The sequence below is a fragment of the Cygnus atratus genome, chromosome 5 (assembly GCF_013377495.2).
Source record: "Cygnus atratus isolate AKBS03 ecotype Queensland, Australia chromosome 5, CAtr_DNAZoo_HiC_assembly, whole genome shotgun sequence".
NCBI classification, from domain to species: Eukaryota; Metazoa; Chordata; class Aves; order Anseriformes; family Anatidae; genus Cygnus; species Cygnus atratus.
In genome coordinates this window covers 57,190,057-57,307,060 of record NC_066366.1, presented here as the reverse complement: position 1 = coordinate 57,307,060, position 117,004 = coordinate 57,190,057, and the positions used below count along the sequence as shown (strand labels likewise).

Here is a 117,004-nt window from a genome sequence, read left to right as displayed (position 1 = left end):
CGGGCAGGGGAACAGCCTCAATCTCTGCGGTCCCAGGACTGATGCCGAGCAGCCCAGCCGGCATTAACCATGATTTACAGCCCCTGTTTGGGCTCAGCCTCTCCAAAAGACTCTCCGGAGGCAGTGCAGCAGCAAGATGGAGCCCCCAGAGCCCCCAGCCCCAAGCCAAATTCACATTTGAAGTAAGGAAGGCTGTGGGTCAGGTGCCCTGTGGCAGTTTCCCTTCCCGCTGTGTCACGCGTGGCTTTGCTTGATAAAAAGCAAAAAGATGTCTGTACAAATCCTTCTGTGCTGCTGCGAATGTTACCCCTCGATTTGTATAATCCTTCAGAGCCAGTCTCGCTCTGTAATTGGGAACACATTTTTACAAGGGTTTTAATTGCTCTCCAGATAAATTACGAGGCAGAAGTCAGACCATAGCAGAACAGCCCAGACTTGCAGTGCTCAGAGCTCTCCGGCCTGCCTCAGAATTGGAAACACGATCACGTACTTATTAAACCCTGCCCTGTATTGCTTTGCTGGTGGAGGATGTAATATCCTGTGCTGGCTTTGGTCTCTCATAAAACATTCAAAAGCAGTAGTGCTCCGAAAAACCCTTTTGGGCACTTGGTCAGGATGAAAATGGGCTGGCAACAGGCGATGTGGAGATGTCCATCAACCATCATCAATGAACGGCTTCCCTGGTGCCCCAGCCTCCTTTAAATAAAAGGCCCCGGCTCTGCTTGTGCCCAGTGTGGTTTGGTGCGGGGCTGCAGGTGTGATGACTGGAGCATTTAACAGCAGCATTAACATGATTTAATCGTTTTACAAGAGCAAAACATTGCGGTGATCATGCTGGCAGCCAACTCCAGAGCACTTTAGCTTGTGCAGCAATCGGTGAAATAACTGGACAAGGTGCAACCAAGCACTCGAAAGCGCTAGAAACAATTTAAGAAATGTTCTTGGGACAAGTGGCGGGCGCTGTGCAAACAGCTCCTGGGCTTTCCGAAAGTGGCCTTGGCTGCCCAGCCCCGCAGGAATGCACTCGCAGCGATAACCTGCGGCTCCTTTCGTAACCTCCTCCTTCAGGCTCCTGCCCTGGGGGTTTCGGGGTGCTGCTGTGGCAAGGGAATCAGGAAAATGAAGCCAGAGGTATCGCAAGTCCATACTATGCTATTCTTTGCTATTCAGTATGAAGGTGGGGGACTCAACAGGCGCAATGCTTCCTGGTGACCTCCCCAGGACATGGAGGCTCCTCTGCCCTTGCTTCTGCTGCCACTGCTCCGCCACGCATCAATCCCAGATGATCACAGACAAAGTAATGCCAAGGCACCCAGAGAATAAGATCTGGCTCGAGGGGCTCTTACACAGCCCAGGCACTGAGCGACCTTGGCTGTTGTACTCATCACAGCCGTGACAGCTCTCTCCAGCAGAGGATTTAGCTCCTGGATGGACACTAATGTTTAGATTTTTTTTTTCTTAGTTTTCTTGCTGGCGAAAGTGATGTGTAAGTATTCTGCAGTTACCAATATAGCTCTGCTATAGCAAAAAAAATGGAGGTGACGGTCCTGCCTTCCAAAGCCCTGATCCTAATGCCCTGTCCTTCTTCTATCAATCAAGGCTGATTGGCAAAGCTTTTTAATTCAAGTCTCTAAGCAGGATGATCAGCGTTTACTTAGCCAGTGTTGATTTCCACTTGACCAGACTGCTCTGCAGCACGGTATCGTCTTATGGCACAAACCTTCTTACATGGGATAAAGAAACTGAGACCTCTCCAATCCTCCTCGTTACCTCTCCAGACCTAACGAAGGTGCCTGTCTCGAGGCCTGCCCTCGGTGCTGGTGTTGTGCCCAGCCTGGGCTGCAGTCCCAGCACTGCTGCAATATAAAACAAGCCTGGCACCGGGAGTGTGAAGCCTGTGGCACATCTCCCCCGGCTATTTTTAGCCACTTTTCCAGAGAAACGGGGCTTATGCAACCAGCTGCCCATCACGGGGGCTCCGGCCTTCGCCCACTGGCAGTGTCCCAGCTTGGGCTGCAGAGGTCGGGACTGGACGGGGCAGGAGCTCTGGGATGGGTTTAAGGATGTTACTGGGAGCACAGCCCCACGGGGCAGAGGCACCAGCATATCCCACAGCCCCGGCCTCCGAGCTCCACCACACTCAGGACAATCTGTTCCTCGCATCGCTTCTCCTGCCACCTGCAGCCTGCAACTCAGCAGGGAGGGAGAAGATGTAAACATGCAATGCAAGTGGTTTAACGCTAAACAAAGTGACTCATTTTTACATAGTAAAATTGTTTCGTAGTAAGACATGTTGTTCTGGGAGGTCCTGCTTCTGGAAGAGGTTGGAGAGCGTTGCTGCGGACCTGCCTGCAGCCTGGGGTTGTGTCTGGTTGCTGCTCATTGCAGGACTGGTGCTTCGGGAGCTGGCTTGTCCTCACTGGCTTCACAAAGCACACTGAGGGTACACACATGGCAGCACAGAGTTAAAACAGAGCAATTGCTCTGGATGCGAAAATGAGGGCCGCTTCATTCCTCAGGTAATATATTTAGATATTTTATGCAGAAGGAGGCTTTGGTGGGGGTGGGTCCCCAGAAGCAGGCAGGTCTGGGAGCAGGGACTGGTGCTGGGCAGGGTTCCACCTCATGCTCTGGGGGCTCAGGACCCCCTCCACAAAATATTCCCTTCCCTTTGCCCCGATCATGGGTGGCTGGGTGTTTGAAGAAATGTAAATGCTGAACAATAAAATATTAGATTATTTCTCTAAGCCTGTCTATACACTAATATTCCTGTTACTGAACACAGAAAGACTATTGCACTAATGCCCCTTATAAAGCCAGCCGGAGTTTTAGTACTCAGAAAGCTGCTTATCTTCTCCTTTGGACTAAGAAGACTCAAATGCCTTTTAATTATTAAAAGGGCTGAATTATGTCTCAGTCTAAACCTGGAAGTCAGAGGAGCCACAGACCTCTGCAAGACCTCTAAAGGAGCCAAAGTCCTTTAAACCTAAGCTCAACTTTTCAGAAAGAGCACGTGGCCTCAGGAGAGATCCCTTACTAATTTATTTGCTTGTTGCTTTTCAGCTGAGCTCATTTCCAAGCCGTTTGCATTTAACACGCTTTATGGGCTTGGGCTTTCCAGTCCTCCAAAGAAAGCCCCAGCCTCGAAGACTTTGCCATGTGGACAGGGAGGGACTCAGCACCCAGCTCTGGGTGCGTGGGCCTGATTCCCTCCCCAAAACATCTCACAAATGAGCCTTTTAGAGGGGACATCATTTTAAGCGGGATGGGATGCTGGAGAGCGGCCGCAGCGGCTGTGATTTATGGCACGGGACCACCCAGCCCAGTCACTCGCCCCCGGGGTGCCAGGAGGTGTAGCTCAGCTCGGCAGCAGGCTCAAGAGCAGGCCCTGCATGCGATGGGGCAGAGAAAGCATCTCCCTCCCCCCCTAAAATTCGGAGACTGGGAATTTAAATTGACAAAGCTCAATCTGCTTATTCGGTACAACCTAATACAGCACTGTAATCCTGGGAGATCTCGGCATCAAAGGCAATCATTTCACTTGCAAGCTGTTAAAGCTTTGAAAATGGAGTTTTTCTATGTAGAACAGCAGCCCTGGGTAAAAGCCAAGGTCCTCAAGGCTAAAGGATGATAGACAAAACCAACAGACCTACAGGGATACTGGATGTATTTTCTATTTGCAGATTTATGTGTCTGTCCTGGCTTTTGTCATGCGTGCAGCACGAGCGCTGTATTTGACACTTTAAATCAAGGAACAAAGGACTCGAACGGCAGAGGGGACTAAACTGAGTCGAATTAATTTGTTTATCCTGCAAATCAACATCTGCTAAGACCTATTTCTTTCAACTCCGAAGTTGTCATAATGGAATATTTTGCCTTCTGCTCAGTCTAATTATAGACGCGGGAGCCGAAAGCTCTCATTTTGCTCGCAGCCGTCAGCGGGGGCTTTGCCGCTGCACTCTACACGAGCCAGGGTTAAACCAAGCTGCGTTTAAAAGTCTCTTTTTCAGGATGGAGCTTTCCTCAGTAAGCTGTGTGTGGGTACCCAGTTAAGCTGATGGTTTTTTTATGCTGAATCTATCATACAGCTGATTTTCAGTGCTGGTGGAAAGCCCCACAGGAGAGGGCTGCGGGTGCCAGCAGACCAGGCCTCGCGGGCAGGGCCGTGAGGGGAGCGCTTGGTGCCACAGGGCTCTGGGTCCCCCTCAGCCCATCGCTGTCCCTCAGGGGCTCCCCTGGCCTTGCTCTGCTGCTCTGCCTGCAGGTTACGAGGCCTTCAGGCAGCAGTATCTTCTCCAGGTCCTTCGGCACAAAAGTCTCAGCTGTTGGTGTGCTAAAACAACCAAGTAACACCGGCAGGAGTGGTTCCGTTGCTCTGTGACTCTGGTGTTATCATCAGGAGATAACTTTAGGAACCTTGGTCGCATTGCTGCCCATCTGGACTGATGATCCTTCTCCAGCTACCACCAATAAAGGTCTGGGTGTCCCACATGGCAGTGATGAAAGATGGTGGCCTAATCCTTCTAGGTTTTGTGAGTTGTTGTTTTTTTTTTTGAAATCTGAGGCCTCCCCCCAGCATGAGGCCTCCTCTGAAAGCAGGAGAGCTCCAGGGAACTTTTCAGCTGCTCACTGTCCTGCTGGAAATGCTACAGCTCTATCTGTAGCCTTGGGGCCAAACCAGTTTGGATGGAAGTAAATACAGATGCGTTGTGGACAGAAAAGGAGCTGTGCTGACATACACCACATGGGAAGATAGCATCATTTTTCTCTGACTTGATTGTTTTGGCACGGATCCTGAAGCTACGTGTCCGGCTTACAAGGAACTGTCAACACTGAACACAAGATCTGCTGTTGAGGAAAAGGAGCACGCGCAGGATTTCCAGGACTTCTGACCATGGAGCAGAGCAGAACAAGGGTACGGGGAGGGAAACGTGCAGAGAAATTGCTCTTTCCTCCCTCCAGGATCACACCTGTCTCTGAGCTCCCCCCAGGACCTTTTTCTGGTCAGGAAAGCGTCTCCAGCATCTGTCAGTGACTGCCTGCAGCGAGATGTTGTCTTCCTGCCCTAAAACCCCACTGCTTATCAGCAACCCTGGCTCGAGGCTACCCTAGTAATCCTTGGTTGCAATGCATGTCCATTATTTCCTCTTTAGAGCTGCAGATTTGGGTGAAACAACCACCTTCTCCCTGTGTTTGATATTCGTAGCTGTGGGTTGCAAACTAATTAGCTTCCCAGTCTATAGTCATCTTCAGCACACCAACAGAGGCTTCTTCAAGAAAGGCTTGTTGAAAAAAGAGCATGTCTTTAGCAGTATTGAACCTCAGACATTTTGGGTTTTCTCAGAGACGCTTGGGGAAAATAACTATATTCAAATTTGAGTGCTTTGCTCTTCATTAGAAACATATCTCTGAAAACACAGCTGCTGAAAGCAATCCCCATGTGTGGGTCTGTGTTGGTGTCCCCACGGGAGGGCTCAGCAGGGCTGCTTAACTTCTCTCCATGGATCGGTTCTGTTGCCTACAGCACCTTCCTTACCTCCTCTCTCTGGATCCTCTTGGAGCAGTTGCCTCAAACACCCCATGGATTTCACCCCAGAAGCAACACAAAAGAGCAGAGCTTATGGCAAAGTAATACGGCCATTTATATATAATGATAATATTAAAAATCACGTCCTCTGAAGATCATCCCAGGAGGTAGCTGAGCTCCAGGCTGAGCCTCCGCAATCACTGGAGAGGCAAAAGTCCCTTGGCGAGGGCAAATGCAGGGGTGGTGGTGGCTGGATATCACCTCTGTGTCCCAGATATCTGCAGAGCCTCCTCTGCCAGTGACACAGGTTTCCTCCAAGCTGGAAGGCTTGGAGAGGGAAAATGAAGGTAGCACCTAAGCAAAAGCCTCTCCCAGAGTCTGAGCAGGAATTTGGAGCACTTGAATTGTCCATCTCCAAAGAATGTTTTCCAGGTCTGGCCCTGATCCTGGTGCATGCTGAGGCAGGACTATGGGATTTGTAATCAGTGCTGTAGACATGATTTAAGACCCTATAATATGTATCTCACTATCACATCACAGTGCTTTGAATTGAGGAGCTCAAAGTATTGTATTTTCATGCATATAGCCTGCATCTCAGATAACTCACACCACTGTAAAAGAACTGTCCTTTGCAAACAAGTACTTAGCTAATCTGCATCCTCAGATAACCCGGGGGTCAGCTCAGAGTACCAGTTCTGTATGTGAAAGTGGGGATGCAGGGTGGCAAGCAGCCGCCCTCCTTCACCACAGCCACCACCATCCTTTCCTGCTCCCACCTCTCTTTTTCTGTGGCCTACAGCTCCCTCCCAGCCTGCAGCAGATGAGGATGGGACATCAGGGCCAGCGGAACCTCATGCTGCTCACACTGACCCTCTGCCTGTGGGCTGGGCTTCAGTTTGGTTTCCACATGCAGCTCCTGGCACTTGGACCCCTGGTCCAGGACGTGGCGGCAGCCTGCAGCAAGGAGGGGTTTGGCCCCAAAACTGCTGAGAAACAAAATAACCGATTCTGCCTCTTTTGCATGTGTTGCTGCATCTTATTTTCTTATTCCCAACTCGTTGTGCAGACAGTAAAACCTCCCTGATGCAAATTTCCCCTCCAGGCTGCAGAAGCTTGGCAGAGGAGCTGAGCATGTACAGGGATGCTTTCAGAAGCCAAGAGCCTAAAATTAGACTTTTAATGCCACAGTCGGCACCCGAGAGCTGACCTGATTTTCAGAAGTGGGGGGATATTTCACAACCTGCTCCCTGTATGGCTTCAACTTCCATGGCAGCAGTGAGTCTGCAGCAGCTGTGAATCAGCTTCCTAAACCTTGTTTTGCACCTCTCGAGCTGGTCTGCAGCACAGGAGGATGCCATGCATGTAAAACCCAACTGCCCTCTCATTACAGGACTTACCTGCAGAGCTTGTGCATCAAATTTATTCACCCAGCTTGCCTCCTCCAAATTCTTCCCACCTGCAAAACTGTCTGGTCATCCCTTTCAGGTTCTGCACTTGAGCAACTTTGCACATGCATTTATTCAGCTGATAATGGCATAATGCGTTTGCAAACATCAGTTCATGGGCAGACCAATTTACCAGGCGAGGGCTTTATTTCAAAGCATAAATATATTTCATGGTTTCAAAATGAGCCAAAGAAATAGCTGGTTTCCCAGCTAGCAACAGCTGTGCTGCTGGGTGTACACAAGGCCAGCCAGCTTCAGCAAGACAGCGACACACAAAAACTTTGTTTTAACAAAACCTGAGAGTGTATCAGCTCCTCTGCACATGCTGCACCTTGGGGCCTGTGTTTGTTTTCAACCAAGGTCATCAAATGAATTATATCCTCATTGCAGGGTTTGCTAGAAAGGGCTTTGAAAGCAAATGGGATTGTGAAACACTCTTTTACTACACCTAATGCATTGCAAATAACGTTGAAAAAACTGACAGCAGGCTGGAATGCTGAGAAAATTGCTTTGATAAACTAAAGTGTTTAAAATAAACTTTAACATTACTGATTTTAACCCATGTCGGGAAGCTGAAGCAATGAGCATTCTTGCTAGAGTAAATGAGTTCTGCCTGAAGTCTCTGTAAAACTGGAAAAAAGCAACAGCACAGGGAGCAAGAATTAATCAATGAAAAATTAGAGATGTGTGTGTCAGCTCAGAAAACAATGCACACAGGCCAGGCAACCCCTGAAACTTGCTCTGGTTATATTATTTTCTTCCACAGAGGAAGACAAGCATCCCTATCAGCACTGCGTGTGGACACCTCAGGAAGGCGCTGGATGGAGGGTGCGGGCAGTTGAGACGTGCCATGGGACACTTCTGGGCATCGCCTTCTAGAAGAGGTCCCTTGCAAAGCCACCTCCATGGCTTTGGTAGCTCCTGTATGGCCACACAGAGATGGCATCCTGTGGTTCAGCCTCTGAGCTGACACGTGTGTGTTCACCACCTGGCAAAGGCAATAGGGAAGTGGGGACACTGTGAACACCTCAAATTGTCTGCTAAAGTTGTGGAACAAGAAACCAGCACTTGCTGGAGCAAGGCCTGCAGAGAGCTGCTGAGCCTCTGGCCCCCATCTCATCCCAAGCTTAAGGGACATAGGGTTGTCTTTGCACCCCTACAGATGGGTAGGATCAAGGGTGAAAACCTCCTGTGGGCAAATGTCCACAGGCTTTAATCTGTATTTCTGCTGCCCAAGGAGTGGGCTGAAGGGACAGGTGGCCCAGCCCAGGGCACGGGGATATCTCTGGTGCCAGCTGCAGGCGTCCTCCACACCGTCCCTTGCCCGCAGGCCAGCACTGAGGGAAGCTGCTGGGGCTTCCCCAGCCATCGCTGCTTCTTATCAAGGTGGCTGCTTGCCTTTGGAGATCAGAGCAGAATGTTTTACCCTCTCCCAGGACCTTTTTCTGCTTCTCCCCTGTCTTCTCATCCAGTCCCTCCTTTCTGGCTGTGCAGGTTCTGTTTCTGCTCAAGCACTGTGTCAGGCCCATGCAGTGCTGTCCCGTGGTAGGCCGAGCAGAAGACACGGTGGTAGGCCAAGCAGAAGACACAACCTTTCAACAACCAAATAAACGCTACTGACAGAACTGGGAAATGCTACCTCCAGCCCAGGCCATGTCACAGAGCTGGGCTGGGTTGGGGGTCTTTGTGCTGACCCCAGATTTCAAGCTTTTATGCCCTGTGCTGCCCCATGCCCTCATTTCCTTTCACAGGCCCTGATCTGAGCAGAGTGTCGGGTTTGTGAGGGCAGGATTGTAAAGACTGCTTGCTTGCTGCTTTTTCCTGGAAATCTCCCAGCCAGCTGCTGCTGTGACCTCATCTTGTTTGGCTCACGAGGTCTGATAGGATCACAGCACAACCGGAGGCCAAAAGGACTGGTGTCACCTGCTCCTCACTTGCTGCAACAAACCCCTGAGGACCTGGTGGTCGCTGGTCTGTAGGGTCCCCTTTGGGGTCCTCCTGCCTGCAGCACTCTTCTCTGCAGAGTAGATATCCCTGAGCCACCTTCTTTCAAAGAAATACAAAACAATCCTGCACTTGTCTCCAGGTTTTGATAGACATTATTATGTAGAGCTGCTTCTTAACCTCCCTGCGGGCTCTGTGCTATCCTTTTGGCTCAGGCTGTAGAAGCAAGGAAAAAAGAAAAAAATCTCTTGATGAAATATCTGCTGTATGCAGGGACTGGGGACCCACAACATGAGTGCAGGAGCCCCAGGTCTGGCCCCAGATTACCATGAGCAACACAGAGGTGTCAGCTGCATGTGCCTTGATCCTCCTCTGCCATAACCCGCTTCACTTCCCTACCTACAACAGCTGAGACTTTGACACTTTGCTTATCAGACAGACCAACAGCACCCCTCCGGGTATTAAATTCTACCTCAAGTCCAAGTCTTTAAAATATATACCAATACGCACCATTTCTGAAAGTCTGTTAGCACTGGCAGAGCCCCTGGTGTTGGATTACTGAGGTATTTGAGGGGCAAATAATAAGAGCACTAAACCTGAGAGGCACAGGTTTAGGACCATGACGGTCCCTGTGGTGGCCACGGCTGGGCCCCAGGTGGCCATGTCCCCTCGTCCTGCCCCTGCCCAGCTTGTGCTGGTGGCCGCGGCACTGCCTACGCTTGGAGCCTGGGAGCCAATTGTGGGCCAGAAATGGCAGAGCCTGGCAGAAAAGTGAGGGTGTGATTTGGCCCTGCGGGTGTATTTTTAGACTTTCTATTTCGGACTACTCCTCTCCAGCAGAACATCTGTTGGATCATTTTATAGCCCTGATTGTTTACTGGAGACTGACTGACACTGACACCACAGGGATATGATAATAGTATTTTTTCTGTGTATCCGTAGATCCATGTCACTGGAAGGGACGGGTAAAAGAGCTGTGTTTAAACACCACGATGAAAGGAATACATTCTTAAAGCAATCATTTTCTTGCAACTTGTGGGATCATCTAGTCTGTAAAGGACAAAAGCAAGCTCTGGGGTAATGATTGCTATTCAGAGATTACCTTGAATTTGACCCTTCTGCTCAATTTACTCAGTAGAAGCTGCTGAAATGGTCATGTTCAAATGCCACACGGAGTCAATTGATCCGGGCTTTGCAGTTGCAACTCTGTCCAGGGACTCCATGGTTTCTGCACTGTCGGTTCCTACCAGAGACTTATCTGCACAGTACATCAGACAAAGGAGAGTGAAGGTTTTTAAATGATAAAATTGTGGTTTATTCCAATAAAAAAAGAAAAGTGGGGGGGGGAGGGGGCAGACAGGACGCACGGTTTCCATGAGAAGAGAATCAATCTGGGCAGAATTTCCAGCAAGGCACATTTAGATGTGGCGTGTAATGGAGATTACATTGATTTTCCTCCATTTACTGTAAGGTAACTGCGAGTGAAACTGTAACAGGAAACTTAGAAATGCTCTTCACAGAAGCTATATTTAGGCAGACACACTGACATGATACCACTGAATAAAATAAACATGCAGGAGACGAGCAGTCCTGAGAGACTTTCAGCTCCATTCGCATGACATGCAGCAAAGGGGGTGAGTTATCCTCAAGTCATCTATGCGACCTTTACTGTAGAAACCTATAGCAAGCCAGCGGGCTGCTGGGCAGCAAGTTGGGTAAACTGGGGGCATCTCCCCTAAACATGAGGATTTTGCCCCTCCCTGCTAAAACAAGCCCCCTGCTATCTGGCTGGGGCACAGCTCCTCGGGCTGCCGGTCCCTTTTATATAACAAGATAATTTATGACTTGTTGTCAACAGAAAGAGCAACAATTTGTTTGCCACGCCGCCTGGAAGAGACGAGTTTTCTCAGAAGTCCATATCATTTCTGGAGTTAGGAGGCAGCTGCTGCTTCTTCAAACGCTCTGGCACCACATCCTGCGTGAAATTAAGCCGTGTCTCTGTGATGCCACGGTGCCTGCAGGGGTTTGGTTTTCCGTGGGGCACTCGAAGCTTTACCCAGCTGCCCGTGTTGAATTCCTTATTGCTCCTTCCCCCGAAACAGCAGCTCCCAAGATCCCTGGACAAGAGAGTGGCCCTGTGCCCACGGCTCTGCTCACTTGTAGGTCCTGCTAGGGTCTTTCCAGAGCAGCCATGGACAAGTCACTTAACTCCCCTGTAAGTGGGAGCAATGATGCTTTCCCTCCTCGCAGTCTGCACGTGACACACGCTATGTAAATATTTAGTATTTGAGCCAACTAATTCTTGCTGGAGCGGCACAAGTGAATATCAGATCTGCAAACATTACGTCCAGGAATGCAGCAGAGAACACTGTTTATTTTTATGAGCTAAGTGCACACCTTCTCCCCTTAGCTGCAAAGGCTGCTCTGTGATGGGAGGGGAAAGCGCAAATGTCTGAGCACTGTCCCAAACCTGAGTTTATTCCTCCTTGTGCAGCATACATGTTGAAGTTAGCCTTGTTGGCTTTATGTATGGTGTAGTCAGAGATGTGAAACGACCTCCCCAACAGGCAGGAAGGCCTTGGGGTGCCACCACCATTCCCCAATACTTGGGGAAGACAGAGTTTCAGCAGGTAGCAGTGATGCTCTGCCCAGGCTCTGAAGAAATGGGTGAAAGGACAGAAGCCCTCAGAGACGGGAGTGCAAAGTCAGAGGATGGTGGGGGATGGCAGGGCCTGCAAAGGAGGCACGGGGAGCTATGCTGCTGGCCTTTGCCATGGTCCTGCATAAGGGATAGGTCCCTGAGCAGCTGGGGAACAAAGATGGACCACATAGGCAGAGGGTGTATTTCAGCCCAAGAAGGTGACCCATGTAATCTACTCTTTGTTATCAAGCACACCTATTGTTTTCGATCTTCTGGCTTATACCAAGTGCCAAAATGATGGACTCATTTGTAGGGATCAGCCACGTGAAATCAGCCCCTTGTTTTTGCATACCCGGGGTTAAGTCACTTCTCTGTGCATTAAAGCACATTTCATCTATCTGCCCACCACAAAATAAATCATCGCTCCTGATCCAGACTGACTGCCAGGTTGGCGGGGTCGCATGAGCAATGCCTTGCCCCCTTTTGTGCGCACACTTGTTTGGTTACATTAATCACACATAAGTGATCACCAGGCCATTTCTTCTGCCAGGCAGAGGCAGAAGCCCCGCACCGTGGTTACAGACTGCAGAACACGCTAAGTGCTAAAGCCACAAGCTAAGATAAATACGTTGTGTAGATATTTCAAACATTTGCAATGGCTCAAAATCCAACTGCTCCCAGGATGAGTTTCTGTACGAGTTTCACTTGGTACAGATAAGTGCCTGTAAGGCATCTCCAAGGCTTTTACCCTGTGCATGCTCCCTCTCTCAAATGACTACCGTGGTAAATCAGCACGAGACATCTACTGTAGAAATCTACTGCACAACAATTAGACGTGCTTGCCGGTGCCACTCACCCTTGGTATATATAGCAGCATGACCACCAGGTGGGTCTGTGAGGGCTGACCCTTTGCGAGTGGATGAGCTCACCCCACCGCAGCCTGGTGACACAGGGGGAGGAGGAGGAGGCTCCAGCAGAGGCCAAGGCAAGCAAAGGATAGATGTCATCTTTCAGTCACTCTGCTGTCTTTCTTACAGTTTGGTCACAGGGAAGGTTGGAAGGGAAAGGTTGGGGGACTATTTCTCCACAACATCAGTAGCTTGATCCAAGTGGTACCCTCTCACTGACACTCAGCAGCCGGGTATCTTCAAACATGAGACAAGACATGCTCCAGCAGTGGCACCCCAAGGGAGGACGCAGTGGGGTGCGATGCTAGGGGGGGGAATTGAAGCCCCAGAGAAGGGTGAAACGTGCGCGAGGCGTCGCGGACACAACACAAGCCGTCGAGTGCCATCTGCTGCTATCTGAAGATCATGTTAGCTCTGCGAAGGGCACGACACTTAGGGGTCTGCCTAATATGGAAGGAAAAGCAGGAATGAGCTCAGTGGTGCTGCATCTGCTCTCTGAGGCTAAGGACAAGCAAGGAACGGGTCTGGAAATTGTATAGATCCGCTGGCTGGCTCAGCACAGCCCCGATGCAGAGCGCAGCCGTGCCCCTGCGCTGGGGAGGAAAGTCTTTCCCAGTGATGTTTTTCTTGCCACAAAACGTTAATAACATGGTGTGAGGTCCTTGCAGACAGGCGATTGCTCTTCCAGCTGCAGAGCTCTCTGCGGTGACGTTTTGCCCTGCTGCAGGGATAGCTGGGAGGGCAGAGCAAGGCTGGCAAGCTGCTGGTGGGGGCTCCAGAGCAGCTGTAGCTCCTGAGCTGCAGCACGGCATGGGAAGCAGTTGGATTGCCACATTTTGGCCCCAGCAGGTCAAGGCCAGCACCCAGGTGGAGCAATCAGGAGTCTGTTTGGGCAGCATTTGTCGCTTCCACAACCTGTCCTTGTCTTCTCCAGAGATGGACAGAGCTGCCACATGGGGATGAGACACATTGGCCACCAAGGGAACAATGACGAAAAGAAAGTGCATGCATGACAAGTGGTCATCTGCCCTCTTCTCCCACGGCAGGGCTTTGCCAGAAGGCGGAGGATACACCCTGTGACGGCACCACAGCCAAGATCTCCTTACCCATGCCTTACTCAAGGAAATGCAACCTCCTTCCTCAGTTTTCTCCTTGACCTCTCCCTAAATACAAAGTGAGGTTTGGCTCTGGAGCCCCTGCCTTGCCTTGGTGCATGGAGCAAGCTGCATACACAGGGCTGAGGCTGCCAAATTATTCTGCTCTACGATAATGCAAGACCTGCAATTTTCAAACAAGTGCTCCAATGATTATTGCATTGCAGCACTGTGTGAGTTTGGCCCCTTCCGTCATTTCGTTAAGAAAGGCTGACTTGATTAAGAGGGCAGATTCATTTGTCAGTGCTGTAACAGCTGCAGTGAAACCTGGTTCTCTTGCCTGTCCTGCAGCTGACCAATTTGTTCACAGGCCTACCCTATCCCCAGCCCCAATACCATAACCCCTTCCATGCAGTGCTCAACACTGAAAATGGAGATGTCTTCAGAATTAGACACATCACAGAAATGATGAAGCAGTTTCTGGATGGAAATGCTTTGTTTTCTGATGGCAGACTCCCTTGTACTTCGCAAAACCCTTTCTTCCTCATTGAGAGGCATAACAAGAAATCAAATTGCTGGTTTTCACCTGAGCTGGTCTTTGGGTGTTGTGAGCTCCTTCAGAGCCTCGTTCCACTTGGCTGCACCAGCAGGAGGAGAGGTCCACACTGAATTGTCCCTGAGCCTCCCAGCAGGCTGGTGCCACCCCATCAGGCAGACCCAAACATGTCTCCTGTCAGGCCCTGGAGCACCACGGAGGACACGCAGTGGCTGTGGAAGAGGAGGTGGGACAGTGCCCGTCCGAAGGATTTTGTGAGGGAGAAGCAGTCCCACTTGTGGCTCGGGTGTGAAACAGGAGTGGGTCACACTTGCCTCCAGAACCTGACGGGGACCCAAAGGCCAATGCTGTGGGTGAGCTCACACGCCACGGCTGGAGGAAGGGCACTGGGGCTGTGGGCCTGGGCAGGGGTGGAAACTGAGCACGTGTCGCCTGTGCCAGCAACATCCGCTCACTCATGAGTCAGCTTGAGAGCAGGAGCCTCTTAAGAGAACATAAGAAGCAAAGCAGATATTTAAGTAATTAGTCAGAGGCATAATGGCTTAATCAAGAGCCCACTGGAGGCAGTTGGGCTCTACTTTACCAGAAGCTGCTCCAGCCACCTGTGCCGAGATGCAGTGGGTGAAGTGCCCTGCCCAGGAGTGGTGCAGGCCCTTGGCATCCCCGCACCTCTCCTCACCTCATCCCTTCTGCCACATACCTGTCTGCATGGCATCGCCGTGAGCCAGCCCAGGAGGCTCAAAACAACACAGGGAGGGAGACAAGAAAAATCATAGAATCATAGAATATCCCGAGTTGGAAGGGACCCATAAGGATCATCAAGTCCAACTCCTGGCACCGCACAGGTCTGCCCAAAAGTTTAGACCATGTGGCTAAGTGCACAGTCCAATCGCTCCTTAAATTCAGACAGGCTTGGTGCAGTGACTGCTTCACTGGGGAGCCTGTTCCAGTGTGCGACCACCCTCTCAGTGAAGAACCTCTTCCTGATGTCAAAAAAAGTGCTCTTTCTCCACAGCTGAACCTGATCTCCAACGCTTGTCCTCACCAGGCCCTGATAGCCACGTTGGTGGAGCAGGGCAGGAGCGAGTTGCTGGCAGGGAGGGGTGGGAAGGGTCGGTTTGGGTGAAACTCAGCACGGATGGAGCTAAGGAGCCTGGAGATGGGTTGCTGGCCTGGGCTGATGCATCCAGGCAGGGCGTCACACCACCCCCTACTGCTTTGGCACCCAGGCCACCATTCCGAGCCACACAGCTGTCACCTTCAGGCTTCTCAGTCTCCAGAAGAGAGGACTTGCCTCTCCTCCCTCATGCTGCCTGGTGCTGCTTGAGCTGCCGCTGTTTAACCTAATGCACTGTGGAGCCACAGCAGGTCATATCTGTATTTGTAATGATGACCTGGGTATTGCTACAATCCAAACCAAGGTGAGATGCTGAAAGGTGTTTGCATGTTGATGCTGTTTGCATTTGATTAGGTCTCTAGTGCAAAATGGACATTGGAGGTAAACCCAGTGCCTCCCTCAAATGAGAAAATAAAGATCATTGCATGAACAAAGAGAATTCAAAGGGAATGATCTGAACATAAAAATTCAGAGGCTGAAACTACCTTGTATTAATAGCTGTCTATTTAATTTCAAGTACTGACTGGAATATATCCTATTAATAGATAGGAACAGAGAGCACACTACCATTAGTAAATTTGGTTGAAACATTTCTGCTTAGACATTTTTGCTAGCAGAAACAGTAATTTTCCCATATAAAAGCCTTTCTATATTCAGTAAAAGAAATTTAGGTTTTCCTGAGGAATGCCAAAATGCTTCAATGGAACTAAAACTTCATTTTGACAAAAAATATCTCAGCAGGAAAAGGGGAGGAAGAGATAAGGAAAGGATTTTCCTGGTCCATTCTAGCCATTAGCCACTTTGTTGTCTGATATCTTGATTTCATGACCTCTAATAAAAAGTTAAGCTTCGGGACAGCAAATCGTCCCTACAGTATGAAGTTATTTTTTCTGTCCCTACAGAATGCCTCTATAAACATTTTGACACAACACAAGAAGTTCTGATAAGAGATATTGCCAATAAATTCCCAGCTGCATTAAAATATAAACATAAAAGATGAGCAAAAAAAACCCAACCAAACAAAGTAACAATTTATGTTAAGAGCATTCAGGATGGAAAAAGCAGTTTCTATAAACAAAGAAAGACATTTGAATGAGATTTTTTTTTTTTTTTTCTTAGCCCACCTACTTCAATTTGACTCAGGAACTCAAGGCAGAATCTGTTTTTTCAGTGTATATCTGCCATTTTCTTATCAGGTCTGTGAAAATGCACTATCAAACTTACATTTTTACTTCTTGCCCGTTACCTGGAGGCAAACCCTTTGCACAAAGAAGTAAGACTATGTGGCTACATTTTTCTTACAGTAAAACAAATGAGAGCAAGGAGGGAATAAAAGCCACCAGCAAAAACCCACTCCTTCTGTTTAAAACTATAGATGTAAGCAAAGAGCCCAGGGAGCAGCCCATATTAGGCAAAGTGCACTCTTTTCTTGTAAAAAGTTTGAAGAATTGAAGGTCTGCTGTCCCCACTCACAATCGTCATCTCACTTGTGTATTGCAAATGAAAACAACAGATGATGCAAGGACACTGGAGCAAAAGGAGGGGCTTTGGACTCCTCGCTGTAGGACTGAGAGGTGGATGGGGTGTGCACCCAAGGCACAGCACTACCTGTGATTACAAAACCAAAGCTCGTTTTAGCCTCAGGAGCCTCGCTGTGCGTGACAGTGCCAGGTAACCTAATGAGGACATCGCGATGAATCCAACCTGGTCGAAGCGCGACGTGACACTGTACCTGGGTCAGGATCCCAGGTACAAGTCCTGCCAGCTCTGCAGCTGGAAATGTGCTTGCTGGTATCTGGTCTCTCTCAAGCTTCAGGGATCAGATTGGTTTATGAACCTGCTTATATTAAGAGCAAACAATTTATCACTGCAGATTTTCCGTGGAATCGCCTTGCTGTTGTTCCTCTGGTCTTGCAGCTACCTGCCTCTGAGGGCTCGAGCCTCACCCGCTGCTTTTGGGAGCCCTGCATCCCCTGGCGACTCAGCAGGCGCCTCTCCCTCCTCCTGCCTCCGTGACACACTTTGAACCTGGTGTTCTGAACCTTTCCTCTTGCTTTTCACATAATTCTTCCTGCAAGGTGGCATTGATCACAAACATTGTGTAAATGGTGCTGGTGCATAACAGGAGCAGGAGTTGTACGCTCTTTATCATGCACAGGCGTTTTTTCTTCCTTACGTGCCATGGCTTTTGGCCTGGTTACACCACAATCAATAAGGTGTGTTTTTTTCCAGATAGACTCCACATACCATACAGTATGTTTAAAATTGCTGCATCAACAAATCAAAGTAAACAACCTCTTCTCTTCTGTGAGATGATGAAAAACATAAATTATGTAGTCTTTAAACAAATGGTAAAGAGTTTCCTTATTAGGCTTCAGGGTCCTGTGTGTGTATATGCCCCTTGTAAAATCCTTGTCATTCCTGGGTCTGTAGGTCTGTATAATGTTCTTCACAGATTCAATTGAGTGGTCAGCATACCATGCCTGGGCTGGGGGATTTGACATAGACACACACATACACACATGTAGATAGATAGATATAGTTATAAACTACAGTGAAAAAGTTACAGTCTCTGCCTATTCTTTTGCGGAAATTTTCTTGAGGGTGAAAGCATGCCTTGCTTTTGGTAGATTACCTCCTCCACTTTCCTTCCCTAACATTTTCTCCATCTCTTGGCTTGCACAGAAATGTCTCCCACATTCAACCTCTTGTTTTACTTGTTAGGAAAGACCAAGTGGAGCATCAGCTTCCTGGCTGGGGCCATGACCTCGTTCTTCCCAGCCATGCGTGCTTCAGCCCACCTCCATGTCCATCAGACCAAGGACTCAGATGCATCCTCACCCACTGCCTTTCCCTTCCTACTACCTTCTCCTAGGGCAGAGCCACTGAAGAACCTTAAAACCAGGGAAGAGCTTGCTTGAAAACTGAAAGAAGATGCTGAGAACACTGAAGCCTTGCTCAGCCTCTCCGTGGTAAGCTGGACTGTAGCAGACATCTGGGTGGGCTTTGTGGGGGCCAGGGGTGGGAAGATCCTTGAATCTCTGCACTCGCCGCCCCAGGCTGGCAGTGCTGCCCATAGGCAGGGGATGGGGACAGGTCACCACAGCCCTTCAAGGAATGTCCTGCTTGAAGCAGGACATCACTGTGACCGTCTGATATCCAAGAGCACCCGTGAGCATCTGAGTTACAGCGCTGGCCATTCCCTACAAAAAATAATTTTGCTTAAACAAATAGAATGTAGTTCATTGTACTTGTTATAGGAAATATCTTGAATAAGGCAAATACTGAGGTTATCAGAGCAGATATGTCTTATCTAAGGCAAAGGGCAATTTTTAGGGGGGTCATCACTGTTGACTGATTAAACACAATCCTGATGGGATGCCTGGCATGTACTTATCCATGGAAATGCATTGCTTTTTCTGGGTAGCCTTTGAGAGCAAAACCTTGGGGCTGGTCTCTTGCCCAGCTTCTATTTCCCATGCAATTACCTGTTATCTCAAAGCAAATGTAAAACAAAGGAGGAGAACCAACAAGAACTTTGTAAAATGGTGTGCTGAACTACATCTAGGCCTCCAAGGACTACAGCAACACAAATAAGAAGTGTGTGTAGCCAAACTTACGCGATATCTCACCGTCCTGGCAATCCTCCATCTCCTTTCTACACCAGCTTTTCACCCCACCATGTTGCTGTGTCTAACTGGAGGTGTGACTCACATTAAAGCTAGGAAATCTTTCAGGCTACCTTTCCTGAGTCAGTGAACAAACATTCCAGGATCAAGCCATGAAACTGCAGCCTCCAAGGATGAGCTCTTTTTTTCTCTTACTTCTTGTGGGCTGGTAAGGAATTGTTCTTATCTTTGAAACTGTAAATAGGACCTTTTAATGTGTTGAGCTATGATGGAAGAACACTGAAGTCAGAAAACCAAGTCCTACATAGGTAAGAAAGCAGGATTAAGGATGTCTTTAATTACATTATCACCTCAATTTTCTTGCCCCGTTTCTAACAGTTGGTCTTTGCAGTAGGTGAACTGTTTGCTGACATTGAGGAGTCCGCCAGCATTACTCTCTGAGAGACCTGGAGGTACTACCTCTTTTTGAGAGATGGAAAAAGAAGAATTCTTTTGCCATTCTCTTTGCTATTGCCACTGGGAAGTGTTTGCCCAGCCCTGGGCTGTGGGAGAAACCAGGGAGCAGAAGGGCCATGGACAGCTGGTCATTCACCATGGCACAGGTACTGTGCGAGGGACATCCCGGTGGACTGCCAAACAAAGCCTTGGATGGATGGCATGGGGTCTTGACTGAAACCAGTCTCCAAGTTTAGTTAAGGAGATTGTTTTTGATTAAATGGGCTTTTTTAAGGTGATGTGCAATTTGCAGGTTATTTTTGGCTTTGATGACTTAGCGCATATTGCAGTTGGCTTTGTTAAATCACCACTTTTTAAAACCCCTGAGGTAAGACTATCCACAGTTTCTTCTCTGCTTTCAGCACTATCAGTCTGTTATGGTGCCATATTATTTTTATCTAATTACTGCTAATTTTATTTGTCCTGCTTGGTGAGAATGCCTTGGAGTAATAGTGCTCGCATGCTCACCCTTGGCTCTGAAGCAAAAGGTTTATCATGGAAAATGGGTAAAGACTGACTTACTGGGGGAAAAAAAGCAGTTCATGCAAGGAAAGCTAGTGACAAATATTTAAAAATCTTAAATACCTACTATTTTACTTTAGTTGAGATTTTCTGCCACAGGTACTTCAAGGCAATTTATCATAATGTTATGGATCTAACTTGTTTCATTTACCTCACCAAACAAATAAATAAAATTATAAAAAGAATAAATCCATTCTATTCAGGGGAACTAAACCATTTAAAAAGGGATTGGAGGTCACCAGTAGGCGTATGAAATCTAGGCAAATTTACATGATGTAGGAGTCCCCAGCTTTTCAGCCACAGTGTAGCTATTAAGTGAACGATCAGCGGTTCATTATTATCAGTGTTGGCACGCAGTACAAGGTAGCAGATGACTGGGTAACACATTTCAAGCAATTGCTGTGAATCAGATTTAGCTCATGCTTTCATTGAGGGCTGCTCACCATTATCTCCTGCAGAGATCGTTTCACGCGTCAGCCTCAGGGGAGCATGCGCTGAAATGGTCTCTCCCTACAGATTGATAGATGTAGAGAGAGATGGAGGAGGAGGTCGATGGTCCGCATGCTGCAGAAGGACCAGCAGAGCTTCGAAGCCCTGTGGCAGCATCTCCTCCTGCTGCCAAACCCTGCGCTCCCATGACACTTCATGCTGTGGCAGGACCCATCAGTAAATAAATGCTGTTTATGTCTCCATTTCCTCACTTTAAATGTCAGGAGGCTTTGGAGTCTATTTTACTTCCGTGCACAGTGTTCGTGAGGTGCATCTCACTCTTCCTGCTCTCGGCTTTGCCCATGCATGCACTGATTGAGTGGATACTGCCTTATCTTTATCCCAGCTAAGCTTTGTTATCTGGACTGTGCTGTTTATTGCTTAATACATCCCCACATAGTCATCTGGTGGCTGAACACGCAGCCTGTGAAAGGAAGGAACAAAATGGAAGGGTGCTTCCAGTAGACCTAGAGACTTATTACAGTAACCAGCAATTCATGCCAGCCCTATTCAGCCAAGCCATTGGTAGAATTTCAAAACTACCCAAACCCAGAGTTTTGTGGCTGATTTTTCTGTTTCTCTCTTCCCTCTTATACTCAAAATAGTGCTTTTCAGCACTGAGACCCCTAGCAGTACTACTTTTCCACCTGGGTAAATGAGATCCCGAGCACAAGTGAGCAGGTCCCCAGCTGAGATAAGTGTTTGTGGCTCTGTGCATCCAAGCAGCTCCAGCACCGGGCTGAGCAAGGGCCAGGCAAAATGCATGTTCATGGAGGAAGAGCAGCACCAGTGACACAGCAGTCTGCTGTGAAGGAGAGCCACTAATGGCCTCTCTTATCTCCTGGCAGAAGCTGCTGGTGATCACCATCTCCATTTCCACCCATTCTCACCTCCCATTAGACCAATCTGCAGCAAAGTAGAAGAATAAAATATTTGCAGTCTGGTACATAAGGTCACCTTGGTGGCCCGGTGAAGTAAAGCTGCGCACGGCAACTTATCAGGGTTTGAAAGGCAAAGGAGAGATTAGACAGTTGTTGATCAGATTTAGAGACATTCTGGTGCTTTCCAGATACCTGCACTGCTCCTGCCACTGCTCCTGCCACTGCTCCGGCCACAGCATGCACCACCTGTGACTGGTGGTAGCTGGGTGGTCATGGTGCTCCCTCCACAGAACAGAAGGACTTGGAGGCAGCATTAATGTCATTGCATCCAATATTCATGTCCCTGGCTCCAGGAGCAGGGCTACAATCCCAAATCAGGAACCTGGCCCCTCCAGATTGCTTTCTGACCTGCCCCAGTTTGCAGCCCCTGCCTTCCTACAGGTGGCCTGGAGGGAAACTGAGGCCTGCTGGCGCCTGGGTTGCATTCCTTAAACTACAGATGGATCTGCGTGCTGTTTGGTGGCGCAGTCAGTTGTGTCAACCCAATGGATGGATGGGGTGATGAAGGAGCATCAGGGAAGCCTCTGAGGATGTAAGGACACTATAGTGACACTGCTGTCACTCCCACTGCACTGGATGTAGTCCAAACACTGCATTGTGTTTGGATGTAGGAGCTCAATTTGGTCTGCAATTTGCAAACCTGGACCTCAGCAGGACTCAAAAGTCACAAAGCAAAGACGTGATTTAAATAGAGCATGTCTTAAATGTTCGTTCTGGAGAGAGTTTAGCTCTTAATCATTCCTTCTTGAGCAAGAAGGGAAGGATCTGCCGTGTCTGTTTTCCTCCGATTGTATAGCACCCTCTGAAAGATCATTAGACCTTTCATGATGTTTAGATATAATGGTGACAGGCACATCACAAAGTCCTTAGAAAAATAAATTTGCTTTGACTGTTTTAAGTTAATTGGGGAGCTGATTTATTTTCTTTGCAGCCCGAAGCCCCACCTCTCCGACGTCTGGGTTGGCTTGAATAGGACGCAGAGGCCCAGCGTTCAACCTGGGCTTTGAACAGGATCCCACAAAGCATTTGCTTCGTTCAGACCCCGAATGCGATGGCGAGCTACCAACAAGTGAGTCAGTGAGGCTCTGTGAATCTGTTTATCAGACAGCAACAATCATTTGTGGAAATGTCTTTTGTAGCAATAGAAGAGTCTATTTGATGGTAGCACTGACTAATGTAAATGAGGATTAATTAATGTTTTCCTGCAGTGATTTTGGCACTGATAGTGCCTTATTCATGTAATTTAATTTCTATTGACAGGCTGCTAATGGAAATGGATAGCAATGGGTGTCTCTCCCATCAGGCACGCTCTGCCACAAAAATAATTCTCCGAACTGGCAGTTGGTCTCGTTCCTTGCTGGAAACGTGAGGCAGTGAAAGGGGGCTAGTCAGAAACGGGAAACAAAGGGATTATTGTCTGACTTGTAGCAATCAGCGCCCAGGTATTTGAACCAGGGTAAATTTGGGGGTTCAGGTCTGGGGGAGGCTCAGCTGTGCCTGAAATCCGGCTTCAGTTCAGCCCCAAATGTTGGGTGCACGGCCTCACAGTGGGCAGGAACACCTTTGTAGCAGGGTGGGAGATGTTGGCCCAGCCCTGTCAGGGTGGGCTGGGCAGGAGCAGGAAGGAGGGGAATGGCTGGGAGAGACCGGGGCCTGCGCGCACCGGCTGGGCCCTTGCCTCCCCACAGGTAAATCCTGTGTCTACAAAGGCACAGAAGTCCCCATGAGCAGCTCCCTGGTGTTCCTCCAAAGCAGTGACCAGAAATATCTGCTGGTGTCCAGGGAGGGTGTGAGATCAGTGATAGACTCAGGTTGGGGCCTCCACGTGAACTGAGAAAAATGGGCCGGTTTTCTTGTTGTTCTGCAGTCAAGTCCATGCTTTCTGTGACTGCTCTACTTTCATCAGAAATCACAGGCAGAGGAAAGTAGAAATAAATAACCCAGTGAGAAAACACATTTCCAATTACCTAGCTAATTCATCAAAATTCGCATACAAATATATTTTTCCTGTCACATGTAATTGATTCTGCACATTGCTTACTTTTTCAGCAAAGACAGGCTTTCTAAGCATTCTTTTGTCCATGGGAACTCGTGGTGACTTTCCAAGGTACGTGATTTTATCCTGGACTTAGCAAGTCCCATACAAGGCTGACCAAAAGGTCCTTCAGTTACGTGTGGAATTACCTCCCCACCAGGAGGCTGAGGGGCACAAAAGATGCCATTGCCACTCTCCTTGTGTAATCAAATGGCAGGAAACCATCTTTTAACATCTCCATATCTTCTAGCACCACCAAATGTCCGACACTGCAGAAGTTTTATCTTTGCAGATCTTTCGTATGGTCACTCTGAAGTAGTCAAGGCTGCATTTTGGGTCATACTCTTGATCATATAACAGTCAGCAAAAAATACCTTGAAAGGTGGAATGTGCCTGGTCATAACAACTGGGAAGGGTGGAGTGAGAAGAACTAATGTGCCACAACCCAGCTGGAAACAAAGCACAGCAGCACCTCTCAGAGAGGCACAAGCAGCACAAAGCAAGAGCCCCATGGCCTTTAGCTGCCCCAGATAACTCTGCTTGTCCCCACATGTAACGGCCTGCAGCTCTCACTCTAATCTAATCACCTTTACATGTTCACCATGAGCATTTGCTTAATCCTCATTCCTTCATGATACTCCATCCTTGTCCTTTCAAAGGGAAAGCAATCACCTCTTCCCTCCAGGTATGCTGATACCCCCACTCTGACCAAACTGGAGGCTCCGATTTGGAGCTGCTGTTGTGTTTTGTCCTGATTTCAGCAAGAACAAGGCGAGTCCAACACCTTGGAAAATGAAATCCTTGCCATTTGAAGTCAAGCACCCAGAACTGGAGGATACCAATGTTGTGAGGAGCTGTGGTATCTGAGTGGACCAAAATGCTGCCCCACACATCCAGGTGTGGGTCTGGGTGAGACCAGCTGTGCCCCATGACTGGTGAGGTGGCAACAAAGCTGTGGTGGCCCTCCCCAGCCCTCCCAAGGTCCTGATAGCTGAAACCATTACTCTGCTGCCGTCTGGAGCATCTCCTCACTGCTGTGAGGAGACCAGACCCCCTAGTTGCCACCACAGGTGCATCAATACAAGGAGACAAACTGGTGAAAATCCCCCAGGAGGGCACCTGCACTTGGCTGGGCTACAAAGACGTTCTCCATCCCTCCTCCCATTGATGCTGAATCAAAAATAATGGAGGCTCTCATTTGCCAAGAGAGAAGGAGCAGAAACATCTCCTCCTGCTCAGGGCACTCCCAAGGAGAGAATTCTGCATTTAAAATTAAACAGATGCAGAAAGTGCTGAGGCAGCAGGGACAAGAGCTCAGGCCCTTCCTAATGGCAAGGACAGGTTTGTATGGAGAAGTAATGCCTCTCATCAGACAAGCTCACACGGCTGAAGAAAACAGGCAGGTTTCCAGGCAGAAGAGAGTAGCAGTTCCATTCTAAGGGTATTTGAGCACAATTCCTTGAGTTTAATTTTGTTAATTACTTCAACAAGGTAAGTGAAAAGAAGGGTTAGCACCTGCACAAAAGAGAGAATAATGAGCAAGTGATAAGGTTGGGATGAAAAAAAAAAAAAAAAAAGAAAGAATTACAGCCTAAGGAAGGGAGAGAGGGTAGCTCAAGGTAAAATGTTAATAAAAGCCTGTTGAGTCCTTGGCTTTTTGCAATCAGCAGTGCTAAGAACTCTAGTTTCCAGGTTTATGTTCATCACGGAGGCATTTCTGTCCTTCACCCTGCCTTCCTACATGCACATGCCTGCATGAAATCCTAGGCATCCCCTCAGTGCTGGCAAACAAAGCCCCGGCCCCTTTCAGTGGGATGCCAGGCATGGGCTGTGCATTGCGGCTTCTTGCTCCTTTTTCAGGCTGCTGTCTGGATTGGTCTGCTCATTGCTGATAACCCTAAACCTCACTGGGGTTCTGGCAGCAGGCAGAAAGGCAGCCCGCAGTGCTAAAGCAGGCCAAAATCCCCACTGGGACTGCGGGCTTGCAGGGGACGTGCAGGAGCAGGCAGTGTGTTTGGGTGCTGGACAGAAAGTGCAGCTGCATGTTTCAGGGTGCTCAATTCTCCTGGTTTGTGGTGTGCTCTGGCCATGTGCCCCTTTTCTGGGGCTATGCCAGGGCCTCAATAAGTTCATATGGTGCAAAAGGGGTCTTTGCATCGCAAATCTGACCTTGCGTACTTCCTCCTCTCACCCGTCTTTGTCACCTGTGCCCCTTGCACAGGGTGCACAGCTGCACAGAGGCTGGCAGGAGCTGGGACAGCTTCTCAGCCGACAGGAGGAGCTTCGTGGCAATCACTTCTTCACTGTTACAGGACTCTGCATTTTGGGCATTGACAGATATCATAAAAAACACTTCCATATGTCTGATCCCTGGGAGGTTGGAAGTGTCTACATGCATGCCTGCTTGTTTCCTGCTAGGGTAACAATATTTTATTCTCTTTTCCCCATGCATTTGCTGCTTGCTAAGCCCATGAACTGACCTCTGTGAACATGGCCATTTAGATAGTCTGTTGAGGAGATGTGACCTGCATGATCCCCCAACACTGCCTGGCAGCTTCTGATGAATGTGCTTGCTGATCTTCCATTAATAACAGTGTGTCACCCTACATCTTCTTCTCCTTCTACTCCTACCCCACGCAGACTTTCCATATCTGTTTCACTTACGGAACGCAATAATTGTATGTTTTACATGGGAAGACACCAGCAGCAGCCTGGCATTGTTCAGCTCGCAGGTTTTATTCCGCTCGCTCAGCCCGAGAGGTAAACAAACAGCCTATTTAATAAGCCCCAAATTCTGTCAACGCGGGCAGTTGCTATGGTGAGAATTCCCGTGCGGCACTGCAAAGCTCGGTCACTGCACGCCGGCGAACGCGGGTGTTTTGGCTCACGAGCCCGTGTTTACCCAGGTAGGTCTGAAACGCATCGGAGGGCAGGGGCGGAGGCTGCCGAGAGCCTGCTAAGGAAACCGCCAGAAACAAACACTTGCAAACAGGAGGAATTTAGGATTTAGCAAGCCAGCTCGGGTGGGCAGCACCGGACTGGGCGCTGGCTGAGCACTGCTCGCTTTCCGCTGCATTGGTATTTTCAGGGCGACCCAGAGGATCCAGAGTGCAAAATCCCATGGCACAGCAAGCAGTGAAGGCACTGAGGAGCAGCTGCAGATGGGACCTATCTGCTCTTTTGGCCCTCGGGGAAGGCTGTGCAGAAGAGATGAGAAGGCTGATAGCACATCGCTTGATCTGCCTGCTGCATCCTCGCCGCGTGAGGAGGACTGCAGGCTCCAGGGCTGTCAAACCGTCAACTTGCACTCGGTTTGACAACAAACTCACTTCACATATATGGTTACATTTAAAGAAAATAAGAGGAGGGAAAAAAGAAAGCTGTTGGAGCAAGTAAAGTCCACAGATGCTTCCTAGAAGTAGAATGTTATTTTGCGATCTGGCACCCACATTTTAGCAGCCTATAAAAGGTAAAGTTGGTACTACAGCCAGCCATTTGTACTGTACAAATAAGAGCTGTGAATATATTCTGGAAGTAATGTCAAAGAGGACCAGATGGGAAATGAGCAGCATTCATTCTCATTTAACAAAGACAGCTAACCCAGAGAGTGCATTAACATGTAGCATTTTTCGTCTGCCTCCATTCAGAACAGATTCTCGGTATCATTTCCAAGCAAAGGAAATTGAAGGAATACTTGCTCCTTTGTGAATTACTGCTCTTTCATAATTGGAAAACTTTGGCATTGGAAGCTAGGTGTAATATGCTTTGCCTGGAAATAAATGCAAGTACACAATACACCCACGGAGCCCTGCAGGCGGGTGCACAGCCAGCTCCTTGGGTCTTGGTCCATGTAGGATGGATCCAGGGTCTGGGGGGCCCCGGGGACGCTGCTCACCTGCAGAGGGAGATTGTGTATGGGCAGCAGTGAGGGGGCTGCATGTGCCAGGGTATTTCTGCAGAGGGAGTCCATCTGTACTCAAAAGCAAGAGCGGGTCCTGTCTCCTGCACCCATGCACACGTAGGTAAGGCCTTATGTGCAACCTACACCTTGAACACATGCTTTGAGGACTAAAAGTGAAGTGTATTTGGAGGCTACCAAATCCTAGGTGTGCATTTTCTGAATTCATACTCATTTTTTGGCTCCTTATAGGCTGCATCAAGTGGGATGCGCCTGTTTGAGACTCAATTATTCTCCCACGTGCCTGGTGACAGGATGAGGGGGAATGGGCTAAAGTTGTGCCAGGGGAGGTTTAGGTTGGATATTAGGAAGAACTTCTTTACTGAAAGGGTTGTTAGGCATTGGAATAGGCTGCCCAGGGAAGTGGTTGAGTCGCCATCCCTGGAGGTCTTTAAGAGACGTTTAGATGTAGAGCTTAGTGATATGGTTTAGTGGAGGACTTGTTAGTGTTAGGTCAGAGGTTGGATTCGGTGATCTTGGAGGTCTCTTCCAACCTAGACGATTCTGTGATTCTGTGATTCAAATGTACAGCACATTCTACAATGTTTAGTAGAACCTAGATCCCATTTTTAAACAAAGCACCATTTCCATCCCCTCTCTTCTTTTTCCCTTAAATATTTAGAAGGGATTAACTACAGAAAACAAGCCACATCCTGAGCTTTTTTTTCCAGCTTGAATTCACTGTTTTTATTCAGAATCATTCATTATTTGAACTTTTTTCAACTTCCAGGCTCCTTCATATAAGTTTTTAAGTCCAGAACTGCAGAAGTTCGACTGAATTCCCCATTCCACCCCAATACAAAGCCAAATTTTTATAATATTCAGTTCAGCAGATCTCTGCATTTAAAGCACACCCCTTATTTGGGATAACAGTGCAGCTTCAACACCCTGTTAACAAACAGGTATCTGCAGCACACCAGAGCACTCTTTGTCCAGGGGAAAGGCACAGACAAACCCATACCCATTCCTGATGCTTCTTCTCTGCTGCTCAGCAACATATCCTCCTCTGATATGTGGCCCCCAGGCCAAATCCTGCCCAGCATGGCCCTTCCTGCACAAACCTGGGGAGCCTTGATCCAGAGCAAACAGCAAACTGAGCGAGAGCTGGAGAACCAGCTGGGGTCAGACTGGATCATCTTCAGGTTTCTGTCTGACCTTGAAAATCTGATCAAAATGCACAGCTCTAGCTGAGAGTTGACACTGTACACAAAATGCTTTCTGAATGCCCAAAACATCTGGTTTAATGGCTCCCTTCAGTTCCCCAGCCTTTGCTGTACAGAATCACATTTGGAGCAGCTACATGTAACTCCTGGCCAGTGGTCCTCGTCTGCAGGGCGCAAATCCCCTTTATGTCTCCCTCAGTATCCATACAATGCGTCCAGCTGGTATGTGAAGAAGCCACTTTCAGCAGCAGAACAGGATCTCCAGCTTTCCAGGCGAACGCTCTGCCCTTGATCCCGGCGAGCAGCTGTGCAAGCTGGGCTCTGCGGGGGACCCTGTCGCGCTGGGGCAGGCGAAATCCAGCAGCAACCCCCTGCTGATGTCTGCAGCCAGTGCTGGATCCGTCCTGGCAGGCTTACCCAAATCCCTGCTCCTCCCAGATCTGGGATTCGGCACTGTAGGTCTCTGAACCTCTTCCTGTGGGGTCACTGCACTAACGCCTTTTTGCTGAATAACTCACGGTGATTAGGATACAGGGGAGCCTGCTGAAAGCGCTGCTAGCCTCTCTCACTGCCTGTTTCATGCACCAAGCAGCTCAGTGCAAAGCTAGATATCAGCAAGTGAAGCAAGGTGCATGCTTTGAGGCTCGTTCGTTGGTGGCTTTGGGAGTTTATAAAGCACCACTGTACAATGTGAGAGTGCTGCCGTGTGAATGCGTGAGGGATCATCATGGCCAGGAACAAAAACACAAGCTGGAAAAATCTGAACCTGCAATTACATGCAGTATGGTGCACCAAAGCCTCTACACCCCTCAATGGTTGTTTCATGCATTCAGTCCCTGCAAAGCTAAGGTGCAGGTTGTGTCCTATTCATTAGGGCTGGGGTAACGACTTACAACAGCTCCTGAAATAGCTATCCTTGCTGGCTAGGGCAAAGAAAGCAGCATGAATCTTTATAGGAAAGAAAGACTAATAATCTCTCTCCCTTCTCCCTTCCTCTAAAATCCTCCCTCGCCCCTCCTCTCCCGGAACAAACACACTTTTTAAAAGGCTTTTAAATAATCTCTTGTTCCTTAACAAAATTACAGAAGCAGTTTCCTCCTTTAATAGCACTCTTCTTCTTGGTAATCTTGTTTTATCTACAGTTTTTGATGGGAGAGCACTGGCAGATGAATCATCTCTCGCCCCTCTTGGTTATTTTGCCTGGCTCCAGGAAGAAAGACTTCTGTTTTGGAGCACAGTCCCTTGTTCTGAAGAGGAAGCTCTCATTTATGCCTGCTTTTAACTAGGAGTGATAAAAATTTTATTTGAATGGTTAATCAGGGCATAAACATGAATTGTGAATGTGACTGTGATCCAGCACAATGGATAGCATGGTCCTGGCTCTGAGTCACTTCTCTCAAATGAATTGAGCTGTCTTCTGCAAGCGAGAGGTCTGTTCCTGCGCATCACCTCCTTACAGAAAGCACTGGAAGACACCAGTTGAAAGGAAGGCCAAAGACTGGCTGAGATCCAGGTGACAGGGGGCAGAAGTATTTTAGTTCAAGAGCTCTGCAGTGAATGATCACTTCTCTGACAACCTCAACCACACAAAATTCCAAAGAAAAAGTTTTTTTTTAGAAAGAAATCCAGTTTTATTTATCCAAGTGTAAGAGGCTGGAGGTATTGGTGAAGCAGAAGAAAGATTGCATAAACACGCGCATCAGATCAAATTATGCAAACAGAAATTCAAATAAATGCATTTTAGTAACCGGAAAACATCTATAGGAGTGTCATGGCTACTGGTCTTTTTAAATTATTATTTAATTTTAATCACTGCCACTGTGTAAGGATATTACTGGGCCTTTGTGCTGGAAGAGTTTCTTTTGTGCGCCTCGACTGGCATGGTGCTTGCCCTCGGACATCGCCAGTGTACCACATACATATCTGTATGTCCCCTAGGACTTCTTTACTTTCAAGCACATTGCTTTACAGTGGTCCCTGAGAGGCAGAGGAGCACAAAGATCAATCCCTCTTCCCCCAGCGCTGGGATGTCTTTCAGGTGAGAAACAGCAGACGACGTTGGGTGAGGACATTACTGTGTAGGACCCTGTAGGTGAGGAACACGTGAACACTACTCCATTAACAGTGGCATTGGTAGGATACATTCAGCCAACAAGATGGGATGGTAGCTTTGTACACCTCATATTTTTTTTCCTCTGTCAGCTACCATACTCTCCACCTTTTCCTCATTTAACTTTAACAAGCTGTGAGCTGGTCAAGGCCAACCATGTGGCTAATACGTTGAAAGGAGCGTCTATGTATGAAGAGAAACATATAATTCTATTTAAGTATATATGTCTGATGTACTGCAATCCTTTTTTTTTTTTTTTTTTTTTTTTAAATCAGCTCATCAAATAGATGCATGCCTACTCTCCTCCTGACTCATCAGATATGTCCCTTCTACAGGCATGGATATTTTATTGCATTTTCCTGAGTTCTGCCACCTCCCCATATCAGGACAACAGCATCTCCAGGTCAATACCAGTGCCTGTTCTGCTGAGTGGTCCAGGTGCAGGAGAGGGATGTCAGGGCTCCATCCTCTGTCAACAGATTATCCAAGATACCATTAATGTTAGTGTCTTAGTCTGAGCTCAGATTGGGTTTCAATTAGACAAACTTCTAACTGCATCTTGGATAATTTCCCTATGAATTTTCCTTGGGAATTAGCAACGCATTGGCAGTTGGTTAGAACAGAGATAACCCGGATGGGTTTTCTTAGCATTGGTCAGACTAGCTCATGTATGAAAGGAGGAAGGGAAAATTCCTTCCATGAATAAGGCACTGGCTATTTCAGTCATGAGTGGCATCGGTTACTTAGAACTCTTTTCTTAGAAATGAATGAATGGCTGTGCAGGTGGTATCACCAGGAGGGTTCTGACTTGCTTGAACTTGGGTGGATATTCCAAGAAAAAGGACTGGTGATCAGAGCTAGCATTCAATGCACAAAGCATCAAGAGCATCTCTGTGCCCTGACCTGCTGAATTAATGCAGCTAGGATCTGCAAGGACTGGTTTCAAAAGCAAACAGGTAAATACAAGCATCAAGTACTTGGGCAGAGGCATATAAACTAGGGGAAATACCATTACTCATACGAAAATCATTGGAGGGATGCTGAAGAGGACAGTAGATCACCTGATGAAATAATGCACAAGAGGATAAGGAATAAATAAGAAGAGATTAAAATCTTGATACAAAATCAAAATGAGAATTGAATTTGACTCTAACCAAAGAGAATGAACCGCTTATAACATGCAAGAGGAATGCAGCTTGGGTGAGAATGACCATGAAACAACAGAGTTCACAAGTCGTCAGAAAGGAAGGAAGGAGAACAGCAAAATAAATACAATGGACTTCCAGAAAGCATATTTCAAAAACCTTATAGAACTGATAATCATGAGAAACAAGTTTTGGAGAAAAGGGAGTTCAGGAAAGTTAGCAGCAGCTTAAAGAAACAATGGTAAGGACATCGATTCAAACAATCCCAGCAGAGGAGGGAAAGCAACTTTTGCAAGACGCTTAAATCATGACCACTTCATTGACCTCTAACACAAGAAATAGTGCATTCAGAAAATGGAAACTAGATTCACTTGCATATGAATATAAAGGCATAGCCTGAAGATGCAGGGACTAAATCAGAAAAGTCAAGATATAAACAGAGAATCAACGCAACAAGACATCAAGAAAACTTAAAGCACATTAGCAGTGACACGAAGGCCATGGGAAGAACTACCCAAAAGGTAAGGTATGAATGATGTGACCCTGGAAGTATTTACCTGCTTTACTTCAGCTTTTAGTAAAAAGACCACTCGCTCCCAAATGATTACCACAATTAGTGCTGAACGATGACAAAGAAAGAGCTCAGTCTAGAAAGACTAAGTGAAGAGTACTTAGTTGGATTACATATTACGATATGCTTAGACTGCTTTTTGAAGCAGTCTCACAGTGGTCAGCAACTCTGAGACCTCAAAGAACCGGCAAGGTGTCAGAAGACTGGAAAAGGGAGATGTAAACCCTTTTTGGAAAGGGGAGAAGCTGAAGAATAATACTCAAGCCAACTTGGTTTGAATTCCCAGAGAGAGGTGGAACAAATAAAGAAATACTCTATAAACATCTGGAAAGCAACAAAGAGGTGAGTAACAGCTAACATGGATTTGTTAACTCACCCAGATGTTATTTTTCCTTTCACTGGGGCAGCAGGGTATGCAAGAACCAGTAGATGCAATAAACCCATTCTTTATTAGGCATTTTGACTCTCATAGGACATTCTCATAACTGTAAGACACGCTCAAAAGCCCCAAGGGAAAAAACAAACAAACAAACAAAAAACAAAAAGCTGCTTAGTGGATGGCAAACTGAATTGAAGTCAACAATATCATTGCAAAAACCAGACAGACAAAACCCCAAGCTCTGCCTCCTCCTCCTCAAAAAAAAAAAAAAAAAAAAAGTACATTAAAGCAAGCATCATGCTTGCATGTATGGCCAGGAGTGGCTCCTGTCTGGTCTGTGATGTCTCACCTCACCCAGCACTGCTACAATCTCACTGGAACTCTGTGTCCAGTTCTGCACACTGGGCGTAAGAAAATTGAGGAACAATTGCAGAGAGACCACAGTAGGGCCACCAGAACAATCAGGAGTATAAAAAAAAAATATGATCTACCTTCATAAGACCAAAATATTATTTTTTCATTACAAAGAAGATGCAACAGATGGAGGCAAGGTAGTGGTCTTCAAGTACATAAAGGGTAGTGGTAGATAGGAAGGGACTATGCTGTGCTCCACATCCCTTGCAAATAGGTCAGGAAGTAGGTTCAAAGAGCAGCAATACAGCACCATACATTTTCTGCTGGTTAGCTACTAGAACAGGTTATCTCAGCTGAGAATTTCTATCTGGGGATGTTTTTAAGAAGAGGTCGGATACCCATCTGTTATGCAAGAAGCAGGCACTGTTTGTTCTGCCCTGTGGAATGGGATAAACTAGATAATCTCTGGATATCCCTTCTGACCTTATTTGCTGTGATTCATGCACCAAGAAAGTCACAGGTAGAGATTTCTTGCTTTTTTTTTTTTTTTGAGGATGACTGCAATGAACTTTAAGAGTGAAGGCTGGCCTGTGGAGAGTGGATACAACACCATTCAGTCCACTTGAGAAGCCTTCTCAAAACTAATGGTTTTCCTGAAAATCCACACAGATGATAAGCCACTAGGACAGCAAGAACTTCACTTCTAATGGGGTGCATCGAGCCTCAGAAGGCAGATCAGCTGAGGTGGCTTTTTGCCCTTTTTTTTTTCTCCCAATGACCCATTAACACCCCCACAACCATGCAAATCTTAAAGGGGGAAAGGCAGAGGTTTGGCACATGGGAGAAACTCAGAAAAACTCTGTGTTTGCCACATTTCCCTCATTTTATTAATATTGTCAGCCTTTAGTACCAAGCTCTACAAACCAAAACCAATTGGCTCCTCCAGCTAGACGCAGCACATGCTTCTGCTAGCAGAAGACCAGGCCCCGAAAGCAGTAAACAAGCCAGGCAGCAGAGCTGAAATGTTAGGAAGCCACCTTCTTCCCGCTCTGGAGCCCCCAAAGAGCAATGCCAGCTCAGAACTGGGCAACCACTGACACAGAAGGAGGTAGTGTCAAGATCTCCGCTCCTTTCCTGGAGCAAGTTCCATCAGGCGTAGCTTTACTTTCCTAGCAGGAGGCCGGAAGGAAGACAGATGCAAGCAGCACCTTATACCTTCTCCACCTCATCTTCTCTTGGACCGTACTAACAGCTCAATCCTCATGAAGGGAAACCGCCCCCAGGTCTATGTTGGAAGACATCTTAAAACAACATCCTTGCAGTTCATCTGCTTGCTTCCATGAAGAGCACGCATATGCATGTACACACTTGTTAAACACATCACTTGAACCATCCAAATCCATCAGGACTCTCTTCGGTCAAAGGAGAAGACATGTCTTTGCCCTGCCAAGTCCATAGCAAAGCTCAAAATACCTTACTCCAGCCAAGTTCTACAAAGAAGAGAGAAAGAAAAATCCTTCTCCTCTGGTTACCCTCTAGCTCTCTTCCAGAGGAGCCTTCTCCATTTGTGTTATTAGCCCCAGCCCACACCGGCTTCTCATAGAGGAAGAAGGAAGAGAAATTAATTCTTCACAGCTGGTTCTGTCCTGCAATGCCTTGCTCTCAGGACAGGCAGCTGTAGCCTTTCTGGCCAGAAAGGGAGGATTAACTCCTACCCTGCCAAGTTTCAGATGGAGAACATCCAAAACGATCTTCTTGCCTTTAACTTTCCCAAGCAGACACATTCTGGCCTGGATAAATGCGATATATATGTCTATATCCATATCCACATGTGTGCTGACAAACTACATCCCCACACCTCTGAAAGTCTCTAAGGCAAGTGGATAAACCCTGCCTTTTCCTAGCTGCTGTGATACTCCAGGGATATTTTATGCAAATGATTTAATGAGCATACTTGCAAAGGATTTGCATACAGGCATAAACTTAACGCGGGCGTGCAGGCAGAGTGCAAAAGCAAAAATGCTGGCCCAGAGGGCTGGGAACAAGGAGGTGCGGGATGCAGGAACCCCACCCTGCTCGAGACCGGCGGCGAGCGCGTCCCTCCCCTGCCAGAGGGACTGATGTTCTCCAGTCGCGTCCCCTGTGCAGGATGAGTAAGGGCTGACGGCAGCCTCAAGCCCCGGTTAAAGTCAGGCACCGGTTTCCTCGGCCCTTTCTCCGCTCCTCCCCTGTGCACAGCCCCTAATTCCCAGTGGCAACCATCGGCAGGAGAAAGGAGAAGGAGCGGCAGGAGAAGGAAGCGAGGGAACAGCAATGAGAGGATATGGATAGTTTTTGAGATGGATCTTGGTAACCCTCGTTTTGGTGGGGAGGGAGAGAAAGAAAAGTGCCTCGAAATGTGTTGACCTGCATGGAGCAGCGGGCAGGAGCCAGGCGGCAGGGGATGCCCTGCTACAGGGGATGCCCCACAACAGGGGATGGCTCGCAGCCCAGCTCAGAGCTCACCTCCTCATCTGGCAGCTGGCCTCATCTACGAGCTCAAAGTTCTCATATTAAGAAATGTTTTTGCTGCATTTCCTTAAAACCATCACTATCTGTGCATAACTATAACGAAGCAGCTTCACATACCTGCTGAAGTCCATGACACTTGAGAAATAACAATAACCCCAGCAGAGAGCTGAGGAGTTCAGGCTGAAAATGGGGCTGCAGCAGCGAGGAGGATGAAATGAACGTTTCCCTAAGCAGAAAGAGAAAGTGCCTGGAAATAGCTGCACCCTCTCTGCTCCTCTGAAGTCAGGTTCTTGCAATAAAATAAAATAAAATAAAATGGCACCATAGTTTTTGAGAACCGTAAAATACTTACAAAGGCACAACCAAAGGACAAAAAGACCATGCAGTATGCTCAAGGTAACAAAGAAATTCTGTGATACAGCAGGTAACCGAGCTTGGCTCTGTAGAGCCTGAGCATATGCTGTAACTCCTGGATCATCTTTCTTCTGTATTATATTTGCTTAGCTTGGTGATAAAAATATGTCTTCCTCCAGAGGCATATTGACTGCATAACGCTAAACGCAGATTATGAGGTTTTATGTTTGTTTATGATGATACATGCAAACAAAATACCTGTCTTGCAAAATATTTTGGCTGCCATCCATCGCAAAATAATCATTAGGCAGAAAGCGAGTCTAAGAAACTCCTTCCCTTCAGCCACCAGAAAAAGTAATTAAAACTAAATAGCATTTGCCTGTCCATTTGCAAGCCAGTAAATGGTGCAGCTGGGCATGGTAAGGGCCCAGCAGAGTTTCTGATTAGCAAAACGAAGCAACTTTAAAATATCCCATCAAACTAGCACACTGGCCCTCCCTCAGCTCCCCTTGCCTTCTTCCAAAGGTGGTTATCCCAGAGCTGATCTTAACCAGAAAAATGCTTGAACACAGTTGTGTTGGGAGGCACAGTTTCAAAGCGAGGACGCACAAAATAATTAGAAGCAATATTTGCTGCTCCACTTCAGAGAGCTTCTGTTTGAGTTCAGGAGGGATAAGAGGGAAAGTAGAGGATGCTTCCCGGAGAGCAAGCGAGGTGAGTAAGGACGGCCGGCGGGTAGGCTCAGGACAGGGGGGTGATAGGAAACTGCAGCAGCTTGTGGCGAGCGGAGACGTGGGTGGGAAAGGAGACGCAGGTCCGTAGGTGGGGAAGCAGGAAAGCAAGGGGAGCGGGGCGGACAAGAGGATTTCGGCGAGCGGCTAGCCAGCTGGCACACACATAGCAGCTGCTGCTGTGTCAGCCTAGGAGAGTAGCTGCAGCTGCACGCTGGCCATGAATAGCAGAGGAGCAGCGTGCCGGCTGGCTGCTGGAGGGACGGGGGGCAGCCGGGGCGCTGAAAAGGCAGGGGGAGGCTCCGTGAAAGGTTTTCTGCGCAGGGGAACATGACAGCCCTTTGATTTCTGAGCTGTTTGTTCTCCGATTGTCCGCCCCGGTGGATGATCGGTGCTAAGGAGTTAAAACGGGGAGAGGGGGGAGGGAGAGGAACAGAAGGAAAACCGAGGTCCTAAATGCAGATCTGGGCTTTGATAGCGTATCCATAGCATGCAGTTGTCTGGATGTATAGCTTTCATAGTTGTCAGCAGGGATCAAAATCACAGGGTGCTTAAACTAAAGGAGAAATCTCTGCTCGCTTACTCTCCTAGCTGCTTGAGCCACCACTGGAGGAGGAGGACAAGATCCCACCACTTGGCCATCTGCTCTGCGTACTGCACATGTCACAGAGGGCTGTACAACCGCTCCTGCGTGGCCGTGCACACCCTTTGGGCTTCTACACAAGTGTGGGTGCACGCACCATGTGTGCTCCTCCGGGGCTGTGCCTGCTCCCACTCCTCTGTGCAGCCACAGGTGCTCCCACCCCATGCACTCCTCCACAGCTGTAAACGATCCCACCCTGTGAGCTCCTCCACCACGACACTTCCATGCACCAAGTGCTCCTACACGTGCTCCTCGTGGCTGTAGGCTCTTCCAGCTGCTGCACCCACGAGCGTGCACACAGCATCCCACGGGTGACCCCCCCCTTGTGCATACCCCTACATCGCGCTCCCACCCTGATCGCTTCTCCTCCAGTGCACCCACCTCCTTGCTGCCTGCGTGTGCACGCTCCCACACGGCCGTGGGTGCACATACCCATATGCGTGCCCCCCTATATCCCCTATGGCTGCATATATCACATCAGTGCCCCCCCCCCCATGACTGCGCACGCTGCTCCCCGGGCACGCACGCCCCCCGTGGGTGCGCGCACACGCGTGGAGCCCCCGCTGGCGGCGGGGCAGAGCGTGGCACGGCTGGGTACGGCACTGTAGGGTACAGCAGGGCGGGGCGGCTGCCCCCCACCGCCCTTTAAGAGCCGCCCCGGGAGCGGCGCTGGCCCCACCCGCTCGGCCGCGGGGCCGGGCCCGTCCCCCTCATTAATATGAAGGCGGCGGCCGCGGCGGCGAATGGGTAATGAAGCTGTCACTCCGGCACCTACTTGTTGGGTGTCCGCGGAGCCGAGGCGCACAGAGGGCGAGCGGAGCAGCGGCGGCGGAGGAGGAGGAGGAGGCAGAGGCAGCGGAGCGCTCCGGGCGGCCCCGCCGGCAGCCCATGCCCTGCGCCCCCCGGCGCGCTGCGGGCGGCTCCCCCGCCGCCCATGCCGCGAGCGGCCGCCGGTCCGTGGCCGGTGGGCTCGGCGGGCTCCTGTGAGGCGGCCCCGCGGAGCTGCAGGCATGGGGGGCGCCGGCCGCCGGCCCCCGGCCCCCGCGCTCGGCCTGGCGCTGCTCCTCGCCGCCTGCGTGCAGGTAGGGGGGCGCGGGGGGGGCGCCCCGGGGCTCCGTGCCCCCTTCTTGTCCTCCTCCTCCTCGTGCACCAGCACCGCGGTGCTGCTCGGAGGGCTGTCCCCCCCCCCTTCCTTCCCTCCGGGTGCCCGTCTCCCCTCCCTTTGATTTTTTTTTTTTTTTAATTTTTATTTTTAGGTGTCCCGCTCCACGGGCTATTTCGAGCTGCAGCTTAACTCGGTGCGGAATGTAAACGGAGAGTTGCTCAACGGGGAGTGCTGCGACGGCGTGAAGAGCCCCCAGAACCAGGGCTGCACCCGGGACGAGTGCGACACTTACGTGAAGGTCTGCCTCAAGGAATACCAGGCCAAGATCACCCCCGTCGGACCCTGCAACTACGGATTCGGATCTACCCCCGTGCTCGGTGGAAATATTTTTTATTTGAACGGCAACAAGTACTCCCATCAAGGCAGGACCCCCGAGACGGGCAGGATCGTTATCCCCTTCCAGTTCGCGTGGCCGGTAGGTCGCCGCCTCTCCCCCCGTTATAATTAATGCTAATTATTTTTTATTATTATCGCAGCGAGGCTCGTGGGCAGCAGGTTGCGGGACGCGCTCCGTACCCGGGGGGAGTGGGTGGGGACGGGGGCACCGGGTACGGCTTGACGGGATCCCCGAGCAAGTGTGGTGGTGGGGGCGGACAGCAAGAAAAATTAATTAAAAATAATATAATAATGGCAATAATACAGGCGGGTCGGAGCGCGGGGCTGCCCCCGGCAGGGGGCGCCGGAGGGCGGCGCAGGTGGGGGCGCGGGGCGCGTGCCGCGGCTCGCGAAGGGCGCGCGAGCGGCCGCCCCTCCCGGGGCGCTGCTGGTACTGCTGTTACTGCTGGTACTGCTGTTACTGCTCCTACTGCTGGTGGTGCTGCCACTGCTCGTGGTGGTGGAGCCGCGCCCGCCCCCGTGGCCGCCGTTAGAGCGGGGATGGGAGGGGTGGGAGGCGCCGCCGCCGCCCCGGGGTTGGGGGGCACCTGTGTGTGGGGGACACACGGCGGCTGTCCCCTGAGGGGGGCTGGCAGCCTCCGTACAGAGGGCTGGGGAAGGAGGGGAGCTGCCCCCCCCCCCCCCCCCCCCCCCCCCAGCGCTGAGTGGGGTCCCCGTGCTCTCCCTGCCCGCTATTTCCTCACGGGGCTCAGCCCCCAGCGCCCCACGCGTGGGCATGGAGTGGGCGAGGGGCACGGCGTGGGAGGGCTGGGGGAGGGGGGGTCCGGGCTGTGTGCCCCCTGCCTCAGGGTTGGATAGGGACCCCCCCCCCATGGGCAGGTAGGGCCCCTCGGGACATGTAGGTGGCCCCTGGGGCAGCACAGCTGCTGTGTGTAGCCATTCTGAGTGGGGCAGGTGGTGGAGTGCTGAGGTGTGGGGATTGATGGTGAGGTGCCCCAGCTGGGCAGAGAGATGAGTTATCATGGTGATATCAGGGTTATTCTGGTGAGTTATCCTGGCCCTGGTACCCACAGATCGTGTTGGGCACCTGGTGGCCAGTAAATGGGATGGCCCGCAGCAGTCTGTCGAGGTGGGCAGCCTGCAGGATCTTTATCTCGAAAATTACTGCTAGGAACCATCCAGGCGGGGAAACTGCTCATTTGTGTTTCATTCTGGAAAGGAAACCGCTCCACTACAGACACTTAAAACTTCCTGCGCTACCAGGGACCCTCTGTCCTGATGCTCACGCACCTCACATTAACCACCCCTATGCAGAGGTTGGGGTTTTGCTTGAATTAGATGGTGAATAAATTTGTACAAACTATTAATTTCTCTGCACAGATGCTCTGCGTTCTCATTGCCAAGTTGGAGTGTTTTCATTGCCTTTGTTTGTCCAGAGGCCTGTTGAAATAAGAAAGGTTGCTGTTAACAGGTATAGTCAATACCATAAAGAAAACAGGGTGTTTGGAACTCTGCTCTTAAGTTATAAGATCAAAGGGAAAATTAAAATTCTTTCTCCTTTGTTGACCGTGTAATACGGGTTTGGTGAAATCATAAACTCCTCTTTTAAGTAGGAGATTTCAGTAACATTAGCACCTCAAACTTTATATGTTATCTGCATGAGGAAGTAGAGGCAGCTGAAGTCATACTTCTAATTTGCTGGTTTCTAGTATTGCTACTTGAAACAAGAGGAGAGTTTGATAATCCTTACAGTGCAGGTCCCTAAGCCCAGCCGTCTTTGTTTTTTACGCTGTTGGAATAAGCACATTCCTACCTTGCAGCTGCCGGATATTGTTGTTCTGTGCTCATTGGGTCCTAAGAAAGGCCTGTTTGACCTCCCTCTTGCAGGTAGATTACCACAGCGTCTCTAGCTTACAATACCATGTCTGCTGTTGTTTCTGGTATTATTGCCCCCAGCATTTTACAGGAGTTGAAGTCTTCGACTGTCGTTCCACTGTTTCTTTGCAGCTGTTGCAAACTAGCCTGTAATTTATTTAAACAGTGCCACTGCAGTCTAGTGGGTGGCTGGCTGATTTCTGGAAGGTTTACTGAATACTCTCCCTGCCCACCCTTGATTCTAAAAATAAGCTGTGGAGTAGTTGTACTTTTAAAAGCAGTCTGCGTATCGTGCTCTGCAGAGGCACTTAGAGAAAGAATTCCCTCCTATAGGTTGTATTTTCTTGAATTGTGGATGTTCAGTCTGATGGGGAATGCAGCATCTTTGTCACAATTGTACGTAAGCCATATAGACTCTGCAAGAAGCGGCTTAACAGTAATGCTAGTTTAACAACTTACTTTTTGAAAGTAAATGGGGTTCCTGGGTTATGTTTCAACTTCTGGGGTAATTTCAAAATTGTTCTTAGATCTTTGTACCCAAATGAGACAGCAGTAGGGATGTAGTCTTTTCATAAAAGTGTGTTCTTCGCTTATGAAACAAATTAGCTTTGGTGCACAGTAGCCAAAGGACTTAAAGTATTTTTTTCTAAGACTGAAGAATCCTGCCCTGATGAAAAGCAGCATTAGTATATGTGAACTTCTTACGAAACTCGCCTGGGTGATAGCTCCTTCACTTAAGGATGCTCATATAGTAATGTGCACATCACTTGAGGGAGGTTTTCGTGATGCCTGTTTGATAGGACATTGTCCTAAACTAACAGCAGCTGTAATGCATCTGCTATCTTAAATATCTGTTTTTTGCCTTTTTTATTTTTTAATTATAAGACAAGTGTTTCTTCTGTAAAGCTGCAGTATTAGACTTCAGTGACTTCTCCTGTTTGATACAGAGGTTATCCAGCTTATTCCTGTTTCCTGTCTTTTTTTAATATCATTAGTCTGATCTCTGATTTGCAAGAGGAGCTTGGGATATTGCCAAAAAGTTCTTAAAATTGCTACCTTGGGATACATCATCCACAGAAATCTGGCAGTGGGAGAGGTTGAGGAACAGCTAGAACAATACAGCTGTCGTCTTCACCCACCTACCTCACATTTTTTTCTTTGCCTCCTGCTGTAAAACTTGCAGCTTAATGCTCTTTTGAGATTGTGAACAAACAGATGATGCAATTAAAGTGTGTGTAATTTTAAAAGAAAGAAGACAGAAGGGTTCAAATAGTGATCAGAATTTATTCTTCAAAGCTTACACAGCTTAGGTTCATTATTAAGCATTTTTTATGGCAAGAAATTCAGACACCATTTATTCAGACACCGAACCTTCAAGTGCCTCCTTTTGACCCAGTTAGAAACACCTAACAGCAGTAGTTATCGATAACAGGATATTACCAAAATTTAAATTTTGGTTAAATAAATGAGAGATTACTTAGACAGCTCCTGAAGATGTTTTAAAGGTGTAGGCATTTTGTTGGGTGCATTATGTGGAACCATTTTTAATACATCTTTTCAAGACGGCATGAAATGGAGTTGTGTGTGTGTGGTTTTTTTCTCCACCCTGTTCGTTCCCTCAGGGAATTCACAGTTTTTCCTGCACCATAAATATTGGTATGGCATTCATTACTTCAGTTAATTAGTCATATAGAAGAATTGTTCTGACTAGTCATGGATGTTGAAATCATGTACAACAATATGCATAATTATCTCCCCTCAGCCCCCCTGTTCTTGCTAGTCTGGTGTGACTGACAGCGCAGTGTATGCATGAGTACTCTGTGCTCTGAACTCCACAGGTGAACTTCAGAGTTCAGAGACTTGGAGATAAGTATCTGGAAAAAAAAGCAGTTTCATTTCTTTCTCCTTGACGCTCAACAGGTGCCTAGTTAGGACCCTTTACCTATCTGACGAAGGGGTATGGGAGGTTCAGGGGGTCCTCACAACTTGCTCTGGTAAGGCTGCCTTCCCCACTGGAATTTAGGCAGCTCATTTATTGTTTTTGTAAGTGCTGATATTAAGTTTTTCCTACTAAGAGCGTGATTATAACACTTAGCTGTAAATTTCTAAAGCGCTGTTAACTTTCAGGTAGTTAAAAATACACAAAAGTGTCTAAATTTAATATCTAGGCTGTGTGGATTTCATCCACGTGCAGTCCGCATGTGAGTCTCATCCAAATGCCTGGAAGTGTTCAGTCTTGAGCGAAAACATAAACTGGAGTATGAACCATTGAATATGTAAAGCTGCTGAAAGGATAACTTGGCTGCAGCAGTAAATGTCGGATTTCTTAGAAAGCAACTGCTCCCCCTCCCCTGCCAAAACCCAAGCAAGGATATTTGACATTGCAGCTTTTATTGTTTAATGGGTCCAGTGCTCTGTTTAGCATTTTTAGATGGTGTGTACTTGAGTATGATCTTCTGCATCAAGTACTCTCAATCCTAATTTGAAAACTTGTGTATATTTTGGAAGTAGAGAGGCCCTGGGAGGCATTTAGCCTTGAAGCATGTTATCTAGATCCTTGATGCCTGCAGGGAGCTAGGTAGCCTGACTGTAGGAAATGTGCTTGTATGTTTTTGTTTGGCTGGTAGAGTTACACTTGGTCTACCTTCTGTCTTAACAGAGACATCACTACCCAAGATCAGGATCTCGAGGCTTTGTAGTGAAAACATCCTGGATTAGGTTACTCCATGCTCCCTGGTAGGGTAGATGTGCACTCTGTTGCCTTGAATGATGACCCATCGTGACAGATGTGCTTAAATTAGGCAGGTTAAAATTAGACCATTTACAACTCAAAAAGGTACTTGGATGCAGTTTACCAAAGAAATGTAACACACTTCTCATGAAAATGATCAGCATTTCACAAGTAAAGTATCTAAAGTGATACTCAGCAACCTTTGCCTCTAAATAATTGCTCTTTGCTCTGTTGACGCTTTTTTTTTTAATAAGCATACGCAGCACAGTCCCAAGCAAGAATCAAGGGCAGGGAATAAGAAGTGAGAGCATCACCTTATGCCAAAATGTAAAATCCATCTGGTATAATGATGTGGGATGCAAGTGCATTATAAACCCTCATTAACAGAGGAAGTCAGCATGGAAAAATAATGTAGTAGATAGCTGTATGTATTGACAAATTACATGAATTATTAATGTATTATTTGCCAGTAGCCTAGCTCTTTTCCCAAATGGAAATCTGTGCTGATGGCACAAATCTTTTTTTTTTGATATCTATCCTTTTTTTTTTTTTTTCCCTTCCTGAACTTGCTGCTTGGTTACTCACTGCCAGATTGTCTTGTCAATAGGTTCAGGGACTGATGTGGTAACTGGCATGACAAACTGTTCCTTGTGCTAACAGAAGCACCTGTAGTCCTTGTGAGCATAAAGCCATTATCTGCTTCGTGTGATCCAGGGACAAATAATGCTGTGGATCAGAAAATGCAGACTTTCTGAATCCATATTTCCTATTTCCTCAGTCTTGGAGAAGCAGGTCAGGGAATCATATGCTTTCAGCTGCTCAGTATCCTATTTGACTTAAGCTTTTTTGATTGGAAATAAAAGTATGATGAGGGGATGATTTATTATATAACAATATCCCTTCAGGTTTGGGTTATGCAAATGCAAAGAGTAGCTTGCAGGTTTTGCAGTGCTCTGTCTTAAATGAAGATATAATTGGGCGGTGTTTTAGAGACTGGCTGTAGCAATGCTGGATAGTGACAACTCCAGTTGACTTCAATAGCAGCTGCAGGTGTCACCTCTAAAAAAGAATCAAGGCCTTAATGGTGAGCACTTCAGAACCACTCTTTGAAAAAGGGATTTATTATTGGCATGCTGCGTGTGCCAGCAACTATTTGCAGCTTGCCCAGAATAGAAAGCCTAAAGACTTAAGTTTCATGTAACTATAGAAAATCTATCTTCTAATTTTAAGCAGAAATGTTCTTTGCACTCTTAATCTTCCATACGTTGATGTTACTGAATCTAGAATTTCTTATGCCTTTGAAATAAATGCACCCTAGAGGATGATATTCTGGTTACTGCTTAAGCCTGTATGCCTTAAAGTTCTGGGGGTTTTTTGAATGTCACAGAGATGGCCAGATCGGAAAAAAGAACACTTCTATTTATACTCATTGAAAGCTTCCTTAGATAAACACTTGCTTATTTATAAGAAACACTGAGGTTGAATTCAAACTTGCAGACAAATAACCTTCCCTCCCAGACGCTGAGAGCTGTGCTTAGACACCTCTTGTCAGCTCTCTGATCTTTATTCCAGAAGGTGCTTCAGCCAGCCTCTTGGTGAAACGCTGCTCTCCCAGGCATACAGCTGGTGTGGGCATTACAGCTCCAACTGAAAATGGAATAGGTGTTAAAGTAGTCAGGATTACCTTTTGCTAGAGAATGTGAGGTGGAGAAGAGGTTGAGGTAGAAATGGTGTATGTTTCTTTCATCACAACATGACGGGGGCTTTGTAGCTCTGGCTTTGGGCTGTTTGAAGATGTTCCAACTCCTGTTTTCTCAAAAAAAAAAAAAAAAACAAAAACAGCCTATGTGAAAGGTCTGCTATAGACATGAGTATTTGTAGTTTTAATCTTAAGTGATCTGGTTTGTCTTTAACATAAGTGGCTGGGGGTGAAACTGTAGTTGGATGTGTTTATATCGGACTTGTGATATTTGGCCTATTTGAGCTGCGGACCCATCGTTTTGTAGACTTTGAGAGATCCAGTGAAATTCAAGGAAATCTGTTGGTTTAGGTTTTGAGAAGCCTTGTATTGTAAAACCCAACTTCTGGGTCTGATGCTACTGTCTGTATTCCCTGCGTGAGTCTGGCTCAATTTGAGTTAATACTGCTAGAGTTCAGTGGCTGCCAGCACAGCAGCAGTGAAAAATTAAGCTTCTGTCAAACTGTAAATGATGTGAAACACCTACATTTTCTGGATGTAAAAAGTGCCAAAAATGATTTAGCGCATTTTTAATCTGTTATTAATGACTTGCCACAAAGTCTTTCTTGAATGGGAGAGATTGTGTTAAAGACAGATGTAAGGTAGATGAGTTTTCTCACTTGTTGGTATCCCTGAAGGCTGGTGGCTCTCTGGCCCCTTTTTGAGCAACACCACAGTCACTGCGGAGGTGAGATGAATGGAACTTACCCCTTCTGTGTAGTCTCACTCCTTCACTTGTTTTTCCTCTGTGTTGGTTTGTGCAAGTGTGGGCTCTGAAATACATGCAATGAACATACTTTAGAAACTATTAAGTTCATAAAGCAGCTATAATCACATCATGCACTTAGTCATCTGCAGAAGCTTTAGATTACTCTGTGCCCAAAACCTTCCCTCCCTCCTCTTCTGAAAACAAGGCTGATGTTTTGTCAACTCTGTGTGGGTCCTATTTGCATTGCTTGCTGTGGTTCAGAGCCGCTCGGCCTACTGAAGAGGCTGAGAAGGGAGGGCCACTCTCCTGCTAGCACATCGACTTACTTTCCTGTGGGCCACTCCGATTCCAGCTGCTAGTAATCCTCTGAGCTGGAAGAAGCTTGTGAAAAGTGGTTTGAAAGGAGAGGAGCTAGTCCAGGGAGTGAAGAATAAGGGTATACTGACATTGCTTCTGGCCTCTTCATGTTTATCCAGACATTCAAAGGTGATTGCTGTGGCTCCTTGGCAGTAACTCTGTCATTCTCTTCCTCTGCAGCACTCTGATATGCCTTTGTTGGGCTGCTTGCCAGAAAGCTGCTTCAGCTCTGGGTTAGTAGGTATCTAAAGTTGGTCAGCCTTTGGCTAGAGGTGATCATCAGCAGTGCTGTCGTGTTGGTGGCTTTTGTACGGTGTGTTTTGCTGTCATACGAGTGGCGGGTCGGCATGTAATCTGACCACCCCAGCACCTTCCCTTGCTGTCCCGAAGGCTGGGAAGCGAACCTGTGTGGATGACTGGGTCCATCTGTGCTAGGTTGTGTTGGGTACCTGCTGAACGTCCACCAGTATGGTGTAGTGGAGCCACTGCCTTCCTCTGCTGTACACCCAGGGAGAGCTGAAGGAGCACGTATGGCTGTAGGGTTTACAGTGGCTCTCTGGTGGATCACCTTGAGCCAGGGAGGAGTGGCTCTTACTGGTTCAGTCATGGATACTGGGTGCCTTTGCTTACTATCTAAGGAAAAACTGTATATAAAACTTTACAAGTAATCTTGAATGGAAACTATAGTATGTGCATTGATGAGGAAGAGCAATGAAGCTGGTCCAGGACTGAATGGTTAAGTTACTCTTATTTTCCTAATTATTCAGATTCCTTTGGCTCTGGTAGCTAGAGTTCTGTTCAGTGATGTTTGGAGAAATCCTTTGTGTGCAGCACAATAGATGCATTTCAGCATCTCCAAAGACTCAAATACCACCTCTCTGAGAGATAAATGCTTACTATTTACCTGAAATGTGTCTACTGCTGCTTTAGATATTAAACTCTTCTCTTGTAATTATATTCGGGGAATGGTTTACCATTATAAAACATTGCTTGGTAGTTGAGCTATAGCTTGTGCTCATTTACTAAACTTTATCTCCAAGGTGATTTTTGAGAATTGTAGTTAGCTATTGCTGTGTATAAAGAGGAGGAAAAATGATAATTTATTTTATTGATTGCTGTTTTGGATACTGACTAAGTTTAAAAGCATATTTTAAATGAAGATCTCCTGGTAACTCAGCTGAAAAACATAGTGTGGATTTTATCTGTGGTTGAAATCACTGTGTGCTCCTCAGCAGTAGTTAAAATGCTATATTAGATGGATGGGGCATGGCGTTTGAAGGCTAAATGACAATCTTAGTCTTACTTGATTAGAGCTTGCGGAGGTTGCTAAGGAACAGCCTAATAGTCCTTGAGTAACCAATTATATGCCCCTTGGACAGATGCACAGGTGCTCGTTCTCTGAAGTTTTTTTTAAATCTGAGATAAGACTGGAGTATTAGTACATAAACTGCAATCTGTTTACATCCTGCTTCGGGCTTGAAAGTCCTGATTGTATATATCTTGTTCCCAGCAGGATGTCTTCTGATGTCTTTTGTTCAGTATGTTGTTATCTGATTATTACTACACTTAAATGTTTCTTGCAGTGCTGCTTCTATTTCCAGGTAGCCCACTAGTTCTCTAGTCTATTCTGTGCTTTCTAGTACTCTGAACATACCAGCTTAAGTAAAGAAGCATCTAAAGTTAGAATTGGATAAACTTAACATTTGCAGGCTTTTGATGAGTAGGCAGTATTAATATTGATGCAGTATCCTACAAATAGTAGAAGATGTTAGCTTTCAGTACTCCTGAAGCAGTACGTGCAAATTGTAGTGAAATGCTGGATGAGCTGGCTGTTAACTTAAAACACAAAGTGTAATCATTTTGGTCTTTTTTTCTGAGTATGTGTAATTCTGTTTATAATACTGTAAAGTTGAAATGTCTATCTTAAAACAGCTTACGTTTTTGAAGTTAAAAGTCCAAGCTTCTAGCTGGAGAACTTAAGTTCTAATTACATAGCTTGTTGATGCTTGGAAGGCTTGACTGACGTGCTTTAGGCAGGCAGTAAGTTGAGAAATACATAAGAAGCTTAATTATTGATCTACTCCAATAAAGGCTGAAGTAGAAGTTTAACAGGATGTGCTATTTTGGGTACCATTTGCTGTTCTTTGTACTGGCTGAAGACAATTTTAACAGTACTGTTTTGGTAACCTGTGCTACTGCTTATAGATTTCAGTGGCTGTTCCTTGCTCTTGCACCTTGTACAAAGTCTTTTTTGTTGTGGTTTTGATAGTTCTAATCTTTTATGTTTAAAAACAATGTGATTTTCCTTACAGTACATCATGGAGCTTACTGTAACTGGCTGCTTGCAATCAGCCAAGCCTAGAAGTCAGTCTGTGTTCACTTGGACTGTTAAGACCAAGTGCAGCCATCTACAAGCCTCTGCTACTGACTCTTGTTCTACACGAGAAGTTGATAGCATCTCCTGTGTTTATAAACCTGTTGCTTAAACCGTATATTTACATATAGGCCCAAAGTGTTGTAGTGTTGTATTTAAGACCTTTGAACTGAATATTGTGTCCCTGGTTGATCCACAGAGACCAGCGATTTCTCTTATTAGAAAGTGGGGAAGCGAAAGAAGTAGAGAAACTGAAATGTTCAGACTTGCATGCTAAATGTTGGCTTTCAGTTACTTAGTGTTCCTTGAGTGTGTTCTGATGTCACCACAGCTTAATGGCGAACTTCAGGGTTGTGTAGCTTTTAGTTACTTCACATCTCCTCTTGCTTTCTAAGAGATAAAAGGTAAAACGGTTGCTCAAATGTAGCTGCTGGCAGCTCTTAAGAGGTTAATTCCCAGAATTCAAATACGTCTTTTTCCTAAGTGCTATGTCACTGACTTAACGTAACTGTGAACTGTTGGAACATAACTGTCACTGGGCTTTAAGAGAACATGGTGAATATCAGTAGCTGTTCATATCTACTCCCAGATCACTGCAACTGGAAGGTAAATAAAATAAGCTTTAACTGGCAGGAGATTGTCTGACTTGTGGCAGCCTGCTATCAGTGATAATTTGTATGTCCCCAAGTCCTTGGGATGGACTTTCAAGACATGGTAGTCTGCAAAACTTTAGCTTGCCAAGGGGTCTGGACAGAACAGCAGAAGAACTGGTGGCAAATGAAACTGCTAAAGAAACTGAGAATTACTCATTTGTATGCATTCTTGAGTCATGAATCCTGGTTTGGACTAGCAAAATAAACTTAAAATAGTTAATATAATATTGTCTCTAAATAGTTTAATTTTGATTGTCTTTATATTGCTTCATTCTTTTTTCCTGTGGATACTCATCCTTATGAAGAAAGCTGTAACATTGCTACCCCAGAGAAGTAGTTAGGGGTCAACAATGAAATAAATTTGAAGACTTGTTGAGATGATCTCCCTTTCATGGCTTCCAGATCTGTGTTGGTGAGGGGAGAAGGAAAAAAATGGAGAAGTACTCTTAATTGACAAGTGCCTGCTTTCACAAGTTCTGTGTGCTCAAAGCTCTCCTTCCAAAGGCCCGCTAATTTGTTTTTTCTGATCTGTAATAACATAAAGCTATATCAGATCTACTCCACTATACATTAACTTGAAAAATATGATAAGATATTGGAGTTCTGGTGTTATTTTGTTACAGTGGGGTTGATGGACTTCAGGATACCGTATATTCAAATAGGTACCTTGAATTGTAGACTTACTATACGGTTGTATGCTGTATCTATTTGCTGCTGTAAGCAGATGGTTTTTAATAGTAACTAAATACAGCATAGTGGTTGGTGCTGAGAGTGTGATTAAGATTTACTGTAGCTACAAGATAGTGTTCAGAAGATTCAGTGCTGCTACTGGAATGTGAACCAAGCATTTGTTTCAGGAACATGTTTATAAACTAGACACTAGTGTTTCTGTGTATGTGTAACTACATGTGCATGTTTGTGTGAAGAATCCCTGTTTAATCCTTTCTTCAAATCCTGTGTGTTGGTCTCCGAAAGAATTTGTGCCCTTTCTTGTAGAGGGAACTCTTCCTTGTCCAGTCAGACTACTTTCATATGGAGAACAGCGGGATATGGATAGAGCTTTGATTATGTCTGCAGTGTCCTGGTGCAAATAATTGAGAAGGATGTAAGGCAAGGTGAGCAGCTACCTATGGTGTTGAAATCAAGGTGTTTCACGTTCTCAGCCAGCCTTTTTAGCATGCATAGAAATTGAAATTTGAGCTGGAGTTCAGTTTGGTGCTGAAATGGAGGACAGCACAAGCATGTTATGTCGTCTTCCAGAATTCCTGAAACTTCCCTCACTGTCTGTGAGGAAATCTACAATCAAATAGAAGTTCAAAGTGACCTGATGTATTGCTATGTCAGCTACACAATAAAACCTAGACGTTTCTGCCTTTCAGTGAAGAGGCCTATGGCTAGATCTGAGCTCAGAGCAAATACAGCTGGAGGAAAATCATGCATCTTGTTTGGAACTGTACGAATGTTTGGTCAGTCATTTGTTGCCATCGCTGTGGGCCAGCTAAGTCTTTGCCTGTGCGTATTTCAAATGTGGCTGGTACTGCACAGCTAGCTCTAGAGTTAATAGGATTTTGTTGGGTAGGATTGGTAAGAGTTGAAGAGAACTGAGAAAAAACGGTGCCCTAATCTCTGTGCTCCCTTAGGAATGAAACAGAGGTTGAGCATGGGCCTCTCCTCTTCCTAGGGCAAGACATCCTGTCTCATTAGCTTGAACTGGTTTTGTGGGCACTTGCCTTTTCATAAATGAAGAAGACTGCAGTGCTACCAGCAGCTAATGTTATTTAAAAGGGTTAAGTTTAAAATGCTCTTTATTCCTAGGAACTTTGCATACATAGAACTTGGGGGCATATCTATCTTTTCTGTGTTTGTCTACCTTCTTAGTATGTGTATATGCAATACAAAAGAGTGCATGCAGGTGTTCTGTGTTTAGAACAATAATTAAAGTATGTTATTACATAGTTAGTTTAATTCCCTCTTGACTTCAAGTTGAAATTGTAATGATGTATGGCTTGAAGTGCCCAGAGGACACTAATATCCATGCCACATGGAGTGCAGAGGGGAGGGGAAGAGCAGTATTAATTACTAGTTCATCTTTTGAATTCTAAATATTAGCATAAAACAAGGCTTGCACGAACCATTAATGGGTCTTCATAGTTGATGCATACACTTCAAAAGAGACAATCTAGGTACGTTTTCATTAATGCAACAAGAAAGTGTACATATAATGGGGCTTAATTTATCTTGGACTTCTTCCAAAACTTTAGGGAAGGAGTAGGTCATGGATACTTGGTTAATATCAAGTTTGCCACCTTCAAAGGTGGTAGCAAGGCTGAAAGCCTCAACTTAAATCTAATAAAATGCTGTTAAGAGGATACCTGACTGCAATGCGTTGTGTTTGCGCACGTCTCTTTCTAAAAGGCTTTTTTCTCCATTCTCTAATTTCATCAATACTTCCTTCTGTTCTTTGCTATTGGATTAACTCAGTGAATTTCTGGAAACTCCCAGTGCTGGCTTTGGCTGTGGTACAGAGGGCTATATCTTAATAGCTGTGAAGTTTGAAAGTATTTAAAAAATACTTTCTTTTTTTTCTGCCAGGTCAAAGACTTATTTTTTGTCCATTAAATTCAGGTACTAGTGGAGAAATGTTTGCTGTAAACATTCTCTTTGGTGTGTAATTTCTGATTTAATCTGTTTCTAATCTCAATTTAAAATCACCACCTTGTGTTCTCCCTAAGTAGGATGGAAGGGAAGGCTATGACTTGAGGTTCTAGCAGGTTTTCTGGGTTGATGCCCAATGGAGCACATTTCATTTGTATTTTTTTCTGCTCTAGAAGCATCAAAAAGACACGAAATCTGGGGAGTTTACACTGGGCTCTCTTGTTTGAGTGGCAGGTGCCAATGCAAATTGTGCACTTGTATTGGTTGACTTTTAATCAGATTCCCCAAAGGTTAAGTATGTGTAAGTGTGTTAAGTAAATTAACTAGCAGAGTGGCAGTAGTAAGGATGGCTAATGCTTCTGCTGAGCCCTGGTATGCAGTTACTGGTTGCGTTAGCTCCTTCGTGCTGTGCTCATCATTGTTTCAATAGATGATCAGAATTAAAGCTAAACAACAGTAGGATGGTTTTAATAATACATTGTTTTGAGGAGAATTTTACTTTGTACATGTGCTTCTTGGTAGTGGAGATTGTACTTCCACAGCTATTATTTACAAGCAAAGCATTGCAGTGCTCTGGCATCTATAGAAGAGATGGCAATTGGGAGAAACTGTCTTTTTTTTGAGACTTATTTTTTTCCCCATGCCCAAAGCTTTTTGTGGGACACTAGTCTTATGCCCAGTGGGTCTTAGGATCACCTTGGAGGTGATAATAGAGGAAAGCAAAAATCTGTTAGGCTTTTTGTTGCAGGTTGGAAAGCCTGTGGTGGGGTGGGCTTCCTTCATGTGGAAGAAAAGCAGTTTTACTGAGCTGTTGAATGGTGTTGAGTTCTGGAAGTCTCTGGAGGCTTTCTGTGGGTACTGATGAAAATATTCTTGTTCAAGGTATTTTTTCACTACTGGGCAGTGTGCAAAAGTTTAAATCAAATTGTGAAATAAGTTTTCTCTACAGGTAAGGCTCTGACAGGCCTGTGATGTCCTAATTCCTGCTCCCCCACCCCCCTGTTCTGCTTGATTTATGTGTTTCCCCAGGTCACTGAAGATTTTCTTATTTTTGGCTCAAATTCTGGCTCTAAAGTCCTAGCCTTTGGACTGAACTTATAGTGACTGTCTGATGCTGCTGCGGCAGGTCCAGAGGGCCTTGCAGATGTATGTACTGTTTCCCCTTATGGGGAGTACACAGGGCAGCCATGCAGAGTATCTAGGAAACTCTTAGAAATCTAGGCAATTAATCTGGCTTGCTCTGAAGAGACTGGTCTTCTTGTAGTTTGTTCTTGAGTAATGACAGATTCCTTCAATTATTTGAAGGTAGGTTTTATCGGTAGTAGTGGAGCCTTGGAGGGAACCACCTCAAGTTAGGGAAACTTCTGCAGCAGGTCTCTGACTTTTTTTTCCTTTCCAGCTTTAAAGTTCTAATGCTTTTATCTAGTTAGCTGGTATTTCCAGACAGTCACAGATATTCTTGCCTTCACAGCTCTCTTGCCAGTCACAATAACTTAATCTTCACCCTTTCTTTTGTGCCCTTAACTCAAATACAGGTGGTGGTTTTGAAAGCAGTGTTATTGCTTAGAGTGGTTGTTGAGTGACTGGTAGGCCCAGCTTGTAAAGGGTTAGGTGCTACTTGCTGCTTCTTCAATCTCTGTGAAGTTACTGTGGAGTTAGTAACTAGAAATGGCACAAGCCTTCGTCTATGTTACGTGGAAACCAGGAGGGATTGTTTTTGACTGTGGCAAATACAATACTTGAAGTTTGAAGATTGATTGCCTAATTATTGAAGTTATGCTTCTGCGTGAAGGTCTTTGTGTTTCTTACTGTGGCCTTCCCCCAGAAATATACTGGGTCTTCCGTAGTTAAAACAGGGTTTTTATCCCATATGTTGACAGTTTTATGTCAAAAATAGCTATGAAATCAGTAAGCTTAGTATTTCACTTGTGAATTGTCAGCTAGTTAATAAATAGGTGCTTGTTTTGTTTGTGCATTTCTCTTACCTTGCCTTGGATGACAGTATGTTCTGCTTTGTACCACCCAGGCTGGACTTAATCACTCTTAAAAGACTATCTAGATTACTTCCCCCTGCTCCCCCCCCCCCCCCCCCCCCCCCCCCCCCCCCGAGAAGTTTCAGAGGCCGTTACTCCTCTAAATCTTTATTCCAGATATTACTATCTCCCTATTAGTAGCTGTAGCTCAGCTCATCATTTTTTCTGAATAACATTTTGGTGTACGTGTTGCAACATGTCACATGGCTTGTTATGGATGTGTTGTGTACATGGTTTGACTTTTGGAATAGTCCTAATATGATGTGGCGTTTCAGTACTGCAGAAAGGAGAATCTTGATTAGATTTCTCAATTACTACCTCTCAGATGTTATAGCTTTCAAAGAGAAGTTTTGAGGTGTAATTGTAAATCTAATTTAGAACTGTTTTCTGTTTTTTCCTGTCACTTTTTCCTCAACTATTCCTTGGTCATGATTTTGATTACCTTAGAATAGATACTGATGACTTCGGTAGGCCTGCAAGATTTTACAGTGTAAATGCTTCTTTAATAGTCTTTTGCTTTAATGTCAACCATCAAAAAAAAGTGAAATACTTGCTTTGGAACAACACCTGTACTGGTTGAAACTAGATTTCAGGGAATATAAGCAAATATGTGTGGGAGATAAGGACAGGGCAAAGATACATAAAAAATTCTTTAAATTCTACTAAGCCTTTTTTTTTTCCAAACAAGAATCTTCAACTAGTTGTGACTGGTCTCTCCTAAGTGCTTGTGGCAATCTCTCCTTGGACCCACAAAGCTTACACCTGCTGCATCTGCAGGCAACCTGTGTAACAGTTTGCCAGGCTTTGCATGAAGTGCCATCTTGTCTCATTTCTTTGTTTCTGAGCATGGCTAATGTTAGCTTAATTTGACCTGCAGTTCTTGTTGTTTTGTCATTGACAAGAAAACCGACAGTCTATTCCTAACCAGATCCTGGGCCTTTTGTAGCAGAAGTCTGCAGAGCTGCATACTTAAGTCCTCTTTTCTTCCAGGCTGAGGAGTTCTGACTAACACTGTCATTGCTTGTATGGGAGTTACTGATCATTGACCTAAGATTAAATTGTTTTTTCTATGCTTCTTCTATGTTACTCTTGATGCATTTAGTTTTTATAAACAAATATTAAGGCTTATATACAGGAGGTATCTAGAGGTGACATAGGCAGAAGGCACTTGCAGTGAGATAGAAGTGTTTCAGCAAAACTAATCAGTGGGGTTGAATTGGCATTAAAAATTAATGTGCATTTTTTCTGGAAAACCTTGGCAATACCAAGGTATTGCAGGACCACTTGTGCTTGAGTAGTTAAGCAAAAATAAATCAGCGAATACTTAATTCTGGAACTATAAGGGAAATAAATGGTTTGGAAGCTAATCATGTGGCATTTGTTCAAATTTAAGTGACTGCAAATGACTGCTTAGATTTCAGAGGTGGAACTTAATCTCTGCTGTACTCCAGGAGATTAGTGTATGGTGGATTCAGGGAATGAAGGATGGACTAGGGTGGAGATGAATAACAGATAACTCCTGTCTCTGGTTTTTATAGCTTCTATTCTGCAAGACTAACATTACTGCTATGCATGCAATGGTGAAAGGCGCTGGTTTAGAATAGGAATGGACTCTTCTAGAACCCCTACAGTGTCCTGTGAACATAAGAGTAGCTAGCAGCTTTTCTTCATACAAATCTTTGCAGGACTGATCTCCTGGATCAGATGGACAGATCTCCTGCAGCTTTTCTAAATAAGAAGCTAATGACTTGCTTCTGGCATTGTGAAAATTGTTAGTGAGGTGCATGCTTCCTACTTAGTGGAGGAGAAGGATGCTCTGTCTGCAGCAGTTCTCTTATGGAGGGTGCTATGGAAGTTCAGGGTTTAAGTTCAGTACTAAGGTGATGGGAACAAATACTGTGTCTGAGATTTGTCACAAAGTTAAATCAGCAGAGATGTGCTTTGAGTTTCTGTCTAAGGTACTAAGTTACCAGAACCTTGTAGGTTTTTCTGGTAGTTTTTCTGCACAGATGAACAGTTTGCTGTCCTGTGATATATCAAGGCTGCCTCTGAGGTTGTGTTCTGCCACTGCAGCAGGATCCAAGTACCTTCAAACCTTCACTTGAAGATCTTCCTATAGATGTATCATCTGGTAACATACGTCACGATCTGGTATTTTGATATACTTGGGAGAGAAGCACAATATTCTTCTGTTTCACAAAGCTCTGCATGCTGCCAAATAGATGTTATAATATCCCTTTGAATTCCTCCTTGAAGTTGTTTATATCTTTGCATTTATATAAATGCTTACAGCTGGTTGGTGGTAGGATTCTTCCACCCAGTTGCTGGGTAATTTTCTTCAGCTGAAGGTGGTGAATCCCTACCTGGGTGTTAAGTATTAACTCTGAGACCATTTCTAACTTAGTCACCTGTTGTTTTTATTTGTGCTCCTTTTCCACTGAAATGTCTTAATAGTCTAGACATCTTGATTTCTCCCTGCCACCCCCATATGCACACACATGTACACACCCCTCCAGTTTTGACTTTGCTTGGTTTGGGGGAGGAGAGGAATGAGGTGTTCAAGCACGTGTAGGTGGAGATGTCAGGCTGTTAACCATGGCAGAAAATACACCCCCTCTCTCCCTTCCCCACCTCCCCACATTTTGCAGACTTCCTAAAGACTGTGAGGTGGGGCAACCCATAAACTGCTCCCCTCAAAGAGCAGTAAGGCTCCAAAGCTTGTAAACATCATCCTGCTTTTGTGACTTGGCCAAGAGGAGTATAACTTCAGTAATTGCTCTCAAATAGAAAGCTTAAAGTTGCTCAACTGCTTTCTGTTCTGTGCTGCCAGTGTTTGCAGTACTCCAACCCAGCCTTCCGCAACGCTCCTGACAAAATGGGATTGTTTGGCCCTGGTTTCCAAAGGGAAGGCTTTTGTTTAGGACTCACCATGCCAATGGTACTTCTCAAATGAAAAATGAGGGTTTATAGGAGGGGTGCTTTTATAATTTCGTGCATTGGAATAGCCTTTGCTTCCAGCAGACAAGTTCTTACATGCAAGCGGGCCTGAAATTTCCTTGAAGTTCCAAAAAGCAGCCCCCTTCTGTGTTCCCCCTCCCTCCCCTGAGAAACACAACCTGGGTGAGTGAGGAACACCTGCTCCTTCTGTGTAGGGGTCTCCATTACGTCTTCATAATGTCAAGATCAACCTGCATGCTTGTTCTGTCTGTCTGCCCTTAAACCTGTGGCAGAGATACCAGCCTTGGATCTTCACGGAAGCTTTCTTCACTTCTTCCTATGCAGTTCTGGCTTGTGCATGAGGAAGTTGTAAAGATTTGCAGAGCTCCTGGGGAAGGAAATGGAATATGCGTGCCTTTAAGTCAGCTTTTTCCAGGCAAGCAGGCTGTTTGGAGGAGGGGGACAGACACTTGAAAGAGTGAGGAGAGGGGGGGGAAAAAAAAAAAGAAAAAAAAAAAGCCCTGGACCTGTCTTTGCCTCACTTTTCTAGGAGTTCTTTAAGAAAAGAATCTGGGAGTTGGCCATACTGATTGGTGTTAGGGACTTCGTTGCAAGAAATACTGGTGATGATTTATTAATGGTCTAATTTTAACTTCTGGAGTGAGTGGTGATAGGAGGCTGTTGCTTGACCTATTTTTGCATCATTATCATTAAGTTGCTTGTTCTTGAGAGAGGTTTGAAAGGAAAAGGCCCTGACTGGTGATGAGATTCTGTGTTTACAGTGTAGCACTTGGTGGAACAGTGTGGTAATGTGGGCCCTGTGTTTAAGAGCCATGCTTTTTTCTAATCTGCAGCAGATTTCTAGTTTCTTCTGGGGTTTTTGCCTATCTGTAGAAACTCCAGTCAACATGCTTCTATTAGAAAACTTCGGGTGAAATTGAGGAATCTTTCTTAGAATAAATATTTTAATATATAATAGCTTGTTGTGGAAATCAATGCAGAAAATGTCAAATACTCATTTTCAGCTCAACCTTAACATTTTCTTAATGTTTTATGTGTTTTGGGGAGGTTTTGAGCTGGAGAATATAAATTCTGTACCTGACTGAAAGTGCAGTCAGAAGGCTGGTCATCCTTCCTGGGATTAAAAATCTGACAAGTCTGTTTTTCCAAACACACCTTTTGAATGTTGATTTGCAGAAGTCAAGGTGGTAGTAATAGTTCACGAAAAGGCACTGCCAAACCAATATTACAGGTTTTGTCCCCCCCCTCCCAGAGAGGAGGTCGTTGGGATAGTAACGGGAGTGTTTTGTTTAGTGTAAGCAGTGGAATAATGCTTTGAAGTTGTTTTTTGTCAACACTGGTCCTAGGAAAAACACAACTGAAGCAACATTGCCAAGATAGTTAAACAGGCTTAAGTTGTATCTTTCCCAACAGGTTAGCATATCTATTTAGTTACCTCCTGTGAAATGGTTATTCTGTAAAGCTAGGCTTTTCTGCAGAACTGTGCTGATGCTCTTCTCTGAGCGGTAGCCTCAGCATGTTGTGGTTTTTGGTAAGCACAGATACTACACTGCCTTTAATTCAAGGAGGTGAACTGCTTTCATTGCAGTATGTGCTCACCCCTTGCCTTACCCACACCCCTCCAATCTCTGCCATGGCCACTTCTAAAATATCTTCTAAATATTTTAATAATACTAGTTGAAATGAACAAATACTACTTCATAAAGCTTTTTTCATCTGTAAGAACAGACTGGAATGTGCATGTCCTATTAGTGAGGTGCTAGTCATAAGCTTCAAGTCTGAGTAGCATGCAAGTTAGAAAAGAAGATGGTGTGGTGGTGTGTGTATATTATAATACACCCATGAAATACTATAAAATACTCATGAGTTTGAGGTATTCTTAGGATACTCACTAGAAAACAACAGTTTTTTGCTAAATTTATGCAGGAATTCAACTCAAACACTTATTATTAGGTAAGTTCTCCACAGAGTCTACTTAACTTGTAAGCTAGTGTGTTCCTAATGGTACTCTAAAGAGCTGGATGATGTCAGGAATTCAGATTAAGTTTGGGTAGACCTTAGACTCTGGAGAAGAGCTAATTAATGCAAATTCTTTAACTGGTTTCTGGAAACACAATTTTAAAAAAATGTTGGCTTGTACAAGTATCTTGTACTACAGGGAAGTTTTTTGCAGCATGTGTTGACTGACCATCCGCTATGTAGAGATATGCCTAATGCAAGCCAATGGTAGAGCTTTTATAAACTGAGTATGTCTATTTAAGCTGAAAGTACTATTTGGCACTTATATCTATTAGTCTTATTCAGCCTGTAGCTCTTACTCTGGCTGTCAGGTAGGGTTACGGCATGGATGAGTATGTGGGTATTAGTTTTCAGTAATGGTTTTGATAGTTGAGCTGTAATTGGAAAGCTTTCAGTGCAGCACATAATGAACATAGTAACATAGATGCATCTTTGTATGCTTTTAGTGTTTTAAAATGAAGTGGAAAACTCAAAAGAATTACAGCAGATCTAGTGTGAGACCGGATACTCTAGTGGGGAAGAGGTTTTTTGAACTGGAAGGTTAAGGATCTGTTTCCTGTGTTGAGGAGCCATAACTGGAACACAACCACCCATCACCTTACTGCAGAGGAGTTCTTTAAAGCTACTGCCTAGCAGGATGTGAGGAAGGAATCACAAGTTGGGCTGGTAATCTTTCTATTAGAGGGAGAGCAGCCCTTTAATCAGCTTCTTTTCTGGATGTGTTCTCAAGTCTGTGAGGTGCTTTTGGAGGGTGGCTGTGCAAGTGTCACAGAAAGCAGGAGGTTGCACAGCTGAACTGTTGGAGCTGACATGACTTTTTCAAGTAAACTTACATTTGTGTATTGGTTCCATTTACTGTGACTTAACAACATCTCTGGCTTGTAGGCACCCTTGTAAGACCTCTTAAAATGTTGCACTCCATGTGCTTGTCCATGTGTAAATGGCCACCTGCCGCCATTTTGAACTGGTTAGCACAGAGGTAGACATGGTGAAACCAGGGATATGGGGTGCCAGTAAGTGAAAGGGCTTAATACTCTGGGTCTCTATTGCATATGTTCCCTTTAGGCTTCTTATAGATGGCTGTATAGCTCTTGATTGTCCTTAGTTGGGAGGGGAAAAGCAAATGATTGAATCTGGCCTGTTGGACCTGTGGCTTGCAGAGTGCTGTCCATGTCCTGCCAGGCAGCAGCACGGGCTCTGGGGCTGGCTGTGTGGCCAGAAACCCCATTCTTCCACATCTTGGAAGAAGGGTTGTGTGCTAGTCATAACTGTTTGTAATAAGGTGTTACAGGAATGCTTTCAGCTCTAGAGTGTATGCTAGCTTGTTTGGTCAGATTTGTCACCAGAGCTATAGGGCTCCTTATTTTAAGCACCTTAAAATCAGTAGAATACCCCTTTATTCACACCTTCCAGTGTGTGCATGTTGAAACAGTGTGCTGCGTGCAGCTCCCTTTCCCACAAAAACTTCCTAGCATCCTAAGATCCAGATCTGCTTTCAAGTGGAACGATGGGAAGGCATAGCTGACCAAGACAGCGTAGTGTGTTACTGCCTCTGCCTGTGTGGGCAGTTAGATGCAATGGCTGATTTGCAGTAGGAAAGACCAACCCTTATATAAAATGAGTAAGTGGACATCTGGAAGCACTTGAGCACTGTTTTGTACTTCTAATCGGTGGAGCACAGGAAAACTGAGGGGTAGGTTACAAGATCAGTTGTTAAAAGCGGGGGAGGTGGGTAAAGAACTTGGTATCATGCACCAATTCGCAGAATTCTGCCTAGGTTACACTTCTCATTTCATCCCTAAAATAAGCAGACTTGCAACTGCCAGAAGACATTAGGGCCATTACTCTATGGTACTTTCTGATACCATTCACTTTACATTTATTTCTCAGGTAACAGTTTAGAAGGGTGCCAAGTAGTATTTTTAGACTACAGTAGGATCCTGCTTCCTTGAATGTTCAGGTGGGGGTATGAAGTGGGGAGTTGGAGGAAATGCTGCACTACTGTTTGTTTTTTTTAATAAATAGGGAATTGTGCTTTGTTGTCATCCCTCAAAAGTAGTGTCTTCTTATCAACTGATCTTTATGCTTTGAGCTGGAACTGCCTTTGGAAGAAGAAAAGTATACCTCTGTCCAGTATAGTCACTGCTGAGCTTCCTTGAGTGTAATATGACTACCACTAAAGTTTTATTTTCCTTGCATTCCAGTCACGGTAAATCACTTTTTCCTAATGTCTGAAGCTGAAAGGTTCAGAAGAAACTTTTTTCCGAAGGCATAGTTTGTGGTTTATGTGTTAATGCAACTAAGTGATAAAATAGGCACCCTATTAATGGTTTTACTGAGTAGACTGGTCCTTTGCTGTAGTCGTGAGGGACGTCTAGCAAAGAGCTCTAATAATGGTGCTACATGGATTTTTTTTGGTTGTAAAATAGGGAGATTTCAGTGTTATAATCAACCTTCCTTGGTGGGAAGCATGGGTGTGCAAAGCACTTAATGAACTATCGCAGTAAAAATGTTCGTCTCTTGATGTAGGAGTCTGAAATAGCTATGAAATATAGATGAATTCGTACGTTATCCTCTTCCTAAGAGGGTGTTCTTCATGCCTCAACTGAAAATCCCCAGGTTCATGTGAATTCGTAGGTGGTTGTTAGCCTGTGAATTCAGCACACGTGAAGTTTTGGCTCTGCTGTATTTAATGAGTTTCAGTTTTTTGGTGTGGCTTGCCTCTAAGCACAAAGATGTATATACGAGGGTTTTAGGATAGTGGCGCAATAACTGTTTTTGTTACTGGTTTTGAATGTATGTGAGAAACTTTATTTTAACTTGGATGAGTTGGAAACTATCAAAGTCAAGGTGTTTGACAGCTGCTTTTGTTAAACTTAAAACAGGTAAACATCACATCTATGCATAAAGTTGTATTTGCATTTTTCCCCTAAGTAACCTTAATATTTAAATGTCAACATCTATCCTACATATTTGGTCATAAAACCAAAGGAAACTACTGAAGCCTTGCTTTAGTGAAGTAAAGCTTGTGTTCTTTTGAAATAGTTTTCAAATTGTCTGAAATGATGCTTTTCATTTTTCCTCTGTGGAAAATCTACTACCAAACATGCTTTCTCTAAAAATCATGTTTCTGCTGTGTCTGTCAGGTCCATTCTTCACAGCTCCCCTTTCATGAGAAAGAAGTCTAAATTTTTAATGGATGGAGGGTGGATTTTTTTTTTTCTAGAAAAAAACATATCTAAACTGGCTTGTTCTATACACTTGTGTTTTGGGCACTTTCTAAAAAGATGACCCTGATTTTATTTTCTGTCTTCATTTGCTTGTCTCAAGTATCGTATCTATTTCCCAAAGTTCAGGACCCTTCACTTTGTTCAAACCTTTTAGAGCTGCTTCTGAGAAGGATTTCTGTGGCTAAGAAAGCTGAGAAATAAATACAGTGGGAGGAGAAAAATAATAATTCAGTCCTTGGTGTGTGGGGGAAGATGTTGTTGTTTTGCTGTTAGCCTGCTTTGCCCCACAGTTTTTAATGCTGTTATATTTCATGCTTTTGAGAAGATGCCTTCAAGGGCTTTCACATGACAGTAAAGTGGTGAAAATTTAAACTGCTTTCAGTTGGCTTTTGTGTAGAAGCAATATCTGCTTATTCCAAATCACTGTTTGTCTGGCCTATAACAGTGCTTTTTATCTAACTGGTGTCTTTTTTTTTCTTTTCAGAGATCGTTCACGTTAATATTAGAAGCATGGGATTGGGATAATGATACAAAAGGTGGTGAGTATTTGTGTAAAACTGTCAGGTTTCACTTATTTTGTGATGTATGTGCACAGATCTCAGGGGGAGAAGGGGACATGGTGTGCTGGTGCAATTAGCCATCTTTACAAAGCAATGGAAGGATGCAATCTAAGTGAAGGGTCTGTACAAATCCCAGTAGGGAGGGGGAGATTGTATTAGGAACTGCAAAAAATTAGTAGTGGTAAGAAATAGAATGGACCATAGCAAGTGAAGATCTTAATATATAATTTCTTTAGGAAAGTTTAAAAATTATGGAAAGCCCTTTTTTTTTCCCTTAAGGGAAGTGATCTGTGCTGTAGATTTTCACTTTAAATACTCTTTTGTTCACCCTTCACTGCCTTTTGTGGTAACTTCCATGATCAGGCAAACATAAAGCACTCTTGCTGCCAGTAAATTAAAAAAGTTGGATGCCTTGGTATGATTCATTCTCCAGTTGTTTCTTTATTAATACTGAAAGTTACCTTGTTTCTGGTCTGTAAATACTAATCCTTGTTATCAGAGCATGGCTATTGATCTGAAGGAAAAGCAAGCTTAGTGTTTAAATATTTCAAAATAATTTGAAGGTGTTGGTTGCCATGTTGTTGCTGAAGTAGAGCTCTCTCTGATCCTTGGTAATGTTTTATGAACTTGTCTCAAAATAAAAAATGTGTAGCTGCAAGTGCTAAGTGAACATCAAACTTGTTGCTGATAATGGACTATTTAATCTTGGCTGGGACTGTTACAGAGAAAGATAAGCGTTCAGACATTGAGATAGTGAAGATTTGTGCCCCAGATTATCGTCATTTTCTAACTATTCGTTCTATTCTCTGCTGCTTCACTGACCATCCTTATAAAGCAAGATGCATCAAGTGTACAAAAAAAAAGGCAAAGCTAAAATAATATTGAGGCTATGTTAGAGTTTGAAGGCCCTCTTGAAGATTGGGACCAGTCCCACTTGCATTTTCCTGGCAGACTTTCTTAACTTAGATTTTCCTAACATAGTCTGTGTCCAGTGATAAAGTAATTGAGTTTGTAATTTGTTCCTCAGTCCTCCCTCTGTTAAAATTAAGCAATTTTTGTTTTGTTCAACAGCTTCAATCTTTTCTAATAGGTATGTTTTCTTTAGATCTCTGGTAATTCATGTTGCTGCAACCCTTCAGTTGGTCCACAGCCTACTTGAATGGCAGTTTCCCAAACTGGACATGGTATTCAAATGAGATCTTGTGTGCTGAGCAGAGTAAGCCTGAATCTTGAATAAGTTTAGATATCCTACACAGCAACAGATTGGAGTCATCTTATTTGAACTTTTTTTTGAAAAAGTACTACATGAAGTTCCTTTGTTCAAATAGCTTCCAGCTTGGGAATAATTTACCTAGGGGCAGCTAGTACAGTGAATATTGAATATTCCTTCCCCCCCTTGTTCTAGGTGGCTTATCAGTTCAGGAGATTGTGTAGAAAGGAGTGAGCATGAAGACCCTATCCTGCAAAGCATGAGATGTGTGCATTTAAAAGCTGATTTCTTTTCAATAAACTTAAAAAGTCAGAATACCATTCTTTATTATGTTTGTCCTTGAATCTGCCGAATCCTCTTGCAAATCTGTAGCTTTCAAAGCCCAGTTTCTTTTAAAACTTTTAAAATATTCTTGATAAGGGGATATTTACTTTAGGCTTGTGTTGTTTTTTCCTTTTTATGCCTTTCAGATTTCTTTACCATGCTTTAACAAAGCTGTGTATTTCCACTGATGTCAGTTTATTCCTGACCTTCAAAACAACCTAATGTATAATGTCTTTTGGAGTTCCAGTGGGCCATCTCCTTTAAAGAATGGTTTTAATGAACTACAGCAGTCCAAGTGCCTCAAATTACAGTCTAGGTCTCCTGAGAAACTGCCAATGAAAGGTGAAGTTCCCTTTTAATGTAGGCTGCCAGGGAGGTGCTGTTAACTTGCATTGCATCTGAAACAGAGAGGCTTGTCATTTGAGTTTTGTTATGCTTTTTTAGCCTATAATTTGACAGAGGACTAGCTAAACACATGTCTTGAGGTTAAATGTTTCAGTAGTCTGTTTACCAATCTCATGAAAGAGATCTGTTGGCTTTTTCTTTCTCTCTCCAAGAGCAGTCTTGGCAGGCGATGCTCCAGTAGGTTTTCCCCTGTGAATCTGACAAGATGCAGGGACTGCTCCTTGTTTTTCTGTATACTGCCAAACAGGACAGATCAGTAAGAATGCACATCTAAGGGATTAAAAAAGGGACACAACATCGCTTCCAGAGAAAAAAGGGACAATGTCTGCATCCTGGGGGGAGAGGGGAGGAATATCTGTGGAAAGCTGAACTCCCTGCCATGTACTGAACACTGAGTCAATCTCTGGCTCAGGTTTTATGTCTTCTGTTGCCAGTGTGAGAAAGCTTAAAGTTCCAGTCTCTCTATGAACTGATTGATGGTTCCAAAGTTAGGTTTTACTTCCCTTTAAGGGGATGAGTAAGGCTGAAAGTTGATTGCAAGTCCTCTGTTCCCATTTGGACTTCTGATAAGGTATTATTAAAAAGAAGGTTTTAGAACAGTTATGTTTCCCTCTGTATATGTACCAGTATCCTGTATTCTTCCTTGCAAGCATTAAATGCAAGATAAGAGTGCTTATAGTAGATCTGTGAAGCACCCATCACAAGAACAAGTCTGTTAGGGTATACTTCTCCCCTGGTACTTACCTTAAAAGGGGCTTTTGAAAACACAGACTCCCAAACTTTTCCTGTGCTTCCTTCTGCCTCCGTGCAGCAGTATTGGCAGGACACCACCAAGCTATGGACTGGGAGTGAAGCTCGTGGCAGTGTAGTGTTTACCACTTGTTTGCTTTGTGAGGGTGAAGGAGGGGGAGAGGAAACTGGCTTAGATACTGAATCACTGTATAGGGCCTGTTTTCTGTCCTCTGTCACAGCAGTTCTCGCTATTTTCCAGGTAAGTCACTTGACTTGGCAGCTGTCGTGTTGTACAGCAGAGGTCTGGGCAATGCTTAACCCAGTGCTGCTGTTATGAAGCAAGCTGGCATCTTCACACATGAAGTAACTTTCCATTTGAGTACTTGTCTGCTGCTGGGATGCAGATTGCCTTCCTCTTTCATCTTAGTCTGTAGGAGACTGATCTGTCCTTACAGCTTTAAAACCTTTGCTTGAAAGATGCTGAAGACTACTTCCTGAGATGGTACCTCCTGTTCATTTGGGCACAGAGTACGTATGCTACTGTGTTCGTCTCTTTGCATACAGCTACCAACATTGCCTCTTGTATTGCCCTGTAAGTGCCTTGTTGGGAATGTCTGACCTCTGCTAAACGTCAGCATGTTGATGAGTGAAGTTCTTAATTAAGTGTACTCATGGCTCCTGATAGCAAGGTTGCAATTAAATACTCTTAAGATAAGAGTTCCTCTTCCAAAAATCAGATGCTTTGTGAATGTTAATTAAAGTAGAAACTTTGAGCCATCACCTCCTTTTGTGCAAGTCCTTGTACCAATGTCTGATTTTTCTAGAAAAGCTTGTAGGTTTCTTTCATCAAGGAAAAGAAGCCTCTTGCTTCTGAGGAGTATGAAGGGAAGGTTAGAGTACTGTATCTGTTCTTTGACCAATAACTGGATTCAGTTATGTGGCTTATTGCCTTAGTGAGGGCTAAAAGTACTGTGGGGTTGGGTTGTAAGGTGAATTTTAATGGTAAACCAGATGCAGGGAGCAAACCTGCCTCATCACAGTAGTGAAATGTAGGAGAGAATATCTTCAGAATCACTTTAGCGTTGTGGAGGAGGAAGGAGAAACCCTGATAAACATGTTTCCCACTACTTGGTTTCACTATGAAGTCTGAAGTAAAGCAGAATCTCTTTATTCTCAAAATTTACTATGGTACTTATGAATGTAGTATTAAAACTAGATGGCTTGGAGCTGTTTTTCCCTGGTGCCTTTTATGGTTGGGGTGAATTATTTTGCTTGCTTATTTAGGCTGTTGTGCCCTTCTACTGATACAAACCAAAGGAAAAGCTATGGAAACTATGTTCTCTTCAGAGGAGTTTGTGAAGATAAAGTTTTTTATTAAAATAATTTTGCCTTTTTCATTTCCCCATTTCTTGACCCCACGTATCAAGAGGAATGTTCTGTATAGGTATATTTGCCAATAGCTGTAATGCTTATTCCAGTTTAACAGGGTTTGATGAATCTGCATTAACTTAAAGATGTTTGATAAGATTTTTATTAGTCACTCCTTTAATCGCAGGGTATGTTTTTCAGTCATCTGATGCACTTTGATGAAACCCTTTTGGGGAGTATGGCTGTGGCTGTTGCAGCCATTTCAATGAGCCTGTGTTGCTGATAGCTGGAAAATAGGTTTATAATGCATACTTGCTCTTTGGTCAAATTCCTTGACCATCCAGTGACTCGGCACTTTTTGTCAAGGCTTTTATTTAGATCAATAATCATTATAGAAGAATCATATTACGAAAGGATGTCAAATCTAATCATGAAGCTTTTAAAGGTGGCTGGTGGTATGTTAGATACCCTGCTGAGTTGCAAACAGCATGCAGGCAGCTTTCTCTGGCTTGCAGGCTTGTTCAGTCTGCTACTGACTTTGTGCTGCTGGATGACAGAGGACTTTGCATATAGGAATTTGAGAGTTAAAGACAGACTTCAATGTGTTTGTCCAGCCATAAAATGTTTTATGCAGACTAGTCCAGGCAAGCATGAATTATAGTCTATACATGGCTTTTACCACTTTTAATATTAAAGCAGAGAGATGCTTTGACTTAATTGGAGAACCTGTCAGTGCTTAATTAAAACATAGCTTTTACCTTTTACTTCAGTGTTCTGTATTTTTAAGAGGAAAGATTTTTATGGTAGAAGCATGCTTGAAAAAAGATGTCAACGTAACAAAAGCAGAGCCCACTACTTCATTACCTTTTGTTTAACAGTGGAATGACTGAAAAACGGTTAGTTGAGTTCTGAGGGGGAAGTGCAGCTTTGGTGGCAGATTTACAGGATACTTCTGTGCTCTCACTAGCTTCCCAGGTGAGAAATAGTCACTTTCTTGGCTTTATTTTCTAAGCCTGATATGTTTCTGAATAGTAAGTGTGTAAAATGCACTTGATGAATATGAGAGTGCTTGCTATCAGCTTGGCCTGTTTTATATCATTAATAATCTGAAGTTGAGACCCTATCTCACTATTAGTCTTTGTGTGCACAGTTTTTGGTTCTCTGTTTTTTTAGCGTGCTTTTTAAAGAATCTTCGTTAGTTAAAGAAAATGGACACTGAAGTGCTGAGCTAGCAATATTATAGTAATGTCATAAATGTGTATGAAATTCATGTACACAAGTGGACTTTCTGTGCCCTTTTCTTGCCCTGAATAGTGCTTGGAGTTCCATCTGCAGCTTGTAGTCACCTAGAAAAAACTCATACAGTAGGATGTTACCAGGTTTAAATAGTAGCTTGAGAGATCTCATTTGGAAGCTCTTATCACTGAGGTCACTCGTCTATGCTTACCCTTACTGTGCTTGCTTTCTCTCAATATTTACTCAAACAATTGTATAATTTGTTGTGCTATAACTGCCTCATCTCCTAGTACTGAGGCCTTTGTATCAAGATTAAAATACATAAATACAAAGTTGACATTCATAAAAATGACAATATTTGGGGTTGGTAGTTCCATAATCTTGCATTTTAGAATCCATTTGTCCCATGCAACTGCTAAAATACTTTGTGCATGTGTGGTCTCAGCTAACTGAGGCTGGCGGTAGCAGTGCTGCTGCTGTCTGTGTGGGCAAGGCAGGATGCTTGTGAGAGTGTATTGCAGCAGTGGTCATAATTATCTGTAGCTCCACAGGGGATAAGGATAAGCAGGATACAAAGAGAATGGTCCCTTGATAGTCCTTGGTTCATGTGTATGTTTCTTCAAAAAAGCTGCATGCTAGCTAGACAAAGTATTCTATGAAATGCTTGTTAAAGATGTTTTGCTTTCATTATAGAAAATGATGAAACGGGAATAAGCTGGTTGATGTATGTAATAGTCAACGCTCTGGTAGGCTTATATCGTTTAGCAATTTTACAGTAAATTAACAGTATACTGTTTTATTTTTAAAACGACACTGGCACCAGAGAACGTTTATACTAATATCTCAGCTACTAGATCATGCAGATCTTGTGATTTAATAGGAACAGAAAGGAGGCAAAAAGAGTCTCAGATCAAGATAAAGCTGTTGGTTGTCAGTATGTGGGTGTGGTATGTTTGGCTGCCTTGAAAAATAAGCTATTTCCTATGGATTATGTTCCAGTTTTTTTAATATTTCCTTTGGGACACTTTTTTTTAAATTGGCCTTCCTGTAATGAACTTTGCAAGGCAAAGGAAAATTCAGTTACACAGTAGATCTTTATCACTTAACATTTTCTTTACTAGGCTTTCTCTTAACCAGTTGAATACTTTGGATTTGAATTTACATGTTGGTATGCTATCAAAATCATCACCTGTTGAATTTACCTTTTTTTTTAAAAAAAAAAAAAAATAGGTGAAGACTTGTTAATAGAACGAGTGGCGCATGCTGGCATGATCAACCCAGAAGATCGATGGAAGACACTACAGTTTAATGGTCCTGTTGCCCATTTTGAAGTACAAATAAGAGTGAAGTGTGATGAAAATTACTACAGTGCTCTGTGCAATAAATTTTGTGGCCCTAGAGATGATTTTGTCGGTCACTACACGTGTGATCAAAATGGAAACAAAGCCTGCATGGAAGGTTGGATGGGAGAAGAATGTAAACAAGGTAGTATTGTTTACTTCATTTTAGATTAGTTCTATTGTTAATATAATAGAAACCCTTGCAGTGGTTGATACATGTAGTATCAGTGCTGTTGCATATTTTAACTCATATAGATGTTGTCCTTTGAATGCAAGTCTTTGTCAAAGCAAAACTTTTTCTTGTTACTTCCTCTTGAAATAAGTTTGAAAGATGATGGTGTTAAAATAACACAGGAGAAACTCATCCTTTGTGAAGAGTGAAGCCCAGGGCAGGGTACAGTGTTTGCAGTGTGTGTTTTTGGGGGTACACAACATACTTAGAATTCAAAAACACTGAAACAACTTTATGCTAACTAACTCTTTTCAGAGGTGATGTTTCTTCAAAACAAAATGTACCATGCTTGTAACAAAGCAAAGTGTACTATGTTTGTAAACATGAGGCTTTTTGAACAATGATGGTAACAGTAATACCGTAGACTTTTAATCTTGTAAAAATTCCCGTAATGTTTTCACAAATGAAAAAGTTTAAAATTTAATATATGCACAGCTGAAAGCTTTCTGGTAGCTCTTAATGTGAACAGAAATTCAAGTATAATCTTTCTTAATGGACCACTAATCTTCCATCAAATCTTTGTTTTGCATTTAGCCTCTCAGTGAGTAATTAGTGCTAAAATTACTTGTCATACTCATCTTTCTGTGGAGGGCTTCTTGTTTTTGTTTTGTTTCTTTTCCTCTCTAGTAAAAAGCTGTTAATGAGGGGGAGACCACCTTTAGGACTTTGTCAAGAAATGTGTATGTCTTCTGAAGCTTGGGATTTCTAGCATAATATCAAATTGATTTAAAAAAAAATAACTATTTGATAAATATGCCAATTCTGATGCTCTTGTTGCAAACCTATTTAGTTTGGTAGCAACTTTTTCAGTGAGATACCTTGAGTTATTTTTCACAAAGCTGCAGTGTTGGTGTCTTATGAAATCACTAGCTAGAAGCTAGGTGTATTGGAACATGCCCAGAGACAATCTGCTTTGCATAAGCAACAAGTTACACCACAAAAGCCCTAGCCGAACAGTTCTGGATTGCCACTATACCAAGGGATATCTAGCTGCCCAGACTAACTGAAGACTAAAACTTTTTTTTATTTGCAGCTGTATGTAAACAAGGATGTAATTTGCTCCATGGGGGTTGCAGTACACCTGGGGAATGCAAGTAAGTCTGCATGCTTGAATATTTTACTTCTAAGTACTGATATTTCTAGTGTTTTCCATGTATGCTGCTACTCTTAAAGGGCTTACTTTAAAATTGGAAAAAAGTCTGTACAAAAGCATGGATGCAACTAGATATGAAGTAGACATCACATGTAAGATACTGTTTTGCAATGCTGTTCTATTTTTGTGCTTATAGGACTTGAACAGATATGCTTCTTGCATTTATTAAATGAGAACCATCCTTTTCTTTTTTCAAAATCCTTAGAACTTGGATTTTGATATACTGTTTCTTTGCCGTTTAAAAGGGTAACTTGCTCTTTAAGAATGGCTGTTATGACTAGGAAATGCTCATAGTACTAGAACACTCAATGTATGTATCATCACCAAAATATAATAGACTTTTTCTCAAAGAAGCTTTGTTGGGTAGTAATGTTATAGTAGCAACCTAAGCTTCAACCTAAACTTTATACCCCAATTGAATGTTCTCGTTCCCTGGATATGAGAGAACGGTGTCCGAAATGTTTGTGCAACTTTGTGATTAAGTAGACTGTGATAGCAGGGAAGAGTTGATTGCTTCCTTGTTGAAGTTGCATCTAATGCAGTAGGTCACGGGGAAACAGGTGCTACTTTTGTGCTGGGTATTGAAGAAATGAGACTGGTCTGCTTGCAAATTGGTGATCCTTTGTAAGTTCTTAACTTTACCTCTGGTCAGTTTTAAGCTATATTGAATCTTTGCTTGGGATGACGTAAGACTTAATGGCTGTCAGAACGCCTGAGAGCTGACAAATATCATTGAGTCAAGCTCTGATAGTTTAAGGCAATTCTGATTCGTTCTCCTACTAGCAAACGCTGACCATCAGGGAAGTGGCAGAAGTTGGATGCAGGTAGCCTAGTTTTGTTTGCAGGGTTTGAAGTGCTGGTGTGTGAGCTGTGACAGCTGATGTGAACAAGTCCCATTCTGCTGGAGAACTGACAGTTTCTGATAGTGGGGTATGGCAGATAACAGAATCCTATAACATAATCCTAAATCATTGCATCGGAATGATTTTATACTAAATGATATACACCTGAAATTTCTGTCAGATGCTGCTGATTGGTGCAAGATTGTGTTGTAGCTCTTGAACCTGACTGCAAATTCTGTGCTAATACCAGTATGCGAAGTACATTGGTGTTGTGCATATGGTGTTTTACTTCTGAAGAGCTAAAAAATCAAAAAGATAAATCTCCCTTAAGAAGATTATTCAAGGCAGATATTTATCTAAACCATGGTTCTGTTTTTGTAAGAGTATTTTTAATGGTATTTAGGATCTCTTCCTATTGTTAAATATTTTGCTTGTGGTTTTAAGTATTATGGGTTCTTCTTGCTCTTGGTGATCTTTACTTAGTAAGAAGTATTCCTCCTTTTGAGCTTTCCAGGAACCCTGAATCTTTGCTGAACTCTGCTTTATGTAGGGGTTTTTGGAGCCCTGTGCCTAACTGAGTGTCTTAGGAGCCTGTGAATGTTTGTTTCTGAAATGCAAAGAGCCTTTGAATAAAGACAAACAAGCTTAAGCAAATGTAAAAAGTTGTGGGGGTGCAGTTTCGTTGTGAACTTTAATTTCTCTCAGTGGTACCACCTGTATCAGGAAGGATAGAAGTTGGAGAGGAGGAGGAAGGCTTCAAGAGTGGAATACAAAGCCCTTGAAGATGATCTGGGTTCTTGCGATACCTTTTTTTGAGATGTTTGTGAATAAGGAGTCTCAGGAGCAAAGCCTTCCATTACAGAGTCTCACTGACATACATGGAAAAGCATCTAGTGGTGTAAGGTCTAGGTGCTCCTTCTAATCAGTCCAGCTAAACAAAGCTTTTATAGAAGCTTCTGTAGAGAAGGACTTTGACCAAAAATCTTGCTACTTTTTTGGACGGATTTTATTATCTGAAAAAAGTACTGGGGGAAAGAATAAGGGACTTACTGGTCCAGATGGATTGTATGCCGTTTATTTTCCTTGCTTCTTAACACAGGTCTGCTTAAGCAATAGACTGGTGGTCAGCATGTTGAAGGAAAATACTGACTTTTCTATATATGGTCACTGTATTTCCACTATTGCAGAAGACTCAGCTCTCTTTAAAAGTGATTTGTTTGCTGGAGCTCTGTCCCACAGGTATCTCTAGTTTGTATTTTGTAGTGGTTACTAGGCTATGTTAAAAGTGGAACTTCTAACCCAAATGGATAATACTTTCTATAGAAAAATGATTCTGAACTAAAAATAAACAAGGCTCAGAGACGTGACCTTTATCTTCAGCAGTACAAAGGAAGCTGTTACTTAAAAAAAAAAAAAAAAAAAAAAACTGGTGCTATTGAATTATAATCTAGATTCCTCCTTCCTGGTTTTTGGACAGTTGCCACTGTCATTTAACAGGTGAAAACAATGTCCTTTTTTTAATTCAGAAGGAAAATGAAAATGTGAGAAAAACATGGGTGTGAGATGTATGGAAACCTACTGGTGCCAATAACTCCTTTGTTGCCAAAGTGTGCAATGGCATTTATAGAGTTGGAAAACGATTTTCATCTTCATCTTGTATGAACATGCAAATAACTTAAGCGGTGGCTCTGAGACATCAGCCTAACTCTCATAGCCAGGCTCTACCCTCCATGCTTTGATTTTTTCCAAAGTAATTTAGAGCTGTTCTTGGATTAAATGTTCTAGCAAAAACAAATATTAAATGTAGCTAAACGACTGCAGACTGCTTATAGCTGATAGGCAATTAGCTAAAACTGGATCTCATCAGTTGAACAAGTTCAGGTACCCGTTGTTTTGAAGAGGTTATGCTGAAGTTGGCTATTTAATTGCGTTTTCATCAAATAAATTAATCAAATAAATTAAAAATAGTAGATTTTAAGACAACGTGATGTAGGAAATTTTGTGGTATCACTGAGTCTAGGTGATAGGCTTTTGGTTATTCTGAAGACAGCTCAGAAGTAACTTGATGAAAAGCGAACAAAATGACATCCTTGAGGAAAGCAACTTTGGTGAATCTTGCAAACATAGGAAAATGCAGTCATTTTAAAACAAAAAAAAAGCCATGAACTCTGTCCATTTCCAGGTTCAGTGTTTGACAGCTGTGAACTTTTTGGCCTGCAGTGGGAGACCAAATGGTCTTGTTGGTTGGTTGACTTCACCAGACCAAAGTACTAGGAAAGACTGTTTAAGAAGCAACACTGCCAAGCTAAAAGAATTGATGCTTTATGTATGTTTTTGCATCATTTTAGGTGCTGTATTAAACTATCTAAAGAAGAATGAAGTTATCTAATGACTTATAACTGGGTTAGGCTCAATCATGTTAGGAAATTATCAAAGTGAACATAGAGAAACCACAAATTGACAATCTCCTTCCTTGATTAAAACTGCTGACTGGTACCACTCTTAAACTGTCAGTAGGCTGCTTAACAGCTTAATCTTTTACTTCCTTGTGATCCAGAGTGGCATGGGCTTGGCAGACGTTCAGTTATGCCTCATGTCTGGTCTACATTGTCATATTCCTGCTGGGATGGTGTATTTTCTGAAGCCTCTCTCCTTTTCCTTTTTGTCTTTGAATGCTCAAATGTCTCTTCAAAGCGAAAAGGGGTCAGATCTCAAATACTGCTCTGCTTCTGCTCAGCTGCATCTCTGGAACTATGGTAGGCCCTAGGTTATGTCCTGGGAAATGCAGATCTTTTTCCATGCAACTGTGATACAAAAGCTTCTTCAGAACATGTAGGCTAACTGAAATGAATGAGAACTGAGATCGTTGACAGTCCTCTAATATGAATTTGTGCAAGCTGAGCAAAGCAAGGAGACAACTTTTAAAACTTCTGAAGCAAATTAATTGTTTAACTTCTGTACTTCAGGCTGTCTTACTGTAGAATTGCTTTTGAAGTACTTCTGGTAAAATTTTGGCTTTACAATGCTGGTGATTTATTAGTGTATATGGAATTGGGTACTTGTTTCAATAGGGCAAATGTAAGATTTCTCAGACTTGCTGTCCTAACCCACGCCATACCTTCTGTAGTCCTTGTATTCAACTTTAGCCCTGCTTGTGAGGTTGGGTTACTGTGTCCAGAGGTTTCTGCAGGTGCTGTGGACCTCATCCCAAGTGTTTGTGTGCACTTAGTCTGTTGCTGTAAGGGCCAGAACAGGCTCAACTATCTTCTGGTGTTTTCCTTCAAGACATGCAGGGACAAAATCCTGAGTTGCGAAACGAGCTGCTACTACTACCTGAGGTGTTGGAGTAATAGTGTTCTGGAGATCCTTTGTTAATTGTTAGAGGCTTTCAGTCTTCCCTTCCTTTTGAGTAGGAGGCCAACTGATATCACTAATCTCTTGTTTGTGTTTTCATAACAGTTGGATGGATAATGCTGTTAGCATTGGTATTGAGGAGCTCTGCTTAAACTACAGAAAAAAATGGATTCTAGTAAATTTGTACTTGGTTACAGAGGTCTGGTGGGGGATTTGAAGCAGGTCATTATTGAAGGGCTCTGTAGAGAGTTAGCAAGAGATCTTAGAGGACTGAAAAAAAACCTGCTTCTAAAGGTGGGGAGGAAGTAAGAGCATGAACTTCTATGCTAGTTAGCTCAGATTCAAAATTCTACCGCTTCTAAACACCTAGGAAATGCTCACAGATGAGTTACTGGCTAACCAGGACTTGTCAAGAGCAGATCTGAAACCGCGTGGCTTCCTTCCGCAGTGGCTCCACAATGTAATATCCATTGGTGAGAAACCTCCTAAGCCGATCTGAACAGTGAACTAGAAGCCTTGTTTGAGCTGTGCACTAGCTGCTACACCATCTGACCTTTTCAGTTCCTGCAGTGTTGGACTGTCTATGATCCTTAAAGAGCTGGTAGCTGCTGTTGTTCCTGCAGGAGTCGGCTTGGTACCTGAACATCTGCTCCCATCTTCTCTTTCACACAAGATACTTTATCTTGGTTTCCAGTTTCAAAGGATTTGCAAAATTATTACTATTGCTGCTCTCATCATATAAGTGCCTGTTACCATAACCAGTATGATTGTACTACACCTCTCGTGTCCTAGTGGTAAGCTTCCTGGGGGTGCTGGCGAATATTTCAAAAATAAGCATATTAAGTTAGGAACAAAGTATGGGATTCATTTTTGTCTTAATTGGTCGAGGACCTGAGGCACATTCTGCACTGTGTGTTAAATAGGTAGTGGATAGAAAGGCACAGAATATATTCTAATGAGTACTACTTCCCAGAAAGCAAGTGAGCTCAGGGAATATGAACGTGTACAATCTTAACCTATCTGGTAGTAGGTAGTGCAGACAAATTAGAACAGTAGATCAAAAGCTTTATTGTTGAGAACCTGATATTCATGCTAAAACCACTTCAGTTTTGCTTTCAGACTAGCTCTAGTCTGTTCCAGTGGACTGAATACGTGTTTGCTCCTGGAAGACATGAGGTTTGCTCCTGGCGTACTGTCTTATGTTACCTTAGCTTAACCTGAAAGGAATCCTGTTCCTTTGTTCCAAAACAGCTCTGTGATGTGAACCAACACACCATCAACAGGAACGATCAGGTGGTTCACTGAAAAAGCATGTTCGTGATAGGAACTAGCACAAATGTAGACACACCCTTAGATCCACTTACTGCAAGTCGACTGAGCAGCCTTCCCCATGTGTTCTGGGTAAACAATGTTGAACCATCCTCTCCATCATCTTCACAAAACTAAGTAAGGTATTGGAGCAAGAATGTTAGCTTTCAGTGACTTCATTATAGGAGAAACAAATTTGTAGGGAAAGGCTTGCATTTTTTGGTCCAATAAGAGCTCTGGGAATGAGAGTAAAAGTAGTTGAGCTTTCAGGTAACTGAAGGATTTGAGTATACTAATGAGCATCTTTTCCTGTTCACAGAACTGACTTATGTCTATTTCAAAGGCAGTAAAGGGGAGAATGCATTTCTGTGGCTTTACCAAATCCTAGTGAGTACCATACTAGCTATAATACTGAATCTGGATGCTCAGAATTATAGGATCATCTAACAGACCATCTTGCTCCATGCTATGCAACTATCTCTTGAAGCATTAAACAGACTTTCTTATAGTTATTTTAAGTAAATAACTAATATAAAGCTATTGTTCTGACCTATGCAACACCATCCTGTTCACGTCATCAGAAAATTCAGTGGTTTTCCATTTAAGAAGGTTATTTTTCCCCCACCCCAAATGATGCGTTTTGCTTCTGTTCTTAATGTCACTGTTTTGCTTCATTTTCCTGTGTTCAGTTTTTGGCCACAGATTCTAAAATGTGTGGGAGAAGCTCCCTGCAAAAAGCCTGTTTAAAAAAAAAAAAAACACGTGTAAATCACGTCACAATGATTTTTCCTCCTACATTTATAGGATATGCAAGGTACCAGTAAGGTGGTAATTAAAGGCTTGTACCACTTTGCGGATATCCTCCCGAGGATTTATTATTATTTTTGGGCTATGTACTTTGACCTAGACTTCAGAAGTAGTTTTGATTTCTTTTCGTGCTGTTGATGGTGTAGGTCTACTTACATATTAGTTGCCAGCAAAGCTCTGTAGCCAGATGTAGAACAGAATTTAGATATCCTCTTATGTATCACAAGCTTTTTCATAAGGCTAGCTGGAGTAGATTAGTGATTGGATGAAGCCTGTGATACGCATTTTTTCAAGTGAACATCATGCAGAAAGTCCAGGACTCTCAAATAAATAATAGAAGTGATTGAACCAGAAGAACAGACCGTGCATGAAGGTGGTATAAAACAGCTGAACGAATAAAGTTGGCTGTCGAGAGCACTGTGGCTTCTTGGTACTTAACAGACTTCTTTTTGGATAGAGTGAATCATACAAGGTGCCGAGGGACTGTTTTTTGGACTATCGGGCTGGGTACATCACTTCACCTTTCCATATCACTGCTGTAACTGCCACTGGAGGATTATCACGAAATTGTGGAGAGCAGAAAAGCTCTGGAGTCCCCTAGTCCCACCTTCTGCCAAAAGTAGGTCTGATTAGACCAGTAGACCAGATTGCTCATAAATACTGTTAATGCTGGTTTGCATACAGCAGTATGGAATCTTCTGAACACCTTGTGGCACCTGATTCAGAAATGCTCAATTTTAATCTAGCTCTTACTATATAATTAATACAAATGTGCTCAGAGGAAAAGAAGGACCAGTATCAGTTCTTTTCTTAATTATAACTATTTCAGAAGAACATATAAAAAGCATAATTCTGTAAGGACGATTCCTATTTTACCAGTTTAGCTTTTTAATAGCCCCAGAAAAAAGGGAAAAATTATATTTCTTTTTCTTAGCCTATGAGTACTTATGCATCATTGAACTGTGCGTAGTGACACATGCTTCTGTGGGATTTCTTGATAATGAAATTTGCTTCTGTGGGATTTCTTGATAATGAAATTTACTGCTTTAAAAGCACTGTAGAAGATCCTTCTTTATCCTGGAATTCAGCTGTTTGAAGCCCCACTTGCTTATTTTTAACTAAGCATATATACTATGAGTTGAATTACTGTGGCTTTATCTAATTGTCAACAAAAACCGCTTTTTCCTGTGCGGTTGCAGCTTCTCTAATCTGAAGAACTGAAATGTTATCTCAAAGCCTTGCTGATGTTAGCTCCTGCCACCTCCCCTGTCCTTAGCCTTGTACTTAAATTCTTGTTTTCTGTTGCCACCAGACATTCATCTAAGGAAAATGGAAGCTGTGAAGCACATTTGTAGAATTATCAGGATCTTTTCTGCAAGTTCTCAGCTTCAAGATGACTAGCAACTCTTCTCTTATTCCTATTGCACTCCGTGTTAATCCTGACCTGAAGGGAGGCTTTGGTCTGGGAGCAGATGCCTGTGCTTCAGCCTTCCTTCAGGAAGTTACTAAACTGTAACAGTCTATTTATGGTAGCTGCTTTTGTACTGCTAATAGCCAGCAAAGGCTAAGATTAAGTAAGCAATTTCTGATTTTGTTTTACGTTTGGTTGTGGAGAGGAGTTGGAGCAGGTGAAGTCAGCAGAGGGGAAGGACGGAGGAAGTAGTAGAATCTTGATTCCAGTAAGGATTTTCTTTGTCCATTGTACAATGGGAATCTTTAAGTTCTCTAAATTTGGCTTTAATATCTATTCAGATGTGTAAAATTTAGGGTTGCAGAAGCTTTCAACAAGTTGTTCTCAATATGGGTAGGGGATGGGAGAGGGACAGGCAGATGGACGGGGAAGAAGTAACTTCACCCTGCCATTAGCTGTGCTAGCAGTTTCCTTTGTTTTTTTTATACAAGTGGTTACTTGAAAAGGAATTCTGTTTTTTAATAGATATTGTTACTTCTATATCTGTGCCTTTTTTGCTTCTATTTTTTCTGCCATGTTTTGACTTTGATCTTTACCTCATATTGCAATGTGCCCACTTTTGTATTGGTTTCGTTTTATTGATCCCATCTTGCTTTGAGTGAGCTGAGATCTATTAAATGTTATCTTATTAGAAGGAAGTGAAATTAAAGCTGTTCTAGCACCTGCTAATGTAGGATGCGACCAGACTTCCTGTTCAAGAGGAAATCCTAATTTATTCTTCCTTGTAAACTGAAGGCTGATCAGCTTACCACATAGTAACCTTTTGACTTGTAAACATTGTGTTCCTTTGATTGGACTGCCTTTAGCTTGTAGAAATGATTTCCCTCGGGCTTGGTGGTAACTTTAACAGTAACCTTCATATTCTTCATGCTGAATATCATGAAAAAGCAGCAATCCTTTACTGCTGAACCAATTCTAATGTCGAGTCAAACATACCTGCAAATTCAAGGAGGTGTTTAAAATGCTCTCAAGTTTGAAGAAGGTGGCTGTATTTTTCTTTGCACTCCTAATCTTCAGTGCAGTGTTAAACAAAGAAGTGTTATCTATTGGATATAGAAAACACATGGAGTTATGATTATCTGCTTTGTGATGCAGACTTTCAGCCCTTGAAAATGCCTGTTACATGTGGGTGGGGAGTTGGCTCAGGCTGGGATAGTCATGGTGAATCACTGGCAGTAGTGCCAGGTTTGGCATGGATGCAGATTTGGGCTGGGGCCAGTAAAGTGAGTTAGAGCTTTTTTTTAATTGTTTATTATCAGCCCCTGAAAAGATGTGCCTGTCCCTGAGAAGGAAGGAAGAGATCAAATTTAGCAGGAGTAGTATTTGTTTCCTCGTACTGCTAATACAGCAGAAGAAAACTGCTTCTAAAGTATATGTGTTTCCCAGGCATGTTCTCCTGACAGCTTAATGTAAAGAGGCAGTCGGCTGCCTCTGGACTGCGTGGACAATTGAGGCTGTCCCGTATGGATCCTGCAACTCTGGGGTTGTGAATGAGGAGGAGATGGCAGGACTGAGAATTCAAAGTAGTTCTAGAGCTTTATGCAATAAAATAATTGTCTTGCAAAGATCTGCAGTGGGATTCCTTCTGTTTATGTAAATAGTAGAAATTTAATATGCTGCCAGCATAGTCTGGTCTATTCCTCTGGGGATTGGTACTGCTTACTGAAATGGTGGAATGATTCACAAGGAACCAAGACTTAGTTTTTCCTCTTTTCTTTTTTCCTATACCCAAAAGACTTAAGAGCTTGTCTATTTTTTTTATGGTTCTTGAAGGGTTCTCGAAGCTTGGTGGTATTACAAAGGTGAGGTATTCTTAAGAAAAAAGGTTTCTAATGCTTTTTCCCTGCCAGTCATATCTCCACTGGCATGCCTGTGCCCAGCTCCCATTCAACACGTTTTTATGCATCTTTTTGTTGCTAATATGGCTCTCAAACTGTTTATAAGAAACACTTTTATAAGAACAGGCAGAAATACCTTTTTAGCCCAACAGAGTAAACTTACTATTTCTGTTTGGTTAGAATGTGTGTGAAACATACTTGGAAAAAAAAAAGCCTGATTTTTTTTTTCTGTTTTTTAAAGACCTAGGCCTTTAATACTTTCCCTGTAGTATAAACAGTTGTGTTGTTAGCATAATTCTGGGCACTGTTACAGACAACATAATCTAGTGTGGTTCAATAAGCCTACAGTCTTCTTTTGAAAAGTAGTTGTATCCTTCTTTATATGCTGATCACCAGTTCTGTCTCAGTGTGAGATGACTCAGAATATGGGATTCCTTGTGAAAGGACACAGATTTATGTATGGTTCTCAGCACGTGTAGTGCTTGGTGTGGTTTGTTGCCGTGGTGTGTAATGTGGTTGAGCAAGATGAGTTCCAGTAAAAGTTTTCAACAGGACCAGTACGTACCTTCTAAATGGCAGAAATTAAATGATCTGTTGTACATTGAACAGCTGACTTTGTTCTTGAGGAGTAAGTGTAAGCGGTAAGTGTAGCGTTCTAAATACCTGTAATGCTGATAATTAAACATCATGTTGCTAACTTTTAACATGTGAACTTACATCTTAGGTGTCATTATGGTTGGCAAGGACAGTTCTGTGATGAGTGTGTCCGCTACCCAGGCTGTGCTCATGGGAGCTGTAATGAACCATGGCAGTGTAATTGTGAAACCAACTGGGGTGGCCTGCTCTGTAACAAAGGTACTTAACATTAATTTACAAAAAAAAAGTAAAGTTGCATGATTAACTGATAACTCATTAACCATTTCTTTCCTGCTAGTGTGCCACAACCTGAGTGTTTCTGTCCCTAATTCTTTTATGACAGATGTTACCTAAGTGTTGTATATAGGAAGCTCAAGACAAAAGTCTTAGAATGATCCAGACTCCTCTAACTTACTCAGTTCTCTTCTGCTCATCCTTCCCTGTTAGCGATGAACTGATAGCCTAGCTAATAGAATATGGGGATGATACGGGTGAATGATGTTCAAGCTAGAAGGGCATCTGTACACCTGACTAGGGACTAAAAGGATAATATTGAGATCTATGTCACCCTATTAATTGATGCTTTTCTCTGTCCAGATCTGAATTATTGTGGAAATCACCATCCCTGCCTGAACGGTGGAACCTGTATGAATACTGAACCAGATGAATATCGCTGTGCTTGCCCAGATGGTTACTCTGGAAAGAACTGCGAAATTGGTAATTTCGGATATTGCATGTGTTCTGAAACAATTTTTATTCAGAGCTATGCTCTAGTTAGCCTGATGGTATTCTTATATGTTCATTGTTGTGCTTTTTGTGGAGTGGAGGGACTGTTGTCTCTTCGAAAAATTAGCTTTATTTGCAAGGGGGTAAATGTGAAATATGAGGGCATGCAAGTTGTATGCCAACTCTATCTTGTCTTAGTCTGGCTATTCAAAAATAAAAAAGCCCACTGGAAATGACAAATTCTGCCATGGTCTCCGTTGGATTTAGAAAAGACCCAGAATGTTTCCTTCCCCTTGGCTTCTTCACTTAATCCAAACATAAAATTGATCTGTGGTCTTCTGAACATGGGTTAGAGGTGTACTTTTCTCTGTCACTTGCCTTCCTGCTATGTTTTTCCTGTCTTTTGACTTGCCTGTAAACCTGCATCTTATACAAGTTGCAGACTGAGGAAAGTAGTAGTGATGGGCATTTCAGTTTTAACTATGGTGTGGTGGGGTTTTTGGCCAAATTTTTAGCTGTCTGAATGTGTTGACTGTCATTTTTGATTAACTGAAGCCTCATTATAAATCCCATGTTAAAAGAATTCTAACATTTTGATTAACAATGCAGATGTTAACCACTATGGAAATGTGCTTGAGCCCTTCTATAGAGTCACCTTGAGTATAGCCTAAATGAATGGATAAGTGTCTTTCCTGCTCCCAATGCCAAAATGGAAGAACAAATTTAAACATTTAAACTGTACTTCTGATGAAGTGTGCCTTCTTGACTATAGTCCAACAGATATTTTGCCAATGTGAAACTGCATCCTGTCTCATGATGCTACAGAGATAGCTCATTGTCTTTTTCATGCACATCTGTGTGTGTGTTCCATGCAAAACCCAACATTTTTATGTGCTGTAGACTGTTCTGATATTTGAAGACTTTTCTTTGACTTCTCTGTATTTGATTGGGTAAAGGGACAAGTGTGCAATACCATAACTTTATCTTTCTAATTTTACTCAAAGATTTCATGTTTGGAGAAGAATGAAAAATTTTGGGTGGTCTTTTTTTCCACTTGCAGTATTCAGTTGGATGTTCTACGGTGACTTTTTTTTTTTGCTGAGATGGATTGTTAAATCCTTTATTTTATATTTTTAAAATGTGGTATTAGTCTTCTCATGTGAATTTTATTGTTAATTACAAGCGTAGATGGAAACAGCACAATTTTTCTTCCACTTAACCTGTTTGGGCTTTAAGTTCACTAAATTTTATTATCATCAGAAGGTTTTCACATTTCTCAGGATATAGATCTTATCTGAACTTCTATAAACTGCTGTGTGATATTTATGATGCTATCAAGACTTGAATTTTGATTCAGCTGGTGGAACACACTGCAAATTTTTGGCTAAGATAGATGAAATACTGTCTTAGCTTGCCCTGAAAGCTGTAGAGAAGAAACTTGGCTCTCTGGATGAGGGGGTGGTGATAAAGTGGGGATATGTTTCACAAGTTCTAGACTAATTATTAGCAGTAGATTGCCTAAAACAGCTCATAATCCACTAGTACGTAACAGCCAAGACAAAATAAATTCATTTTGAGTTAGATAACACACCTTTAAAAAAAAAAAAAAGGGCCTTTTTAAAACATAACTGCTATCAAAATTAGAAAGTCTCACCTAAAAAGGGATTGCTTTCCGCTTTCCAAAAGCTTTTCTTTGGCTTCTGAGAGGAAGTAGTATCAAGTGATGGCATACTTGTCCTTTCGCAACTCAATTGATACTTGCTGCAGCTTCTGCAAGTGTTAGGCAGCCCTACATGGAGTAACAGCAGGCAGCGTGGCCTATAGAGAGCAAGCAGCTCTTTGCTGTTTCCAAGGAAGGATATTAGAATGAAGCTAAACAGACCTTTGATACTTAAACTGTTACTACTGTTCAGACTTGCATGCAACATATCTGTTTTGTCTCACTGAAGCTTAAAAAAAAAAAAGGTGCTGAAGCACTCTGGAGGTAGAAAGAAGTGTGTGGCTGGAAGCAGTAGATTAATGGGGAATTCTCCAGCTGCTAGATATAGAGGTACGGGTAACCTGTCTATCCTCAGGCTTCCTAAGACTTAAAATATGATGCACCTTCAGTAAAATCCTGTTCCAGTCTCATTCTGTGAATCTATTAGTCTTTCTGTATGTGGGAGACGGAGGCTTCAAACTTTACTTTTGAAACATGTAAGTTCCCTATTTGATATTGGAAGAGTGTATAGCAATATTTTTTTCCCTCTTTCTTCCCAGCGGAGCATGCTTGTGTATCTAATCCCTGCGCTAATGGTGGAATTTGTCATGAAATTTCATCAGGCTTCAAGTGTCACTGCCCATCGGGGTGGAGTGGACCAACGTGTGCTATTGGTGGGTATGCATTTACTTATTTATGATAAAGCTTGCTTAGTAATCATGCTCCACAGGTATGGAATTTGGCAGTAGCCTTTTGCCTTCCCTGGTGTTTAACAGCTGTGCATTGGGAGACTCTGAAAAGATTAAAGGTACTGTGTGACCTGCAGTATGAAAATCAATACGTATTTGATGCAGTTTAGAAGTGCAAGTTATCAAAAGTATTGCCAGATCATATTACCTACTTCTAAATTTTTTTTAGATGTATATGAAGAAACGCTCTGTTGCCAAAGGTTCTAGGACAATTTCTAATTATTTAGCTAGACTAAAGCAAAATAAAATGGATTCATTTTACGATATATAAACATGGACATGAAAGATTCTCATCTTAAAGTAAGATAAGAAAAGTCTAAGTAAAAAATTAGGTCAGAGCTGTTAGTCTCTTCCCAAGCTTTTGTACACCATCCACATTCCCCTTGCAAAATAACTTAAACCCAAGTTAAGCCAAATTTTAAACCATGTAATGGAAGGCATGCTCTGACTTCACAGATATTGATGAATGCGCATCTAACCCTTGTGCTCAAGGAGGGACCTGTATTGACGGTGTTAATGCATTTGAGTGTATATGTCCACAACAGTGGATTGGAGCAACATGTCAGCTAGGTAAGTAACTACCTTCTGTAGTGAAGGCCACTTAAGAGGATTAAATAGTGAGTAGCTCTATTTGATATTATTGTTATTGAAGTAAGCACTGAAGATGTGAGCTGTTATTGATATCTTAGATCCTCTTTAGGTCTTTAAAAAAAAAAGTTTCAAGTGAACCTGTAACTATAAAAATCCCAGATTAAGCTTGTTTATAATAGTTCTTCTAGAGTGCCCAATAACTTCTCTGTCTCAAAATACAGCATTGGTGATGGTAGCTCCTACTTAATGGTGGCAGAAAGTGACTATCAGCTTATGGAGGCAAGGATGGGATTTGCCCTGACTAACATATTACCTTTTTGAGTTTTGGCAAAGAGAGAAGTAAGATAACATGCATGTGCTATTATAGATGAGTGTGAATAAAAAAACCTAGGGTATGTAAATAGCTTTATTGCCCTACCAGTGTATTTAAGATGAGCTTCTGATGCTTGGATTGCATGGAAACTGCTTGGTGCTGCGGTAATCTGTTTCTGGGTTTGTTCTTTATTCTCTTCTTTCTTTTATCTTCTTTCACAGATGCTAATGAGTGTGAGGGAAAACCCTGTGTTAATGCTTACTCTTGCAAAAATCTCATTGGTGGATATTACTGTGACTGCATTCCAGGATGGACAGGAGTAAATTGTCATATCAGTTAGTATTTCTTTAGTATTTATGTTGTATATAGGATGTTTTATTCCCTTCTTAAAAGAGGCCTAATAATCAATGGTAGTATAGATACTTACACAAGAGGAAAATAGTTGTTGTCAGGATTTTCTTAACTTCTAATGAAGCAAATTGAAAGTACCATTAGATTTAGAAATGTAATAGGTGTTTTTTAAATGAAACTAAATTTATGTAACTCTAATTGTCTTCCTAGAACAAGACTGATTCACCCCTGATTATGAATATCATGTTCACTTTTGAATACTGTTTAGCTGAAACTTTAGATATGAAATTAGCTAATACCAGTTTATTTAACTTCTATTACAGAGTTCTAAATTCTTTAAAATAAGACTATCTAAAGATGTCAAGTGTCCTTGCTTTACATTAAAACATCTTTTTTGAAAATCATTTGTTCTGCTTTTTTATTCTAGACTTGTATTTTAGGGCTTAGTCTTATAAATTCTAATACCTTGCTTATTTTATCCATAGATATTAATGACTGTCATGGACAATGTCAACATGGAGGGACTTGTAAGGTAACTCTTGATTACATACCATGTTGAAAATAAATTTTGTTCTGACTAGTTATGAATTCTGTAGTTTCAACTATAGGTGGGCTAAACAAGGCTGCAAGGTAAGATATGTCAAAAGCTTAGTGTTTCTAAGTGTTGCAGACTCTGCTGACAAAATTTTAACAAAATGATTTTGTGGTGCTACTGCTGTTCGCAAATTCAGAATATAGAAACAACTTGAATTCTTCTGTGCAAGTTTTATCAATAAACAAGTCTACCCACTTTTGTTCTTTTCTCCTCCTTGTAGGATGAAGTGAATGGTTACCATTGCTTATGCCCTCGTGGTTTCACAGGAAAAAACTGTGAGATAGAAACAAATGAGTGTGAAAGCAGTCCGTGCCAAAATGGAGGCCGCTGCAAAGACCTAGTAAATGGGTTCACTTGCCTGTGCGCACAGGGCTTCTCAGGAGTCTTCTGTGAGGTGAGGCCAGTGGTGACACTACTGCAGTAGTCTTCATGGATTGAATTCTTGAAAGAAATGTAACTCCAGGTTTAAATTAGAGTAATGCAAGGCCTAAGGCATTACTGAATGATGTACGTGATACTTGACACTCTCAATAAGCAAACTTGTTGTTCATTGCTATCACAGTACCTATGAAACTTGAAGGTGCAGCTTGATAAACTTTAAATTGATGCATATAGGTGTTGAATCTCCTAAATGTTTTAAAGCTGTAAGTATTCCTTAACCTTGAAACACTCTCTGAAATTTTCAAATCTTCAGGAGCTGTGTCCTCTTGTTACAATAAATGTTTTAGACCTTTGTCCTAAGAACTCTGAAGCATATAACTGATATACCTTTCAAGTGATCCTATTACTGTTGGCAGGAATAGCCACAGGCAGGTAGATACATAAGTATAGGCTCTCAGAACTTCCAGTTCTGCATCGTTGTGGGAATGTGTAGTGCTATTACTCATTAAGTATTCAGATCTTAAATACTAAAGTGCTGTTGATAACTCCTAATTAAAATACTTAATGATAATGAAGATCTACTTCTTCCTAGGGAGGATGTTAGTTTTTTTTCTCAATGTGAAATTATATTGCCCAAGTATGTATTTTCTGGCTTTCCTAAATAACCAATTAAACATTACAGTTGGAAGACAGCATCTACTCAAGGCATTGTATTAGAAGTTTGTTGGATTTCTTCCAGAATTTTTCATGGAGGACATTGGAGTGTTTTCTGTTACATGCTGAAGAATGTTTATTGTAAAGTATTTGTATTGTCTTCCTTTTATTGAAAATTAAAAAGGGTTATAGATACTGACCAGTTTAATGAAATTGGTGTAGTACCTAATAGCTCATACCTTTTCTACGTGAGGATCGTGTCTCAAGTGTATCTCTACTCCTTGCTGGTTCATACCATAATATGTAATTAAAGTTTTAGTAGATCGGCTCAAATAATAGAGGAAGAACTGGCTGCTTGCTGTGTGTGTTGCAGGAAATATCTACCCTTGATTCCAGATGCTAAAGTACCAGCTACTGACTTGCATTGGGAAGGGGAAATTTATACTAATGGAAGGAAACAAATGGGAATGTATGATAGTTAGGTCTGAGAAGGATTCTCAGATCTCTTGTTTTCTATAGTCTGCTTTAAATGTTTTACATTAGAGTGCTAAATAGCTGGCTGAAAATCTCTATGGCAGCTGGAATTGTACATGCTGTGCTGAATTAATGCTTAGACGACTGGGGTTCCTTCTGTTTTATTTAGGTTTGATTTTTTTCTTTTCAACTGCAGAGTTGTTTAAAAGTGATCAAATATGCTATTGGACTTGATTAGACTTCTGTAAGATTGAGAAAGTTTTCCTTCCTCATGAGATGTGAAGAGGAAAAGGCTGACTTGAGGGCAGGAATACAGTCTGTAAGAATAACAGTTTGGGGGAAAGAAACTGATATAACAGTATAGCCTCAAAATCATCAATGCAGCCTGAAAAGCTAATTCAGGGTGTGGCCAGTGGTGGTCTTCTGTGGCAATCTAAGATGTAGAAGCAGAATTGTTTTCCTAAAAGGATGCTTCTGTTAAAGGTTATGTTGTGAAAGCTGGGTTTAGTGTTAAATTCAAAAAGCAAATTCTAAGAAGTGTTCAGAATGCACCTTGCATTTCTGTATGCAAGTCAGCTTGCTAGATAGTATTTGTAAGGGTAAGGCCCTGGCCAACATAGTCTAATGAGAGTTTCTTTGAGCAGGAGGTGGGAGTAGCTGATCTCCAGAGGTTTCTTCAAAGTTGCGTGGTTCAATAACAAATTGTGTGTTAGTTAAGGTGGGAGGAGAATTGAATTGCTCTAGAGAATACATTTTTAGAAGGTTGTGTGCATTTTAAGAGTCTTGTAGAGGCAAGTTAAGTGCACTGGTATATAACTTGAGTTATAGCACATAGTACGTGGGTGTAAAGGGCAGAGAAATGACGGATAATGATCTAGAGTAGTCACACTGCAATCTCTTAATGTCTTATTCTTTAAGTTATTGTGAATATGCTTATTCAGCCTCCTGCAAAGGGATATATTTAATTGGAGAATCAGAAACCCTTTGTAATAGGATTCATTAAAGTTAAAAAAAACACAGAAGTTTCCCTCTGTATTGCAGGATGGAATGCAGTGTAGAAAATCCATAAATGTTAAAGCTTGAGGATCCTTATAAATTAGCTTCGTCTGTCTCTAGCAACACAGATGAAGCTGCTTATTTCTGGGAAACGAAGCTGCTGCTGCTGCTAACTGGTCTCTCTTACAGATGGATATTGACTTCTGTGAACCTAACCCTTGCCAGAATGGGGCTAAATGCTATGATCTGGGAGGAGATTATTATTGTGCCTGCCCTGATGACTATGATGGAAAGAATTGTTCTCATCTCAAGGACCACTGCAAGAACAATTCTTGTAAAGGTACCTGCTCTTGTCCAGAAACTTGTTTTAATGTATTGGTGGTACATAGAAAAGTAGTATTTGTGAGAATAGCATAATGCAAAATCATTTTTATTGTGCATGGACCTGATGAAATAGAGTGAGAAAAAAGTGCTTGTAACAGTCCTTACTTATAAAGGGGTAGAGAAGTAACATAATTATGTTTTTAAATGTTGACTGGTCTTAATCTTTGGATAACTTTTTTTTAAAAAAAGGTGATACGGATTCCTATGATCTAATGGTTTACTTCTCTTTCTTAGTAATAGACAGCTGCACAATAGAAGTCTTCACTAATACTACCCAAGAAGGAATCCGTTTCATTTCATCTAATGTTTGTGGGCCTCATGGACGGTGTATTAGTCAGCCAGGAGGGAATTTTACCTGTGCCTGTGAAAGAGGCTTTACTGGAATATACTGTCATGAAAGTAAGTGGGAGTTTCTTTAAGAGAATTTTTGATCTAAACCTCCTTAAAGTTTTTCTGCTTTGAAGCTCTACAACATGAAGTAAAACATGAGGATTTTAAGAGTTGCACAGAGCACTGTTTCCAGTGTACTGCTTCAAGTCCAATTTCTTCTGGTAAAAGTTGTCTTCTGCAGTGGTTCATGCTTTCTGCTGTGAATGAAAACTGATATTGGTCCAATTTCAATGCAAATGTGTTTGTACCTACGACCTAGGTATTTATTGAACATTTTGCTATTTTTGCCAGGTGAACTTAGCGCTCTGGTTTGTCTTGATACATGAGAGAGAGCACATTAGGAATTTTTACCAGAAACAGATGCTATGAGCTGTTCTTATGCATTTAAAAATGGAGAGTAGTTTTTTTTCCTAGATGCCTAGAAATCACTCACCTAGTTCACTTTTGTATATGAGGACAGTCTTGAGCAATAATTGTTGACTCTTTGTCACAGATATCAACGATTGTCTTGGGAAACCTTGCAAGAATGGTGGGACGTGCATCGATGAAGTTGATTCATTTAGGTGTTTCTGCTCTAGTGGCTGGGAAGGAGAGTTGTGTGACACAAGTGAGTACTGCTACATGTTCACCTGTTTAATATCACAGCTTTGTTGTAATGATTAGTGATATTTAATATATGGTTAATGCTGCAGTAATTTCTCAGTTCTACAGTAACAGACAACCTACTCAGCATTGTTTGCTGAAGCATTTTCAAGATTCTGTGGCAGCAGCTCCAAAAGATTCTGTTCTTTTGATGTAACTATAATCTGATGCTTTGGTTATAGCATGGTACGTACCTCGGGAGAACTTTTTTCTCCTGAGGAGAAGCAAAAGTGAATAGAGAACCTGTTAGAAAGGCTCATTCCTTTTATTGCTATGAGCATATTTGCCTCTTAGTGTACTTACTGTACATAAGTCTGTCCTTTATCCAATCAATTAATATGCATCAGTTTCCAAACTTGGAAAGCTTTTTAGCTTTAAACCTGCGCAAGTTATAATGCGCTTCTACCTTACTGAAGGAATCACAAATTTAACATTCTAGTCCTTTGGTATGAAAAGAACTGCTGAAGTTTGAAGTTTTATTCGATGAATATTATAGCAACTTAGTGTTTTGTATTCTGGGCTCAGTGGGAGCAGGCCTTTACTCTTGTTACCTTGGCTGAGACTTCTTGGGCTTTGGTTAATGAAGTGTACTAGATCAAGTTCATGGTGGTTAACTCAGAGGAAACTGCAGCTGGTTCTTTACTAAATGTGGTGTCTACTCTGAAGCTCCTCCTAAAACATGAGGACAAGGATTCGTTGAGGCTTATTACAGGATGTACGTCAATTCAGATGTGAAATAAAGGCTGAGAAGCTTTTGACAGCTATCATTTTCAAGAGTGTGTGTGGTTTAGATGAAGATTGTTTTGGAATTGTTTTAAGTATTGAAGCTTCTGTCTTGAGTAGAAAGCATTCTCTCTAAAACTTGTGTATGTTTGTGTGTGTATATACACGCAGGAGAAGGGAGCATTGTCTTGTGGATGGACTGAGCTAGGGCTTCTTTTCAGGATATTGTGGTTTCTACTTCTAAGTTGCATAGTAGAAAGTTCTCTAAAGTTCAAAATACAGACATTTGCTGGAAAAAGGAAACTGCGGTGGCTCTCTACTTAGTCACACTACTGATTTCTGAAAGATACTTTTGTCTTAAGTTGTCGAAGTGTTTTGTAATTCATGTTGTTTATTATTAAAAATAGATTCTCCTTGCTTATATAAAGATAACTGCTTAACAATTAGGAATGCTGTTTTTCTAAATACTATGCAGCTTATTTCCTTTATAAAGAAACATTTTGTGTTCTTTCTCATGGCCCTGGCTAGGCTAGATCAGCTAATTTGAATAACTCTTTCTAGATTTCAATGACTGTTCTCCTAACCCATGTCATAATGGTGGCCGATGCATTGATTTGGTAAATGACTTCTATTGTGAATGTAAGAATGACTGGAAAGGCAAAACTTGCCATTCACGTAAGTGTTCTTTACTTTGATCTTTAGTTTTCTTTCTTTGCATGAGACTAGAGTTCCTGAAACTTAAAACAATCTCAGTGAAATAATAGTCATATTTTCATTACCTCTTCCAGTTTCCCAGCAACAAAATGGAACTTTTAAAGAACTTACTCTTTGACAAACTATAGTGGAATAGTCTTAAGAGATGCCCTTAGATTCCACTATTTTTGGTTTGCTTACTCTAATACAGCAAGTAGAACTATGCGTTTCTAGTACTGTTGCATTTAAATATAAAGTCTCTCTAAAAAAAAAAAAAAGTAAGCTTGTGATTAAAAAATACCTGGCCTTCTAACTTCCATTAGCCTGGACTTAATTATTTTTAATTGTTTTTATTGTAAACATGTAGGTGAGTACCAGTGTGATGCAAATACTTGTAGCAATGGTGGGACGTGCTATGATGATGGAGATACATTCCGCTGTTCATGTCCTCCAGAATGGATTGGAAGCACTTGCAACATTGGTAAGCTCTAAATTGTCTATGGACAAAGGCAGAAGCAGAGAAGAAATTAAATAATACTTAATCCATTAGTAAATGGGCAAAGCTATATTCTAGTTGACTGTCAATGCCTTTCCAGTTGGATCGTGACTGAGTTCAGAGTAGTTTCTTCCCTTGTCCAGAAAAATGTCTAGTCATAAGCAGCCATCAGTGTTCACATCCTGTGCAGGCTGTGTATCCCAGCTGATGTGGGATACTACCAAAGTAGGAATTTAGCAGTGTTTGAGGGATGCTTACCTTAGATGGGGGGAAAAAATAGATAATTTATCTTGATTCAGTTAAGCAGTTGATTTGTGATCATGAAGGTAGGTGAGAGACTACTGTGCATATGGCTGCTCTTAGAATCTTTTGACCTTCTTGTAAGTCTTGTAATGTTGACCTAAGTGCTATTCAGGTTGGTGATCTTGATACATCCAGATGATGGATATATTATGTTTGTTGTGCTAAGTAGATACCTTTTCTGTTTTCAAAGCTAAAAACAGCAGTTGTATTCCAAACCCTTGCATGAATGGTGGAACATGTGTTGGCAGTGGAGACTCCTTTTCTTGCATCTGCAAAGAAGGATGGGAAGGACGTACATGCACACAGAGTAAGGCTTTTTCTTCTTCGTTGCTCTGTGATACTAGGAGTGTCTAGCACAGAGTTGTTAACTGAAACAAAGCAAGTTTATTGTGTTTAGCTGCCAAAATATCTGAATCATTCATGGTAAATATGATGCTTGACTAATGAACGAAGAACTTGTCATGTTTCTTTTTGCCACTACTCTGCCAAAATACAACATCCAGCCTCTTAGAGAAAAATAATCTTTGGGAACAAGTATCTCTGGGGATTGTTTTGCTCTGTAAGTTTAATAATGAAAAGTATGTTGAAAGTAAGATGATAGTGCATATTCCATCATATACAGCTAGTTTCTTTGAGGATATCTGTTAATTACTTTGACATGCCAACACAATGAATTAATTAGGTGGAACAAAGCTTACAGCTCATCCTTTTTGTTTCAAGGCATAACAGAAGGAAGTCTACATCCGAGATCTGTTTGTACTTTGTTTACTCTGAAATTACTGTTGTACTGATGTATGCCCTAATAACCTGTTTTAAAGGTTACAGTACCAGTGTAAATGCTAACAAATAATTCAGAATTATTTATGTGAAAGATTTGCTTAAGAAATCTGACTGTTGCATGTATATGTATGAATTGCTAAAGTAATAGGAATCATTTAAAAAACTTTTAGAGGCTGTTTGAGTTAGGAACTACTAGTGCAACAAATACCATGTTTTATTCCTGTTATGTTGCCATCGTTCTACTTATCAGTCCATGCTGTTGATATATCAGAATACACAGAAATTGTAAGACTTTGACTTTTTTCAGAAAATGTAAGGTATTTCTTAAGTCTCTTAGGTCTATTTGAACTTTTTTGCAAGCGTGTGTGTAGAGGGAAACTTTTTGCTTTTTGTCTTTTAAATTATAATTTTGTATGCTAGAAAATAAATGTCAAAAGAGTTATGTTAGTCTGACGTTAGTCTATTTTCTTTTTAAAGATACCAACGACTGCAACCCTCATCCATGGTAAGTATGAGAATTACAGTTCTATACCTATTGTGAAAATAAGACAGCACAGTAATATGGATTTCTATTCTAGATTAGAACCAATTCTGCCCTAAAATAATTGAAGCCAGCCTTTGTAAGTCTTAAAACAGTTTTCAGTTGTGCCTTATCTATTTCTTCACAGCAGCAAAGACCACAGAATGATCTTGAGTTGATTCATGTATGAACAAAGTATTTCAGAGTGTAGTTCTTGTGCCAAACTGACTGGTGACTTACTATAATGTGAAATGAGTCAGACTTGATAACATCTCAAGTATTTACAACTGAGTTTTAGAATAAGAATTGAAAAATAATCAAAACTTGTTAATTTACAGTAAATAGTTTTAGACAAATACAAAAATAGATCAAATACTCTGTATAAATGAGTTTTTAAGATAGTAATTTTGGTGGGGAGATAGATATATTAGGAGTGTTAAACGTAAAAGTTTGTAGCTTAAGAGGAAAAATACTGACATGTGGATTAAGCAAACCGTCTACATTATCTTTCCCTGTTGTCAACCTCTGCAATAACCCCAACTGAATATATTTCAAATAAATTGTAGAAGTCCTGACTCTCTGTATTAGCTTTTTAGGGCTGCTTTATGTCCTTGAGATATGTTGATATACTTCCCCATGCATGCTTTTGTAGATGTTGTTGGTTTAACAGGTAACTTACGAAGCGGTTTTATCTAACAGTATGCTTTTTCAAATGACGGAAATAGGTTCTTCCCCTGAACAGCAGCAGCAGATTTAATTAACAAAGCTTTAATTAGAGACCACTGAAACAATAGTTTAAGTATAGACTAGTACTATGAATTAGGAGGGACTTTAATTCTTTGAGTAGTGAGAAAGTCCCATGAATAGAGACGATAGGAATTTGCATTTGAACAGTGTGAGGAACCTGTGTTTTTTGTTCATCTTTAGACTTGTGAACGTAGCCTGAGAACAATTGGTGTAATGATATGCTTATTATTTTTTACAGTTATAATGGAGGTATCTGTGTTGATGGTGTGAATTGGTTTCGATGTGAATGTGCACCTGGATTTGCTGGTCCTGACTGCAGAATTAGTAAGTAAAGTAGCTATATGAGTAATGACCCGAAAGGTTGTACCATTCTAGCACACAAATCAGAATGAACCCTTAAATCCTTTTTGCATTAGGTCAGCTGAATTCCAAATAAAGAAGAAGCCAACTGGGTCAGTCAGGCACTGGTACTCACCTTGCAAACAATGGCAGTTCCTGTTCCTTTCTTTATTTCAGTAAATGCAGCTGAAGTGACTTGGTTTAAATTGTACTTAAAGTTGCTGATTTTTGTCAGGCGTTTCTGAAGGGTCTGGAGTGTTGGTTTTATAGGAGTTTATTATGATTTAGTATTTTTCTTGATAAGCAATTCATCATTAAAGATGACACATTAAGTGTACCGTTTAACATTAGAAACTAAAAATTAGAAACAAATCCACTGGGATATCTCAAATGAAAACAAAATACGAGGAGCATAGTGCTGGCACGTGAATACAGGTGGTAGAGCACAACATTTTGCAAGAAATATGATAAAGGCTCTTTCAAAGCTATAAAACTAACCTGTTACATGGCAATTTTTACTAGAGGCTGAAAAAAAGGAGGAAACAAGACCTGAAGACTGCATTTAAATGTTGTGGAGGAGTGTATGTGTCTTTGTTTTTAATTAAATACTTCTGAATACTACTATTTTGATCTAAATATATTTATTTTTACATAGTTTTACCTTGGGTAGATCAGGCTTTGAGGCTATATTAGGCTTTGTTCTGCCACTCCAGTAGTAGATTGTTCTTTTAGGTAGAGATTCCATTCTTATTCTTGCAGGTAGTAAATGAGCTGACACCTCTAGTCAGAAGGTGATCATAGCACTTATGGCAGTAGATTTGAGCTGGTGATCTCTGGATGTAGAACCAGAGATGGCAGATAATTATGTATGTGTATCTACATGCAGACTCTCAGGGATGTTGAACTGTCCTTCTCCAGACATGAAATGCAGGGAGGACTACTTGTAGTCAAAGACAAATGCTGTGTATTTGTAATGGGGTTGCTGACTATTTTTTCCTTGTTTAGAATGTTGTAAACAAAGGAAGTAGTTCTAACAAACACCTATTATGGGATGCTGATAACAGTAAGAATTAACAGCTGTTTAGATAGTTTTTAACATAGCTTGAATAGGGGAGGAAGGAGTAGTCAAACCTTGTAGTTTAGATCGTTCTGAATTTCGCTGGTACTTTGTCATAGTGGTTCTGAAGGGAGCTAGAATAGAACCAAAAGCTCTTTGGCTCGTGTTCATTTGTTGTTGTTTTCTGTTGCCTATACAGGTAACAGTCTCATTATTAACACCACAATCGCTTTCAGACTCTAGTCCTGTAAACACAGAAGATGAGGTGATAGTCTGTATCAGCTAAGAATTAGTGTTTAAATAGTTTTTCTGTGGGTTTGGAGTGGGCATTTGCTTTCAATAGGGGGTTAGGCATTGGAACAAGCTGTCTGGGGAAGTGAAGTCACCTTCCATGGAGATACTTGAGACATGCGGGCATGGTGCTTAGAGATGTGGTTTAGTGGTGGACTTGTAGTGTTAGTTGATGGTTGGGTATTTTCCAACCTAAATGAATCTATTAAACCTTTGATATATGCCTTGGGAGAGAACAGTTAAGGTCAAAAATGAAGCAGCTGTCTGTAGCTTGCAAATTGGCAGGTTGGTTTGTTACTTTTGTTGGTAGGCTTTTGCATAAATTAGTGTGTTGTTCACTTACCCAGAATAACAAATACTTTGTGTAATACTTGTTTCGCAAGTCTTAGGAGATACAAGTCTTAGGAGAAGCGGCTGAGGGATCTGAGGTTATTTCTGCTAGAGAAAAGGAGACTAAGGGGGGGGTTGCTACTTGTGCTGTACAGTTACCTTAAAGGAGGCAATAGCAAGGTGAGGGTTGGGCTCTTCTCCCAAGCATCAAGTGATGAGACAAGGGGAAATGGCCTCAAGTTGTGTCAGGGGAGGTTTGGTTTGGATATTAGGAGAAATCCCTTTACTGAAAGGGTTGTGCATTGTTGGAACAAGCTGCCCAGGGAAATGGTTGAGTCATCATCCCTGGAGATCTTCAAGAAACGTGTAGGCTTAGGACTTAGCAGCATGATTTAGTAGTGGACTTCAGTGCTAGATTAAAAGTTGGGCTAGGTGATCTTAGAGGTCTTTTCCAACCTGCATGATTCTATGATTCTGCCTTTTTTCACTAGATTTCTATAACTAAGCCCGTGAATCTTTGAGGGTCGTTTGAGGTGGTGTTGTGCTAAGTATCTGTGTACTAAATGAATCTACTTGCTATTTCATAGTTATTGAGGAGTTGTAACAAATGTCTGTAACAAACTAAACTCTCTTTTTCCTCTTCATGGTAGATTGTACTCCTGTAAGAAACTCCTTTTTAATTTTTTGGGGGGACACTGTTGAGCCAATTCATTGTTCTTGCACTACAATAACTTCCTGAAAACATGTGCTTTTCTATGAAGTCTAAATGGCAGACACTAGGACTACAGTCCCACATCCTGTTCTGACATTAGCTGAGTGTGGAGAAGACATTAGCACCTACAGCTGTCCAACACCTCTGCTCTGTAAGATGAGTCAGCATAAGATTGCTGCTTCGATCACCAGAGCTTCAATTAGGATGGAACTATAAGAATAATTCCAATTAAGATGATTAATTCTGAAGCCAAACTCTTTTGCATATTAGAAAAGCAGGTATTGTCAGATTACATCTCAGTAAATGTTTAATTACAATGCTTTATGTTCTTGCTATTGAGTTTTACCTATTTTCTCTCTAGATATTGATGAATGCCAGTCTTCCCCTTGTGGATATGGTGCCACTTGTATAGATGAAATCAATGGATACCGATGCACCTGTCCCCCTGGAAGAGTTGGTCCTAGGTGCCAAGAAGGTATTTCTATATCTACTATTAACCTCTGCTCAATGCACACCCCCCCCTCCCCCCCCCCCCCCACAAAAAAAAAATTGGGTACAATTTACAGTTGTAGTTGGTATAGAGTTTATATTCCTATATTCCTGAATAAGGAACAGCAGCAAGTTTTTTTTTTGTTTGTTTGAAATATGTATAGCTTCAGTAACTCTGAGTTAAATGTCTGTTTCTTTTTGTAGTGATTGGAATTGGAAAGCCTTGCTGGCTTAGAGGAATGACATTTCCTCATGGCAGCAGGTGGGATCAAGAATGCAACAACTGTCACTGTTTGGATGGCCATATTGACTGCACCAAGGTAGGTATTTTGACTTCTCTTAAATCCTTCTGGCTGGAACATACTGCATGCACAAGTTAGTGTGTATTCATGCACAAATTAGTCTTTTTTGTCTAAAGTCTTGCATAGCACACCCACAAACTGTCCTTTTTTGTGTGCAATGACTTCCTGTAAAAACACTTACGGGATTGGCTTTATAATGATAAGCTATTGTCCTACCCTCTACCTGCTAGAACAAGCTCTCTAGAAGCAGACAGGCACCTTTTTTTTTTTTGCAGAAAAGTTAATAAGAATGGGAATGCAATAATGATCCTTGAAATGATTTTAGAAAAAAAATATCTCTGCCGAAGCTTTGCAAACATGGTGTTAGACCTAATTCTGAGAAACCTTAATTCCAAAGTAAAGGAAGTGGAGGAAGAAAACCAGTTTCTTCAGCGGGCAATCTTTGCCTTTGTGTTGTCCTTCAGTAGATTTAGTAGACTTATCAATTGACTAATTCTAATCTTTGTATATTTATTATGGACTATGTTTGTGGTTGTGACTTAGAAGCAATATGACTAGCCTAAATGCAGATAGAACACATTAGTGTATGTGCTCCAGACCTTTCTGCCATGCTGTGATAGCATATCTTAGTGGATTTGTGGTGCCTGTGCAGCTTTACGTCACAGTTGGAGAAAAATAAGATCGGTGCTGCTTAAAGTTGTAAGGCTAGGTGGGTGGCTCAAGATGAGGGCTAATAGTACTTAGGACACTGCCTCACCTGGCAGTCTCCCAAATGTTTCTTTGGAAGCACCACTTTAAAAGCCTGGATCTTGCTGATCCGTTCAGCCTTCATGTTTCTTTATTAGGTAGGTATGCCCTGTAGGCTAGGAAATAACTATATCTTGCACTTAATAATTTAAAAATACTATTTTTAGTCTCTTTATGGTGTTGTGAGTTTGAAGTTTGAGATGCCTTCAAAAGGGAACAGGACGTGATGGTAACTACAACTGCAGAAATATGCTTCCTGTTGTGGAGGGAGGCTTAAGGATGTGTATAGGGTGGCAGCATGCAGCTTTTAGGCATACAGAAGTGGCGCAGTGATTACAACTTACTCATATTGTTTGGTTCCTTCATGTGTAGTGAAATGAAAATTTTCTTGCTGTTAATGGTGCTTTAAGAAAGCCATACACTAATAAACGAATAGCTGTATAGCATTTTATAGACTTCGTGAAGGTACACCATGAAGTGGAGTGGTGTTTGGAGGCTTACTATCCCTCAGTAACTTGGGGGTGCTGGCATACTATTTTTTTGGAAGAGTGGTGGAAATGTCAGTGGTTCTAATGATCTGTCATTCCTTAATGTCTTCAGCATTCTGTAGCAAAGATCTCAGTATAAATATTGAAGGGAAACAAAACCTTGTTGGAGGTTTTTATTTCTAGGATATAAAAAGCCTTGATGACTAGCTTTAAGTCTGAACTTCTATATAGTCTGAAGTTATGTGGGATTAATCTGGAAGCCCCTCAGTGTCACCAGTATCTTGGGTAATCTTTGCTCAGTTTACTCTTTAGTCAATACAAAATGTCCACTTTCTGAAAGAGCGACTCCATCTTCTACTAAGACTATAGCAATATAGAAATAGGTACTTTTTGCAATCAGTAGTAGATCACGACCATCTTAGTGAATAGCTTATTTGATTTTGATGCATAAGAGCAATTAACTGTAACAGTACTTTTTTGTTCTGAATTTCTAGGTGTGGTGTGGGAAAAAACCTTGTCTGTTACACAAACACTGGGATAATTCAAATAACCAGTGTCCCATGGGTCAAGAATGCCAGGAGAAGTATATGAAATGTTTTCAGCCACCGTGCACTGACTGGGGAGAATGCAGTGCCTCTGAACCTCTGCCTGCCAATATCAAGTGTCTGCCTAATTCTGGATACTTGGACAATGACTGTGCTAGGATTACTTTAATTTTTAATGGAAACAAAGTCCCCCAGGTGAGAACAATTATTAATCAAGTATGGGAATATATGTAGGGATTTTTCCTTGTTGGGGAATAGAAGATTAATATTTATAACACAACTCCTTGCTGTCATCAACTTGCAGATTTTATTATTAGACTTCTGTTATAAATTTTGCTTTGCCTAAAGGGCAAGGTAAAGTTAGGGTTTTTACTGAATATATATTTTTTTTTAATTTCAAAGAAATGATTTACTTCTTACAGTACAAGATGGGCTTAGACTGTACTAGGACAGTCATACAAGCTCAGCTTCTTACCCTTCATTCAAAAACTGTTCCTCACTTTTCTGCCATTTCTTGCCTGCCTTATTTGTCCCCTTCATCAGGTCTCAGTAACTGCAAAAACTGTGAAACTTACTTTTGTGCTAATTTTGACTTGAACTAAAGTCATGCGATCTCCATTGCTTCTAACAGGGCACTACAACTGAAAATATCTGTTCTGAAATACGATATTTACCAGCTACTAGGACTGTTTCTAGGGACAGAACTTTGATAATATTATGTGATCTGTCATACTCCACAGAGAATGCAGTGGAAGTTGCTATTGTAAGTATGAGATGTGTGTGTATATATGTTGTCATTAGTTTGAGCAGGGGAAGAGGTTGCTTAAGCTTTTTCACTTCAATACAGACGTTGCAATCTGTGGCCTAGGCTGACTGTACCATGATTTTCAGATCTCATGGAATTTCCTATACTGCTAGATACCTGGACTACATGCTTCATTAATGACAGAAGGCGACTGCAATTTGCTAATAAAGTCATTCTGAGGACTAATTCAGCCTAAATTAGTGAACAGGTGCCTACCTGCTCTATCAAATCTTGGGCTCTTGACCTTTGCAGTGTGGAGGTAGTTGCAGGTGATTGGATTTGATCTTTGCAGTGTAAAGAAGTTGGTACTTGCCATATAGTATGGCTGCTTCAGGATGTTCAATAAGCATGTAAATGTTAAGTTGAAGAAGATGCAAGTTAAGTAGGTGAAAGTGATTCTTGCCATACTAAGCTAAAGAAGTGCTTTAGGAGGCATTTATAGCTCAATCACTCAATGCTTCTCTATTGTGTAGTTTTCAAATAAAGAATTAATTTTCATATTAAAGTGTTTGTCGAGGTAGAAGCTGGACTGTCTCTGCCAGTATTGTAAAGAACATGCTAAGCTATGATGCAAGAGGTAAACTGTATGGTATAAATAGAGCAGACTGTTATTAGTCCAGGCTTCTATCTAGATAATCCACACGTCTTGAAGTGCTTCAAACTATAACTAAGTTTAGCTCAGCGGTGTAAGTGACATGGAAGTCAGCTGCATTTTGAGATATGCTAGATTAGCAAGTAGGCATGTTATCAACCAAGCCTGACACTGCATCTGCAGTTCAAATAAAGACATCCATGCTGTTGCTACAGAATATTTGAAGGTTTCTAACTTCTGTCAGGTAAACTCAAGCCACAGAACTCAAATAAGATAGAGTTGAATTTAAAAATTGCAATGTTTTGCCTAGGTGACTGCAATAATTCTGTTTTTTCACCTTCCCTCCAATGCCTTTTAGTCTTTTGACCCACATCGAGATGAACAAGATAATAGTCTCATACAGAATGCTGCTAATACAATAGTAAATGCCATCACCAAGCGGCAAAACAGCACTGTTATGTTGGCAGTAACTGAAGTCAAAGTAGAGACCATAGTTGTTGGGAATTCATCATCAGGTAAGGTTCCCAATGCACTCATCCTGTGTGTGTTCAAGTGTTTTCTATTCCCTGCTGTCAGTATCTTGTTTCTCTGTGGGAAAATGGTAGACCAGGTTGTTTCTTCAATTGCTATTGCTAACTGAAGAGAAAAATGGCTTTAAGATCAAGAGTCTGTGCTTTTTGTGTGCTAGGTTAAACTTGATACCATGTTATGGATTATGTCCCTACCTGCAATTGCCACTCTTTCTAACCCCATTTTCTATCCTAAGCATAACTTCCACCTGATCCAGGAGTTCTTGTTTTCATATCCTTTCTGACTTACTGCATTAACCTTAACCAGATCTCAGACCTCTGTGCTGCTGCACTATAGAAACTGAAGATGTGAGGTACTGAAAACATCATGGGAACAGGGGTAGATATAGTGTGATACCAAGTCTCTTCTGAAGTGCTTATGTATTAGCTTAATAGGAGTTAGATGTCTAGGATCTTTCAGTACTTGACAATGATAATACAAAACTTTGCTCTCATTCGTCATGTTTCTCAATAGTGCACAGCTGGCTTAAACTGTAATGTACATTGCCCTTAACGAGGGTATGGTGTGACTGGAGATACCTTTATCTCTCAGTATTGTCTAAGAGATGTGTCAAAATGAACAGCTGAAGTTTTGCGTGTCTGTGTTCCTTGTCCTTTTCCTGCCTGGGGGGAGGCAGGAGAAGGTTTTGTGGAGGACCCCTGGTGGGCTGCAGTTCCACTAAAGGGCTTCAGAGTGGGAAAATTACAAATGTTGGAGACCCTCCCAACTTTCTTAGACCTCCCCAATATAAAACATAATCTTCTGGAAGATCTTCCAACCATAGTCAAAACAATGAGTAAATGGCCTGGTTCCATTTCCTTTGTGTTTTCCCTTTAGGGGAATGCCTTTCATCTGTTAAAGCCTTGGCAAATGTACCATTTCCTCAGCTCCTCTGAAGGAGGCTACTAGCTTTGTTCTTGTCATGAACAGAAATGGCATAGGATGGTAAAGAATTGAGCTGTGATTCTGACATACTTCAGCTCCTCTGTTCTGATTGTGCATTAAATTCTGGGGAAAGAGGGATGGGATTACTTTTACTCCTGCATCAATGAAATCCAAAGATTCTCTGAGAAAGGGGGAAGTCTTTGACTTTATTCTCAAGCACTAGCTGTAAGATGTTTCTAGACTCAATTCACTGTGGATGCTCAGTATTGACCAGTGGCCCCCAATTCTTTAACTGGACTCATGAAGAGAGACCAGGCTATAGCTTACTTCATGGTCTTTGGTTTGGTTTGTTTTATTTTTACCCTTTAATTAGGTGTGGCAGGTGTAAACCTACTGCAAAACATTGGTGCAAAGCCCTATGTCTTTAAGACTGATTTCTGTGGGATGCTAGAGTGTCCAGATGGAGATGATTATTTAAATACTTCATCGATTTCCTCCGGCTTAAAAAAATAAAATCTTCATTTTGAACTTATGGAGACTATTCTTTGCATAAGAATCTTTTTTTACTTGAAGCTGGTGTGAAGAACTCCTTTTCTTAAGTTATTTCCACCACCCACCACCACATTCATGGTTTAGACTGCTTATGGAAAATGGAGAGAGAATGGCAGTTACTGCTAAGAGCACAATCTTTCCCTAGCATGCTAAACTATGACTTTAAATCTCATGAGGCAAACCACTTTCCTGGTTATTCATCTTCCTTTAAAAGAAGGAAATGTTTGAGCATGTCAGATCCTGCATACCATCATCTTCACACTACAATATGTTCAGAAGACATTTTAAAGTTGGAATGAATGACCATGGCATTGAAGCAGTTGCCTGTTTTTGTACAGCAATTGTCTCAAAACTGCAGACAATTTACATTTGGATTAGAGGTTGAAATTGTAGTTTGGACTGCGTGTGTCTGCAGAGTTGTTGAGCCATCCTGTCTGTCTCTACAAAGAGCAAAGCACTTGATGTCTTACTACTTATGATGCAAGAATTTTTGCTTAGCAAAAAAGGTATTCTGTTCTAGTAATAAAGCCCTTGAAAAAGACAAGCAAATGTCCAGCAGATGTAGATATTCAGAAATTGTTTCCCAGAGAAATAATTTGTCTGTGTGGCTTGGACAACACTAATAGGATTTGTAATAGGGGAACTGGGAGAAAAGCAGTTGCATCAACTCCTTTTGCTTATTCATTGAGCAGTGAATGCTCTCATATCTAATGACAACATTCTGGTGTACCGTATTTATCAGGAGAAATTAAAGTAAGGATTTTACTCTGAAGTAAAACTGGTAGACCATCCTAAAAAGTGCATGACTTTTTACATATTACATATTTTAAAAAAACATTCAGGTAAGAGCTAGGTAATACCATCAAGTCCACCAGTATTTATGTAAGGCACTCTTCTGTCTGATAGGATACACAGTGTGTATTCCTGATGCAAATGTCAGTGCAATTTCTGGGGCAAATTAGAGGGATAATACTCTTCAGTCTGCTTCCTTCCTACACGAACATTTTTTTCTTTTCAGAATCATTACTGAAGTTTTCTGGGCCAACTTGGCTTGGGTGCTTGAGAAAGAAGATGCTGTTTGTATAGCTAGTTTGTCCATTAGACAGGAAAGAAACATCTTAGGTGAAGTGTTTTTTTTCTCCCCATCATTAAGCAGGGCAAAGTCTAACATTACTATTTTTGTAAAGAGCCTTTCTAGATAAACTAGTGTATTCATACATGTACCATTGTGCAGAAATGACATCTTCCTTTCTTCTAAAAAAAATCTTTCCAGGACTAACCTAGAGTTATGTGTGGATATTTCTCTTGCAGCTGCTCAGTGCTGAATAACTAGTTCCATTAACTCAAGACTTTGTTTTTTTTATTTGCCCTCTAGATTATTTGGTTCCAATTCTTTGTGCGGTATTTAGCATTGTATGGCTGACTTGTATAATCATCTGTGTGTGGTGGACTCGGAAGAGAAGAAAAGAGAGAGAAAGAAGTCGTCCTCCCAGAGAAGAGGGTGCCAATAACCAGTGGGCGCCTTTGAATCCCATAAGAAACCCTATAGACAGATCTTACAGTAACAAAGACATTCGTTATGAATGCAAAAACTTCATATCTCCTCAAAAAAGAACTTGTGATGCAGTAGAGGAGTATGTAGAGTATGAGGAAGAGGAGGATGAAGAGGAGGAAAGAGATGAGGAAATGGACAAATTCCTCTCTCACAAACTCGCAAAGCCTTTGCCGACAAAGGCATCTGATACATCAGAGAGCAGTCCAGTAAAGAAATCCCATCAAATAGGCAAAATGGACAACAGATCTGTAAAAAATGTGAATGCATCAAACTTTGAAGGCAGTAGAGACTAATCTGTATTTGGAATGTAGGCAGACTGCGCCTACGCTTACTGGGGAGGGGAAAAATTGACATCTCCACTTTGCATCAAGGACTAAAAATATCTGGAGTCAAATGTTCATAGTTTCTTTATTTTGCGTAAAAAAATAAATAAAAATAATAATAAATAAAATTTATTTTGTTTCTTTAGCCTTGTATAAATTATTCAATGACTGTCAGATGAAAAAAATGAGTAATCTTTGATAGTTGCTATTTTTGTAAAGTTTACTTATAATACACTCGCTGTGTGGCAGAGGAGAGGTTGTATTTTCAATATGTGTAAAGTTTATTACAAAAGACTGTACACTGTTTACAGAATGTATTTCTTTTTATTACTTGCTCTAATTTAATGGTGGCTTTAAAACCTCCTGGTTGAGGAAATTGTGAACTTTAAACTGCTTTCTTGACTTTGAATCTCTATTAATGGCAGCTCACTGCACTTGTTACGTTAGTAGCTTCTGTAAGATTTTTTCCAAATTTGCCTTACACACTTTGTAATAGGAACAAAAAAAAAAATTATAGAGATCTTTCAACTGTGGTTTAAAAGTGGCCTTTTTATTTCTGTTGAATTCCTTTAGAATTGCAGTATTGAAGCATGTGACAAGTGCCTTGAGATTAAACTTTTTCTATAGCAACTGTCAAAGACTGCCATATCAATATAGTAAAATTGTGAGAACTCTAGGTTCCCCAACTGACACAGTTTATTTTCTAATAGTGAAAGTGCTTTTTTTGTAAATATGTACATATTAAATGAATCACTCTGTATATTTGATTTAATAACTTAAATATTTTGGTCTTTTTTTACATGTCATTCCTTTTAATTTATGTTGCAGAAAAGGAGGTTTTATGGCAGTTTATAAGACATTTTTTTTGGTATTATGTCCAGATTAGAAAATGATGTTAATACAATCAATGTTAGGAATCTGTTGGTCATTTGTATTTACATAGGAACATAACCACTTATGTGTAAATAGATCCAGAAATGTTTGTTTATCCCCATGTTCAGCCCATCTCAAGAACACTAACGGGTGCATCTACTGTACAGTACCAACATAGTGAGGCATTGTTTTTTCTTTTGTGAATATGTTAATTACATGTGGTATTACTTTTTTGCGTTTAAATACAGGCCTAATGAAGGGAACAATATTTTCCTCAATCTTGTTTCTGTTGTGCTTTATTCATCTTTTGCTCTAAAGGCTGGCAAGCTCAGAAGAAGGTGGGAGTACCTCATTAGAAATGGTTATTTGTGCATTTTTTTAGGCTTTATTATTGCTATTAACTGGGCAAACTGTACATTTATTTTAATTACTGAAGAAGCATAACACTACATACACCTAGTTACCCTACCAGTGAGAGGAGCAGATGTTTGAGTGTGTAAACTCTGGCCCGTGAACAATGTAAACATGAATGTTTTGAAATCAGTTATTTTATACAGGAACACACGATTTGCTTTGCAGGATCTTCTGTTTTGGATCTTCTGTTTTAGTACATTTTTGTTTGACATGTTCTTAAAAAAAAACTTTCAGAAAAGAAACTATTTATTAAAGCATTTTATAATGATGTTTGTTGTAACTTTTTTACTTGTGCTGAATATTCAAAACTTATTTTGATAACCTGGTTTAGGAGTTAGTTTAGAAAAGGGTACTATCCTTCTCATGTTCCCCAGTATAATCCTAAGTATTTAAACCAAAAACACTTTTTTTCTGCTACTCTTGTATCTTTTTGTACTGTAATGCTGCTGTCTTCCATAATCTAATAAAATGATTCCCTCATTGTGTGTAAGATACTTCACATTGTGTTTGCTTTGGTTACTTGAAGCTCTGATCTGATGAGGCAAAATGAACGAGGAGTGAAAGTCCTGATTTAATACCTGGTACTTCCTCTAACCTTTGCTTATGGCCTTTGTTCGTGTTGGTATTTCCTGAGCCAACTTGGCAGCGTTGTCCTTTGCCCACTACTACACAAGTAGCCCTTTGTGTAGGATGTGGTCTAGAGGCATAGACACCTTTACTGCTTAAACTGGGACTGTCTGTGCTGCCCCTTGCGAAGTACGGCTGCTGGTTTTGCTGGCAGCTATTGCCCATGTTCCTTTCTAGAAATGGCTCTCCTCCCAGCTGCTGAGCAGAGGCTTGTCTAGTAGTATCAGTTTGCTTCCTTGCGTGATAAGAGGGCTGTCAAGCATGAAACAGCTTGAAGCACTCTTGCCAAATTGATTTGGATTTTTTTAACCAACTCCTTTCTATATTCTGCAACCATTCAAGCTGTAGTCTTGTCATACTCCAGTTTTAATTAAGTAGGGCTATGTCTGTTTCTTATGGTGACTTAAATGACTCTTATGACAGAAATCTACATGAAAGGTGAACTTTCGGGAAGAACATAAAGAGATATGGAATATAAATATTGATATTTCTTTTTCTATTAGCTACCAACCTCTGAAGCAGCATCCTAGAGCCTAGCAGACAGTTTTTATTCCCAATCCTCATAGCTATTTCATTTTCCTTAGGGTTTTCCTTAGGGCATTGGCTTGTCTTTATTTTGATGAGTGAGAGCTGTTTCTAAGCTCTGAGAGCTGAGTTCTGAGAGCCGTTTTTAAGTTCCTGGCTACAAAGTCAGTTCTTAAACCCAAATTCTTTCATTACCTTTCGAATTACCTTTTTGATTTCCAAGCTCCAACTATTCAAATATGTCTCCAGTCCTTGAAGAAAGGCTCATGGGGCTGTGGAAATCCAAAGATGAGACAAGGAACCAACACTTTCTCAGCTATGACTTTCTAAAATCAACTTGGAAAAACCTAGTGACTGCCGTTAGCTCCCTAGCAATAGTGGGAGCGATGAAATTCGTCATTCTGTAAGATTAACTGAGGCTGCAGTATTTGTGAGCACCTCCGGCAGAGAGGAGTCTTTGATACCATGTACTTAAGATAGCTGAGAGAATGCTTCTTGTCGGGAGGTTTTTACATGAATGCGGATAAATGTAGTGGATGTTACTGCTGTAGGGAAAAGGAGAAATAATAGATCAAGATATGTATAGTAAGGTTGTTGCTGTTGTGCAGGAGCGAGCTGGCTCACTGATCCTGAAGATGCTAGCTCTGTTTTTTAGTATATTATTGAAATGGTAAATAAAGTAACTGGGTGACAGTTTGATGTCAGTACCTGCAGTTGGCTCATCAACCATTCTAACCAAAGGCTCCACGTGTCCCCTGATGGATGGTGTCAGCCCTCACGAAGGTTCCTGACCCTGACCCTTGCTCTCATATGGCTTTGTGAAACCAGCATGAATATCAGTAGTGCTTGTTTACCTGCCAAAACCAAGAGTTATTTCATGCTACCCTCATGTGGTGACCAGCACAAGCTATGTAGCCTGGAGTGAATAAAATAAGATGATGAAGAGGATAAACAAAAAGTAAACTGACTTGTAAAGTTTACCAAGATTTTTTTTACAGATTTTATTTCTATGCTGCTCTTACATTAATTGCATGCCTTCCCCCCATGCCTTATACATCCTTATTCTGTAGCTTTGTTTCTTTTTGACTTTTTACATGATGTGTTGAACTTGTGCATCTCAACTTCTTGCTGCTACAGGTATTCTCAGGTGCGCTAAGCATTGCATTACTCCTGAAAGATTTGTTACAAGAACTAAGTAATGAGGAAAATTTGTAAATGGGCACTTTTGAGATTTTTCTAAATAGCTTATAAATGAGTATTTCCAGGCTAACTTTGCTTTTTCAATGCTCTCTGGTGCTAATCTGAAATACTTGTTGAGTTTGATCCATTTGGCTATTTTTTGTTCTCTGCTGGATCACGTAATTAGTCCTCTTGGGATCAAACTGCTTGGGTGGAAAGTTAGCTTATATAGCAAAATACCTCAGTGCTTCCCCCATACTCTTCAGGAACAACCTAGAAGCTGAAAGGCATTTTAGTTGCTTCCTTGAAAGCTGCAGAGAGCATTAGTTGCAATGCTGGTTGTGAGGTAGTTTAGGGATAAGGGGTTAGGGGTAGTATGGAGTTAACTTGTGTAGGAATTGGGTTTGGTTCAATGAGGTTACAGGTGCAGTCTGTCTCATTGGTTTTGGGTGCTGATGGGCTATTGTCCTTGGGATGCAACAGAGAGAGGATGAGCCTGAAGAAGGGTTCTCAGACGTGTAGTAGCTTGGCAGTAACCTGTGAACCCTCCTGGATAGCCAGACTGCCTGATGTGGGGATGCTAGCTGTGACCTTTGGATTTATTATGAGGGAGGAGAATGGTGGTTGAGAAAGGAGAAATAGCAAAGCCAATGGGAAATTTGGCATTGGGGTCATTCCTGGTAGGAATATTGGTTTGGAAAAATTCTGTGAATCTTGCACTCATTCTGTTTAGTGCTTTAAAGCACTCTCTTCCTATATAGCCTCTTGTATTTCATTTATCATGCCTTAGAATAAAGAACGGACATGTAAAACAGTAAAAGAACAAAAGGTCCTCTTCAGAATGAGTTAAGACTAAATACTTTCCTTGCTCATGCCTTTTCTAGCACCCATTCTTATGCACACAGCATTTCTGTACATATATGTACATTTACAAGTGATTGTTTTCATCATGACAGGGACTTAAACTAAGTGCAAAAAATCTCTCTAAACACTTGATTGTAAGCATCTGCCTACAGTCAAATGCTTGTAAATGAATGACAAGTAATATCCTTAAATAGGATGTCTGTTTCTACAAGCATCGCTAAGCTTCATGGTCCAATGGGTAAGTTTTTCACTTGCAGTTTTCACTAAAATCTGGGGATGAGGGGGAAGGACTCAAAGTTATTTGCAGAGAATCAGCATGCTTTGCACAGGGCGTGTAGTTTTCCAAAGACTGAACAATGCTATTTGATGACTCCTGTAGCCAGTAATAAGTCCCCATGGTTCATACCAACAACCTGGTCCTATAACTATGCGGAGTGTAACACATCCTTCTCAACAGATACTTTGCAATATCTTTATGAAAGGAGTATGTACGTCGACTAGTCAGAGGGAAAAATGATCAGGTCTCTAGAAATTCAAGTGAGGAACTGTTTTTTCCCCTAGCGTGATCTGAACAACAACAACAAAACTTTTGAAATTTTCTTTGTGGGGGAAAAAAGTTATGGAAATCTTAAATAGTGTTTAGGAGGGTTTATGTTTTTGTTCATCTTAATGATATTCCATGTATGTTGCTCTTTATAGATGCAAAGAATATCAGCGTTTCTGAAATCCAAACTAAGCTTTCCTTCAGTGCTGGACAAGGCAGGAGGGTGACTGGTGTAAATGTGACAATCCTGTAAGGATGCAAGACCACAGCCAGTGAGTCATGCTCTGCTTTCTGGCTATGGGCTCCCAGGAGAGAATATTGCTTTCAAATGTTCTGTCCAAAAAAATAAACCCACAAAACCAACCAAATGCAAATCCTTTTGCTCTGTTGGGTGGGGAGAGACTCGTTAACTTGTAGATCTGTCTCAGCTACTACCCTATCTGTTCTCCCACCCATCTGAAGGAGTCTCGGGTTGGAGGGGACTTCTCCCTGCGGCAGATTTGCTGTGCCGATAGGCTGTGTATTAAAGAAGGTTGAGCAGGGAGCTGTGGAGCAGGTTTGGAAACTGCTGTGGCAGCGGCATGCGTAAGACCCTTTGAAGGCTAGGCCACCTGGCTGGAAGTATAACGATGGGTGTAACCCCACCTACTAATTAACAAAACGCTATCTGTGGGTGGAAGTAGAGTCAATGAACAGCTGTACAGGCTCCGATCAAAGGTCCACCTAGTCTAGTGTCCCGTTTCCTGCAGTGGCCAGCAGAAGGTGATTAGGGAAAGCAAAAAAAGCAGCAAATACAATGTGAGTCCTTCTCATACCCACCCAGCTTCTGGAAATCCGTGGTTTAGAAGCTTCCTGGGCCAGAGGTGTTCGATAGTCATTTCTTCTCCATGGCATCATCTCATCCCGTCTGTGCTTGAGGCCTCTACAACATCCTGTGGCAACAGTGAGTTCCATAATGGCAGTGCGAATTAGGAGCAAATTCTGCTTATCGTGGACTTGTTCCCCAGTAAGGTGCTGTGAATATAGCAAGCAGTTTTTCCCTTCCCCACAGTCTCCACAACATTTGGGATTTTCAGTGCAGACACCCATCTCTCCCTACCTCTTGGGATTCAGAGTCCCAACCCTTTTGGTCTCCACTTCAAGAGATACTGTCCCACATCTCCAACCTCTGTCCTGTGAAAGCCCTGCACTGTTCTAAGTTGTGCTCTGCCACCTGAGTTGGGATGACCAAACTGAACAGCAACAGACATAGCATATCAGCACTGTTCTCCACTCTATGCAAATCTTTTCTTAAAAATCACAGGTGGGCTATTTACTTTTTGGCCTCCACTGGCAATGCAGATGATGCTTTCAGAGCTCAGTGATTTGTTGACTTCCCTTACTAAGCAATCTGCATTTCCTTGTCCTCACTCTGCTTCTTGCATCTAGACAGCTTTCCCCAGCTTCCTTGCATGTGATGGAGTGGGAAAGCAAAAAAGGCCCCCAGCAGCTGAACAAAGATGCAGTACTTGTGCAAGGCCAGTCACTACAGTCCTTTGCACTTGCAGAATTAGCGCAGAAACGAGACAGTGGAGGTAGAGGAAAATCTCCATGCTGGAAAGGTTTATCCATTGGTTTATCCATTCAATGTTTAAACAGCCAATAAAGCACTCCTCAAAAGTGGGGTGTCCACAGCCCCACATTCACCAAGGCCTGCCCAAAATGGCGCCATTCACATGGTGCTGTGCTGCACCAACTGCATTTGTGGTTTGCTGTTGTAGGAGAGGCGAAATGCACGATCTCGGTGAGAAGGAAGAAGGGGTGGGTGGCTGTCACCCCATGCCCCGCCTTGGGCAGAAACGCAGTGCTATATATCTTTTTGAGTACTATGATAGCTGTTGGAGAGAGGGGGGATCGTCCATCCTTTTGTGCCCTCATTAGAAGCAGTCCCAGAACTGACCTCACCATGGATTAGAAAATTGAGGGCCAGTTTGCATCCATTTCTCCTTTTGCTGTGTGGTTTATCTAGCTCTTCCTTCTCTGGTGGTCCCTTTATTGATGTATGTCTATGTGGCTGGGCTACAGTCCCAAATCCTCCATACGTTATTTAGGAGGAGGTATAAGGGGGCACGAGAAAGGGCCATTTGGTGCAGAAACACCAAGCCAGACTACACAGGAGATGTGCCAGCCAGCCTTTGCTCTGGCCAAGGTGATGTCCTGGCTGAAAGACCCCCAGGGAAGGGCTGACCCCTCTGTAGGACACCAAGAGCTCAGCCGCTGCAGCACCATCAAATCCTCACTTCCCAAAAAGCAAACGGGGAGGCACAGTGGCGTTTCGATGGGAGGCAGAATAAGGCCTTGCTGGAAATAAACATTTGGGCGAGTTGAACAGTGAGGGCCTGGTCTTCCTGCACCCCAGAGGGCAGCTGCAGGGTTCCCGGCTGCAAACGCGGTGGCACAGGGACAATGTTTGCATGCAGCCCCGAGGCGCCAGGGACGCTTGGCTGGGAGGTGCTCTGACAGCCCGCTGACATCGCTTTCAGTACCGACAAACCCGCGAGGTTATCTCAAGTGCAGCCATATCCTCTAGAAAAGCCGGGAGGAGAACCTACTTTGCACTGTGTCACCATGGATAAAAACTTGCTAATGAGCAGCCGTGGTGGGAGCGGAGACCCAGCACCTTCTAGGGGCATCGCATAGGAGCAGCCTGCATGCGCGGGTCCCGCGGTGAAATGCAGTGGAGGGACGACATGGCCAACATTTTCCAGCCCGGGTGTTTAAATTTTCCTCTATATTTAGTCCCCTAAATGAGCGCTTTGATTTGCAGTGTTTCCAAGCACCTGCTGCTCCCATTGACTCTCTGGTGGTCTATATGGGTCCCAGCAATCCTCAGAGCTAAGCTGCTCCATCTACATGCCTAAATTTGGGTACTTGGGTTGGGAGCTGCGGGTGCTATATTCTGCTGGGGTTTGTGTTTCTCCTGCTGTAGGGTATGGTGCTAAACCGAGGTTTGTGGGCAAAGTGTTTTCAAAACTTGGGCTGCTTTGATTTCCTGGCTTTTGGTTCAGCTTATCTGAGTGATTAATTACGTATTGGAGCAGAGAGCAATGAAAACTTCTGGAAATAAAAACTGAATGAGGACAGGCTACTTTTCCCCAGTGGCAGGTGCTCAATGTGTGCACAGCTCTGCCACTGCAGCCACTCTCTTGAGCAGGGAGATGCTCTTCACGCTCAGCCACCGCAGACCCGGGTGCAAGGGGAGCAGTGCAAACGCTGAGCTCATGCTCTGAGAGCCACCATCCCGATGTCCAGGTGCCCAGCCAGCTGTGACAGCCCCACGGGACACCACCTCTTAAGGATCCCTGGTCTGGAACAGGGCATAAACATTTCTGCCTCTTGTGCTCCATTCCAGGGCAGATAATTTGTGAATCTAGGTAAGCACTGGTAAGCATGTCCACAGTTCTGTCCCCCTGTAATATCCTGTTGTTGCTTTCCAGAGGAAAATACCAGCAGACATTCAAGGTTACTTCCTTGGCACGGTCTGTGTGTTTCAGCCCTGATTGTATCTGCACTACTTAGACATTTCCGGACGTGCTCTATCCCCTCTGCTCTTGCATCACAAGTTGAGCAGTAACTTTACATGCTTTGCTGCAACAGACCTTTCTGTCCTGACCATGGCCCTGCCTATCTTTCAGAGGCTTGTTTCCAGCCACATTCCCTCCTTTCTGCTACTCCCACTTGCCCAGATTACTCCTCAGATACTTCTTCACGGTGCTTGATAGAGGCTGGATGTTGAGGCAAGACTTCTCCCGAAGCAGGAGATGAAGGGAGACAAGGATGATGAGATGCCCACACACAGGAGATGGAAAGGGCCATCAACTTTCTTGCTTCAGGGCAAATGACATCTCTCGAAGATGGTTTTACAAAGCCACTCTCTCCCTGTAGGTTGACTGCTCCAAAGCTGCCTCTGGACCACCTGGCTCTAGTTCTCTTGGTGGGAAACCCTAGGGTCCTCATGTGCCTGGCTCCTTGGCTTGGCACTGCTCCCACATCTCATTCAGACCCTCCAAAGTGTGCATCCATGTTTGCTTTTCTTCCTTGCTCCAGGATGCTTCTGCGCTGAGATTCGTTAAGGAGATGTCTCCATTCCCAGGCCTGGGCTTTGGCAGCAGGGTCCAGCCCCCAGCACAGAGTGCGTACTGTGCATGATGCTGCAGATGAAAGCTGCTGCTTGTTTACAAGCTTTCATCAATTAGAAACCATTTGCTGCTCACACATTGTATTTAAAAGTTTGTGTTTAAGTTAGTGCTGGTGATTTAGGAGTGCCTGCTTTGTTTTTTTCCGAGATACATAGGATAATTCCCCCCACCTGTTAAAAATCTGTTGCTAATATTTGCTGTGAGGTTTCTTTTTTTTTTTTTCTTTTTTTTTTTTTTTCTGCTAGGATAGCCAGAGGCCTGCAAGCATTTATTTAAACTGCAGCTGTTTATTTCTCATAAATCACACAGGAAAATGCTTTGCGATCAAGCTGGGGTGTATTGAAGTTGATAGAAAGTTTCAGTTTGGGTATTCTGGCAGCCCGGGTCTCTTCAGAGGTGCTATCTCTACCGTGCAGGCAGCCCCAGACCTGCAGAGGGGAGAAGCTGGCATCCCAGTGCCACTTTGTGGTCAGTGTCCTGAACAGTTGCAGGTCAGCCAACTGGGGAAAAATCTCATTTGTTTCATTTGTTTGTTTCCCAAGTTTATTGTTTTTACAACTTTCCTGTTGTTTTATTTCTCTTCTTTTTTTTTTTTTTCTTGATACTCCTTTTTCTTATTCATTACAAGCATACTACTTGATCTCTATGTGTACACTTTTCAGAAAATTGGGTCAATTGGACAATCAGATTTATAATGGATAAATGGAAGGATAAATTCAGCCTTTCAAGAGAAGTTTTCCTGGGATTGCAAAGCCCTTTCCATTAAAAAAGTCACGTGTTTGTGTGCACTTGTTTCATTTCACTTTTCCATGGATGGAATTGTTGGGAACTTCTTAACCAATTTCCAGCATGAATCTAGGAAACTCCAGGTAAACCCAGGATGACAAAACTTCCTTGCCATAAAGGTGAACTGACCCAGCAGACTTCCAGGGAGGAGGAGCACACCCACACCTGCACTTCTCCTTACTAAGTGCATCCTACCACAATCTTATCTGTAGTATTTCCCATGTTAATATTTGTCTGTCCATCCACTGCATTTTTATGACATTCAGAGTTTGCAGAGATGAAAATGGTTTTTCCAATGGCTATGAGCTGGGATGCTGATAGAAGTTTTCCCACGTAGGTGTCTCTTTCTCCCATACTCCTGGACTTTCCCTGTATTTCATACTTTAGCCAAGGGCCAAACGCTGACCCCCTTTCCTACTTCCACACCTTGGAAGTCACCCATGATTTTCTGCAATGTGTGTAATTTTTTGTTGTTGTGCCTTTCATAATTTTTAAAACAATTCAAATGAATTTGGGGATGCAGTCAGGAAACATAATCTCAAGTAAGATATAAACAAGAAAGTCAAGTCCTTGTTGTATCTTCCGTACTATTTCCATCACCAGTGTATTTCCTCTCTCAAATTGCCTCTCTCCAGAGTCACACTCTGCCAGAGATAACTAGGTGGCGGTGAGTGAAGAAAGGAGCGGCATTGTCTACAGCTTTGAACCATGAATAGCCCTTGGAAAAACAGCACCAGAGAGAGATACAAGTTCACATCGATAAAGCGGGTTGCCAAGTGACAGAAGGCTTGATCCCCTTTCACTGAAGTCAGCGGCGAACTCCCACGGACGTCACTTTTATCACCGTTCCCAGCCCATCTTGGGCAGTGTCCTCCACTGCCACCAGGGCCCGGCTTGGCTGAGCATGGCCAGGGGACTTCTGTGGGGACAGGGCTGGCTCAGTGTGCTGGGGCCTGCTGGGGTATCCTTCTGCTGATCCATGGTAGCAGCCACCCACGGGAAGCCAGGCGGCTTAGCTCAGGTTCAGCACGGCTGGCACATCCTTTGGCTCTGTGTTGTCAAAGGAGTGAGCCCACACACGCGTACATACATTATACGTATGGAGATCACCTCCCTGGGTGCCTCGGCCGGGCCTGCCGCCAGGCCCTCACAGTGTGACAGGAGGGCACAAGGCAGCTTGAAGCCATTTTGATCACTCCCTGTTTCCCCACCAGCCTTTTCTGCCCACTTGGTGCACAAGACACGAAGCATTCAGGTGGCCCTGCAGCACGGTCACTCACTGCTGTCGCCAAGGCTATTTGTCAAAGCCCTGCGAAACGTCGGCCCACAAAAGAAAACCGCCGAATTGCGGTGCCTCCGAGGGGGGCTCGATGAATAGCTGAGCTGCGACAGCCTAATGGGTTTGGAGGGGTGGGAAACGGGACGGGGCATGGCAACAATTCGCCAGGAGGCGTTTGGGGAAATGTTGTCGCAGCGATGAGGAGCGCGGGACGGAGCAACAATGGCTGCAGTTTACATTGTGCTGCACCAGCGCTGTGATCTGCTGCCAAGATCAACCCGGCAGAGAGGAACTGAGGAATAACACGAATGGTGTGGCAAGAGAGATACCCTACAGCATATCCTGCTCACTCTGCCTTCGCCTTTGAGTCAGGAGTGAAATATTGGAGCCATTGTGGTGAAGCAAGGCTTAAAAATAGAAGGAAAAATCACTGTGGTTCTTTTTTTGTTGTTGTTTTTCCAAGGGGACATTAATTGTTTTTAAGTTGTGCTACTTCTAATTTGAGTCAAGAAGGAAAACACTTCAAGGTATTGAAAGGGCCAGAAAACATTTCACTCATCAGCTGTGGCGTGAGGGTTGCTCCTTATCTCCATTGCCATAGTGATGCTGCTGCTCTGGCTGTTCCTGATGGGCTTCATGCTGCTCCCCACCTAAGGGTCCGTGCTCAAAATCCTTCCATAGGAGTCCTGGTTAAGACCACAAGCCCTGCAAGAAACAAGTGCCCAAGTCAGCTTTGGGGTTCTGCTTCCCTGACAGCACTGCATGAAGGAACAGAGGGCTGGTGGCAGGGGTTTCTGTGAAACTGTCTCCAAGGCAAAAGCTGGAAATAGTGCTCTCTCCTGCACTAACCAAACCCTGGAAGGAAGGTTTGGGGAGTTATGAAGCTTACATTTCTCATAACATTTTAACCTCTTTTATTTATTTATTTTTATTATGGTGGTTGGCTGATAAAGCTCACAAGTCTCTGGATGTTCAGAAAGCCACTTTTACATTAATGTAGGATGAAGCAGACCATCATTAGAGCTGGTCACAGCA

The 117,004-nt window shown here is 42.8% G+C and overlaps 1 protein-coding gene across 1 annotated transcript; it reads left to right on the top strand.

The window, feature by feature from the left end:
• Nucleotides 1-38,005: 38,005 nt before the first annotated feature.
• Nucleotides 38,006-106,486, top strand: JAG2 (jagged canonical Notch ligand 2). Its single transcript, XM_035551347.1, has 26 exons — nt 38,006-38,344; nt 38,519-38,842; nt 62,580-62,634; nt 69,161-69,415; nt 70,536-70,596; nt 81,000-81,130; nt 81,509-81,628; nt 83,897-84,010; nt 84,542-84,655; nt 85,211-85,324; nt 85,826-85,872; nt 86,156-86,329; nt 88,630-88,780; nt 89,059-89,223; nt 89,708-89,821; nt 91,141-91,254; nt 91,640-91,753; nt 92,262-92,378; nt 93,329-93,356; nt 94,357-94,442; nt 97,209-97,322; nt 97,541-97,656; nt 99,368-99,613; nt 100,050-100,181; nt 101,174-101,330; nt 104,198-106,486. The coding sequence occupies exons 1-26, from the start codon at nt 38,006-38,008 to the stop codon at nt 104,668-104,670; spliced, it is 3,975 nt and encodes a 1,324-aa protein (XP_035407240.1). The 3' UTR covers nt 104,671-106,486.
• Nucleotides 106,487-117,004: the final 10,518 nt, after the last annotated feature.

Coding starts and splice junctions, on each gene's coding strand:
- JAG2 (XM_035551347.1), top strand. CDS start 38,006: ATGGGTAATGAAGCTGTCACTCCGGCACCTACTTGTTGGGTGTCCGCG. Junction 38,345..38,518: donor TCCTCGCCGCCTGCGTGCAG/GTAGGGGGGCGC, acceptor TTTTATTTTTAG/GTGTCCCGCTCCACGGGCTA. Junction 85,873..86,155: donor AACATGGAGGGACTTGTAAG/GTAACTCTTGAT, acceptor TCCTCCTTGTAG/GATGAAGTGAATGGTTACCA.